Source organism: Vulpes lagopus, chromosome 21 (assembly GCF_018345385.1).
Source record: "Vulpes lagopus strain Blue_001 chromosome 21, ASM1834538v1, whole genome shotgun sequence".
Lineage (NCBI taxonomy): Eukaryota > Metazoa > Chordata > Mammalia > Carnivora > Canidae > Vulpes > Vulpes lagopus.
This window is the reverse complement of record NC_054844.1, coordinates 14,264,109-14,408,287: the sequence shown is the minus strand read 5'-3', so window position 1 is coordinate 14,408,287 and position 144,179 is coordinate 14,264,109. Positions and strand designations below refer to the sequence as shown.

The 144,179-nt window shown below is 37.5% G+C and overlaps 1 protein-coding gene across 2 annotated transcripts; it reads left to right on the top strand.

The window, feature by feature from the left end:
- Positions 1–29,077: 29,077 nt before the first annotated feature.
- Positions 29,078–143,390, top strand: RERG (RAS like estrogen regulated growth inhibitor). Of its 2 annotated transcripts, none has more exons than XM_041736255.1 (5): positions 29,078–29,316; positions 33,127–33,291; positions 133,218–133,274; positions 140,217–140,290; positions 141,657–143,390. In XM_041736255.1, the coding sequence occupies exons 2-5, from the start codon at positions 33,231–33,233 to the stop codon at positions 142,062–142,064; spliced, it is 600 nt and encodes a 199-aa protein (XP_041592189.1). In that variant the 5' UTR covers positions 29,078–29,316; positions 33,127–33,230; the 3' UTR covers positions 142,065–143,390. The 2 variants fall into 2 exon arrangements, with proteins under 2 accessions (XP_041592189.1, XP_041592190.1); XM_041736256.1 differs by lacking the exon at positions 29,078–29,316 and adding an exon at positions 53,573–53,624 and having other exon boundaries at positions 33,190–33,291.
- The last annotated feature ends 789 nt before the right edge of the window (positions 143,391–144,179 follow it).

Sequence of the window (144,179 nt, the reverse complement as noted above, 5' to 3'; positions counted from 1 at the left end):
ATGTTTCATTTTTCGAATACTGTCAATCACTTAATAAGTTAAGTAGTTATGTATTTTTTATTGCCTATCTTTTATCTTTAGAATGTTTGTTCCTTGAAGAAAGGCATGTTTGTATGTTTGGAAATTGCTCTATCCCAAGGATGGTGGTGTGTGTGTGTGTGTGTGTGTGTGTGTGTGTGTGTGTGTCTGCATGTGTGAAAGACCCAGTAAGACTTGATAGTTCTCTATAAGGGTCTTGGATTTTACCCTCATTCGATGAGGAGCCATTAGAAGGTACTGACAAAGGAGTGACATGACCTGAGATAAGTTTTAAGGGGGTTGGTCTGACTACTTTATTGAGAACAAATTTTGGGGGCAGCCTGGGTGGCTCAGCCGTTTAGTGTCTGCCTTTGGTCCCATGTCGGGCTCCCTGGATGGAGTCTGTTTCTCCCTCTGCCTGTGTCTCTACCTCTCTCTCTCTCTTTGTATCTCTCATGAATAAATAAATAAAATGCTGTGTTAAAAAAGAAGAGAAAAAATTTTGGAGGGCTAGGGAGAATGCTTAGGAGGCTATGCAATAATCTAGAGAGAGATGGAGGTGGCTTATCCCAGAGTGATGGTGATTACACAGAAAGTGAAAGTGATCAGGGGCACCTGGGTGGCTCAATTGGCTAATGGACCAGCTCTTGATTTTGGCTCAGATCATGATCTCAGGGTCTTGGGATCGAGCCCTATGTTAGGCTCCATGCTCAGCATGGAATCTACTTGGGATTCCCTCTCTGCCTCTGCCCCTCCCCTAACTTGCTCTACTTCTCTCTAAATAAGTAAACGAAATCTTTTTTTTTTTTTAAAAGAAAGAAAATGGAAGTGGTCAGTGGATAGATTGCTGTATCAACAGGATTTGATATGGGGTATGGAACAAGGGAATGGGTGATGGGGCGAAAGAAAAAAGAATTCAAGGCTAGAATTTTGTCTAATGCAAATAGAAAGATGAAGTTGTCATTAACTGAGATAACAAAGATTGTGGGTGGAATAGATGTAGGGAAGAAGACATGCAGTTAGGCACTGAACTAGTTTTTATTAAAAATTTTATGAGAGGGGTACCTGAGTGGCTCAGTTCATTAACTGTCCAACTCTTGATTTCAGCTCAGGTCATGATCTCAGAGTCATGAGATCCAACCCCTCACAGGGCTCAGTGCTGAGCATGGAGCCTGCTTAGGATTCTCTCTTCTTCCTCTGCCCTCTCTCCCCCCACTGTACTCTCTCTCTCTCTTCCTCTCAGAAAAGAATTTATGAGCTATCCCAGTGGAGCTAGAAGTAGAATATAAAAGTCCAGAATTTGCAACAGAGGTCAAGACTGCTGTGGGAATTATCAGAATACAGATGCTATTTTAAAGTCATGACACTAAATGAATGTAGAAAGAAGAGAATAGGAGAGAGAAGAAAAAAAGCCTAAGAACTTAAATCTTTAGGTAGTCTAAGAATAAAGATTAAGGATAAGAGGAAGAACACCAGAGAAAATATGGCCAGTGATCCAGGAAGAAAAGCAAGAACGTGTGTCCTGGAGGCCAAATGAAGAGAGTACTTCAAGGAAGATGGACTAATCTATGAATTATTTCAAATACTGTTCATAACTTAAGCTGAAAGCTGAGAATCAGCCATTGTTTTAATTCAGCAATGTAGAAGTAATTGGAGAGAGGATTTAGAAGAAAAAGGAAGTGAGGAAATAGACTTAATGAGAACAAACAACCCCCTGGGGAAGTCTCGAGAGAAAAAAAAAGTAGCAGAGAAATAATATTTTAGGATTAGAGTGCATTAAATAATTTTCAAAGTAATTTCCCACTTCTGATTTCCTTTGAAACTCTCCATAAGACAGGGCAATGATTTTCCATTTTATAATTAGGAAATGAAAACTCAGAGAAGTAAAGTTTCTTAGATATTATGGAGCTAGCAGGTGATGGAGCTGTGAACGGAATCCAGTTCCAACTTCTAGCTCAAACTTTTCTAGAATGCACAATGCAGATGCTACCCATAATGAAAATAAATGCCACCTGCCTAATGGTTCTGCCTGGGGCCATGCTCAGCTGGTTCATTATGGCTCAGTCCACTAGTCGACATTTTTCAGGTTGATGAAGTAATTTGTTTGTTTAGCTCCAAGGACCCTGTGGGTGTTCAGTATGTGTTAATTCATTGATTGATTCTCAGAGGAAAGCTGTAAATCCCAGCATTTTTTCTTTATTGAAGAATATAATCACAATTCACACATAATCACTATAATCACATATTTACTCCTCAAACTAAGATCCTTTTGATTTTCTCAGTGACAACTGGGGACCTCATTTCAGTTGATGCTTGTAATATAGAATCATCCAAAGGGCCATCATTGTCATAATTTGCATATAAATTTGATCTAATGTTTACAGCAGGCAGAGGAAATTATTCAAACACATAATATTCTTTCTTGGCCTTGTGCAATATATTTTTATAGATAACTGCTATTTAAGTCCAAATTAATAGCTACCAGATTTGGAAAGGATATTTTTCCAGAGATGTACATAAATATGAATTTATATTCTTATGCTATAAACAAGGTATTTATGAGATTCTATCAGATTATAAATTTTTATGTTGCTATACTCCAGCATGGACAGGAGAAACAATATATTCCTGGAATGGAAGGGGTCAGTAACACAGGAAAAAGTGTCTAAAAAATGATAAATGATGATGCTGTAAAAAAAACAAATAGAATTACTCTGCAATCAGACACACAGACACACACACACTACTAAATGAGGGGAATAAAGTATTAGAATACATGTTCAGATCCTGCCATGACCCTATAGGTTCACAGTTGCTGGGATTTAGGAACTCGGATCTTACAATATGATATAGGCTTCTAGTGTATCTCAGAGAATCAAGGTAGCAAATATTTCAGATGGAATCACACTACATGACAGGTCAGAGAGCTCAAAGCAAAAAATTCTCCTTAGTTTTTAATTAGGTGGACATTGAAGAGCATAGGATTCTGCAAGCATATAAGTTTGGGAAGAATTCGTAACCATGAATGATGCTCATAACACTTAAAGTGAAGACAGACATTTACTTGAAAGAGTTCCTAATTTCCACATGCAATTCACATGCAATGTTTACAATAGTTATATAATCATATACTTATTCATAGGTATGATTATGTATTTCTTCCATTATGTGAATCTCTTTATAATATTCACAATACTTGTAAAGTGGACATGAGTTTCATGTGCAAGAAATGTCTTATTTCTTTTCCTGTAATTAATTTAAATCCAACTCTAAACTCCAATGCCACCAATCTCGTTTGCTAAACCCTGAACAGTCCTCCAGGATTATGCAAAGGTCCTGAGGTTTCTTGCAAAACAAATATTTGTATGAATTCACACTGCATGTTTGCTTGTTTTCTTTCCTTTTCTTTTGGGGTTATAGAGCATGGGGAGAAGAAGAGGAAAGACTCCAAGGAGATAGAAAGTGAGCATAGCAGAGGGAATGGAAAGGTTTAGAGAGTTTATGTATTCAGTTATCTGCTACTGAAATCCAGAAGGCTGCTATTATAGCAGTGAGACTGAAAAGCTAGCTTGCATTTCTTCCTTTAGCAATGATTTTTCAGATGATAAATGTTAAGGAGCAAAGGGGAGTGGAGAAAATTGAAGAAGTTACAAAATTAGAGGATGAGGAGATGATAAACGTTTTAATCTAAATCTTTTGAAAGAAAATTGCTGTGAGCTAGTTCTCTGTAGCCTTCCTCTTCCTCCTTCTGCTTCTAGATTCTTCCTTTTTCTTCTCTTCCTACACACACACAATCTCTCTTTGCTCTTACCTTTCCTGTTGCATTGCTGCTTGCCTTTATCTTCTCTGATTTCTGGAATCTTTCAACTGTATGAAATACCCGTAATTTTATTGTAATGTGTTTCTGAACACTAAACTATTTTTTTAAATTAAATAATAGAATTCCAAACACTTTTTCTATGCTTTTGTTTTAACCAAATCTTTAACCAAGTGGATGAGAAACCCAAATAGTTCTGGATTTTGTTTTATTATCTTGTAAACCCACATAGTTCTAGATTTTGTTTTATTATCTTGAAAACTGGCATATTTTCTCTAGGTGGAAGAGAAAACTAGCCCCAAACTAACATTGATGAAAAGCCAAATGTGTTGGAGAAAAGGCAACCCTTCAGTTGATCCTTAATGAAGCATTTTCTTGTTGGCATGTGTTGAGTCATTACAATCAGACTGAGATAAACCTGGCTGATTTTAATTTACTTATCTTTATTATTTGATTGGGAGGGTTTCCAGCAGATTGCCCTCAGAAAAATGTGTAATGGTGCCATTATATAAACATCTAATTCTTTGTGTCTCTTAGTGCTTGGGTTTCTAATGCAAACTGATTCACTAATCATGCTGAATTTTTTTTAAAAGAGGTCTTATATAACCTGTAAAATGTTTCACATGAAAAGGTGGGAATGCGATTTCATGAACTGAAAGAAATTTAGGCCAAAGTCAATAGGGTATAAAAAAGCTATTGAGGATCAGGATCCATTGTGGCAAACAAGGGCATTTTCATTTAGGAACCATAATGTATATTCATTTTAGTTTAAACAGCATTTGAAGCAACACAATTGAAGAAAGCTGTTGTGGTTGGCAGTGTGGTGATGAGGAAATTGGCCAGGTAGGTGGGGAAGAGAATAAGTGCATATAGCTGGATGGGGTGGGAAAGAGAACATCTGTGGGAGGGAGGGTGAATTATCAGTTCAGAGAATCAAAATTGTGGAGTTAAGTGGTTATATATGTATTTACTTTCTCCTCTACCACTTTACATAAGGAACTTCAGGTAGTTTACAGAGAATATATCATAGACATTGGTGTAGTAATTTTAAAAATTTCTAAAATTTTTTTTAAAAAATTTGACTATATTTTACTTACTTTAATATTGTGGGACATTTGAGTTGTTTCTAGTTTTTTGGTTTTGGGGTTTTGTTGTTGTTGATGATGGTGGGGGGTGCGGAGGGAGAGGGAGAGAGAGAATCATAGGCAGATTCCATGCCATCCTGACTTAGGGCTCGATCTCACAACTCTGAGATCATGACCTGAGCTGAAACCAAGAGTTGGACACTTAACTGATTAAGCCACCCATGCGCCCCTGGTACTGTAATTCTTAAACTATTTGTGATAAAGAGCCAGCTTTTTTCCCTTCCTTTCTTTTTTCCTCCTTTCTTTCTTCCCTCCCTCCCTTTTATTCCTCCCTCCCCTCCTTTCTTTCTTGCTTGCTTTCTTCTTTCTTTCCTTTCCCCCCAACACAGACTGGTACTTTTGATAAAAACATAAGAATGAGTCATTAGCAAAATGAAATATGAAGAAAACACCCACACTGGCCTCTTCCTTTTGCAGCAATATGAGTTTACTGATCACAGGCCTGGAAGTCAAATGTTTCCCAATTCTAAATGTTTATTCTCAATGTCTATACTTATTCTGCCATAGGTATGTTTGTTGTAACACTGCACTATTTACACGTAAATTATAACAAAACAAGCAAACAATAACACCGCAGCACCCAGAAAGCCACCTGTTAGAATAGGAGATGCTGGGCAGCCCGGGGGGCTAAGCGGTTTAGCGCTGCCTTCAGCCCAGGGTGTGATCCTGGAGACCTAGGATTGAGTCCCACATCGGGCTCCCTGCATGGAGCCTGCTTCTCCTTCTGCCTGCCTCTCTCTCTCTCTCTCTCATGAATAAATAAATAAAATCTTTAAAAAAAAAAAAAAAGGAATAGGAGGTGCTCCTGCTGAGCATGCTCTAGCATTAGTCCTTGGCTTCATTTGTATGTATATAAATCTCCATGCTCTATTATATGTAGTCGTCACTATTTTCTGGTCTGTAAGTGATAGAAACCAAACTAAATTGGCTTCAGTTGGAAATGCATTCATTTACATAAACTAATACAGGAGAAGAGTTCTGTTCTAGGGAGAAGAGTTAGAACCGATTTCAGAGATTCTTGGAACCTGGCAATGTAGTTATTGGATAGCCCCATTTGGTTTTTCCTCATCCTTCCTAAACAAGCTCCTGACCCCTTAAAGGTTCCCAGTTTCTGAGATGTGAGGAGCCCAGATCCCACATCTCCCTGTGGAGGTGACAGAGGTTTTGGAGAAAGGATGGAACTGCAGGTTTGTCAGGGCTTTCATGTGGAGCAAGAGCTGTGTGTACCATAACAAATGCATATGGGGCTCCTGTGGCAAGACAATGGGCAGAAGACATGGCTGAGCATTCCAAGGGACCGCCAATGGCCAGGAGAGTGCTAGCATCTGCCACTGCATGTCATGGACAATGAACTAGAACAGTAGTTACCAAGCGAACAACAAGGTGGCTGCGACCTTGCAAAGGTAGCCCCAGAGGAGAGCACTCTGCCACCCTGGTCTATTCTCCTTACCCCAGCTCCGGAAAGGTAAACAGTTGAGGAAAGCAGAGCCCCTCCACTCGGAGCCACTGAACTGCAAGGGCAGGCAGTGCAGGCAGCCAGGGTGAGGAGAATAGCTGAGTTGGCTTTGGGATTAAAATGATCAGAGAGGGACCCCTGGGTGGCTCAATGGTTGAGCATCTGCCTTTGGCCCAGGTCATGATCCCGGGGTCCTGGGATCAAGTCCCATATCAGGCTCCCCACAGGGAGCCTGCTTCTCCCTCTGCCTGTGTCTCTGCCTCTCTGTGTCTCTCATGAAGAAATAAATAAAATCTTTAAAAAAAATGTAAAGTGTTCAGATAAACAGGTCTGAATCTTAGAATCTGAATGAGACCAACTGATCACAAGTGAGTGGAAAGTTAGGAAATTGGGATGAGACATTTACCAAGAAGATGCTACCTAGAGGGAGCCTGTTGGTCAGCAAGCATCAGAAAAAGAAAAGCCTGTTTTATGTTTATACCATAGGAGTTGAGACACCTTAATAACATGCCTCCATGATTAGTTACTGTGGCTGCTATGTTGATAGATTGAGAGAGAATAACCATAGATACAGAGAGACCAGACAGGGGCTACCTTTGTGTGGCCCAGTGAGGGGTTATTATGCCGTGGATGATAGTTATAGCAATAGTTATGGGTCAGTGAGGACGGGTTTGTTATGCATTTGCCGACAGAATCAACAGGACTTGCTAAAATTTAGATGCCATGGCAGAAAGAAGGAGGGATCTCTCCTGGTTTTCTGGCTTGGGCAAGTGGATGGGTGATAAAGCCTTATAAGGATATGGAAAACGCTGGAGAAAGAATCAAATTCAGCTTGAGAGGGGCTTCAACCAAGTTTTGGACCTGCTAAGTTACGGATGCCTACAAAGCATCTACATATAGATGCCATGTGTTAGGCGAGGTATTTAATCTTGGGGCTCAGAGGCTTTCACCTCCACGGGTAATATAAAACTGCAACCATTGTTTGGAAGAATCTGTATGCCATTAAATTGAAAGCAGAAGGCAGCTTTGTGTACTTTCCTTAACCTGTCTTTTTTTAAAAACTATTTTATTTATTCATGATAGACATAGAGAGAGAGAGGTAGAGACAGGCTCCATGCAGGCAGCCCGACGTGGGACCCTATCCCGGGGCTCCAGGATCCCACCCTGGGCCAAAGACAGGCGCCAAGCCACTGAGCCACCCCCAGGGATCCCCCTTACCCTGTCTTTTTAACTCCCTTCTGCCGCCTTGTTCTTTCTCTCTCCTTGAGTGAGGAAATCTCGCCTTTTCAGCTCAGTACCAGGAAACATGAAAATCTAGTATAATTTCCAAACTATTAAGGTTCCAGATATTCATCAATTAAAAAAAATCTCTGCTCCCCCCCAGCTGTCCCATATTTGCTCTCTGAGTCGCACAGTGGGCTGTGCCTTCAACTCTTCTAATGGCTTATATCGTCTGCATCATTGCAGGACTTGGAGGACAGAATAACTGGTATGAATAAAGTATGGCATGGTCTCCAGTGGGGGAAATTTTGACCCCAGGGATATCTGTCAATGGCTGGAGATACTTTGGGATGGCACAATCATGGGGGGGGGGGGGAGGAGAAAGGACGCAACTGTCATCTCGTGGGTAAGGCCTGGGCCGCACAAAACATTCTACAATGCACATATCAATTCTTTCTTTCTTTCTTCCTTCCTTTTTTCTTTCTTTCTTTCTTTCTTTCTTTCTTTCTTTCTTTCTTTCTTTCTTTCTTTCTTTTCTTCTTTCTTTCTTTCTTTCTTTCTTTCTTTCTTTCTTTCTTTCTTTCTTCTTTCTCCTTCCTTCCTTCCTTCCCTCCTTTCATCTATATGAGATGATGGATGTTAACTAAACTTATTGGGGGAAAGAGGAGAAGGATGTTTTCGCCTCCTTCACAGCTGGGTGGAGAACATGGGGGACAGACAGACTACATTGACAATTTCCTCTAAGGAAACCCATTTTATTGACTCCTGGAACCTCCCTGTGGATCTGCTGCCTTCCTTTTAGATCCCGAAGGCAGATGACAGGCTAGGGCTGCTTGTGCTGGTTTCCCAGTCCCTCAGCATGGCCTCCCGATGTGAGGAGGTCCTTGCATATATGTCGCTCTCAGACTTTTGGCCTCTACCTCAGACGCAAGAAACTTCAATTGCTAGACAGTTATGAAAATGTAGGCATCATCTGCACAGAGATACCATTTATACTGTAGGATGCCTGAGAAAATTTAGGAAGAAAGAGAGAAGAGAAAGAGGGGCTCACCTAATGGCTCTAAGGAGTTTCAAAGTTCAGAAGTAAGAGAGAGAAAGAACTTGCAATGGAGTTTAAGGAGGGAAGAAGACAGAGATGAGAGGAAAAAAATAGATACTGGTATGACAGCATTTTGAAGAGCCAAAGGCAAAGTGTTACCACGTGGATCCTTCTCTACCAGAGATGAAATTTGCTTTTGCTGTTGTTCTTTGACGGACATAAATCCATTAGCTAACGTTGGGATGTACTGTAATTTATAATAAGATTAAAAGCATTGGTGAACCAAAATATCATGAAATGACCTTTTAAATAGAAGTAATTTGCTTTCAGTTTGTTTGATCAGTAACAAAGTCTAGTAAATCTAGTAAATGGAAAGCACCAGGGAGCACATTTCTGTCTTCAAGTTTTGTGGGGTAGGGAAGAGAATACCAATAAAAAAAATAATAAATGAAAACAAAAACAAACAACAATCAACCAACTAACCAACCAACCAAAAACCTATTAGGAAAGTAGCTAGTATTCATGTTCATACTGATATCTAAATGCTAGAACATAATTGTTGGATCTTTTATTTAGTTTAAACAGTTGACATTTGAGCTGAGGTATCTATTTTTAGACTGAAAAAGAATAAACATGTATATTGCATTTTTTAATTGTCCAAATACATTTAAAATCAATAGTCAAAAAGTTTTTTGTCTGGCATGAGTGAATATATAACTGAATTAAAGAATATATGTTAAATGGACCATACCATAAGCAACATGAAACATTTGAGAATGTATGAAAAGTCAAATTAATATGTTCTCCATTTGCTTTCCAAGCAGAGCATCATGTTCTAGTTGAGGAATGTGGTATAACTTATCCTAATATAGCCCATGCTCTAAAAACTTTTCAATTATAAGTTTTGTTTTGACTGTGTAGTTCAAATTATTTTAACTTCTAGTGGAGACAACACTTGTTTATATAATTTTAAAGGGAGATTTAGCTGTTAGGACTAAGGATTAATGTCTAACTTGTTTAGTTGCATTCTCTCCTTGGAAAAAAAAAAAGAGAGAGACTCAGAAGTAAACCAAAAGGATTTGAACAATATTTTATGTATCACTGGAACAACAATTATTGTCTGTGAAGCCATCTTGGACCGAAAGATCATTTTTAGCATTTTCCAAACTTTAATAAGCAACTTGAAGCGTTGGAATCTAGAAATTTCAGCTCATGTATCAACTCTTTTTGTGAGCAGTGATAATTAGGACTTTGTCAAGTAGGAAAGGGGCTTTCTGGCACAAAAATATGCTTTCTTGATCATATAAAGCAGTAATCATTGCCATTCAAGGTTATTTTTAAGTTGTTTGCACCTGCTTTCATGTTTGTGAAAATCAGCTCTGGCCCCGGGAAAGCTTGCCCTAACTAGATAAATTGGCATAAAAATCACTAATAATTTTCTCCAATAAACATGAATTGAGGGGAAAAACAGTGATGCCTGTTTTCTTTAAAATCCTTAATCATAGAAATTCACATTTGAAATTTCATTATCCTTTGTTCTCAAATCACTCATTTGCCAACCATACATCTTGGCTTACTTCTGATTTCTTACATGTGCGCTGCACTGGGACCAGTCATCCAGAAAGGCTGGCCAGACTTTCCGTCTCGGGAGAGCAGATCCAGGCACAAGTGGTAAGTTGAGGGGGGGGGGGGGTTGGTTGGTGCTTAGTCAACCTGGATGGCTCAATTTCCAGGACATGGGGAAGCAGAACTATGTCAAAGAGTTGTTTATTGGCAATGGGACCAGGGGCAATGTTCCCTAAGGTTGCCAGGAGTCACTACATTTTCAAGTCAAAGGGAGTCAGGAATGATATACTTGCAGGCTACTAATGGCTGCCAAGAGTGTGGGCGGAAGGTCGGCACTGAGTTTTCTCCAATCTGGCAAAAGAACAGCAATTCTCAAAAGGCTGTGTTATCGTCTGATACTTTTTGTGGTTTCCCTAAAATTTTTGTAGGTAATTATGCGGGCATAATAAAATATTCAAAAGGTATAAATGGGTACAGAAGGAAAGGTAAATATCTCTCCAAGTCTTCAGTTCCCTTCCCCAGAGGAAACACTCTACCAGCATCCTCCTTCTAGAGATAGACAAGGCATGTATGAGAACTCACTAATGTGTATAAAGACAATTTTTAAAAATACAAAATGTATCGTATTCTTTTAGTTTCTTTTTCATGAAACAACCTGTCTTGGAGTTTATTGCTTGTCTGTACATAAACAGGTTCTTCCTTTTAATGGCTTTCTGTTATCTTTTAATTCTGGTAATTAGCTGGGCAGCCTGCTTCACTTTATATCCTCTAACTTATTTCACTTACAGAGTCTTTGCCTTAAATTTAACTGGAAAACATATGCATTAAGCATCTACAAAAATATCTGGCATGGAGTAGGCTCTTCCACTCCTATTTGTGTGGCATTAAGGAAATGGCTCAACTTTCTATGCTGAGTGAGGGGATACTATTAGCTGGTATGGCCAGTGTGGCTGGTTATCTATCAAATGTGTGCTCTTTCAAACAACAGGGCTATTACTAGGAAGAGGCTGGGTAGGTGTGGCCTGCATTTCTCCCTTCACATCTGATGCTACCATGTAACTGAGTTTTGCTAATGGAAGATGAGAAGTAGTAATATGTGTCAATTAAAGGCCAAGTCAATTAAAACTGTAACTATACCCTAAATCATATAGTCAGGGTAAAGAGTAAATTCAGTAAGGTAACATAAGGAAAGCATTAAGGTATAGTAGCATCTATCATTATTAATATTGACACCTGTATATGACTTTCCATAGGAATAACTCATAGTGGGATCCCCAGGTGGCTCAGCAGTTTAGTGCCTGCCTTTGGCCCAGGGCGTGATCCTGGTGTCCCAGGATCAAGTCCCACATCAGGCCCCCTGCGTGGAGCCTGCTTCTCCCTGTCTGTGTCTCTGCTCTCTTTCTTTCTCTGCATCTCTCATGAATAAATAAAATCTTAAAAAAAAAAAAAAGGAATAACTCATAGTTTTTTACAGTACCAACTCTAATAAAGACTCAGTCCTTGGTCATGTGCTCCAAAGGCAAATACACTTCAGAGAAGCATTAGGAGCAATGAAAGTTTTAATTGGAGGAAATAAAAGAGAGAATTTACTAACATACCTTATAGCAAACAACTTGATAGTCACCATTAGATTTATTTTTTATTCCAAGAATTATTTTTTAAGCTATTGTCCAATAGATGTCTTTCTTTTTTGATATTTTCCCCATACATTTCTAAATTATTTTGTACTGTTCCAACACATTCAAATTTTAACCCAAACTTAAATGACTTCTCTTAAAGAGTTACTCAGAATAAATGGACCTATCCTCCTTTTTTTTTAATTGAAATATAATTGACATATAACATCATATTAGTTTTAGGTGTACAATATGATGATTTGATCTTTGTATATATTGCAAAATTATCACCACAGTAAGTTAACATTCATCACCATCACATTTCTTGTAATAAGAACTTTTAAGATCTACTCTCTTAGCAATTTCAAATATACAATGCACGTATTATTAAACATAGTCGCCATGATGTGCATTATATCCCAGGACTTATTTTGTAACTGGAATTTTGCATCTTTTGACCACTTTTACTCATTTTGCTCATACCCATTCCTATTCTCCATAAAAGTCAACCTATCAACAACCTATTGTTACCCAATTTGTCTTTTGAGAGTCTTGCCTTTTCTCCAACCATATTAGTAAAATATTTACTCAACAAACGTGAATATTTACCTAGGAGAGGATTTTTCTGCTAAGAAAAACAAAACTTGCCTCTTCCCTTTCTTATTTTATTGAAATTATAAAAGAATAGATAAAGAAGATGTGGTTTATGTATACAATGGAATATTACTCAGCCATTAGAAATGACAAATACCCACCATTTGCTTCAATGTGGATGAAACTGGGGGGTATTATGCTGAGACATAGGCAGAGGTGTCCCTCCACCAAGTCAATCAGAGAAGGACAAACATTATATGGTCCCATTCATTTGGGGAATATAAATAATAGTGAAAGGGAATAGAAGGGAAGGGAGAAGAAATGGGTAAGAAATATCAGAAAGGGAGACAGAACATGAAGATTCCTAACTCTGGGAAACGAACTAGGGGTGGTGGAAGGGGAGGAGGGCGGGGGGTGGGGGTGAATGGGTGACGGGCACTGAGGGGGGCACTTGATGGGATGAGCACTGGGTGTTATTCTGTATGTTGGCAAATTGAACACCAATAAAAAATAAATTTATTATTAAAAAAAGAATTTCTCATTTGACTCCCTAGTTACATTCAAGAGATATGCACTATTAAGAAATACTCTTCTCTTTTAGACTAGAATAGATAATCCCATAGAAAGTTCTCTAGGGAAGCCTTGAGGCACCCGACTGAAGGCAGGATCTGCCAGCCAGCTCACCTTCTGTGCCAAACCTATCCTTTTGAGATTTACTATGGCCTTTGCTTCTGACTCTCTTCTGGCCACCCCTCACCTTCTTCTACTGAATATAACTTATAGACCTGGCCCCTCACTTGCTAAATTTCATCCCAACAATGTATTCCTCCTCCCTCTCCTGCTTTGGTTAATTCCACCTTTGTATTCTTGTGCATGTTCACCCCTCTAGGCCTTGCTTAGGAGTTCAGCCTCAGAACCTATCCATTTCACTGCACATTTGGAATATTTGATTTTAATCCCTGCCCCCTGAACACCACCAGCCCTCTTTTTGTTCCTTAAAGATTTATTTATTTATTTATTTATTTATTCATGAGAGACACACACACAGAGACAGAGACATAGGCGGATGGAGAAGCAGGTTCCCTGTGGAGAGACCTATGCAGGACTCTTATCATAGGACCCCAGGATCATACCCTGAGCCAAAGGCAGACTCAACCACTGAGCCACCCAGGTGTCCCTCCACCAGCAAACTTTATGTGCAATTGATGAGTTTGTTTTTTTCAGAGAAGTTACCACCCAATCAATGCCCAAAGTATCTGAGTCTACCAGTATGTTGTAGAACACAACTGGCAAGTAAAAAGATATATACCATACTTCTGAATAATGAAAGTACAAGTGTAAATAAAACTCCTCAAAAACATTTCATAAAAATTAAAACTTACTTAATAATTGCCTACCCCCAACATAAATTCTATAAATTATGTAAATTCTATAGGAAATATAAACTGTATTGATATTATTCCCTAAAATATCCTCAGAATCCAGCAAAGTACCTTGGGGATATTAGGGACTCAATAATGTTTGTTAAATAAATAAATGATACAGATAACCCAGAAATAAAAGATTAAATGGTCAAATATCAAATACATATATTATAAAACAAAATTCATATTCTAATATATATGACACTAAGTAATATCTGACTTTGTAAACATAGACAAGATATTCTTTGGGTTTCACCTTGGCTAACTTTACAATGAAGCCAATGATAGTATGAAAGAAATGAAAATGTCATAGAAGTTCTATCTGAATGTTGGAGATTATTGTTTTTACTCATATGGGCAATATGAAGTTGATAATCTAGTTGCTACAGTCTGAGGATATTAATCACCTGGAAGCCTATTGCATTATAAAAAAAGTAATGTGTCTCAGTGACTTTATAGGAACTCATCTCCTGGCTTGCTGCTCTGATTTGATGGGCACAACAGGCAAATAACTTAAATTTTTCCTTTATCTTTAAAATGAGAATAATGCATATCTGCCTCCTGGTTGGGCTGCATATATTAATTTAAATGCTTCTAATTTACTGTATATCAGTTCATCTATCCTAACATTTTTCTTACTCATGAACAAGAGAGTATCCATGATTTACAGAAACAGGCAATTATTTTAAACTGATTGTTAACAGTATTTCAGATTCTAAGCCTGCTGTTTAACATCAAAATGTAGAAGCAAACAACTGTTAAAAATTTTATGGGGTTTATCTAATGCAGGGATGAAAATTTAAATATAAATAGTTTCATATTCTGTTCTTGCTGTTAACAAATCCTTATAATTAACTCACGAACTATTCCCTTATGAACCAAAAGTAACATAAATATGTTGTCATAATATATTAAAAGCAAAATCTTATAAAGCATCAAGTGATAGTTTTTATCTATATAGGATGGGCTTGAGGATACATCCATAACTTTATAGCAGCTCTAAAGTAAAGGTCACTTCATTCTCAAGTGAAGGTTTAGGATCAGTAATAGAGATTGTCTTCCAGGAGGCAGCCAAATCTGACTTTTCTTCTCTCCCCAAGGTTGCTAGAGAATTTCTTTTTTTTAAATAAATTAATTTTTTATTGGTGTTCAATTTACCAACATACAGAATAACACCCAGTGCTCATCCCGTCAAGTGCCCCCCTCAGAGCCCATCACCCATTCACCCCCACCCCCCGCCCTCCTCCCCTTCCACCACCCCTAGAGAATTTCTTATCAGTGAAAGCCTCCCTTCACCATAACAATGGAAGGGACAATGGAAGACCTCCTTCACCATACAGATGAAAGCTTTGTGGAGAAAGAACACCCTAGTCTCCTAAAACTAAAAGTAATTCCATGTGGAATGCTTCTAAGTATTGGAGAATGATGAAAGCCAAATTCTCCAAAGGTTTTCAAGAAACCTTGAAAGCTGAAGATTTAGAAACACAGTTTCACACGGCAGCTATAGGCAGCAAACTGGCTCTGGATAGAAGCCAGGGGCACCAGAATCCGTGACTTTAACACAGAGAAGAAGGACGCAGCTTATTTATAGAATATACAACTTTATACCATTTATAGAGTCAACAATTATTTAATATGTGCAGAGATTTTCTTAAATAAGTCATTAATCCTATATTAATAGTGCCTCCACATAATAAAGGTAAGCTTAGTGAAATATACCATAGAAATGACGTGACATAAAGATGGATTGATCACAGAAAATCTTCTATGTAAGCACCACCAAGATGTCCCAGGGAAAATTTAGGAATGAGGGAAATAGTTTTGCCCTCTGAGAGCTAAATTAGTGAAATCTATATGAGTAAATTAATGGCTATGAGAAGACACCAACAGAGTTTCTATAGTTGGTTGAAGGGTGGATTTTGAAAAATATTTTAACTCCAAACTGGGTGTGGACGTTGATTATAATTTAGTGCCAAAATGCCTAACTAATTAATTTCATCCTCTCCAGAAAAAGACAACAAATGAGTATAGGAAAGGAAAAGAGAAGACAGGTCCTTTTTTTCTGTGTGTAGGGTGGATTTTAGATATCTAGAAAAATTCCTCCCAATGCATATACATAACTGGTACCTATTTTGAGATTTAATAATAATATAAAAACATAACTGAAAATTAAAAAGAATGAATACAACTTCCCATGATCTACTCCAGATTAAATGCTCCTTTGTGCCAATTTTATATTATTTAGAGTCCTAGTGAATACTATGTACTTCCCAGATATGTGAGAAAGAGGGTGACCAGAATGGGGAACACAGACTTCGTGGTCACAAGAAATCGATGTACATTGTTAAAATTTAATTTGTCACCTGATGTGTATACTTTAATCCCTTATTAAGTTTGAATAACTTGAGTCAGATGGGCTCAGTCAATACTGAGAACTGACACCTGAAAGCCAGACCGTGGTTTACTATAAATCAAAAGGCCTCTTCCCAAGCAGATAGCTGGAGTTCTTTTGATAACATCCCAAACTCATTGCCCCCCTTTTACCTTTATAAACACACGAGAGTTATTCAGCTTCTATTACCTGCACCAAATAGCTACCACAAATCTTCAAAGACGTATAAAAAATCACCAAACTGAACTGAGACCCCTGCTCTATTCTTCCCTAGAGAAATCTGGTTTGGGAAATATTCCCAGTTTCCCTAGGGCCCATTAAAGCTAAGTGACAAGAGATGGCTTCTAGTTTATATTCACTCTGCCCACAGACTACTGAATAATGTGAAACCACCTCTATCAATCCCTGCCCAATTCCACTGTCTCACTAGCTTATTAACAGCTTCTCCAGATTGGGAACCCTCACCTCACCATTTGAGATTTTACTTCTTGCCTAGTTCCCAGTCTATAGGAATTCAGCAGACGCTCTGCCTTGAGGCAGTATCTCCATCTCATAAGTGAGGTGCTGGTTTTGAGTTCAGGGAGTTAGTCCAGACTTTCTCATTCTGTATGGTGTTTTTCCTCAAGAACCTGATGATCCCTTTATTTCCCTTGGAAGCTGTTAGCCTCTGTGAGGTCACTCCAATCCATCAGTCAGACTTGATAACTTTCAGCCTCAGAAAGGATGAGGTCTAGATCATTATGGCATTCTTCTCTAAAGGCCCCATCTGCCTCTATCTTAAATTTGTGGATGCAAAGAGACCTGTAGCGGGATGATTCTTTCTGTTCCCTAAGGACAGTAGCTAAACATCAGGCCCCTGACTAGCAAAAACAAACAACAAACAAACAAATAAACAAACTTCTCTCCTTATATTCTTTCCCTACAACAATGCCTTGTTTTCTATCTACATGATCCAAAAGGACTCTTACGAAGTTCATCCTAGAGCAGAAGGGATCTTCCCCACGGATGTCTCCACCTCTAGAAACAGAAAACTTAACAACTTCAAATGTTAGCTCCGGTTTCTACTCCTCCAAAAAGCAATTGAATACTATCACCATCCAGAGGACCTCATGTCATAACTGATCTAATGCAACCCTCACAAGACACCTTATAAAACAAGCCTTATTATCCTCATGTTACAGGCATGACCACCTACTGCCCAGATGCACATCTATCAGTAAGTGACAATACTTACCCATTCCAGCCTATCCTGCTCCTGATCTCTTCCATGATGCTATTACCTCCATGAATATCTGGCAGGAATTAATTTATCAACTGCTTCTGTCACCCAGACAGAACCTAGGAGAATGAGTCATCGGACAGGTACACTTGGTAGAGGCATACAGAGGAGGACAGATGGAGCTGAGTGTGACCACATTTCCCACTTGGAGAATACAGGCTCATGGCATCATTGCTGCTGTAGAGCCTGGTGGGCTCGGGCATCTGGGAGACGGTGGAAAACAGGATGGAATTCCTAAACAAACAGTTGTCAAAACCGATGTATTTATTTATTTAGTCAGTTCCTATCAGCTTTTGGTTTTGCTTGTCACCTGACCCCAGATTCTTGCTTCTGTATTTTGACTTTGATGGAACTGCCTCTCTGTGCCTCTTTCATTCAACAACTTCCTAGGCTTTAACGTTTGCATATTTCTACTGGGGCTTGTCCTGCCAGGGTTTCATAACCCCAAACCTTGCCAAGGTCCTCTGGTTGAGATGGCAAATCAGTCAATGCTAAGCAAGTGTTTCTGGAGCTTTTTGCAGAATGCTGTAAGAATATAATAGATTCACTTTATAACATACGAACTTTCAGATACTGAATCTCTCCTCTTGTATCAGCCAGGTTCAGCACACCCGAAAGCCTCTAAATAATTTGTCCTCTCTTGCTGTGTATTAATCAGACTAAATGAGGGATCCCTGGGTGGCGCAGCGGTTTGGCGCCTGCCTTTGGCCCGGGGCGCGATCCTGGAGACCTGGGATTGAATCCCAAGTCGGGCTCCCGGTTCACGGAGCCTGCTTCTCCCTCTGCCTGTGTCTCTGCCTCTCTCTCTCTGTGACTATCATAAATAAAAAAAAAGAAAAATTAAAAAGAAAAGACTAAATGATTCAGAATGCAACTGTTTTTTAAGTTAAAATTAAACAGTTTTGATAGGAGGTCTGCTTGCTTGATTTGCAGAATCTTAACGAAATGACTAGGTAAGATCCCAGCCTAGAATTTCTGAGGAGGTTAACTTTAAGACTTTATGACAAAGACAAGCATACATAATCTGAGAATGATTGTTTTATGTTGTGAACTCAGGAATAATTACATACATTTGTCCATACTACACAATACTCATTTGGCATTACAATTCATCCCTGTTAGAAGACCAGTAAAAGCTTTGGGGGCAGCTCAGAGAACCAGCTCCCTGCTCGGTGGTTCCAGATTCATTTCATTACATAACCCAGATTCTATTGAAGTTCTTCTGCCAATCTTAGGTTATTCTTGTTCCATTCAAAGCTGTGACAATCGCTTCTTTGTATCAGAATGAAAGAATTCTCAGTTCTTGTATTAGTTAAAAGCCCAGTTTAATTACAGATCTTTAAGTTACTAAAATGTAAAGGAAATTGCTTTCTTCTAACATTTGTGGTAAATGTCTAGAAATAGATTTTTATATGTGTGTTTGAAATTCTCAGCTCTGGGTCTATTAAAAAGCAAATTGTGAATTTTGGTGTTTGCTTTTCTATAAGCTTCAGCATTATTATCTCCTGATATTATTACCATCTAGCTAAATGGGTGGGGGGAGCAAAGGCTAACTCTGTGTGAAATTTAGAAGAGCATACCATTAGCAAGGCAACCGAAAGGTGACTGGCTAGAAGCAGGCCTTGATAAAAGTGAGCCCTTCGTCCATGATCTCAGCCCCGTGGTAGCACAGATGCACCCCAAACCCGCCAGATTGAAGGCAGCAAGCCTTGCGTTTCCCAGTGTCAGCATTTGACGTGAATGGCAGCATCTTTTGACTTCTCTAGTGCTTTCCCGTCATCACCCTTCATGAAAAAAACTGGCTAAAATATCATCCACCAACACTGGAGAAAAGTGTATGAGGAATCTTGGCAGCATCCATGTAAGACATCTAACTCTATAGAGTAAACCTACTTATTCAGTTTTGCATTGATGATTTGAACTGCAGATGAACCAATTTTCTTGGACAAGCTTTCCCAACCATGTTGAAGATATGTGCACTAACTTTGAGTTAATATTTTATTTTTTTTATTTTTTTTTAATTTTTATTTATTTATTTATTTATGATAGTCACAGAGAGACAGAGAGAGAGGCAGAGACACAGGCAGAGGGAGAAGCAGGCTCCATGCACCGGGAGCCCGACGTGGGATTTGATCCCGGGTCTCCAGGATCGCGCCCTGGGCCAAAGGCAGGCGCCAAACCGCTGCGCCACCCAGGGATCCCCAATATTTTATTTATTTTTAAGGGAAAATATAATTTTTATTTTCTAAGACCACACTTGTGTTTTTATTTTTATTTTTTTAAGATTTTATTTATTTATTCATGAGAGACACAGAGAAAGAGAGAGAGAGGCAGAGACACAGGCAGAGGGAGAAGCAGGCTCCATGCAGGGAGCCCAATGCGGACTCCATCCCGGGTCTCCAGGATCATGCTCTGGGCTGAAGGCGGCGCTAAACCACTGGGCCACTGGGGCTGCCCCACACCTGTGTTTTTATTATAAGATAAGCTAAATAAAACAAACTAAAACCTTAGGACAAGCTCAACACGGCCTTTACCTATCCACATCAACCCTAGATACCTCCCAGAGGTAACTAATTGTTTTCACCTGTTGGCCTTATATCCTTCACACATTTGCTATAAAGTCTTGTGTATATGTGTGTGTGTCCACATAGAAATTATATTGATTGACTTTATTTATGTAAATGTTATTGTATTTTATATATTGCACCTTGTTTTTTTTTGTGGAAATATCTCTATATCAGTATATATAGATTTATGGCATTTAAAAAAGATGATAGACAATATTTCTTATTTTACAATGTATTCTTTAGGTAGTTAAATATGTAAATGATATTCAATAGCGTTGCTTTAGGGTTTGCTCTTGGTGTAAGTTTTCATGTTTATTAATTCTTATGTTACATGTTTTAGTTAGAATTTTAGAGCTACTTAGCCAGGAAATGAATACCCAGATGAAATATTAAACTAGAAATGACTATATATTTATTTTATGTTTGATTATTTTCAGACTAAACATCTACTTTCTTTTATTCCATTTATTTTATTCAGCAATTACAAAAATGAGTTGAATTCCATCTCAGTGCTGGAACTGTGGGAAAAGCCATGGAGAAATGATGGAAAAAATTGTACTATTTTTCATCTTCTGCAGTGTTCTCTTGAGTTAGCTCCCCATCTGAATCAGTTGATGACTGTTAAACTTCAGAATTTTTAGTAGCTAGGGAAATATTCTTAGGCCTTCAACCCGTATTCACCTATTTTCCTATTTCACTGTTTTCTCATTCCAGTCCACAACCATCTTATCAACTGGATTCATAACATTATTATTTCATTTAAGAATAGTGTCTGCTTTCAACTCTGTCTAGGAGATAGAGAAGCTAGGAAAATGCCCCTAGTGTGTATGGGTTTTTTAACGTTATTTTTAATCACAGATCATATGTCTGATTATTCCATCCTAGATTGTGAGGTTTCAAAAAATGTTCCAGTTCAGAATTGTTTTCATGTATCATCAAGGCAAAAAGTTAGAGAGTGAAAAACTACGTGGACTTTCCTATGTAAATAAATTTAACTTTTCATATTAACTCCGTGGTAGGCTGATTTTTATTATTAATATGTCAGTTTAGTTCCTACAAATTGTCAGAACTCCATGAATATGTTTCTAATTTCCTGCTAGTTTATGAAGTAAAGATCATCTGATATCATCTAAGCAGTATTAACTTCCAGTAAAATCTTTTACTATTCCATGTGAATGTATCAAATTCTTTGAGTCCAGCTTATATAAATGTAGTGGTGATTAAATTGCATTCACAATGAACAGATAGTCTCCTGCCACTTATCCCCTAGCCCTCTGCAACCTTTCTTTTTCTCTCTTTTTCTCTTGCATTAGTGCCCAGCCAGATATCAGTAAAGGCAAAGGCAATAAGAATTCAATAAGAATTTCAATTCTGCTAGACAATTTAATCTCCAGTGATCTGGAAAAATAGTTAACAGAAATGGACTCCTGAAAGCTAAATTTAGTTCAGGGGTTATGGTTCAAAAATCTGCTAAATTAGAAGCTTGCTTTTGTAGCCTCATATGGGCATTCACTGTCTGTTCTCTTTCCTTTTATTAGGTTACAACATCCCGGTCCACCATGGCAGGGAGGGGGATTCAGGGTAAGAATCCTATACAAAAGAGATAGAGAACATTACCCATAACTTATATGCCTCTAAACATGTTCATTCCAAAGATTTGTCATCAAGCTCAGAATAGCACCAGCTGGAGAACCAAGAGTGGTAAAAAAGAAAGGAGGGAATCCATCTTGGCCAAAGCAGGGAAATCTTACCCAGAGAGATGAGCCCAGTAGTATTCTCAAAGTGGTAAAGCATAATGATTAAGAACATGGACTTTGGTTGACATTCATGTAAGTAATGGTATAGAATGAAGCTCAATTGCAAAATTGCCCTTTACCTCTGATTAGTGTTTACATGGCACACATTTTCCTTTTTTTTTTTTTTTAAACTCTCAGTCCACCTATGTCTTTAGGTGTGTGTGTGTGTGTGTGTGTGTGTGTGTGTGTGTTTTGTAAAAACGATGTAGTCTCATCATTTTAATTCAATCTGACACATTTTGTCATTTGATTAGAGTACGTAATACATTTACATTTAATATAATTATGGAGATAGCTGGATTTAAGACTACAACTAATCATTTGCTGTCAGTTTGTACCATCTATTTGTTCCTTTATTCCTTTTTTCCTGCCTTATTTACTATTAATTATTTTAATTTCCTTTTATCCTATCACTATACTTTTGGAATCTTTTAGTGTTTTCCCAGGAACTGCAAAATGCATTCTTAAATTAGTAGTCTATCTTAAATTAGTAATTCTGCCACATCTCAAACTATGGAAGAACTTCATAACAGCCTAACTTCATTTTTACTCTCCCATCTGTTTGCTATTGCCATATATTTTTCTCCTAGATATTATTTTATCCCCACAATAAATCTTTTTTTTTTTAAGATTTTATGTATTTGTTCATGAGAGATACAGAGAGAGAGGCAGAAACACAGGCAGAGGGAGAAGCAGGCTCCATGTAGGGAGCTGATGTGGGACTCCATCCCGGGATTCCAGGATCACACCCTGGGCAAAAGGCAGGAGCTAAATTGCTGTGTCACCCAAGAATACCTCCCACAAGAAATCTTAATGCTTGTAGCTTTATAGGCCAATATTCACTTTTTTTTTTAACCTATATGCTTACCCTATTTGAAGTTACTGATTACTACTTAATTTTTATGCTTCCATCTGGAATCTTTTTTCCCCATTGTTTTGCTGGCAATGAACTCTTTTAAATTGTGTTTGAGAATGATTTATTTCAGTAAATATAGGATTCTAGTTTGGCACCTTAAGGATGCCATTTCATCGTTTCATGTCTGTTAGTTTATGCTGAGGTTACTGCTCATTCTTGTCTTTTTCTTTTATTTTTTTGAAATGATTTTATCTATTTATTTGACAGACAGCGAGAGCCCAAATGGACAGGGGAGGGGAGGCAAGGAGCAAAAGGTGAACCAATTCTCCACTGAACAGGGAGCCCGATGAGGGGCTACTCTGAGATCATGACCTGAACCGAAGGTAGATGCTTAACTGACTAAGCCACCCAGGCACCCCCTTTTTTTTTCCTTTAAAGCAATGTCTTTTTTTTGCCTTCCTGGCTGTTCATAATGTTCTCTCTGCAACCTGGTTTTTCAGTAAGTTGCTGTAGTATGGTTAGGTATAGTTTTCTTTTTATTTTGAGTAAGGTTCATGAAGCCCTGAATTGGAAGATTACTGTTTTTCATCAGATTTGCAAAATTTTCAGGCATTATTGCTTCAGCAATTGTTTGTATCTCATTATTTCCTCTTTTTCTAGAGTTGTAATTACATGTGTGTTAGACCTATTCTGTTATGGTCTGTATGGTCTTTCCATTTATTTTTCTCTCTGTGGTTCATTTTGAATGTTTTCTAATGACATATCTTTGAATTTAGTAATCCTGTCTTCTGATTTTTCCATTTACCTTTAGCCTATTGAATGATTTAATTAATTTAATTTCAGGTATTATATTGTATAGTTCCAAAGGTTTTTTTTTTTAATCATTTTTATAGTTTCTATTGTTTTGTTGAAATACACAAATGAATGAAAATACTTTATATTTTCATCTTTTATCCATAATTCCCTCTATTAGTTTTAGTGCAGAATTTTAGAAATTATAAACTTCTTGTCTATTCACTTTAGGTGGTCCAGTGTTGTATTACTATTGACTTTTAGCTCTTTATTATTGGTAATTTTTTCTTGCCTATCTAGTAATTGTTATTGTAGATGTTATGGGCTGAATGTTTCTGTCCCTCCACAGTTAATATGTTGAAACCATAACCCTTAATGTGATTGTATCTGGAAATAGGGCCCTTATAGAAGTAATGAAAGTTAAATGAGGTCATAAGGATGGGGCCCTAATCTGATAGGATTAGTGTCTTCATAAGAAGAGATACCAGAGAGCTCTTAATATGTTTCTGCAGGTGCAAACAGGATGTCATGTGAGCACACAGTAAAATGACAGCTGCCTACAAGCCAAAAAAGAAAAGACCTTAGAATGAAATCTATTTTGCCAGAATCTTGATCTTGGATTTCCCAGCTTCCAGAACTGTGAGAAATAAATTTCTGTTGTTTAAGTTATGCAGTCTGTGGTATTTTGTTATGGCAGCCCCAGCAGACTAATACAGAGCATCTGACATTATAGATGATAGTTATAGAGGCTCTGGATTATATTATCTTTCTTAACAGTGTTGAGTTTTGTTATGGCAGGCAGTACATTTATTTGTATGTTAGCTTGTCCATGTCAAGACTTCATTTTAATCTTGGTTCAGGGGAGGGTCAGATTTGCTGTTACCCTTAGATTATTGCCCTTATTCCCAAGTGTGGTCCTATAATCTTTCTGAGTCCTCAGTTGAAAATCTAGGATGTTCAGAAAAGACTCTAAACTCTGATTAGCCTCAACTTCAGTGTCTTCCAAGGACTTTCAGACCCCAGGCATCTGCTTTTCTACTAGGTCTCCAAGAGACTAACCAAACAATGCACAGCCCAGGAAATGGCCAAGGTATTTCTGTGCAAATATCTGGAATTCTCTCTCTATGGGCTATCCTCTGTGGCACTTTACCTTGAATCCAGCTACATTAGAAGCCATAGACTCTGATCTCACTGTGGTCTGGATTCTGCTTTCATGAGGACCCTTCCAATGCCCTCAAGGAGAAAGCTTGGATGAATGTGGGGCTAGACCCAAGTGTATTCCCTCTGTCCAGGATTGGTACTCAGCCTTCATTGTTTTTCAATGCTTCTAAATAGCTATTTTGTACATTTTGGTTAGCTTTTAGAGTTCTCAGTCAGAGGGAAAGTCTAGTTGTGGCCACAATCAGACTTGCCCTTGACAAACATCTTGCTAAATAAACAATAACAATTATAAAATACCCCCTTAACTAAAAAATAATTAGCAGCAACAAAACAAGGAGAGGGTTGTGATTTCCTGCCATAAAACTTTGAAATGAATTGTCTAAAAAAATAAAAGATCATGGTATAGACTGCCCTTTCTCCAGAAGCAGTAATGGTCAGTCATCAAATCCTGGGTAATCATTTTCACCAAGAATGAACAGCTCTAAATTTGGAGTGAAATGAACTAAAGAACTATCCTTTCTTTTCTGACAAGAGGAGGGGACAGAGTGAGCACTTATCATTGAAATGGCTTAGGGGAGAGAGTAAGGGGCTCTAAGAATGAATAGGCAAGCCATTTCAAGCCTGAGGGAATCTTTTCTTTGGAATGATATCCGATCCTGACTGCCTGCACTAAATCTTGGTACGGGGTCTTTAATAAAGCAGAGCGTGTAGCCTTTGACAGAGGCTGCACAGAAACTCAGACCTCTCCTCTTAGCTTGATGTTGTCATCTTAGGATGGCGGATGAAATGGAATGCTCAGTACTCAAACCATTGCTCCATAGAGAAAAAAACAGGTCTCAGGTAAGGTAGGTACAGAATTAGAATTCATTTATTATGTATCGCAGACAATATGATATTTGATTTAAAAAAACAAACATACAATAAATATAAAAGTACTTTGCACAGGAAGAAAAAGAGGAAAAGATCATGGTAAACAAATGCAGGGTAATTACAAAATAAGTTGAAAACAAGGAAAGGAAGAGATGGCTATGCTCAATTACATGCTACAGCATCTATGACCTTCTTAAAAATATTACTTAATGAAGAAATGAAGGGATTAATCAAAATAAAAAGTATGTAGTAGAAAAACTGGTAAAATAATTAAATAAGTTTATCCCATTTAAATATACAACTAAGTTGAGATCACTCCGGGAATTAGAATTGCAGGATAAGGGTAAATATTATAAATCTTGAAAATAAAAAAATAATACAGAAGTGAAAATATAGGAAGAAGGAAGGGGAATTGAGAGACATAATAGGAGAGCTAATTTCCTCCTTTTAATTTTTTAAAATTTATGTTTAATTTCCTCCTTTTTAAACAGTAATGATACTGACTAAAACAAATAAATGGTTAAATATAAACTATATAAGTTTATATTACATGGCACCAGGATGGCTCAGTGGTTGAGCCTCTGCCTTCCACTCAGGTCATGATCCTGGGTCCTGGGATCAAGTCCTACATCAGGCCCCCTGCATGGAGCCTGCTCCTCCCTTTGCCTGTGTTTCTGCCTCTGTCTCTGTGTCTCTCATGAATAATTAAATAAAATCTTAAAAAAAAATAAGCCATATAAATAAAAGTAGAAATGAATATATGGTTAAACAATGAATTCAGATCTCATTTTGTGTAGTAATTTTAACATCAGAAGAATCCCTAAGATAAAATATCTTGTGAGGTGAGGAAACATCTAAAGTTCAGCCATCTTTTAAGGTTCACTTTAATTTCTTTATCTTCTGCTTTATTAAGTGTACTTTTAAATTAAAATGGCATTTATTTTTTTGTTAAAATAGCATAATAGCATTTGGCATGGCTGTAATGACATTTAACACATATATTCATTCATCTCTGTTCTATTATGGTAACAATGATGGCCCTCTTGAGGAAACAGCAGTTATTTCTGGATAGTGTGACTTTGGGGGTGACTTTCTATTTCTTTGTATTTTTTCTACTACTTAATTAATCTGCAATGAGCATGATTAGCACCTACACAACACACACACAATTCCAGTTTTTTGTGTGTTTGGGGGTTATACTGACAACTTACTAGTTTTATGTTAGATGTTTTAGCTTAAGCCTGCAGCCAGTCTAAGGGATTTAAGTATGATAAGATCTTTCCCCAGGGGAATTTCTGCCCAGTAAGGTAAGTATTGAGGAGCATTAAATGCAAAGTGTCTTCTGTCTTTCTTACTGATCCCTGAAGCAGGCGTCTTCATTGGGAGTGGCTCCATTTTGCTGCTTTTGAGACAAAGGAAACACTCCCATTGAATATAGGATATGTGCTGAAGATATAACACAATGGATTAAAGTTCTGATACAGCTACTTAATTTCTCTTGGTGTGGTACATCAAGAACTGGAAACATGGCTGCAAAAGCTTCCTTAGTTGACAGAGGAGTGCTGGCCCATATTGACTGAGGGGGAAAATGGAGGGAAACAGTGTCCATAGACAAGATCCCAAAGAACTGCTTCAAGAAAGGCCTGGTTTGGGGACTTTTAAATAACTCCAATTAGGTAAGAGGGGCTGAGAGTTCATTTCAACTTAAGTTGGTAGAAATAAATATAAATATTCAGAAATACAGAACTTGATACGGGAAGAAGGTAACATGTTATATCCGAACACAAATGCCATAAGATTCTGTGTAATTGAATCTCTTAAAATTCTGTATCATCTACCTAGACAATTCTTTCCACATCCCAGACTTCAAAGACCTCCTGTATGCCCAGATGATGAAATCTCTGTCTCAGGCCTCTTTCCCAAACTTCAGACCCATTAGGCATTCAACTCCTTACTGGCTATTCCATTCTGAATTCTGTATGTAAGAAAAATCAAGCCTATCCTCTCACAACTGGTTCTTTTCTTTCATTCACTCAACATCTTGTCTCTTGAATATTCATTATGCACCAGGCGCAATGGTAGAGGCTGGAAATACTGAGATACATACAATAGATCCCAACATTCAGGAAGTTCAGGTTTAATGGAGCAGGCAAATAAAAACGAACACAATGCACACATGAGGACAGATAACAGGCTACAGGACACAAAACTGGCTCTTCCTATCCAGGTGTGGGTTGTGGAGAGGAAACAGATTCATAGTCACGAAAGTCATTGAAGATAAAACATTTGTGCATTCTCAAAGGATTGGGAGGCTGACACCTGAACAGCTAGGCAATTCCTACCTGTGCCACCATGCAGCACCTTCATTCAGTCTGGCCCTTGACTCTGAGAGCAGTGGCTTCCCAGGTCAGCACTGGCCCTGGAAACTGCCTTCCTGGTTACATCTCTCCCATCAGGGAACTGCAGATGTTCCCTGAGTGCTAGCTCCCTGTCTGCTCTATACTGCAATGGTTTTCTGGAGGCCACCTAGTATCCTGGTAAGAACACCCCAAATCTGAAGGCATGAAATAATAGCCTTGTGTTTCCTGCTCCTTTGATCTGAAGTTTCATAGTCTTTGGGAAATCATTTAACCTCTCCGAAACTCACCTCCTCATCTGTGAAAGGCTAATAATTATAATACTAGTGCTCAAGGGAGGGTGTCACTATCAAACGACACAAGGGATGAAAGCAGGTCTAGTGCAGCACCAATATTAATCATCTTCGTTAGGTTCTGAGGATGGTGGAGTATGACTTCTATTCAAACATTAGAAAGGCCCATCATGGAAAGGAGATGGTGAAGCTTTTGGAACTTTGTCAGATATATATATATATAACTATAATTTTATATAACCACAAATAACTAGATTAGTTGTTTACACTATATAGTATTGTATAACTATATATAGTATTATAATGTTAACTCTATTAGTCACTATAACTATAAATGACAATAACTATAAATTTCCAGTACATTCGGGACTTTAGATCGCTCCTAGCATCTCTCAGCTTCCAATCCGGCCTGGGTTTCATTGCAACCATTTACTAGGCTTGGACAAGTGATTTATCTTCTCCTTCAATTTCCTGTTGGGTAGCACGGGGGGAATGTAAAGGTGCCTCAAGGGCACTTAGTAAGCATCGTCGGAAGTAAGGAATGGAGGCTTTCGAAGAGAGCGAGGCTTGCACACGAAGAGTTTCAAGCGAGGAGAGAGGTCCCCGTGGGGGGACCTGGCGGCCGGCGGAGCGGGAAGGCGCCCCAGGCGGCCGGTGCAGCGCGCGGAGCCGGAGCCGCGGTGTCGCCGGGCGGGCGGGCGGGGGCCGGCGTCGCGGGAGGAACGCGCCCCGGCCCCAGCAGGGGGCGCCGCCGCGCCGCACTGCAGCATCTCGGCGGCGGCGGAGCGGCGGCCCGGCCGGGCTGAGCTCGGTCCTGCCGCAGTCCCGCGGCCGCCAGTCCGGGGAGCGCCCGCGCCGCGCCCGCGCCCGCGCCGAGACCCCGCCGCCCCGTGGGCTCGCGGCTGCAGCGGCGGCTCCCGCGCCCCCGCGGCCCCGAGCCTGGGGAACGCCAGCGGCAGGCCGGGCTGCGCCGCGGGGCAGGGCGTCGCGGCCCCGGGGGGCCGATTCCCAACTTGCGGGGGACCGCGGCTCTCCCGGGCCTGCAGAGTGTGAACAGGTGAGTGTCACGCACGTGCCCAGGTGGCTCTGTCGGGACGACTTCCCGCACACCCTTGGGGACCCCCCTTGCCCCCGAACGCGTGGCCTGTGGGTCGGCCGTCCTGGTCACCAGCACGGCTTCGGGGTCCGCGGGGAGGGAGGGAGGTGTGAGCGCCCGGCGCCCCGAGCTGACAGCGCCCTCCCGGCCGGCGGAGCCAGTGCCCCTTTGGCTCAGGCTGCAGGGCAGGGCTCTCAGGTGAGCGCGAGTGGCCCGCGTCCGCGATGGGCTTGTTGATCGCTCTGGGAGACCTGTTGCTTTTGGAGCAGAGCTGTCCCCACAGGGCGTTGCACCCTTACCCTGGTCGCGGTGGGTGCTGCGTTGCAAGAGGAGGGAGAACTGAGCAAGGGAGAGGAGGAGAACTTGACCTCAGAGCTGGAGAAGAGGATCTCATTCCCACCGCCAGGCTAGATGCTTTGCTTGCCTGAACAGCTGCGCTTTATTTGGTGACAAATACAGAAGTTAGAAAAACTGTTATCTTATAAAGATGCTTGCTTGCTCCCCCCCCCCCCCCACTCACCCACCAAAGAGGAAGTGGAAAGCAGAAATTTTGATAAGTATAGTCTTGGGAATGATGAATGAATCTTTTCTTTCAATAAATGTAAAAAAAAAAGAGAAAATCAGGTTATTGGTGCCCGAAATGTCACAGGTCTAACAGATTGTAAGCTCCTGGAAGGTAGCCACCTTTGTTTGTCTGTGGTTAGCATGATTGTGGAATGATCAAGGAATGTATTAATAATGACTTAAGATTTGGAGGCTAGCTTTTTTTTTTTTCTTCTTTCTAAGCTTTCTTTTAATTCTTTTATGTTTTGAGGGGGGCAATCACTATGCTTTAAATCTCTTAAATATTTACATGTGATTTTAGTTTTAGGAGCGATAGAAACTCAGAAGTTTTTGTCTTAGTAAAGCACCATCCACATAATAAGTCAATGGCAGCTCCTAGACCCAGCCAGGGTATTACTATACAATAAATTAAAACAAATGTTTTTAGGCCCATGTTATGGAAGATCTTGGATCATAAACTATTTTGAACATCAGAAATTGGCAAAAGGTCACTTGTTGCAACAATATGCACATTTATCTTTGTTTTATATCTTTGTCAAATGTAACCTCACATTTTTATGTGAAAAACAAGCTGTTGAAAGATACATGTCAGCTTGTGTCTTCCTTTAAGTGATTTTTCTAAACATAAGCTTGACAATGAGCAGCTGTATCTTTATAAGTGAAAAAATTAACCTACACAATTTCTCTCTCTTATGTGAAATTCCTGTACTGCTGAGGCCATTTGGGAGTTAATGAAATACTTGACTTAGCAAATGTTTTTTTACAAATCACATTTGATGGCTACTTTCATGAACTATAAATCAGATAGATAATTACTTAGGTTTTATGTGCATGGGAATGAGCGATTTTGCATGAAATAACAAATTGTTGTTTATACAAGCTTCAGACCCTCCCATGGTCTATGTTTCAAAGAAATGTTTGCCATTCTCATTTAGAATTTATATAGTTATGTATCTCAATATATTCTGCTTTTGTGATGCTTCTGTGATGAGGCTCTGAGGTTTAAGCATAGGGTCTTTCCTTAATGAATACATTAAAATGACAAATAAGGAAATTCTTTTATCTTGAGCCAAAAGTAGGGGCCTGGACAAATTGCAGATGTTAAAGCTTCTGGTTTTCATACTATTAGCGATTACAGAGAAATTTTTTTTTTGTTATTGGGGGTGAGATAAACAATAGCTAATTTAGATATTGACCTCTTTATCCTTCAGAGGAAGCTCTGGCCCTTTGGGAATCAGCAAGTTCAAAGTTAGTTAGGTCCAAGTCCATGGCTAAGATACATCAGGAAGAAAACAATTACGCATTAATGTCTTTGTAGAGTACTTTTCGCAGGAGGATTTTTACTTTATCCTTTCTTTTGAGAAACTCTTTTGAAAAGTTGTAGATGACAAAACCCTGGCAGGAGCCGTTTACACGTTAGATAACAGATTTGTGTTGCAAAAATATCTTTGCAGTCTGAAAAAAAAAAAAAAGGAAGAGAGGATGAAATGAATGAATCACTGATGTGATTAAGTTTAACATGATGAGAGTGAAGTCTTATATTTAGGCTTAAAACCCTGATTGCTGAAGTTCAGAACGAGGGAGTCTCCAGTTCCTGTGAGAGATGTGAGTCTTGCTGTGAGTGGCTGTGCAGCCACAGTGCCAAGAATAGAGAGAATCGTGATGAATTTTGATAGGTTAGTTTGTCAGGTCATATCTCAACTAGTGAACGCAGTGGATGCCATGTTTTTGGTGATCACATGACAAGTACCAGCAAAGAGGACTGCATGTGGTAAAGAGAGCAGGCAATGGAATATTCCTCAGCCATTAGACATGACAAATACCCACCATTTGCTTCGACGTGGATGGAACTGGAGGGTATTATGCTGAGTGCAGTAAGTCAATCGGAGAAGGACAAACATTATATGGTCTCATTCATTTGGGGAATATAAATAATAGTGAAAGGGAATAGAAGGGAAGGGAGAAGAAATGGGTAGGAAATATCAGAAAGGGAGACAGAACATGAAGACTCCTAAGTCTGGGAAATGAACTAGGGGTGGTGGAAGGGGAGGAGGGCTGGGGGTGGGGGTGAATGGGCGACGGGCACTGAGGGGGGCACTTGACGGGATGAGCACTGGGTGTTATTCTGTATGTTGGCAAATTGAACACCAATAAAAAATAAATTTATTATTAAAAAAAAAGAGAGCAGGCAAGAGTCAAAAACAAGACCATACAGCTCATAAAGAACAAGGGAAGTACCAGGTCTCATTTTCCTAGGAAGTAGTAGCCTAGGATGGGACAGAGGGTCCTAATAGCTGCTAGGCTATGTGAAGGCTTCTGAATGAATGTAAACAAAAATTTGACTTGATGTCAACTCACCAGCACTGACCCCAAGTTCCCGCAAGTGGTAAATCAGACGCAAGACAGTTGTCTGATGGCTGGAGGATTCCTTCGGTTGACCCCAAGGCTCTTTCCAACTTCACATATTCGTGGTACTAAGAACCTAGGTGTCATTCCTAAAACACTCACCTCTATATAATGTGCTTACATTGTATGTAATGTCATTTCCTAAATTTTGGACAGTGTTCAGTGTTAAAGTTGTTATAGAAAAGGAATCAAATATGTGTACCAGGGGCATTGTGCCCAGAAAAATATAAAAATATAAACTAGATAGTATATATCAATTCCTGGAACATGTATACCTGTCACATGACCCAATCATGTGATCTAGTATGAACTGAGCTCAAATTTGCAGTCTGTACCTTGAAGTACAAATCTAATCATTACAGTAGGATAGATTAAGATGAAAATATATTATTCAGCCCCATGGAATAGAAAGAATTCCAAATGTGACTCTCCCCATCATACGAGTTGTGTATTGGGTATTTAATGATGCATGATAAATACAAGTAATCACATACTTCAAGTACTTGTTATCAGTTAGTGACCAAAAAACAGTGCCTTCATAAATACACGACTTAAATAATGCTATTTTGTATGAAAATGCGTATGTTTTAGAACCAAAGAGAACTGAGTTCAGGTCATGAGTCTGTCACTTATTAGTTGACTGGTTTGTAGTAGATGACTATCACCCTTTCACAGGATTGTGATGGAGATCAAAATGGAAAATGTTGATCAAGGGAATGGTGGCTGGCATGTATAAGGTGCTCACTAAACACGAATTCCTTTCTTCAGTCACTTATGAGTCTCCAAATCTCTTTTGTTCAGGGATTGCAGATTTACAATGATATGGTGAATCCTAAGGCTGGAAGCAAAAAGATTTTCTCAGCTTTTTAGTTTCAACGACAGTGAATTATTTACGGACACCCGGCATGGCTAAAAGTGCAGAGGTCAAACTGGCAATATTTGGGAGAGCAGGTGTGGGCAAGTCAGGTAAGTTTTTTGTTATAGTCTTCGTACTCTGTGTGTGTGTGTGTGTGTGTGTGTGTGTGTCTTTGATACTGCCTCCTGGGATTAGACAGGATGATGGTTGGCATTTCTCATAGTCTCATGTGTTGCTCTTTTAGGTGAAGTCTCTTTCTCTTTATCTAGAACTCTTACTTTGCATAACCAGGTTTATGTACTTTTTTGCTCATTGATGATGAAGCAGCTCTGCCAACAATACACAAAGCAATGGATATATCATAGGTCTTGGTATTCTGAGGAAGTGTATAAAATAAACCTCCAAAGAAATCAGATTGTGGAAATGAAAAAATATAGTTTTCCTTTTTTCTCTATGCAAGATCCTGTGGGGCCAACTTTGTATCTCGTTCATCTTGGTATTTGTAGCAGCCAGCCCAATGTCAAGCATGTGTTGAGTGCTTAATAAATCCTTGTTGAATGAGTATATCCTTTCAAGAAACAGAATTGCATTATTACCCAGCACTTCTAAAATTTGGGGGTTAGGATTGGGGAAAATGTAGAATTCATAACCTCAAGCAAGATAGCTATTGCCAGTGTCTCTGGAGTGAATTTAAATGATCATATTGTGGCTTACACTAGTAATTCAGAGACTTTTTTTTTTATTATTTCTCACCTAAGAAAAGTCTTGTAAGACCTTAAAGATTAAGGGGGGAATTACAGATGTGAAAATGTATCTAATCCAATTTTGAAAAATGTATCTCAGACTTTATAATTAAAAATACTGCTGAAGTAGATGTTGCTAAAATCTAAGGGCAACATGGCTTCTTAGACCACATTGTCTTGATCTCTTACTGGAGGAAAGAACCATAATTGACTTTGCACACAGAGCTCTGGGGTTAGGAAAAGACTCAAACAGATATCTAGTAGGAGCCTGTGTATAGAGGGAAATGCATTTGGGTCATCCAATATAATAGGTAATCCACATAATCTTAAATAAACACACATGAGTAGTTTTTAATTCTGTGACCAACCTCTCTTTGCTAATCCAGCTCTCTGGTTTAAGTTCAGCAGTAAATCTTCCCTCTTCTAAGGCTTTCTCTCTCTCTCTTTTTCTTTTAATTTTCTAAAAAGTGCTCTCTTCTGCGTCACCCTTTCTTCTTACTGCTCACTCTTGCCTCTGGCAGAAACCAAACAAAGAAAATAGATAGTTGGCAAGGCTTAAAAACTGCCAGCCTTCACAAGATTGAAGATAGTTGAACTCCTCCCCATTAATCTCCTCAGTGTTTTCCGATGGCGTGAGAACCTAATTTCCATAGCTGGTGGAAGGATCTGGAGAATGAGGAAGCTGTTCCAGTGCATGGAGAAAGAAGGGAAGGGACTGTGTGGGAGCCTGTGCTGCCAACAATAGCTTGTCTGAGTCCTTCGTGAGTAGAGGGTCTAGGCCTGGGGCTCCCTGTTTATTACTCATTCATTCAAACCTTACCATAGGCAGTAAAATAAGGGAATTTTTAGAACTTTGATCATTTACCAAAATCAATTCCATATGGTTGGGAAAGTTAAGCATAAAAATTAAACTTTGGTGGAGAGAACTAACTAGCTGTATGTATAGCCACCCATTTTCTATCTTTACTGTCTCAGAGCAAGCTCCATACATCCTCTTCATCAAGCTTCATCAGCCTGAACTCTACCTATTTCTTTAGTCTTCTCTCAAATTGTTTCTCTTACTGCTTCAATTATTTCTCTCATTCTCCACCAACAGTTTCCCCTTAAGCATTTCTTTCACCACTGCACCATCTTTTTCTCTTTTCCAAACTTATAGAATGTGGGCTCTGGCCTTACTGTCTTAACTGTTTTTACCTTTCATTCATTACCTAAAACATGGCAATTACTGTGGTCATGGTTCTGAAACTGCTTTTGCTAGGTCATGACTGATCAATAACCAACAAATTTAAAGGAATGTTTCCTAGTTCTAGTCTTCTTAGAACTTTTTTTTACTATTTGGCACAACCACTTACTCTTTCCTAAAATTCCTTCCCTCCCAGGCTCTCATGACTTCACATTTCTTGGCTTTCTTGCTATGGCTCCATTGTCTCTAACCAGCTGCTTTCATGGAGGGCTCTTCATTGGCCCACTTCTCAGAGCCCAGGGCTTTCAGGGTCCTACATACCCATTTTATGTCTTCTCACTCCATAATTCTCTCTAGGGGCGGTTCTTCACACCCACAGCTGAAGATACACCTGCATGCACAATCTAGATTCTATTGACCATGGTTTTATTTTATATAAAATACAGAAGTTGGACTTGTTCACTAAATTTCTAACTGAAAAGTTTTATAATTCTTAATGCATGTTCTTTGGACTGGTTTTTCCATCCACCTTATATACATTCTACCATTTGTATTTATTTTCATGTAGGCGACAATGACAATGATAGAATATATGCCTTAAACAATTGCTTTTTGTCTGTCATCGATACACAGTGTTTACCTATTTCGACATTACACTGTCTTCCTGAGACCTGGTGACCACACCTCACATTTAAAGGTAGTACTGGTTTGACTTTTGCATGGGAGACAATTCTGAGAGCTTTTCGCATAATTAAGTGAAAAGAACCAGAGAGTACTTCGTATTTATCAACACTGAAACCTGATAGTAGCAATGTTGAAATCATGTTTATTCTAATTCTTTATTAATATAGATATATGATATCTCTACCAGTAACTGTACCACACATTCACTTTTCTATCCTACAGGCTGTATCAATCTTTTTAAAAACTTTTTAAATTTAAATTCAATTAATTAATATATAATGTATTGTTAGTTTCAGAGATGGAGGTCAGTGATTCATCAGTTTTATATAACACCCAGTACTCATTACATCACGTGCCCTCGTTAATGCCCATCACCCAGTTAGTTACCTCATCCCCCACCCCCTCCCAACCAGCAACCTTCAGTCTGTTTTCTCTGATTAAGAGTCTCTTTTTTTTTAAGATTACTTATTTATTTATTCATGAGAGACAGAGAAAGAGAGAGAGAGAGAGAGGCAGAGACACAGGCAGTGGGAGAAGCAGGCTCCATGCAGGGAGCTTGACTTGGGACTCGATCCTACGCCTCCAGGATCAGGCCCTGGGCTGAAGGCGGTGCTAAACCGCTGAGCCCCCCAGGCTGCCCTGATTAAGAGTCTCTTATGGTTTATCTCCCTCTCTGATTTCGTCTTATTCTATTTTTTCCTCTCTTCCCCTGTGGTCCTCTGTTTTGTTTCTTAAATTTCACATATGAGTGAGGAAAAATGAAATCTTGCCATTTGTAATGACATGGTTGGAACTAGAGGGTATTATGCTAAGTGAAATAATTCAGAGAAAGATGCTTAGCATTATGATCTCACTTATAGTCTGTATCAACCTTATACGTAGCTTTTTTTTTTTTTTTTAGTCTGTACAAAGTTATACCTGCTAGGATGTCACTGCAGCTCCTTGTTTTCTCAAATGCCTCCCCACAGATCATCATGATCTTCCCATGGGCTCAACAATCTGTTTCTCTCCAGACACCCAGCAGAGGAAGCATTCTTGGAGGGAGCCAGCTTGTGATCTTGGAAAGTGGAAATGGAGTGTCTCTGATTGCTCTGATTCAGAGGCTTCAAGTCTTACATGTACCATCTACTTTTTCCCCACACTCACTACCAAATTAGAAATTGGGATAAAGATCATGTTGTCCGTTTGCAATTAGAGAGCAGTGTAGACTGGAGTTGGGAGTAGGAGGTCTGGGGTCTCACCGTTAGTCTGACTTCCAATTCTACACTTTATTAGTGGTGTGAACGTGGGAACTTTGGCAAGTTACTTAACTTCTCAAGTCCATCAACTATAGAAAGGATATAGGAGCACCTGAGTGGCCCAGTTGGTTAAGCCTCTAACTCTTAATTTTGGCTCAGGTCATGATCTCAGGGTTGTGGGATCGAGCCCCCCATTGGGCTCCATGCTGAGTGCAGAGTCTACTTTTCCCTCTCTCTCTGCTTCTCCCCCTGCTCACATGTTCATAAATAAATAAATAAATAAATAAATAAATAAAATCTTTTTAAAAAAGGATCTAATCGTGCCTATCTCAAAGAATTGTTAGGATTGAATCACCTATTAGATGCAGATGTCTTAGAAAAGCACCTGTAGTAAATGCTCCAGTATTAGCTTATAATATTATAGCTTTTCGAGGTATGCTCATTTTAATTTGTAAGATTTCTAGTGAAAACATGCAATCAAAGATACATTTACATTCAAGTGGGCGTTTTAGTTTTCATTAAATTCAGGAAGTTTATAAGGCAAAAATTCTATATTGCTACTTTGCATACCCTAAGCATGTACACAGGCACAAAAATACACACACACATGCACACACACAGATTTTCTGTACATGTTATGTACATGAGATTGCACATATATTAAATGAAAACAGCAATATCAAATTTTCAGCAGTATCCAATTTTCTCTGTCTTTTGAATCCAAAGTCTGGTTAATGTCAATTATGGTGTGACTACTAGTGATCATAACAATACTTCTTGTGGCTTATATCTTGAAAAACAGCCAGAAATATGTTTGTGTCATCAATAAATCATCAGCCTTAAATTTGAAAGTGCTTCTGGTATGTAGTAGACAGCTTCTTAAGCCACGTAATAGATAAGCCCTCTGTGTTTAAAACAGAATTTAACACTAACCAGAAATTTTTGGTTGACAGGTTGACCAAGTGTTGTTAGCATGGGCATAATTTAATAATATGTTGATTCTTAAGGAGCACTGAAGGAACATGTGATGTGCGTGTGTGTGTGTGTGTGTGTGTGTGTGTGTGTGTATGTGTGTATCAGTATTTACATGGTCTTCTGTATTGGGGGGATTCTTTCCTTTTTCCTTTTCTGTCTAATTTTACCTTGCAGTTCTGTCTTCAGGGGAGCTTGCTTGCTGACTCAGCATGGTGAGCGCTGTGGGGGATGCTGCAGACCACAGAGCCACAGTGTCCCAGCCCATTCCATTTTCTCTTGCCCCAGCAGGGTAAACATTTCCTTTCACTGGCTGAGAGTAGAGCGCTAATAACATGGCATGTGGGACATAGATTTCCTTACTTGTGTGTGTCAGCCTATAATTTGACAGGCTCCAAGTGATTAAAGCAGTGCTACCTGCAATAAAACCTAGAATGCACATCATATTTATTTAAATGCTTCCCGGCTTCATCTTATTCAAATTTGTAGTAAGTGCGGGAGTAGCTGAGAGAAAAGCCACTGAAATTTTAAATTTAGTTTCACAGCTGACATTCTCATTTTAGAATTGAAATATTGTTGTGCCATCGCTAAATATATTTCTTGAAAGGGCTAGTCTCAAAGTTAATTGAGTAATGCTATCCTCTAATTCAAAAGCCAATTGGTGCACTCATCCGTGAAGGCTTAAGTTCGTAGATTCAGATTGCTGAGTTATAAATTGGGGGCTGAACACAAACAAACTTGTGATATATTTTTACTTGGCACCGAGAGGAGTGATTTATTTTCCCCCTTTTTAATTTGTTTCCTTGTTCTGATTGCTTTTCTCCTCTCTCTCTCTCTCTCTCAATTATAAAAAAGTTTTGAAAACCTTTTTTTCATTTTATTTTTTAGTGGGACAGAGATAGTTCTGATTTTAAATATGACTCTTCTAGTAAGTACCAAATACTGCTTTAACATATATGTGTGCTTTATGGCTGGGGTATGTACATGAGATTGCACATATATTAAATGAAAACAGCAATACCAAAAGTATCTTGGGGAGGTCAGTTTCCTTATGTTGTACAACCAATCTTTGCATTTTAAAGATTTGTTTATTTATGTTAGAGAGAGAGAAAGAGAGGGAGTGTGAGCTTGGGGAGGGGAAGAGGGAAAGTGAATCTCAAGCAGATACCCTGCTGATTCTGAAGCCTGATGCAGGACTTGATCCCATGACCCTTAGATCATGACTTGAGTTGAAACTAGGAATCAGTTGCTCAACTGACTGAGCCACCCAGGTATCCCCCAACCTTTGTATTTTAGAAGTTTTTCTCTATGTGTAGCTATATGCCAGTTCATTCCATTTATTGAGAATGGTGTAGTATGCTTAAACATCATTTTCAAAGGACTTCTGAAAGAAGAAGAGAAAGATCTAGGCAGTTTGGAGTATATAAGCATCTCATTATGATCATATAATTATTTTGCATGCTTTCTCAATTACATAAAATCTAGGCAAAACTTAATATTATTCTATAATGTTTCTATGTTTGAAAATAAAATTGATACCCCCAGCCAAATAGTGACTAAAATGAACTCATTGGGAAGATAAAACAAGTTGATCTGTGACTTCAATAACATGTAGGCTCCAGGTCCAGTTTCAAAGCCACAAGTATAGGAAATGGCCTCAGCTGTGTATATCACATGAAAGCACATGTGATTTGCACTGACAACACTCCTGTAGCACATTTGTTACCTACTTACATTCTTAATCAGCTCTTCAAGTTCTTGGTCATTCTTGCTTTAAAATTATATAACCTTAATGGTAAATTTTCTTTAAAAATTTGGGTAAGAAGAGGGACAGATTGTGTCTAAAGGTGGGTACAGAAATTCCACAGCTCCTGGACATGTGTATGTGTGTGTGTGAGTGTGTGTGTGTGTGCATTTCCTAGGCGGTTGTTGAATTTGAAGGATTATCAGAGATGAGGCCCATTGGTGGTTCCTTGTATAGTTAGTTGGTGGTTAGAGAAAAAAAAATTGGCTTTTAAAGGGCTAGGCCAATGAGAGGAAGTTGGCATTGAGACAGGTTTGGATGGGGCTAGAAAACTAGCTGTTTTCCTGTCATAAAATGTTAATGATATGGTTACCTGTGGCTTTCAAGCATTAAGACTTTCTTTTACCTGCAAACATAGAAAAGCAAAAAGAGATGAACAGCCTAGGTGAGTTGATTTTCATTTGTTTCTTCTATCCCAACAGGAACAAAAGGGTATTTTCAAATGACAGGTGTATGTGTAAAAACCAGACTTTGGTGCAAGCTATAAGTCATGCTGACCTTTATTGTATGCCCAGGAAGAAAAGCAAAGATAGGAAATGGTGAGGGAAAGAAAAAGAAATAATTAAAAGGAAAGAAGAAATTAAAATCAAAATCAGTTGTTAGTTGGTGGGTAAGCATCTTTTAGGTTGGCAATGACCAATTCTTAGATTTTTGTTAAGGAAAATATAATTAAGGAGGAAACAATACTGGAAAACAAAACAAAACAAAATCAAGATGTTTATCAAAGCCAAAAGGACATACCTCTGTCCCTGCATTTTTCTATTGGAATATATTATTAAAATTCAGGTGTCCTTTATTTTTAACTTATGGCTAATTTATTCATTGGAATAGTTTCCTGTAGTTAATTGTCAATCATCGCTTGGTTCCATTTTGCTCTCAACTTGTTTTCTTGGCAACTGACAAGGACTAACTTTAAGGAAAGGGAGTGAAGAAAATTGTAAATCATCCATGTAATTCCCCTTTTTATTCCTGGTATTTCTCCAACTTATGAGTTTGGGGAAATCAGCCAAATTTTCAAAGTGGTACTGTCCTTGAAGCCAAAATTCCAGTGCAAACGCATCTCTGTTGCTACAGCTGCCTTTGAAAATTGATGTGGTTTCAGGAAACTGGCTGTAATTTCTTCCATCCCATTAAAAAATGAGAGCAGTTACGTTATAAACACAAAGCAGTCTGAAAGGTAATTTCAGCATGGAGCAAGCAAATATGTAAAGCTTCTGTACATACCTATGAGTGAGAGGTTGTTACATAGATCACCCAGCTTCTTGGGGCACAGCCAAGTCTAGAATCCTAGTTTATGACTCTTGCAGGTTTGCTACTAAATGTTTTCATTCTGTATCACCTCATTCTTTTCCACATTCTTTTGAACACCTCCTTTTAGGGAATGAGGTGATCATTGGAATTTTAGGATATGAACCTTGTAAAACCTGATGAGTTTTGTTTTTATAAGAAATTTCCAATAATCAATAAATAACCAATGCATAGCAAATCCTCCTGGGACTCCTGGGTGTGTTGCCAGCCAGTACAGCTATCTGAGATTCTCAGCAACCTGCGTATGTAAGAAAGTTCCCCTATAATGTATTTCATATCTTACAGCATTGAATCAAGTGTAAAAAACTGATGAATCATCCTCTGCTAAGGAATACATTTCTTATTTTTTAAAAAAGAAAGAGCATGGGTGGGATGGACAGAGGGAGAGAATCCCCAGGAGACACTCCGCTGAGCATGGAGCCCAATGTGCAGCTCCATCTCATGACCCTGAGATCACAACCTGAACTGAAACCAAGAGTTGGATGTTTAACCACTTGTGCCACCCAGGCGCTTCAAATTTCTCATTGTTATCAAAAGAATGTTTTATACTATGTCCTGTCAATATGATCTCATTTTTTTTTTTTTATAAAAAAGCACTCAACTGTGCTTACTGAAAGGATTGGGGTTAAAACTTCAGGTTTAGCACTGCCTTCAGCCTAGGGTGTGATCCTGGAGACACAGGATCGAGTCCCATGTCAGGCTCCCTGCATGGAGCCTGCTTCTCCCTCTGCCTGTGTCTCTGCCTCCCTCTCTGTCTCGCATGAATAAATAAATAAATCTTAAAAAAAAAACACTTCAGCTTCTTCCTGTTCATACCTCTTTTTATCATATACATTTGCTTGCTTGCTTGCTTATTTATTTATATAGCAATACAAGTAGGAAGCTTTGAAAGTACTTTGAAAAATTACAAGTGTGATATTAATTCGGTCTTCATACTATCATGCTCTTGTTGTCAGAGTCTATGTAGTTCTTCCCCTATAGTTCCTTCACATTTCTGTTTGGACAAACAGTATGGTGAGTTCTTTGACTATCCCATTGCTGGAAGCCCGAGGAGAACACACAGTCTCGCAGGTGGCTGTTACTGCTCCTCTACCGAGTCCATAACATTCCAGACTGTTCTGAGGCAGCAGTTTCTATGCCTTAAGAGTTTGCCCTTTGAAATATGTGAAATGAATAAACATTGAGTTGGGGTTTTTTTGAGGATCAGTATGGAAGAGGTCAATATGCGAGAAGAGTTTAGGAAAGTAATTCAGACTTATGCCTTATCGGGGAAGGAAGCGTGACATGGTATATATATTTTTTGAGGATCAAATCCTATCCTTATTACAAAATTAAAGTGTAAGACATGAAAATATTTTTAATTGAAAGGCTTCTCAAATAATATATAAATGTATGTATCTATATATTTCCCTACAATCTTAGAATATATTTCACATTCATTCAGTTACTCATTTAACAAGTATCTGTTGGACATCACCTTTATGTTCTAGAGTAGTTGCATATGCTACAAAATTCATGTCCATTCCAACAAAGGAGAACAGTAGATATATACCTACTCATCATTATGTCCCCAGACCCTCACACAATATTTGACACAGACTGGATCCTCAATAAAATGAATAAATTGAGTTAGACTCAGTGTGGGCTATCCATGCTTTATAATTTTATTAACAGAGATATATTTTAATGATCTCCTTATTATAACTAAAGTCATTTCCTCAGCTGCGCCTGAATATCTCCAGTGAAAGGAACTCAGTATGACTTGATGTAGACCATTCTATCCTTGAACAGTTGGCAGTCTGTTCCAGAGAAACAGAACCAACAGAATAAGGACACACACACACAATTTATTTATTTGTTTATTTATGCTAGCAAAACTGTTATCTATAGAGCAAGCTGGCAGGCTGGAAGCTCAGGCAGGAGTTAATGTTGTAATCTTTTGGCCAAATTTCTTTCACTCTGGAAACCTATGTTTTTGCACTAAAGGCCTTCCAGTAATTGGATGAGGCCCACCCACATTATTAAAGCTAATCTCCTTTACTTAAGGTCAACTGACTGTAGATGTTAACCACATCCACAAAGTACCTTCACAGTTACTCTTACCGTAATCTGTGATTAAATCATTGGGCACTGCTTTAGCTCAGCCAAACTGGTACATAAAACTATCACAATAGTTATTCCTGCTTGTTACTTTACCTTTGGAACCAAAGGTAGTTCATTAGCTTCTACTCATTGACTTGAAGCTTACCCTCAGAGTTACATGGGGCATTTCAATGCCTCTTCCTTGTGACAGCTCTTAAGACATTTGAAGATAGCTAGCATGCCTGGACTCATGCTGAGTTTTCTCTTCCACAGTCTAGTTACTCATAGTTACTGCATTTGCCCTACAGAGAGTGGTTTCTAGCCACAGCACCATTCTGGCTGTTTCATTTGATCTGTGCACCCCATGAAGTATGGGACCTGGAGGAGAATGCAGACATTTCAGAAATGGGACATCCAGACCAGATCAAAGCACAGCTCTGAATCTGTGGCTACACATCCTGCTTTTGTTAAGACATCCTAAGGTCATTGTTGCCTTCTGGGTGACAGCAGATGCACTGTTGGCTCATGGGGAGGTTACTGCAAATGAAGTTTGTTTTGTTTTGCTTGGTTCGGTTTTAATATATGGTGTTGCTGTGTCAAATCTTCCCAAACTTATATTTTTGTACGTTTAGTCCAGGTGTAGGGATGCCTGGGTGGCTCAGTGGTTGAACGTCTGCCTTCAGGTCAGGGTGTAAATCCCAGGGCAGCCTGGGTGGCTCAGTGGTTTAGCGCCACCTTCAGCCCAGGACCTGATGCTGGAGTCCTGGGATCGAGTCCCATGTCAGGCTCCCTGCATGGAGCCTGCTTCTCTCTCTCTCTCTCTCTCTCTCTCTCTCTCTCTCTCTCTCTCTGACTCTCATGAATCAATAAATAAAATCTTAAAAAAAAAAAAAAATCCCGGCAGTCCAGCAATCAAGTCCCCCATAGGGCTCCCTCTGTCTATGTCTCTGCCTCTCTCTCTGTGTCTCTCATGAATAAATAAATAAAATCTTTAACCCAGGTGTAGAAGTTTATTTTCATCCTTTTAAACATAGTTTCGTTAGATTTCACCTATTCTCCTGGCCTATTCTGGAGACTTTTGGATCTAGTATATGTATCATCCTTATTTATTTTCTGTCATCTAGAAATATGTTGGTTTTAAACATTATGGGCCCTTGATGCTCTTATTCATGCATAGAATTTTCCACTTTGGTATAATTTAGCTCATTGAAATGATTAAGAATCCCAGTGAGTTTTTTTGGGTACTTTATAGCCAGTAAAGAAAAACAAAGGTCTTTGGCTCTAAGTGTGGGGACATTACCAGCATATCACATTACTTCTGTGTTCATTAAATAAATTCTATTTAGATTTGCCTTAGAAAGAGTGATGTGGGAGGATGGCTTACAGTTATAATCCCTTGTTTAATGTTATATTTAGCATTTCTTGTTTTTGTCTCACATTCTTAGGATTCAAGGTATATCATTATATAAAGTGCATAACCGTGATCAGCTTTTATTGGTCCAAGTATCTATTCTCTACAAAAAGTTGTTTTTTAGGGGCACCTGGCTGACTCAGTCAGTTAAGCATCTGACTCCTGATTTCAGCTCAGGTCATGATCTCAGGGTCTTGAGATAGAGTCTGCCTAAGATTCTCTTCTTCTCTCTTTGCCAAACTCAGGCCACAAGCACTCTCAGTCTCTCTCTCTCTCTCTCTCTCTTTCAAATAAATAAATCTTCTTTTTAAAAAAAGAAAGGAAGTAATTTTTCAGACACTCATCCAGGATTTGAATGTAAACTTCTGTACTAAAATGGAAGGATTTATGTGATTAGGAACTGCCACTGCAAATCCCCACTGAGTTTGGAAAGAGATTTTCTTCATTAGGTTATCCCAGTTGCTAGCAAACTTTAGCCTACCTCAGAATCACATGGAGGGCTTGTTCAAATACATGTTTCAAGAGGCTCTGGTTCAGTAGATCTGTAGTAGAGTCAGATAATTTGTATTTCTAACAAGTTCCCAGATGATTCTGATGCTGCTAGTCTGGGGACCACGTTTTGGGAACCATTGTGTTAAGCTTGCTAAGTACTCAATTTCCATTTGAAATAGGTGTTTGCAACATTGAAAATGCATAGAGCTCTTCTCCAGCTGTGTGTTAGAAACAGTGAGTGCCAGTCACTGCCATAAGTACTGGTGATACAGTGGTAAAAAAAAGGATGGGCTATCTGCCCTCATGAGGCTAATCTGAGTGTGAGTGGATTAGGTGAGCCAAAAATACTCTCTGGGACAAAGCAAATGTGAGGTTTTTCTGAGGTTCCTTACAACTAGAATTTTTCACTCTTATGGTAAGTTTTCTTTTAAAAAAAGAATATATATTAAAAAAAAAAGAATATATACTTCAACAACTGTGACGTGCTGAGCTTTGGTTTTGGGATGAGATGTTTGACAATAGTAGGGGTCAGTTCAGCTAAACTGCATTGTTAAGTGTCTGGAAATTAAACATATAGCCTAAGACCACAATACTGAACTTTCTACTGAGAGAAGCTAAGCAGTCCACATAGGAATTGAACCCATAACCTTGAACTTTTCATTAACACCAAGCTTCACCATGTCAAGTTAAGGCAAATGTAGAACTAAAGTAAGATAGTTTTACTGTTGGAACAATGACTTGGAAAAATGATTTTTAACTGCTTTTTGACAGTGGCATTTATAAAACTTATGGAATGGTATGTAGAACTCTATTATTGACAAAAGTTCCTAAATTCCCACTCTTGGGGTAGAAAGATAACATCTTTTTCTCACTGATGCATTTCCTGGTTTTTTAAAATATTTCTTTTAATTCTCTTTTGTTCAATGCCATTGGGCAGTAATTTAAGAGGTAAAGCCAAAAATTTAAAAAGAATAAAAAATTGTGAATATTTATTTGTCTGAAAACTATTTGACTTTTTTGTGCATTATGAACCCCATAAATTACAACTGAATCTAACAACTGAGCCAGCTTCCTAGTCATTTGGCAACACATGTTAAGTTAAAGGTTTTAAAGGAAGATTCAGCCATGCATGGTGATATGAGTAATGGTTATCTGTTCCAATGTCAGGGACATTTTTCCATTCAAATATTTTATAATCTTAAATTAATTTTTCTACAGTGTTCCAAAAGAGATGAAAACAGGAGCATAGCAACCATGAATTTGGATCTTTGAGTCCCAAAATTTAATCCATGATTTCCTGTCTCTCACTTATCAATTTACAAATGTTTATGAAATTTCCTCCTATGTTCCCAACTCTTCCACTCTCTCCATCCTCCTATCTATAATTTCAGTATTTATGGGGGAAGTCCAGAGAACTATATCCTTGTTTTTGTCTTCCAAGACCTTAGTGCTTTGTTGGATATGTATGAATTACAATTAGAAATCAGCTAGCGATAGTTTGTGTTCCAGCAGAACGATTGATTTTTATAATTTTTTATCCTGAAATGTTTTTAAAAAGAATTGTCAGAGTTGCAAAACAGTACAGAGAGTTCTCGTGTATGCATCACCTAGCTCTTCCTGGTGATAACATTTTATGTAACCACAACGTATTATAAAAACCATGAAATTACATGGACAAAATGCCAATTGCATTGCATGGATACAACTAAGCTATAGATCTTAGAATGATTGATTTTTTTACTCAATTCTGGCTCAAGGCCCATTTGGAAAGATAGTTGGGGAGGAATACAGAAGGAGAGCCTTCGAGAAAGGATGGAACTCTTCATGAGTTTTCAAAAGGTGAAATCTGATAAATTACTTATCAGAAATTTATAGAGGTATAATTGCAATTTAGCAATTTAGATCATACATAACATGTTCTAGCAGTTTAGTTCAGACCATAAATGCTAGAGGAATTGAGAAAAGGAAGAGAAATCAGTGGAAAATACTTGGAGAGACCTTGAAGGAGGCTTCTCTCTTATTTCTTATCTTTCAAGATTATGATGTTTTCCTCATACCAATTCACATATGTCATGAATGTTGGGAATTAGAAGGGGGGAAAAGGACAACAAAGTGAAAAAAGAAAGAGATAGGAACTGAATGGTAGTCAGGAGAGAAGAGCTTTCACCATCATGCTGGTTCAGTCCCAGGAAAAGTCCTCTAAAATATGCTCAGAGCTAGTTCAGCAGTCCTCATTCCCTTCAGTGGCAGAAGCACAGCCTTGGAGCCCAACAGATCATTTGGGAAGTGTGTGTGTGATTAGCTTACTTACCTTTGGGGAGCCCAGTTTCCTCTTCAGTAAAATACAAATGATAATAATCATCTTATATGTGGGCTCTGGTGCACCCAAACCAAATGAGATCTAATAATAGTCAGCAATAATAATAACTAGCTAATGCTTACAGCATCAATTATAAGCCAACCACTATTATAGGACACAACACATATGACCCCAAATAATTACCTCAACTACTCTATAGATTTGGCCCTATTACTATCCCTTCTTAACAGATGGGTAGCTTGAGGTCCCAAAGAATAAGTAATTTGTGCCAGGCCACACAGGTAGTGACTGGATTCTGGCAAAGCTGGAATTCAAACCCAGGCATTTTGCCTTCACTGTCTGTCCTTTTATCTATGATACTTGTGAAGTTTTCTAACAAAATGTCAACCACAATACTAGAAATACTCAGTGAGTTTTTTCTTTCCCTCTCCTGCCCCCTTCTCTTCCTCAGTACTTAGAAGCACTCATTTAGATAATTTGGTATCTATGAAAACTACTTTATTTACTTGATCCATTACTAAGGAAAATGAGGAAACAGAACAGAGAAGACGGTGATTACTAAGAGATCTTATTGCCTTATATTACATTTTTATTCGGCTCAGTTTTAAAAATAATATTTCTATTCCAAATTCTGCCTATGATTTCATGCTAAAACCTCTCATTTGGCTTTTGAGACCCAGCAGTATGTGAAGGAGGTGCTAAGGGAAGAAGATGGAAATTATAAAGACAGAAGAGCCTAACATTGCATATGTGAAAAATGTGAAGTGTGTTAAATATCCTCAGTGGGAAGGGAGGATACATTAATAAATTGACCTGGAAGAGCCCCAAAAGCAAAACTCAGAAGCTTTTTAAAAACATGAAAGTCCTAGCATGTCAACATTAAGGAAAATGTATAGTCAAGTCAAAATTTTAAAATGATGTTGTGTGTTAAAAATATTGGATTGCAGAGATTTCCTCCATTATTTGTCACAATAGGAGAGTGTTGTTTTTCTTCACTGAAATACAAGATGTTCTTGTGAACCAAATAGCTGAAAGAACCAGGCTCCTACACAGGGCAAAATGCCAAAAGGCTTCAAACATTTTATGAGGGCAGATTGGGCAGGTTTGGATCCCATCAGATAACTCGAGATCCTTTATCTGCTATGAATAATTCGTGATTAATTATTGCTGGAGACTTATAGGTCAATAAATTTGTTAAAGTATGATGCTGCTTATAACTGCAAGGGACTACCATCATTTATTGTTGCCAATTATTTTTAATCCGATAATTGATAATTCATTTTATATTGTAATTCAAATTACATTTTGGTGGTGTTATTTTGGATGAATAATTGGCATAAACAGTTGTGATGTCAAGGTGGAAACTTTGCATATAGTTTTTCAGGTCACTGTTTCAGAATCAGTAAAAAGGAGGTTTTTTTCAGTGCAAATTACAAAATTCTCAAACCAACCATCATGAGAAAATGTAGCTTCTGTAAGTGCATTTTACTTAAAGTATCATGAAACAAGATTTTTAAAGATTATCTTTTATTTATGCAATATTGCATTGCCATAGTTAGTAATTAAACACTTCTATATTATTTGATACCCTATAGAATAGTCATCAGAGTCTCCCAAATTCCTTTGCTTAGTCAAGCTTATTTTAAGCACCTTGTATTAAGTTCTGACACAATTCGCACTATTGATATGTTTATTTCTAACATGTCCTGGTTTGAATGACTCCAAATTTACTATAATTTTATGACAGTGAAAGGGTTTTGTTTTATTGATAAACAAATGCAAACATAAAGGAAGCAATTTTCAAGAAATATCAAGTTTATTTTAATCTTGGAGTATTTTTCTATGAAGATATATCAATAAAGGTGGAAACGAAACTGAATTTTAAAAGATACTGGACTAGCCATTCAATTAAATTAGGTAATTTTCTAATCTCCACTGTTACTTGATGAATGTCTATATGTGTGTGTGTGTGTGTGCATGTGTGTGTGTTGACTAAGAGTATTACTCCAAAAAGTCAAAACCTAAACCCTCTATGAGTAGTGTTTCCTAAGTTTGAAATATATGGAAAATTCTGAGATTCTAATGGGCTTAATATTTCGTCTTCATTTAGTTTCATATGTAGCTTTTTAGAGCTGCAGACAGAATGGAAAGATTAAAGTGGAATGCAGTAGACATATGGGGACATACAGAAACAAAACAAAACAAGATACCCACTCATAGTCTTTTGGAATAAACAAAAGGAAACAAAATACCCACTCATGGTCTTTTTGAATGCCATCACCAAATGGAAACATTTGATAAAATGTGTTAACTATAGAAACAGTAACAACTGTGTTATTTTAAAATATTTGCATTGGAAAAAGATTACCTCCTGTTGCCACCCAGAGCCTCACCCATAGCTGGTTTATATGAGGTAGTTAATGAGATTTGGGATTTTGGAGCTGGTGAGAATAATGTGAGCTTTGGGACTATGAACAGATATAATAGACTGTAAATATTGAGAACCTTAGAATGTAGTGAATATATTTGCATGTGGAACTCCCATTGGGGGCTGTGAGAGCATTGCAGAGTAATGACTCCCCAAAGATATCCATGCCCCAATCTCAAGAACCTGTCAATATATTTTCTTACATGGCAAAGGGGACTTTACAGATATGATTGAAGTTATGAACCTTGACCTGAGGAGATTCTTCTAGATTGCCCAGCCTAATCCCATGATTCCTAAAAATTGAAGAACCTTTCTAGGCTGAGGTCAGAGATGTGCTGCAGGGAGGCTAAGGGAAGATGTGACTAAGAAGGAATGGTCACAGAGGTGTAATGAGGTGCTGGCTTTGAGGACAGAGAAAGGGGACCATTGGCCAAAAAATGTGGGTAAACTCTGGGAGCTGGAGGAGGCAGGGAAATGGATTCTCTCCTAGCCTCCAGAGGAGCCCTGATAACTGTCAGGGGCCTACAAAAGTATAAGATGATAAGTTTGTGTTGTTGAGTAGTAAATGTGTAATAATTTGCATTCTTGTGCATGAAAATTGAGGCTCCTAGAAAATTTGGCTGCATACAGTGTGAAACTGCTGAGAATCAATATGTTCTATACAGAATAAGTTCTCTGAGTCTGTGTCTACATTTGCCCCCTTGCCCCGAAGTTCAAAATAGTCTGTGAAAACTCAGGAATGGAGTCCTAATAAGACTTCATGGAGACCAGCTGAGTGGAGATGACCAAAATCCTAAAGAATCATAGCTAGTTAGTTTCCAAGTACAGGGCATCACAGTGAGTGATCATTTGAGTGAGGCATGTTCTGGGTGGACTGGAGTCCTGCACCCCTCTTGGAAAAGGAGGGGCTACCTTAGAGAATGGTACACATAGGAGAGGAGGCTATACCCATAGTTGTTCAAACCATGCACATATCTCAATGGATGCATCCTCACCAAGGGAGAAGACAGTAAGAGAGATAAAAGGGAGAGTTTAGTTTACCGCTAAGAGAACTGAAGCATTGAATATGGGGATCCAGGCCAAGTGATATCCTCATAGACAAAGCAGTTTATGATCTTTAGGCATCTTGGTTTTCTATGGGCCCTAGATAACCTGGGCTTTTTTAGGGCAGACACCTAAAGGAAGCAAAGCTGGTGGCACAGGATGAAAACCAGTCTCCCTAATACAGGTTGCTCAGCCTCTGAGTCAGGCTAAATAGTGCCCTGGGTCAGGCAGGGCAGCCTGTCCACTCTCTGTGCACTGCCCACCCCCATGAGCACACATGCTGAAGACAGATGGGTGTAGTGTGCCCTGGTCTGTATAGTCAGGAATTTATAAGGTGCAGGGCTCACATTCCTAAAATGACTTAAGTTAGCTTCATGAGAACATTCTGTTGTCTAGCATTGAGAGCCCCTAAACAGTGAATAATAAAAATAGCTTCCTTCACAGAACACCAGGCATTTTACAAGATACTTTACTTATAATACCTCACCTAATGGCTCATCATAGCACCACCATTTAGGTCTTGTTATGATCTCTGTCTTACTGATGAGTAAATGGAGGTTCCAAGAGGTTTAGCAACTTGCCCACAGCATAGATGTAGTGAATGGTGGGTCAGAACTGGAACCCAGGAGCTCAGACTGCAAATGCTAGCTCTCTTCAGTTCTAGGCCTTGCCTGCTTAGACTGTCCTAGTCGAGAGTAGTTCAATTTCGCCAATCCAATAGTATCAGAGAATGCAAATATCTCCCAATTGTTTCACATTTAACTATTGGTAATTTATGAGATCCCCATTGGCCTCCAAAAGAGTCTGCATTTTATGATACCTTGCTAATAACTATAATAATTTTATGGCTCAGTAGCCAGACTTCTTGAATTCGGATCCTGGCTGCACTGCTTCTTGGCTTCCCTGTAATGAAAGCTACAGAATACAGGCATTTTTGTGTTATGACACGTGCAACAGCCCCAGCATCCAGACTAGTGTTTGACACATTGTATGTAGTTGCTCAATAAATATTTGTAGAATGAAAGACTGCCCCAGGTGTCATTGTAAGTATTAAGTGGAATAATCTATGAGCATACTTAGTGCCTGACAACTACTGAAAGCTCAGTCAGTGTTAGCAATTGTTATTATACATGAGATGGAACCCCTCGACCTTACTTTGTGATTAGAAACTTTCTCCCTTGTTCCTGACCTTGCTTTCACCTCTCTTCTTGCTCTCACCTAGGACTCTTCTGTTTCAGTGTCAGCAGTTAAGAAGGATCACACAGTATTTGTAAAATATAAACTGTGAATGCTGAAGAATAGCTATTCCTCTCCAGTACAACACAATAGGGGTAAAAAATCCCTTTCTTTGAATGAACTACTGCCTGCAACTGGGGAATCACCACTTCTGCGGGTCTTTAGAAAACGATTTATTATCCGAGAGAGGTGGCATGGATTTTGTTTTCAGTGTGAACTAACTATTCACCACTCACCAAAAGCTTTCTCTTCACTTGTATGTTTACTTGAGTTGACTCGGCATATTTTGGGTGCGAGGTCCACAGTCTTGGAAGTAGAGGAGACCTGACTGACCTTTGCACGAGGGCTTAAAACTCAAGCACAGTCACTCAGATGAAGCCTGAGCTGGGGGTTGCATCTGTTTGAGAAATACTTCTCAAGGGAAAAGATCGACTAAGACAAGGGGTCATTTTCCAGCATATCTCTGCCAGCCTTGTAGCAAGCTGATGTTAATTATCTTCATCCAGGGTCAACTCTTCAGTCAGAAAAGCTGTGCCTGGGTAGAACAAAATGTTTTCCTTTTTTCCATCAACAAACAAAACCTCTGCATCCACACCATTCCACATGGATGGTGTGCACATCCCACATATCTCTAGGCCTGGGCTGCTTTCTAACTTGACTCAGGATGGATCCTGTTCAACAAATTGTTGACTGCAGAGGGCTTACTGACATAATTTGTGGAGGAATAGCCATTTCTTTCCCAGATTTTAAACGTCATGAAGGGAGAAGAGATGTCATTGGCTCATATTCCTCAGGTAGTCAAAGGTCACACAGCTTTGAGAGTGTTGCTGTGGGTAAAGCATGCATGCAGTCCAGTGAGCATTCTGGGTAGACACCTATGTCCTTTTCACATGCTTGTCTGTCCACCTTATTTTAAATATCTCAAGATACATAAAACACAAAACCATCTGATTGAGTGGCTCTCCATCTTAAGTTGTTCATAAATCTAATTTAAATGTGATTTGGTAATGGGAACATAGGATGGTAACTGAAGCTGCAAGCCTTCTGGGGAGGAGGCATGTTAATAGTGTATTTATCATCAGTGATGCAACTTCTAGGTATCTGCTTGCCTCAGTTTGGTGCCATATGGCAGCCAACTCTGATTTCCTCCCACCTTCCTGAACTGATTTTCTTTTGACCTCAGTTCAGTTTGAGACAAATAAATGCTGATGGATCTGGGCAATTAACTAAACCAACAGTTAAAAAAAAAAAAAAACAGCCAAACTTGTTGTGCATTAAGAAAGTAAATGGAGATTTTCCATGAATGGTTTCAGAACCAGGATACACAATCATCCCCAGAGCAGAGTGAAGGCCACCTACTTAGCAGGAAGAAGATGAGTAGGCAGGAAAGATTGGAGATTAATAATGACCTGTCTCTGATGATCCAACTCTTTACTTCCTAATTAGGTACCTTTGGCATTTGGGACAGTGGCCTTTGTACATAACATGGGAAGGACAGGTAAGGGGTCTCAAAGAGTTTGTACCTCATTGCATCTGTATTGGGTTAGGCTAATCCTTAGCCCATATTGGACCTTACCCATAGCAACCCTCTTGAAGGCAGTGAGGAAATCTCTGCCATTCTGCCACCATCTCTGGGTGACTCATTAGAATCTTTCCCTACTTGTCATTAGCCACAACTATAATGATGTTCAGGAGGACTTTACCCAAGTCACTTTGCAAGCATTAATTTGATACACTCTAACTTTCTGGGGAATGCGTTAAACCTTTGTGTATTGGAAGACAATATATAAAGATCCTTAAGAAACACACACACACAAAAACTCTCAATTTCTGATACATGTTGAGGGTGAATCCTTGATGTAAGTTACTCTGTGCCATCTAACAACCTGGAAATTGATCTTGCTTAACTGGTGGATATTGAGATAGTTGTGGAAATTATACCTGGAGAACCTGACAACCACCAGTAGGATTTTCTTTATGGATTTCATCAAGTTCTCAGTGGTCAGACAATCAACCCAGTATCGAGCAGCAACCAGAGGGTGAAGTATGGACACAAGCAAGAGGTCCTGCTATGGTCAACAGAATTGCTTTTAACCAATACAGCAAAATAGCACTCCTTTCTTGGCAGCTGTAAACTGGACATCGTGTTAAGCATTCCTGGAAGAGATGGGCTCCAGGCTTTTAAACAACACCAAGACTGTATATATAGTGCATGAATCTGAGATAATGGAATGCTAGTAAAAGAGCGAAACATTCCGACTACAGATTTTACTGAACACCAACCTTTTTCAAGAGATCAGGCTTCTTTTTTTTTTCTTAATTAAAAACATTCCACCTAATAAAAGCTATTTTCAAAAGCATAGGTTCTGAGGGAAGAACATATATATTTTGAGACCTGGGGAGCAGCAGACAATATATGAGACAGTAGAGAAAGAGTGCTTCAAAAGATCAGTTTCCAGTGACTTCTAAATGATCATTTATGATCATACTTAAATGTCTTTTGCCTTTGCTCCCTTAATAGCAGGCCTGGAATGTGCTGTTGAAGGAAGTCAGTGTTTGTTATTTAGAGTCCAGCCTGGATCCTGTGAATGTGTGTCATGCAAGCATAGATGTCCTACAGCTGCACACTCTCTTTTACCCTTCAGCATATTATTTAGCATAATCCCCCCCAAAGTTCTCAAAACAGGGAAATAATCTTAAATCCTTGCACAGTTTGTGAGTCATTGTTTTGATTGTTCTTGAGGTACTTACTTTTTTTCCTGCTGGCAAAGGAAAATCTCAGATTCAAATCCTTTTGGGGGAGGGGTGGGAAAGTAGAGACTAAAAAGGAGCAAGGCTCTTTTCACCGATTCACTCCTTTTTGTAGTATAATAATAACCTGAATCCTTTGCCTTCCATTGAAATTTAGGAACAGGAGAATGCATGCAGGGAAAATAATAGCCAAGTGTTTTTAGGCAGCGTTCCCTCCTTTGCAATGATATTTATACTTGCTCTTACTTACAATATATTTTCTATCCAAACCAGACTCAGAGTTAAAATGCTAGATTATCAGGAATATCTTCCAGCTCTAAATTCAGCACCCTTTCTATTATTTTGTATTTTCATATGTCTGTTATTATGTCATGGACCCTTATAGGTTTCTAAAACTGTCATATTAAGGGGAAACAGAAGAGAGAATTTCGGTGCGGGAAGTGTGGGAATGGGTGTGGAGTTCAGACAGGCAAGTATAATTCTCTAATAAAAGGAATCAGGATTCTCTGGAGAAATGGTTGGTTCCAGGGCTGGGGCAGACAAATGAAAGATGAGCATTGGATATCTTGTGGTGTCAGAAAGTAAGGAAGAACTGAAAAACAGAGCATGGAGGCATGCCTACTAACCTGAAAGGGCTTCCAGGGGTGAGAACTGAAATAATTTGAACAAAATACGAACATAAACCCAGTACTGATTATAACCCTGGAGGAAAACATGGATATTCTTGCATCCATACTGATATAAACAAACTATGAAATGATCCCTGGAAGTATAGTCTTCATTTGATCTTAGCCAAAAGGCCGAGAAGCGATTGGAAGTATAGTCTTGCAACAAGTAAGTGACTAAAGAAATAAAAGAGGAAGAAATGACAAACCTTCCTTATAAAGAAATTCTAAATACTAAAGAATGAACAAAGGAAATAGAACATTTGAACACCATGGTAATAATTGCTGCAGGCAACCATGGGTGGGTTTAGTGGGTAAAAGTTTAAGCAGAAACAAGATATTTGCATAGTCTGAATGTTTCACAGGGAACAGGGGCATCCCTCCATACGTTGAGCATCTGGCTCTTGATTTCGGCACAGGTCATGATGTAGGGGTTGTGGGATACAATTCTTGTTGTCCCATGTCCCATGTCAGGACCTGTACTCAGCACAGAGTCGTTTGAGTTTCTCACTCTGCTCTTCCCCCCTGCCCATGTGCACACACTCTCTCTCTAGTAAATAAAGAAAACTTCAAAAAAATTATAAAGGGAACAATAGTAACTGTACAGTGAAGAAACCTGGCAGATACCACTTTAACCAAGTCCTAGAGGTTAGCATCACTAGGAAGAGGGCATAATGCCATAGTGATACGATGCCCTGAGAAGGACACATCATCTTGGTGGCATTCTTTCCAGTAACCCCAATAATCTCATATCTGATCACAGATTAACATCAGACAAGCCCAAATTGAAGGACATTCTATATAAATAGCTGGCCAGTACTCTTTATAAATGTCAAGGTCAAGAAAGACAAAGAAAGACTGAGGATCTGTCACAGATTGGAAGAGAATAAGGAGATGTGGCCATCCTATGTGCAGCATGAGATCCTACATTGTATCCTGAAGGGGAGAAAAAAAAAAGGGATATTACTGAAAAAAACTAGTAAAACCAAATAAGATCTGTAGTTTAGTTAATGGTACTGTACCAATGTTAATTCCTTAGTTGTGGTCATTGTGCTATGGTTATGTAAGATGTTAACATTTCATGAATGTGGGTGAAAGCAATAGGGAACTCTACTATTTTTACAACTCTTTTAAGTCTAAAATTATCTCCACACAAGAAGTCCTTGCATATGTGATATTTAGTTATCTCTCTATACTTTTCAACACTAGAAAATAAATGTAAGACATTTGGGACAGTGGCAAGATAGCTGCTAATCATAAAACTTGCCATTTATTCATTCAACAGCTACTCAGCAGCCCTAGGTTGAATCACTGTTAGTTTCAGGGATTTAGCAGCTAATAAACCAGGTAGATCCTGATAAAGCAACTAGTGCCAGGAAAGAGGATGTGCATGCTTCTGTGGGGACACACAGAAGCAGCACTTAATTTAGGCTTGGGGAATAAGAGATCACAGAGCTAAAGATGAATACAAGTTAGCAAGTCTGGGTTGTTTGGGGAGAGAGGAGGCAGGAGGGGTATAGGGATATGTTTCAGGCAGAAGAAATAGTAGAGCAAGAGTGGAGGCAAGAAAAAACATGGAACTTTTGAAAAAACAACAAGCATCGCCAATTGGAATGGATCATGGAGCTCAGGGGGAGCTAAAGAGGTGAAGCAGAAACCAGACTATATTAAGAAGTTTGTAACTAAAATGAAAGGCACAGCTAGTAAAGCGCTTTTATTGGGGAGCTATGCTATCATATTTATGTTTTAGAAAAATCACTCTGGCTTCTGTGTGAAGAATAGATTATAAAGAGGGATAGGGCAGAGGCAGAGGTTCAGGGAGACCAGTTAGGAAGCTGATCTAGCAGTCCCAGCAAGAAATGGCAAAGACCTTGACACGTGGTGAGCTTTAAAGAGAACCTGGACAGATTTGAGAAATTTCCGGAAGGTATAATGAACAGAAGCTAATGTTTCTTTTGTGTGATGGTGGCGAGGGTGAGGGGCGAGGGTGAGGGACACTTCCTGTTTAGAATGCTCAGTTCCCCATCCAGAATCCATCCATCATTTCTTAGTCTACACATAGATCCACACTATCATATATGGCAGTGGCAGCCTGTGACTCAAACGTAATCATCTGGAGCTCTATGATGATGCTTGTGTGGGTATGACAGACATACCTGGAGAGCGTCTCTAATGAGTTACATCCCCTTCCCTGGAGCTTGGGCATAAACTGTAGCTTGTTGCTAACCAATAGAAAATGGCAAGAGTGGGATGTCACTTCTATGATTAAGTTACATCATGTATGACTCCATCTCAGCCAACTGAAGTGAGAGACCCCTGTTCTGGCTCTGAAGGTGTTTTATTCTGAAGGTGTTTCCATGTTGTGAAAGGGCCGCACGGCAAAAAGTTACAGGTAATCTCTAGGAGCTGACAATGGCCCCTGACAGCCAGCAAAGAAAATGAGCATGGTTCTTACAACTGCCATGAATTGAAATTCTACCAGCAACCTGAAGAGGCCTGGAAGTGCATCTTGCCCAAATCAAGCCTCTGATGAGACCACAATCCCAACTGACTCTGCAATCTGGTGAATTTCCTGACCCAAGGAACTTAAGAGATAATCAAGGGTGTTTTGAGCCTCTAAATTTGTTATGCAGTTTGCTGTGCAGTCACAGAAACTGAATCTACTTGCTCTGGATGACTTTGTCCTCTCTTTTGTGTTTTCTATCTTTAGCTGTCCATTATTAAACTCTTAAACCAAGGGTCTTTCTTCTTGTTTTTATCTATACTTATGTTTTCAGGCACTTAACCCAGATGTTCCAAATATCAAAAACTTCCTTTGGTTCTAGTATTATAAGTGTGTTAATTTACAAACTAAGAAACATCTTACCACCTTTGGATCTCTCTAAAATGATGGGCACCCATTACCAATGACATTTGCTTTCAGGTGTTTCAGCATCCCAAAGGCCTTCTCTCTGTTTAAATCCTGAGGACCCACTGTAGACCCCAGCTGGCTTCCCATGTTATCCTGTATCACTTGCCACAGGCACTATGGACCTAATGGGTGTTTACGGTTTTATTTAAACTATCACTATCTGCTTTAATTCTTACAGTTCTTCAAACCCCTCTAATCGTATCCTTAGCCTGGACTCTATATAGTGTAACCTCAATTCTTCCCTGTCTTCCTGTTACTAAGAAAATTAACATTTTAAGTTAATGCTAAGAAATAAATAGATTGGATGCCTGGGTGGCTCAGTGGTTAAGTGTCTGCCTTCAGCTCAGGGTGTGATCGTGGAGTCTCCTGATGGAGTCCCACATCGGGCTCCCTATAGGGAGCTTCTCCTCTGCCTGTGTCTCTGCCTCTCTCTCTCTGTGTGTCTCTTATGAATAAATAAACTTAAAAAAACACAAAGCATTAAAAAAATAGATTGTTATGAAAATAATATATTTGGGGATGTTCACAGTCTAAGAAATTATAGAGATTTGTTAATGTCAAGCTCCCTGGTTTGTATCCTTACTGAAATTGGTGATAACTAGAAGGCTATAGTTTTCTGCCTTTTCCATGAAATTTGATGATGAGGCTCACCAAGCTCTCCACTTCTTAGCCCTCACTTTGGTGAAGGTCATGCAAATTCTCCCAGAAGCTCCTTCTTCCTCATATTTTAACTAGAGAACATTTATGCAACCAATGTTTATTTACTACCTACTGTATGCTAGACACTGTCCAAACTCTGGGAATATAACAAGGAACAATTACTTAAAAATAATGGAATTTGCATTCTAAAGGGGAAGAAATAAAATAAGAAAAAAATAATGCAAATTATGTCAAATGATCATAGCTGTAATGGAAAAAAATTAAAAATGGGAGTAGAAACAGTGTTGAGGGTTGCAATTTTAAAGAGTGATCAGGGAAGATTTCAATGAAAAGATGTCATTTAAGCAAAGATCAGAAGAAAGTGAGGGAATGAGTCTTGTGGTTGGCTATCTGAATAAAAAGCATTCCAGGCAAATGGAACAGTAAGTGCAAAGGTTCTATGTATGCAAGGACACTGAAGAGGGAGGCCAATTTAGTTGGAGAGGAACGGAGTGGAATGGAGGAAGGAAAAGAGGTCAGAGAGATTCTAGAAGATGGTGAAACCATATAGGTGCTTATAGGTCAGTGTAACAACTTTGACTCTTATTGGAATGAGATGAAAAGCCACTGAAATATTTTAAGCAGAGCAGTGATACGATATGGTTTGCATTTTAATTATACTGTTCTGATTTCTATACTAAGAATACAATAGGGTGTGTACTTAGAGCAGAGAGATTTGAAACAAGGGTGGGACAGAGAAAGAGTTAGGCAGCTATTTCAATAATCTGGGTAGAACAAAAAAAAAAAAAGAAAAAGAAAAAGAATCTGGGAAGGACAGTGTAAATAGAGAACATTTCCATCATCACAGAAAGTTCTACTTGACTTACTGGGAAGTGGTACAATATGGGAAACCTTGGCTTCTTTTGATCACTGATGTCAAGAGACCAAGAGTGCTCTCTCTCTCTCTCTCTCTCTTTCTCTCTCCTGAGAGGACATGTTGTCTGGGGTGTTCTTTAAACTCCTGCCAGTGGTGAGTAGAAAACTGTGGAAGGAATAATAGGTTCCTCCTTCTCTAGAACATTTATTTCTTTCTAATAATTATCATTTTGGCTGGAAAGGCTCTGTTAAGGAAGAACAGATAAAAATCTTACTATTAAGTACACATTACATGCTACATACAATTTTAATATGCTATTGGTATAAACACACATTATATGTATCTGTTATATGCTACATACAATTAACTCATTTTTTTATCTTCACACTAAATATGTAAAATGTATTGCCATTGTTTGGTAAAGCCAAAGTGTAGAGAAGATAAATTAGTGTAGGCATTAGTGTTAGAGCAAGAACTGATCCCAAGACCACTCCCTTTTCATTGATATACTTCATACTGTCTCCTTTCTGGACATTTCTTCATGCATGATGATCAAAGAAGAATGTCAGTAGATTAGAAATCTTTGTACATGTGTTTGTGTAACTTCCTTATTATATCAGTAGAAACATTGTGACCTTTTCCAACTGACAGTGCTTACCCAAGCTTGGATCTTTGAGCAGAGTGTGCTCTCTTGTCCTTTGTCAAAAGCTTATTCTATTAGAGAATGAAAGATAAACATCTCTTCACCAAGGAGAAGCTGACCGTGTGAGAAAAAGAAAATGCTGGTAGAAGTATATGAACTTTGGATTGGGTGGGGGTGGGGACAGAAGTTATGGTCTTGACTTTGCCACGATTAGCCTTGTGACCTTGGGCAAGCAAATAATCCATGTCTCTGGATATCTATTCCTCATCCTTAAAATAAAACTACTGCCTGTTTAAGAACCCATACTAGTTCTGGAACTCTGTGACCCAGCTTGGCATCATCTATTCTTATTTACTATAATGGGAAGAAATTTTCTAGGTCCTTGTGTCTTCGGTATTTTTTTATTTCCTGATAATGCAAAGGAAAGCAAGATATAATCCTATAAAAGAATAATAAATGCTTACTTCATTGTAGTTCTCCTAGGACAATTGAAAAGGTCTCAGAGTATTTAGTTTTGCTATTAAAAATAGCTAAATGACCAAGAAGCAGCAATAAATATATTTGGCTTTAATTCACATTAGTATCAGACATTGTCAGACTTAAGAGTTAACAGTGGTATAGCTGGTCGTTGACATATGGGCCAATTAGTAATGGTGCTAAGACCCCAGACCTAAGGAACTTTCTGGCTGCCAGTCAAGTCAAATTTAAATTTTGTATTAATATGTTAATATTTAGCATATGGTTGTGCTGAATATTGCATTTACTCTCCTTTACATTGTAAGCCTTATTCTCCAAAAAGAATAGTATCTTTTACTTGGGGTTCATCATGGTCTCATCCTACTTCTTGATCTGAACACCTGTTCTATCACCTCTTAGAAGCTCAATTTTTATAACATCTATTCTTCTGCCCTTCCCATCTTTTCAACAATTATCTTGATCCTAACTCCCAGTGTAGTGGAAGTTTTATCCATGGTTAAGAGACTTGGTGAGAGATAAATTAGACGGTCTAATTATCTCTGTAGGAATCTTAATTGAAACCAAGCTATCCCGTGTTAAGTTTTTTTAAATAGGAAGAAAAAGGAGAAAACAAACCAGGCACCCAGGTCCTCCACCATTTTCTGCTTAATAGCGAAGTTAACAAGAGGCTTTTCCTGGGTATTATTCATTCACTGGGATCATTTCGGCTGTCCCCAGGGCCATCGACTCTTCCCAGCTGCTCCATTAATCTCCGGGAAATCCCCAGCGCTGCAACTGTCACTGTATAATTAAATGCTTTGTTATTTTCCGCATGGTCCTGGACTTTGGCAGCTTATTTTCATTAATAGCAAGGCCTGTTCTTTGTCACTTATCTCATATGGCTGTGAAGAAGTAGTCTCCAAGTGTTTTTTTTTTTTTTAATTTCTTCTTTTTTTTTTTTTCCTTTTTTCTTTTAAAATTTTATTTTAGAGAGACAGTTTATGCGTTTGTGTGTGAGGGTGGGGGAGGAGGGGTGGAAGGAGAGGGAGAGAGAATGTCAAGCAGATTCAACAGTCAGTGCCAGGGCCGGTGGGGTGGGGGGAGGGAACTAAGAGAGAGGGCTCCATCTCACCACCCTGAGATCATGACCTGAGCTGAAACTGAGAGTTGGACACCTAACCAGCTGAGCCACCCAGGTGCCCCTCTCCATCTTTTTTCTGAGTCAGTCAGCTTCCTTTTCTTTCTCCTTCCCTTTTCCCTTCTCTTCTCCTTTTCTCTTCTTTTCTCCCCTTACATCTCTCTGACTCAAAGCCAGATTCTCTCATATATCAGATGGATATCAACTATTTTTTAAATTTTCCTTCTAATCTCTTCTTACTCAGAAGGTTTTAAGTTTTAGAATTAAATATGTATTGCTTTTAAATGTCTTTCTCCACAAAGGTTAATCTTTGGGTTGAGCACATGGTCCAGGAAATATCCAGATGATATGGTTGCTATAAAAGCTGAACAGGAAAAAAATAAAGAATTTCACTATTTGGCATTATGGTAGTAATTTTTTACTTGTGATCACAAGGACCACACCTTGACAACACAGGAAGGTATTTAAAAAGCATTATTTTTTCAGAGATTCCAATCTCAGAATTTTCCCCTTGATGCTCTGTTAATGCTTACAACTAATGCCATCGCTTTCACATAGATAGAGAGGTTCTTGGCACTAAATGAGATGCCTTCCCCTAGCAGAAGGTAGAGGCATCCAAGGAGATCTAGCAGAATCAGGGATTCTAAGAGCAGATGGTCACAGAATTGAATTGCAAGCTCCCTAAGGAGCTTCCTTACCCATGCTTTGCATCTCCTCTCCATTCATTCTCAGCCTTTGGGTACACATTAGAATTATGTGGGGGGGGGGGGCACCAGAATGTACGATTGGTTGATCATCTGGCTCTTGGTTTTGGCTCAGGTTATGATCTCAGGGTCGTGGAATCGAGTCTCGCATCATGCTCTGTGTTCAGCACTGAGTCTGATTAGGACTCTAGCTCCTTCTCCTTCTGCCCCTCCTCCCTACTCTAAAATAAATTTTAAAAATCTTTAAAACAATTATGGGGGGGGGGGAGCTTTTACAAATCCTGATGCATAGGTCACACCCAAGACCAATGTGACAAGGAATTATAGGAGGAGAGAATTAATTGAATAATTCCAAAGAAGAAATAGATGATAAAAATAGCAAAGAGTTCCCATTGGAGGCCATTATAAATTTGGCACCTGCTTAGCTGTCTCACTTTCTCCTTAAAGAGGACAAAATAGAAGTACCTGGATGGTTCAGTCAGTTAAACATCTGCCTTTGTCTCAGGTCAGGATCTCAGGGTCCTGGGATTGAGCCCTACATAAGGCTTCCTGCTCAGCGGGTAGCCTGCTTCTCCCTCTCTCTTTGCCTCTCCCTTCACTCTGCACACACACACACACACACATTCTCTCTGTCTCTCTTTTCTCTCAAATAAATAAATAGAATCTTTTTTTAAAGGACAGTGTGGTGGAGCAGATGATGCTTAGCTTCTGGAGTGTGACCAAATGCGAACTAGCACTGCTGCTTAAAATATGAAACAACACTCTTGACCTCTCTAGGCCTCAGTTCTCTCATTTGTACATAAGAATAATTGTATCTAGTGCATATGTGTGCCATGAAGTTTAAATAAAAAAGTTATAAGGCGCGTAGACAGTGAGCGGCACTTGCTAAGAACCTAATCAGTCATTCAGGTGTCATGTAGCATGATAGTCCTTTCCCACACTTTAGTCTTGTTTTTATGTTTCCTCTACTCCCTCGGACTCACTGTGTCTGGTGCATTAGTCACAATTCTCTTTCCTACCTCCATAGTTTTATACAGGGTTTGTACCCTAACCACAAGCAGCTATCCCCTTTGCTCACTCAGCAAAGTAATATTTATCCTTCAAGGATTAGCTCAGTTTTTACCTGCATAGTGTTCCTCACCTTACCTGATCATACTTAAGTCCTTTTGTGACTGTCTTCCTATACTCCGTACCCATCTTGTCAAGGGTAAAGTATGTTAATGGTTTAAAGCCCCATCTGTCTTCCCATTCAATCCTCAGTTTTTAAGGGCAAGAATGAAATCTTTTGTCTGTAAAAATACATGGAACAGAGTAGGCATTTGCAAATATTGTTCAGATGAATAAACAAATGAATTCCTTTAATGTCTTTTTCAAACACACACGAGTGGTTGGAGTTACCCAGAACACTGTCAGGAGTGAGAAAGGAGAGGGAGACCCTGAGAACTAGTCCTACAAAGAAGGAGATCACCTGGTAGTCAGAGCTAAGAAACATGGAAGTTGAAAAGGGGAATCTTCAAATAACATTAACCTCTCAAGAAAATAAAAATGTTTTGATTGTGTATTGCAAAATTTAATTCATTAAGCTGAATTGAATTGCAGGCTTCCTGAGGAGCTTCCTTACCCAGGTAGCTTCCCTTTTTCTACCAACTCTAAACCAGTGGATGCATATTGGAATTATCTGGGAGCATTTAAGAAATCTGAAGCTACATCCTAGCCCCAAACATTAGCATTTTTCAGTTTCCCTAGGGACTTCATTGAGAAGCCAAGTTTGTAGCCATTGCCCAGCACAGAACTTAGGTCACTTCCTTGTTCACCATTGGAGGCTCAGAATCTGTTCCCTGATTGTACAACTGAGCTTTCATTCATGCCCCAGCTTCCTCATCATAGCTAAGAATGAGAGCGAATTTCAGTGTTTTCCAAATACTGAATTCATCAGCCCTATAAGTCTTCAAAACAGACAGGGAACAACTAATTTGTAGCTTCAGGGAATGAGTCTTTGTTATTACTGGGTTTTGTTGTTGTTGCCTGTTCATCTTTACTGTCAAACTAATATATTACATCCTTAAAGCAGTAAGACAACTCTAAAACTCTTGTGGCAGAAGGAGCGAAATAGAGTAATAGCACTTCTGTTTCTGCCAGTTGACCATTCAGATGTCCTCTGACCCTTACCAAAGCAAACAGGAAATGCTCCATGTACACAGTGGCTGTTCAGCATATAATGGCCACTAGAGTTTCTCAAAACTGTGGCTTGGAACTTAATTGTTGATATCAGTGTAGAATTGCACAGCATCGTATGGTAAAGGGAAGAATTCATGAGGATCAAGATTTCTTTCACTCCTAGAAGCAAAAAAGCGTTTGTTACACATTTGAAAGTGAAGGAAAAGAAGAGAGGAGGAGGAGGACTGTTTTAAACTCTGACTTGCTTTACCATTTTGGAAGTCAAGAAATACTGACTTCCCGTCAAACTTGAGAGCCTATGGTTTCATGTTGAAACGTGCAATGCCAATATGTTGCTGGTTGCTTTTGGAACCCTTGCATGCCATAGAGAGAAACTGTTAAAAGCTCATCTTTCATCAGCATTCCTTGAGGGGGTGGAAAGGATGTTCCTTATAGATTGGCACAGATGAATATCATTAAGCAGATTGCCTTCCCCCTGTTCAGAAGTGTATTGCCATAGAAAAGGCAGTTTCACTCTTTAATCTACACAGATGTTTAATGTAGTAACTTGTCCCTTGTGTGCTTAAAACCCATATATTGTAGGGGTGCCTGGGTGGCAGAGTCAGTTGAGCATCCAACCAGTGGTTTCAGCTCAGGTCATGATCTCAGGGTTGTGGGCTCAAGCCAGGCATTGGGCTCTACACTGGTCGCAGAGTCGGCTTGAGATTCTCTCTCCTTTCTCCCTCTGCTCCTGCCTCTTGTGCTCTCTCTGCCTCTCTCTCTCTCTCTCTCTAAAAATAAATAGATCTTTAAAAAAAACCATATATTATAAAGAGAGTTGAATCTGTATTACTTTTCTATGGCTGCATAACAAATTACTGCAAATTTAGTGACTTAACACAGCACTCATTTATTATCTCACAGTGTTCATGGGCCAGATGGCCAGACTGATCATGGGTAGGTTCTCTGCTAAGGGTTTCATGATGATGTCATCCAAGTGCATTCTCATCTGGAGGCTTGACCAGGAAAAAATCTGCTTCCAAACTCATTTAAGATTTTGACAGAATAGTGAAAGGGAGCATAAGAGAAAGGAGAGAAATTAAATGGGGAAAAATTAGAGAGGAAGACAAACCATGGGAGACTCCTGACTCTGGGAAACAAAGAGCTTCAAAAGGGGAGGTGGGTGGGAGAATGGGGTAACTGGGTGACAGGCACTAGGGAGGGCACATGATGAGGTGAGCACTAGGTGTTATACTGTATGTTGGCAAATTGAATTTAAATAAAATGTTAAAAAGTAAAAAATTAAAAAAAATATTTTCACAGAATTCATTTTCTTGCTGTCAGCCAGTGATCTCTCTCGGCTCTACAAGCACCCACAGTTCCTTGCCACATGACCTCCTTGCAATATGACAGCTTACTTCTTCAAAGCTGGTGAATAAATCTCTCTCACTCTGGTCTGGGTAACATAACATAATTATGAGAATGACATCCCATCACCTTTGCTGTGTTCTATTGGTTAGAAATGAGTCACGGTTTTCACACTTAAGAAGAGGTGTGAGGGGAGGGGTTTCCACAAAATTGTGACTCACTGCTGTGACCCTACTGTGTGTGTTCACCACAGTATTCTAAACAGCTGCTTTCCTGAAATTGTTAATTTATTAGAACCAACTTGATAAGGATGGCACAGTGTAAAATTAAAAAAAGAATATGAAGATTACGTGCTCTATGCTTGTCTAGCTCCATGGCCTTAGACTAGTTACTTAATTTTGAGATTCAGTTTTATTTCCAGTAAGATGGGAACAACTAACATCTCCTATAGGAATTATAAATACAAAGTTACACATGTGTTCAAAAGTTTCTGAAAGGTGTTCAGTAAATCTTAGTTTCCATTAAAAACAGTGATCAGCAAAGATTATTTTAGTATGTCTATCCTTTAAACCCAGGATCAGATCACTAAGATTCAAGATCTCTTTACCTCAACTTCTAGAATTTTAGCAATGAATCCGGAAACAGCACCTTATAACTTACTGTCTTTAGCAGGTATGACTTGCTATAGCAGGATCAAGTTCCAACGGAATCCTTCAGGACGAGATTATATAGAGGGAAAAATAATCCGGCAAATAGAAGTATCCTAATAACCTTAGACTTTTCCCCCTCCCTGTGAAAAAGATGAAAGAGGCACATTTTTCAGCATGGAGAGATAATGACGATTCTAGAATATCAAGCTTTAGGTCACAAAATTTCATCCCAGCCAATATTATTCCTTTTTAGATAATGTGTTTGAGGTTTGGGTTGTAAAAGGACACAGTTTTAGGAATATAAACCATATCTCAGGAGCAAAGAAAATAAGTATTTTGTGTTCTATATTCTAGTTGTTGAAACATTGCAGAATTTAAGTTCAATTTATGTGCGTTCTGGCAGTTGTGGCAATCAACATAAGATCTAAATGTTTTGGGGGGAATGAATATTATATAAACATACCATCAGAAAAAAATTGTGGGCATATGCTTCCCTAAGATCTTGTCTGCTTAGGAATGAAGTAAATGTTGGGGAATCACATGGAGGTTATTTGTGCAGTGCTTAGTCTATGTTTGACAAATTGTTGGAGTTGCTTTTCTGTCACTATAAGGTTAAGGGAAAATAAAATTACATGTAAAACAGATTGTTGTTCTTATGTCTACCCCCCCTCTTTCTTGTGATAATTTCAAATCATACGATCTAAGAGAGACTTTATAAGCACCTTAGTTCATATTCTGAAGGAACTTCCAAGAGTTGGCCCTTTTAAGAAGAATTACAGGAAAATCACAAGTTGCCCCCAAACTGACTTGATATGCATTTTTCACAATTCTTCTTAGACTGCTTTTATGACACACTGTCTGTCATTATGATTTGCTGTCATTGGATGCTTGCTATTTAATTCATCGGTTTGATCACACTCTGTTCCCAGGTTTATAGCTTGTAATAATGATCTGGGTCTCTGTGAATTCCTGATAAATTAGGCCTGAATGATCATGTAACTGGTATGAGTAAGAAGGTTTGCTGGATTAAAAAATTTCAAAAATTCTGGTTTATTACCTCTTCACTAGAAAAAAAATTATAGTTTATAGTCCTTTTTTTAAAAAAAAAAAGATTTTATTTATTTATTTGAGAAAAAGAGAGAGAAAGCAGGAGCAGCAGGGAGGGGCAAAAGGAGAAGCAGACTCTCCAGTGAGTGTGGAGCTCAATGCAGGGCTCAACATCAGGACCCCTAGTCTATGACCGAAGGCAAAGGCACAAGCTCAACGGACTGAATCACCCCAAGCATCCCTATGTTCCTTTTTTTAAAAGAAGCAAGCCACAAATTTAGGAACAGTAAATGACATATTTGAAGATAAATAAGACCTGCTTTCTGCAAAACTACTCCTATATACAAAGGAACATCTCTCGCTTCTCTTTGGACCAGGCTCATTTGGATTAACTACATGTCACTACCACACTCATGTATTATTCACATTATAAAAACTATAAAGTGTAGAAATTTTTAAAAGATGAGATTAAAATTAATAGAAACAGAAGTTTGGGTATGTGCTTCTTGTCTCCCTTTGGAGACTACTGGTATGGATGAAAAATGGACTAAAAGGTGTTAAGTGATTTACCCAAATTTTCCTTTCTCCAGTTTGTGCTCACCGTCATGTTCTGACTCATGAGTGTCATTGGACTTGACATATGTGTCTTGGTTGCAAGAGATGGAGGGTGATAGCAGGATAAAGTAGGTTTCCATAAATTCACATCACACATTTTACTTTAAGAAAAGTTACTTGGCTTCCTAAAAATTTGATAGGAAAATAGAGATATTAAGTGTTAGTTTACAGACTCCCCAGTATGTTCTTCAGAGAAGCTGAAGAAATACATAGTTCTGATAAAACTGGGCATTATTCCCAGCTGGATTTGTGACAGGCTTACCCTGAAATGTGTGTAGTTAGGGTTAATCAGGATGAGACTTTGCTCTCCACACTCTTAAAGGGCCTGTGTAAAAGCTGTGCTTTCTATGGATTTAGGATAAACTATAATAAAGTGATTTTTCTAAAATAATACATGAAGGCCAGTTATTTAAAGAAAAAATATTCCTAATAGCTTTCTAATTTTTTGACATCCCAGAATGAGATTGCAAAATAAATATACCATGCATAAAACTTTACATAACATCAGGGAAAATATTCTTCCTGCATTGTACACCTGAACTAGAAGTTTGGATCAAATGTGATATTTTATGCCTTCATTGGTTTTCTTTCACTAAAAATTGAGTTAGATGCCTATATTTTCTGGCTACCAGAAAGAAAGACTTTTATTTATTATATATATTTCAGAAAGATGATGCAAATTTTTGAGTTGCAAAAATGGTGTTGAATAAGTATACCATTACACATTTAAATTTGTAAACAAAATTATTATTTGTGTAGATTTTATTTTTTATTCATGAGAGACCCAGAGAGAGAGAGTCGGAGACATAGGCAGAGAGAGAGGCAGGCTCCATGCAGGGAGCCTGATGTGGGACTCTATCCCAGAACTGTGAGATCACGCCCTGAGCCAAAGACAGATGCCCAACTGCTGAGCCACCCAGCCGTCCCAACACAATTATTTTTATTCAGCATTTACTATGTATTTTTAAAAATTTAAATTCAATTAGCCAACATATAGTACATCATTAGTTTCAGATGTAGTTTTCAATAATTCATCAGTTATTATATATATCATATAACACCCAGTGCTCATCACATCACGTGCCCTCCTTGATGCCCATCACCCAGTTACCCTATCCCCCCAAATCCCCTCCCCATCAGCAACCTTCAGTTTGTTTCCCAAAGTTAAGAGTTTTTCATGGTTTGTCTCTCTCTCTAATTTTTTCCCATTCAGTTTCTCTCCCTTCCCTTATAGTCCTCTGCACTTTTTCTTATATTCTGCATATGAGTGAAACCATATGATAATTTTCTTTCTCCAATTGACTTATTTCATTCAGCATAATACCCTTCAGTTCCATCCATGTCAATGTAAATGATAGGTAATCATCCTTTTGGATGGCTGAGTAATTATCTATCTATCTATCTATCTATCTATCTATCTATCTATCATCTATCACATCTTCTTTATCCATTCATCTGTTGCACTTGATCTTAGACAAAAGGCCAAGAAGTGATCCATTCATCTGTTGAAGGACATCTTGGCTCCTTCCACAGATTGGCTATTGTTGGCTTTAGCATTTAGTTAAAATCCTCAACTAAATTTAATGAGTCAACTTGATCACAGATTATTATTATATATTTTCCTGCCACTCTCCTAGTTTTTTTTTTAATTTTTTTTATTTTTTTATTTATTTATGATAGTCACAGAGAGAGAGAGAGAGAGGCAGAGACACAGGCAGAGGGAGAAGCAGGCTCCATGCACCGGGAGCCTGATGTGGGATTCGATCCCGGGTCTCCAGGATCGTGCCCTGGGCCAAAGGCAGGCGCCAAACCGCTGCGCCACCCAGGGATCCCCGCCACTCTCCTAGTTTATGTTAAAATTTAAATGATATCCTGACTGAAAAGACATTTTCTAAACTATTAAAAATGATATGATAACAAGTTATTATATTATGCATTATTACATAATATTATATTATTATTACATTTCAGATTATTATCATTCATTGAACTTCTGGTCTTCCATCCCATATCTCCCATCACTTTTTCATAATGGTTGGGCAAGCATCTCCCATTAATACCTTCTTAATGAGATAATGTCTGTAAAATATTTTGAGGTCATCAGGAAGTGAAAGATCATTATTATTAAGTTAGAATATAGAGATGAACAGTTTATATCACTTGATGTTGGTATCATTCTGGAATCAACATGTATGAAAAAAGTACATGTTTTATAATTTAGCAATAGGCTCATATTTCCTAGAACTTATGTATTCTTAATGGTGTTAGATGAAAAGAAATAAGACATGTATTTTATGTGATCTTCTATCTTTGAGTCAATATTTGATGATTTTTAACCTCCAAAACTCATATTAGCCATTTTGTTCCCATTATGTTTAAGATAAGGGAGGAATTACTTGGTGGAGATGGACAGTGCTTTTCACAAGAACCCCCTTCAAGTATAGTCTGCCAGTTATTTTCTTCTTCTGGGATAAAATTGTTTCATCAACTGTAATTTAATTCTTCAGAGTATAAAAGAGAAAATGACTGAATTTCCAGATGACTCCTTCCAATCATCATAATGACATTCTCTCAGAATTTACTCTGAATAGCAGAACCATTCAGCTACATCTTTGCAATGAGTTCATGGGGCATTTTCCACCTAGCTGTGTATGTGTGATCTCACTTCTCATCTCTCTTTCTCCTTATTGATAGAAACTTAGAGGGATGCCCTTTCAGACTTTAGTTACTTCCTTTCTTCCCAAATGGGTTGGAGAGCAGGTTCACCCAGCCATAATGATAGAGCCTAACATTTATTGAGCTCTTCTGATATTTCAGGAATTGTTCTGAACATCTTACATATATTAATTAATTTCTTTTTGTATTAATTTCTTAACAACCCTATGAGATAACTAACTTTATCTCTGCTTACAGTTGGGGAAATTAGGGATAAGAGGCTAAGTAGGTGGCACAGCCAGGATTTGAAATCTAGCCAATACCTTACACTGCGTCCTGACAATAGCTGATTGTTCACTCTTTAAGTCTGCAAAGCCCAGCTATCAGCTACCTTGACGAATGGGATATCTGTGAACACAAACAAGGAAACAAATCCATCCAGCTTTTGAATTGGATATGGAATTTCATAAAAGTGTTCTAGCTTAATATTTCAGATACTGTTTGGATTAAGATTTTTCAGGATGAAGATGACTAGCTTGCTGGCTGTTGGGTCTCGCTCAGAGTATCCACTGTTCTGGGAGGGATGAGGATTTTATTTGGACTGTTCTGTATGTGCTGGTTCTAAATAAAACCAGTCTCAGATGCAGAAGAGGAACCAAAACCAAATTTTTAAAGCTATTCATGTCTATGTTCGTTTTTTTTTCTGGCCTAAGGATGTTTGCCAAGGAAACAAAAAATAAGTGGAAAAAGATAAGCCTGAATACAATAGGATTGTCATTATTAATCATTTATATGGATTAGAAGAATCAAGACTGAGAACAGATAAAATATCTTTATAACTCATGGTCTGCCTAACGAGAAGCAACCTGGCTGTGTGGCCTTATTCTCGAGTTTAGATAAAGAATACTAGAAAATTCTGCTTTCTGCTCACAAAGTTGGGAACCCCTCCTTCCATCCCTTACCACATCCAACGGGGAAGATACATCCCTATGGAGTCAGGAGTGAGGCATCCATAAGTGAGGCTGATAGCTGATAGATCCACCTCAGAAATTGCTTTATCAGTAGTGCAAGGGATGGATGGTGGTTTAGAATCACCTAGTTTCTTTCGGATAGGAGGGCTCCACAACATTCCTATTGACTTCAGCCAGTGTGACTCCAGTCTCAAACCTTGTCCCTCTAGTTAGAGGGTGCTATGGATGATTTATTGGATTTGCCTCAAGGGCGTGGGATTTTATGTTTGAACATTCTTGGCCACAGTTTTCAGAGCTACTGCTTGCAGGAAACTTGGCTGTCGAGGCTGTGCAGAGGCAGGGCTCCTCCTCATGCCAGAGCCATAGCCGCTAGCTCAGGCCTTTCCACCCAGGGCCTCAGCCCTCCCACCTCTTATGCCAGAATAAAAAGGAGGGGTTTGAAGAAGGCTCCTAGGGGATGAATGGCTTGAGGCAGGGGCCCCAGGACCCATGGTTGTGCTTTATGGGTTCATTTCACACTGGAAATAAAGCTAATCTTTATTTTTTATTTTATAATTCAAAACTTTATGAACTTCCTATGTCAGCCCTTTGCAGTAAAATTTCAAGATCTCTATTGCTTGTATAATAATAATCCTCTCTGTTTGAAAGGACAGTATTACATTATATTTCTTGCCTTTCCAGTTAGAAGAAGTTAAATTCCTACCCAAGGAATAGTGCTATCCTTTCTTTCTTTCATTTTCTTCCACTGGAAACCTCCTGAAATAGGATCATATGCATGGATTTCATGTCTCTTCCTCCTTCTTCTCAAAACTACTAAACTCAGCCCACCTGCTTTTCATTACAGCTTTGGCCTGGCCACTGACCCTGATGATCTGTGTCCAAGCTTGTGAAGTGCTGTCCCATGTGCTTCATGCAAAGTTCAGACACAATCTTTTGAAGCTCCCGCTGTTGAGTGGATAAGCTGCCATAAAGCATGACTATAACTGGAGCTGCCCACACTATATCCCTCAGTGTCTCATTTTGCTTTCTCTTAATTGGTAATTTTCTCCATGAAAAGCAGTGAATCACTGTGTTGTGGCTTTCAGGAATGGCAATTGGAATAAAAAACCCATACACATTTTCTCACATGTCTCTTAATGCCTTGATATTTTTGGATGTTACATGGCAGCGAGCAAATGTTTCCTAACAATTTTTTTTTTTTGGAGAAAGATGCAACCTAAATATGAATGATAATGCATTCAGGGGAATAAGCCAGATAATTCAGAAAGTTTTGGTGGAAATTCAGAAAATCTATAGTTTTAATTGCAGCAGTGTGGGGCAGGAGGTTGCTTTTAACAGGAACAGAACTCTCATCCTGGACTTGAACAGTGATTGATGGCAGAGACCTTAATGCAGTTCTATAGTCCCATTTAGATAGATAAAAGGAGTTCAGGGCCCTAGCTTTCAGCCTTTCTCCAAACTGCATTGGTTTTTGAGACCCTTTTAACCAAACTGCCTTTGAGATTGCAAAAGTTATGGCTGATCATGTAAGGAGAAAATCACTGCTGTCTTTAGAAGCAATTGTGTTAATTAAAGGACAATAAAGGGCTTTAACTTGGTTCCAGAATAGCTAAGAAGTAGCTACCCTCACCCTCCTACACAGACATTCCTACCACTCACTCTTCCTCACCAGCCCCCATAAACACCGATTCTCTCTCGCTTTCCCCCTTTTCTCCCCTTTTTTCTCTTCTACATTTCTGATGTACAAAATTTTCTTCTAATGGGGATATGGGGAAACAATTGTGATTTAGGCAACATATCATCTAGAGAAAGTAATAAATTATAATTTCAACACAAACTCTTTTTTTGTGAGTAAAAGGACAGAAGCTTATTCAGTTCAACACAAACTCTTAGTAATTAATTTGGAAACTTTTACTGTAGGCACTCACTTCTTGTAACTGAGATTAAAGAGTCATAGCTGAGTTTTAATGCAGTTATAACTCCAGAAAAAGAAAACAGTTATATCCTGATGGGGAGATCTCTTCAGAGAAGCATATTTTTTTTCACGTGTCTAATGGGTGGTCATCTTATGGACTCTCCATGTAAATTGAGAAACATATCCTGGATGAATGTCTTTGAGGTCTGTAGGAGTCAAACTCTCCTTTCAATACAGTCATTTAATTCGTGTTTATGATTTAGTTTGGTTCTCACAATAGGTCTTATTATATGTCTTACAGATGAGGAAATTGAGGCTCAAATATAATAAATAACTTGCATAAGGCCACAGTTAGTTATTAAGAGATGAATCTGGAACTCAAGTCTAGGCCTCCATGAATCCAAAGCATATTCTCTCCCTAGATATTCTATAAAATTAATGAAAAAAAACTTCTGATGGATGTTGTCTCTTTGCCATCCTTGATAGTGTATTGATTATTCCTGATACTTTAATTTTGCAGAATTTAGATCTAAGTCTATGCATCAGGCCCAACATCCTAGTATTCATATTTTTACTTGGGACCCAGATAAATATATAATAGTAAATATTGCAGAAATCCCAATGATGTCATTTCAAGTGGGGGTGGGAAGGTAGCATGTTTTAGCCAGAAGAATGATTGAAATATAACTAGTCATTTCTAGACAGCTTGGAGATACTCTTGAAATTACTTCATTATATAATCATGTTCTTCTTTTTTTTAAAGATTTTTTTTTAATTTTTTTTATTTATTTATGATAGTCACAGAAAGAGAGAGAGAGGCAGAGACACAGGCAGAGGGAGAAGCAGGCTCCATGCACCGGGAGCCTGACGTGGGATTCGATCCCGGGTCTCCAGGATCGCGCCCTGGGCCAAAGGCAGGCGCCAAACCGCTGCGCCACCCAGGGATCCCAATCATGTTCTTCTTAATACATAGCCCAAATGAGAGAATAGCAGAATATTCCTAAATTATAGCACTTCTTTTTCCCTTTCCTGCTCCATTTTAGTGATAGAAATGTGGAATCAGTTCCCTCAGTCAACCAGGGAAGGTCTCAACCTATTTGGGAAAAAACTAAAGAGAGATTTGGTGACTATAACATTTAAATGTCTAAATGTATGTTTCCAACTCCATTTCTTCCATGTGCTCTGTGCTTCTAGTTAGCAGCATAAAAAATTTAATAGATGATACATGTTAAAATGAAAGAGATGGAATCAGAGAGATCACAATTTTAGTCTCTCATTTTGTCTCTTGCTTCTTCATTCCTCATGTCCTTCATAGGCTCCATCTTTCAATTTTTTTTTTTTTTAAATCTTTGTCCTAGGCTTTTAGGTGTAGTCTAGGTGTTTATAAGACAGGAGGTTGATAACAAATGTTCCTGTAAGCTGACAGCTTAGGTGTCCTCAATTCTAAAATATAAGCTGCTTTTTATATTCAAACATAGGGCCATTAAACTTATTAGGAAGAAATATACTTTGAGGTATTCCACTAAGCAATGGTATGAATTTCAGGAGAAACTCATAAATAAGTCTGCTAAATTACAAAGGGATAACTTTAAGGTTTTTAAGAAATTAGAAGTTATTATGCCAAAATATATTCTTAAACTTATTTGGAAATAAACAAAAGATTATGCACCTCTGTATAACTTAGATATAGAAAAATTCAGGAAGGGGCAGCCCGGATGGCTCAGTGGTTTAGCGCCGCCTGCAGCCCAGGGCGTGATCCTGGATCGAGTCCCCCGTCGGGCTCCCTGCGTGAAGCCTGCTTCTCCCTCTGCCTGTGCCTCTGCCTCTCTCTCTCTCTCTCTCTCTGCATCTCTATGAATAAATAAATAAAATCTTTAAAAAAAATAAAAAAATAAAAAATAAATAAAAAAATTAAAAAAGAGAAAAATTCAGGAAGGACATTTTCAATAAAATCAATGGTTTTCATGCATATGATAACATTTTAATAAGATGGCATAAAGATTTAGTGACCAAATAAATTTGTTTACTCTTGTTTTTTAAGTGTTGTGTGGTTAGTTAAGAGTAATGAGTAATGAATTCTTTTATTGAAAGATCAAACATTAGAAAGGTACTGTAAGGTAATGCATTTCCCAGTAGAAGAAACTTCACATTATTCTTGCTTAAATATATGTATGTATTTTACTTTGTACATATATATATTTATATATATATATTTACTTTGTGTGTGTGTGTGTGTGTATATATATATACATATATATATATATGTATATATATATAAAATAAAATACCAAGTAAAAATTTGTGTGCTCTGGTATTTTTTTTATTAAAGATTTTATTTATTTATTCATAGAGACAGAGAGAGGCAGAGACACAGGCAGAGGGAGAAGCAGGCATCATACAGAGAGCCTGACGTGGGACTCGATCCAGGGTCTCCAGGATCACACCCTGGGCTGCAGGCGGCACTAAACTGCTGCGCCACTGGGGCTGCCCTGGTATTTTAAATTCATGATTATCCTTATAGTCATTAAAGATGGATGGAATTTTTTTTCTCTCCATTGTTTCTTAAAGAATTTATAGGCATCACAGCAGGCAGCTAGAAAAATGTATTTCAGCACACTAGCCTTCTACCCATTTTCAAATTCCAGTGTACCAAAGTTCCTGAACTCCATTACAGAAAAACTAACCTATCAGCATCTATTTCACAATTTTCATTATCCAATCCTACTTTAAGCTGATATGAATCTGTGTAGATTCACATACTCAAGCAGGTATATACATTGATAAACAACAGCAATATAAACATAATAGCTATAACAGAGGAAATGGAAAAGTCCTTCTATGTTCTGCAAAGGTCTGATTGCAAAGGAATATTGTGTTTTGTTTTGGGTACTAATGGTAAGAAAGGCATAACCAAACTAGAAGGAATAGATAGGAGAGTCACTTAGGGGATTGAATCTTTGATATAATATGAGGAACTATGTAAATGAAGAAGGAGCTGAAAAGAAACAGAAAAATTTAGGTTTCTGCCAGATGTCATAAATTCATGAATTTTGAACTAAATACGCAACCACCTAAATAAAATTGATGAAAATGGAGGTGAAGAATCATTTAAAATATATGAAAGGTTTTAATCAAATTTCATTTCCCTCTAAGAATAAATAATGGTAGAAGACTTCTGGAATGGCACAACGTAGACCCCTGTAGATTTCTCCTTCTATAAAAGCAATGAAAACAGTGGCAGAATCATCAAAGTCAACTTTTTAGACCATTGTCAATTAACCAGTCTGTAATAATCTGAAGAGTTTATTCAGGGAAAACTAATGTACCTCATTAAGAACTATAGGATTCGTGGCATTTCAACTTGATTTACTATTATCACTCTTTTTCCAGCTCTGTAGTAGCTTTGAAAACCAGCAGCCTCACAACCATGATAGCTGTGAAATATGGCAGCTTTTCAGGCACTGGAGGGACAGGCAGATCAGATTTGCAGCTCCACAAAGAGTTCCAACTGTAGAACATTGTCACTATTTGACTTATTTCACAGCCTCTGGAAAAGGCCATCCAAAGTGGTGGTGTTATTTGATGTGACTCAGAACACCTGCTGGAGGAAAAGCCTATCTTTAGGGCATGTGTCAAAAAACATCAGTGGTGATTATTTAACATCACAAATAGCTAAGAGCCTGGCCAGAAACTTAAAAGGAAGTTAAGGGAAATATGATGTCCATAGGGGTTTTTTAAAAGCTCTAGCATATTCCTGGGGATCTAAAGGGCTGCATTCATGCACAGGGCTGTATGCATGCCCAAGAAAGACCTGAGAAGTTCCCAATATCTCACCTCTGGCTGACCTTGAATCTTTGTGCAAGCAGAAAATAAAATCTAAGGCAGAGTGGTAAACTGACTGCCTGAGCCATTGAAATCATGCCCCAAAATACACATACAGCCTGACAGCAAGGGTTGGAAGATTTAGTTTTTCAAGACATTTAAAGAAATATCTGGCCAATCATTAGCTGATTAATAAGGTAACCAAACAGAGACTTTAGCAGTTACACACTACAGAGAATACAAAATTTACAGGATTGGTCCAGGAAAGTTACAAAACAGACAGCAGCAACACAATAATAAGAAAATAATAATAGCAACAATAAGAACTTGGTTGGGAGAGGATAGTCTAATTTCCAAATTTTCCACATTATATTACTTAGAATGTCCAATTTTTAAGAAAAAAATAGGAGATGTACAAAATAGTAAAGTACACAGGAAAAGAAGCAGTCAATAGAAACTGTCCCTGAGGGATCAGACTTTGTTTAGACTTACTAAACAAAGAATTTAAATTAGCTCTTAAAAATATGTTCAAAGAACTAAAGGAAAATATTCCAAAAGAATTAAAAAGGAAAATATGACAATGAAAGTCACTAAATAGAGAATATCAATAAAGAAATAGTGATTATAAGTAAAGAACCAAATAGAAATTTTGGTCTTAAGTTACAAGAACTAAAATGAAAAATACAGGAGAAGAACCCAACAGCAGGTTTTAGCTGGCAAAAAAAAAAATAAAAAAATAAAAAAAATAATAATAATAATCAGCAAACTTGAATACAGCTTAATTGAGATTATCCAGTATGAAAAACAGAGAGGAAGAAGAAAAAGAAACAGCTTCAGGGTGCCTAGGTGGCTCAGCGGTTGAGTGTCTGCCTTTGGCTCAGGTCATGATCCCAGGGTGCTGGGATCCAGTCCTGCATTGGGCTCCCTGCAGAAAGCCTGCTTCTTCCTCTGCCTATGTTTCTGACTTCTCTCTATGTCTCTCATTAATAAATAAATACAATCTTTAAAAAAAAGAAACAGCTTCATAGACCTGTGGGAACATGAAAAATATCAAAATATGTATCATGGGAATCCCAGAGTAGAAGAGAGAAAAAAAACTCCTCAAATTTGATTTTAAAAAACCCATTAATCCACATATCCCCCAAAGCTCAAAAACTCTAGTAGAATAAACAAAGGAAGATCTACACCTACACACATTATCATAGTCAAACTTTCAAAAGACAAAGAGAGAATCTTGAAAGTAGGAGAAAAATTACCCATCATATATAATGAATCCTCAATAAAAGTGACAACTGACTTTTCCTCAGAAACCATAGAGACCAGAAGGAAAAAAGAATGTCCAAAGTGCTGAAAGAAAAAGATTATCAATGAAGAATTCAATATCCAGCAAAATTACACTTCAAAAATGGAATAAATTAAAACAAACTTCTCTAAAAACAAAAAGACTAAAGAATTTGTCTCTAATATATCTGTCTTATGAAACACACTAAAGGAAATCCTTCAGGCAGAATTGAAAAGACACAAGGGATACTTGACTCACAAAAGACACAAAGAACATGAGTAAAGGTAACTGCAGAGGTAAATATGGAAGGTAGTATAAAAGGTTTTATTTTTTTAATAAATGACAACCAGTTTAGAAAGGAAGAAATAAAACAATCTTTATTGACAGATGGCATGATCATATATATAGAAAATCCTAAGGCATTCTAATGGGTTTCATTAACAAGTTTATCAAGGTTTCAGGATAGAGTCCATTTACAAAAATCACTAACAATCTATACACTATATGCCAACAATCAATTCTAAAGTTAAAGGAATAAAACAATTCCATTGATAATAGCATAAAAAGAATAAAATGCTTAGGTGTTAAGGTCACAAAAGTAGTGCTATACTTGTACAATGGAAACTATAGAACATTGCTGAAAGAAATCAACTACCACTGAAGTAAGTGAAAGACAGACAACTCATGTCCATGTATTGGAAGATTACTACTGCTAAGATAACAAGACGGCAGTACTCCACAAATTTTTCTACAAATTCAGTGCAATCCCCATTAAAATTTCATCTAGCATTTTTGATGACATTCATAAGTTGTTCCTAATAACACTAATATGAAAATGCAATAAATCCAGAATACCCAAAGAATCTTGATAAAGAAGACCAGAGTTGGAGACCCATAGAAGAAAGACAAATTTCAAAACTTACTACAAAGCTACAGTAATCAAAACAATGTGCTACTGTCATAAGGATAGACATATAAATCAATGGAATAAAATTGACAGCCCCAAAATAAATCTATATATATGACTGAGTTTTACAGACATACCAAAATAGTTCAGCGAAGAATGAAGAGCTTTACCAACATGTGGTTCTGGGACAACTACATATCCACATGTAAAAGGATGAAGTGGGGACTTGTACTTCATACCATATATAAAATCTAACTCAAAATACATCATAGATCTTTGGGGGTCCCTGGGTGGCTCAGCAGCTTAGCACCTACCTTAGGCCCAGGGTGTGATCCTGCAGTCCCGGGATCGAGTCCTGTACCAGGCGTCCTGCGTAGAGCCTGCTTCTCGACTCTGCCTGTGTCTCTGCCTCTCTCTTTCTCTCTCTGTGTGTCTGAGAGAAGAATAAATAAATAAATAAAATGAATGAATGAATGAATGAATGAATGAATAAATAAATAAATAAATAGAATATTTAAAAATACATCATAGATCTAAATATAAAAGCTAAACTATAAACCCTTAGAAGAAAAACTAGGAGTAGGTATTTATAAGCAATAGTTTCTTAAATATGACATGAAAATGTGACAAAAGAAAAAGATAAATAAATTGGACTTAATCAAAATTAAAAACTTTTTGTTCCTCAAAGGATATTATCAGGGGGTGTCTGGGTGGCTCAGTCAATTAAGTATATGCCTTCAGTTCAGGTCATGATTTCAGAGTCCTGGGATCAAGCCCCACATCAAGCTCCATGCTCAGCAGGGAGTCTGCTTCTCCCTCTCTCCCTCCTTCTGCTCCTGCTGCCTCGCTGTCTCTCAAATAAATAAATAAAATCTTTTTTTCTTTTTAAAAGGACATTATCAAGAAAGTGAAAAAACACCTCACAGAATGGGAGAAATATATTCAAACCAAATATCTGATAAGGGACTTGTATCCAGAATTTACAAAGAAACTTTATGTTATATGATAAAAAATAGGACTATCCAGTTTAAAAAGTAGAGAAAATGAAACCCTTGTGCACTATTTTTTTTTTCCCTTGTGCACTATTGGTAGCAATGTACATTGGTGCAGCCAGTATAGAAAACAGTATGGCGGTTCCTTGAAAGCTTGAAAACAGAACTTGAAATAGATTTTACTTCTAGGTATTTAAAGAAAATGAAAACACTAATTCAAAATATATATGCACCCCTGTGTTCATTGTAGCATTAGCTACAATAGCCAAGATATGAATGCAACTCAAGTGTCCATCAGTTGATGAATGGATAAAGATACGGTATATATATGATGGAATATTAATCATAAAAAATAATGAAATTTTGTAATTTGCAATGACATAGATGGACATGGAAGATATTATGCTAAGTGAGATAAGTCAGTTAGAGGAAAACAAATGCCATATTATTTCATTTTATGTGAAATCTACAAAATAGAACAAACAAAACAGAAACTGAATAGATACAGAGAACAACCTGGTGATTGCCAGAGGGGAGGAACATGGAGAGATAGGCAAAAATATGTGAAAGGGGTTAGCAGTTACAAACTTTCAGTAATGAAGTGACTAAGTCACAGGGATGTAATGTACAGCATGGGTAATACAGTCCATAATATTGTTGTAACTTTATATACTGACAGATGGTAACTGGGCCTATTGAGATGATCATTTCATAACACATAAAAATACCCACTGTTTTGTGCACCTGAAAATAATATAATATTGCATGCCAATTATAAATAAATTTTTAAAGTGGACAAAATATTTGATTTGACATATCTCCACAGGAGATATATAATGAAAAATAAGCACATGAAGAGATGCTCAACATCATTAGCCATTAGGAAAATGTAAATGAAAACCACAATGAGATATTATTTTTCACCCACTTAAGATGGCTATAATCAAAAATACAAATAGTGGTGAATGTTGGCAAGGATGTGGACAAATTGGGACCCTAAAACAAAGCTGGGGGAATGTAAACTGGTGTAGCCACTTTGGAAAAAAACTGGCAGCTCCTCAAGATGTTAAACCTAGAGTTACTCTATGACCAAGCGATTCTCCTCCTAGATATATACCCAATAAAAAGAAAAGATATGTCTACACAAAATCTTGCACGTGAATGTTTATAGCAGTGTTATTTATAATAATCCTCAAATGAAAACAACTCAAACGTTCATAAACCGATGAATGTATAAACAAAGTGGTAATTCATGTAATGGAATATTTTCAGTAATTAAAAGGAATGAGTAGTCATACATGCTATAACATGGATAAACCTTGAAAACATCATGTTAATTGACAAAAGCCAATCATAAGAGATCACATACTATATGATATCATTTATGTGAAATTTCCACAAAGGGCGAATATATAGATACAGAAAGATTAATGAATGGTTGCCTAGGGCTGGGATGGAGAGTGACTGCCGAAGGGCATGAGGTTTCTTTTGGTGATTAAAATATTCTAAAATTAGATTATGTTGATGGTTGTGCAACCTTGAATACACTAAAAACATCAAATTATACATGTTAAATTGGTAAATGTTTTATGTCAATTATATCTTTTTAATAAATCCGTTTTTAAAACTATTACATAGCTTAAAAAGAATAAACAAGAAGTGATAGGTGTTAGATGTGTTAAAATACTTTATTTCATGAAAAGTAGAGGAGGACTATATATGATAATTCTATTAATTGTTAGCATAACTTTTATTAGGATGTTTAAACAGTAACCTATTATTTTAGTTAGGTTGCACTCTTGGAGTGTGTGAATTCTTTCCCCCTGTGGAAATATATCACTTAGAAAATACTCTTTTTTATGAGCTCATTGAAACAGAATAATTTAATTTTATTAAAATTTGAAGACTTTTTCAGATTAACCTAAAACATTTCAAAATAATTCAATAACTATATAAAATAAAAAGAAAGAATAATTGCCTTGTAGGTATTCTGTTATTTACTTTGACTCATCACTCCTGATCACATTCTTACTAAAGTAAGTTTGATCATATTCCTGCCCCACTCAGAAACCTTCAGTGGCTCTTCTCTTCCAAGCTTCTCTGCCAGCCACTCAGGATCTCCCACAGTTTAATTGCAATCTACAGGCCAGCCTTATCTGCTGCTCTTACGTAAATTCTGTACATCATTCAAATGATTTGGCCTCTGAACTCACCTGGCATTCATTCATTCATTATTCCACTAATCTTTAAAATATTTGTTCAATCTCTACTATGTATCATATGTACAGTAAACTAAAGTTCTTGACAGAAATTAGAAGGCCACAAGGTAGAGCAGAAATTAGTGGTGTTATCAACTCAGACATACATGGTAAGGTCAAACACCAGCTGCAGTCACCAGCTCTGATTATAGCTTACTAACTAGGTAGATACAAACATCCCAAAGTGAGAAAGTAGCATCACGCTGCAGAGTTTATGGACATAGTCAGGTAGTAAGGGACAAAGGTCATTTCTACTTGCTCTGGTTATTAGGGAAGTGATTTAGATTTTTAAAAAGTGGTTATTTAGGGTCATTTTCTCTTTAAAGAGCTAAAGTAGTTAGGAGGTGAGTGTATGGGAAAATGGGTGTCTTCAGTGAGAGCTGGAAAGGTCATTTAGATTCAGAGTGCTTTAACACTGGAGAATTCCACAGGTTTCCTATAATGTGCCTGCCCATTGTATGTTCTACAAAATATGTTCATTCAGAGTAAAGGTCTGTGACCAGAAGTTAAACTAGAGTCTAGCCTCCAGGCCAGTATACTCAGAGTTTGGAAGCCACTGGCCCCTGCATGTTTGTAAGAAGCACTTGATAGCAATGATCCTGAGACTTACAACTCCAGAAAGTGTGCCTTTAAAAAATTGGAAATGTTTCTTTTTTTAAATGGATCTTAGGGCGGCCCCGGTGACTCAACGGTTTGGTGCCACCTTCGGTCCAGGGCATGATCCTGGAGATCCGGGATCGAGTCCCACGTTGGGCTCCCTGCATGGAGCCTGCTTCTCTCTGCCTGTGTCTCTGCCTCTCTCTCTCTCTTTCTCTCTCTCTGTGTGTCTCTCATGAATAAATACATAAAATATTTTTTAAAAACTAAAAAATAAAAAAATTGATCTTTTTTTTTAGAGTAGTTTTGTTCACAGCTAAATTGAGTTGAAAACACAGAGTTCCCATACAAATTCATCCTTATCAATATATCCCACACTAGAGTGGTACATTTGTTACTATGAATGAATGCACAGTAGCAAATCATTGTCATCCAAGTCCATAGTTTACAGTAGGGTTTCCTTTTTTAATATTTATTTTAAAATCATTTAGAGCACTGCTTTTATTTAAATAAATTTATATCTTTATGTGTAAGTAGTCCTAAGTCTTATTATTATTAGGGTAGTTGAATTCAGTTGTGAATGCCAATTCCATGTATGGATATCTCACTTTAAATTTGGTGGGCTTTACAATAATTAACAATAGAAACATGTTGCAAGCTGGGTCTTGAAATCTGGTTTCCCCAGAATTGCTTCATTGTAGATCTGATACAACATGCACAAACACACGCGTACATACACACACACACACACACACACACACATTTTTTTTTTTTAGATTTTATTCATTTATTCATGAGAGACACACACACACACACACACAGAGGCAGAGACACAGTCAGAGGCAGAAGGAGGCTCCATGCAAGGAGCCCAATGTGGGACTCGATCTGGGGTCTCCAGGATCAGGCCCTGGGCTGAAGGCGGCGCTAAACCACTGAGCCACCGGGGCTGCCCACACATACACATTTTAAGTGGGTGATCTGTTGCTTTGTGCTCTCCTTGTTTCGTAGCTCATGTTGTGTCTGGCTTTTGCTAAAGTTACCACCTCCTGCTCTCCATAAGACATTGGTAAATTATTAAAAGAGGGCATTTAGTCTAGTCCAGAGATTGGTGTCACATGAATGCCTAGCTAGGAAAACATAAAAATAAGATTCTATACACATTTGAAAGGGAGCCCTTTCTGTCTAGAAGGAATATTACAGATGTCTTTATGGGTTATCTCTTAGAGAACCCACTGTGGGCTGAAACCAATTAAACTTCACCATTTTAAACCTTAAGGTTCAAGTTTGGGTTTATGGTTCATTTCACTGGCAAGCCAGAACTCCTATTCTCTTGTTTTATTTTCTTGCCTTGAGATCTCTTTGTTGTAAATTAAATCAACTCCCTAAGTCATTAAAACAATATTATCATACAAAGAAGAAAGCTTTAGTGTACCAGCAGAATATACTCTTTAATCGGCTGTTTGTCCATCCAGCATTCATCCATCTATTATCTATCTGCTTACCTACTTTTCTTTTTATCTATTTAAATTTGGTTTACCAGAAAAGAACCATCTTAGAGATGGGAAGACCTTGAACTTTCTGAGACAGCTGGGTTCTGCCTCTGTACTTGAGAAAACTGATAGTCTACATCTTTGCTTCCTCATCTGTAAATTGGGGAAATAATACTAACTGTACAGGTTTTAAAGGTTAAGAGAGATCATGTATTTAGAAATGACTTTATTACCTATATTCCACAGTGGAGAAATGTTAGCATTATGGGGGTATGAATGGTGTGGAACCATCACCTGTCTGGTCAGTCTACAGAAAGGATCCAGCAGCACCGGAGCAAGAGCAAAGGCTGGGAACATGGACCAGGGCGAACTAACAATCCACTAAAAATCACAGTGAGAATACACTGTGCCCATAACTTGACACCAAGAAGAAGGAAACCTTGCCAATTTTAAGGCTTAACAGTTTCCAAAGCGCTCTCATTGATGTTATTTAATTTTTTTATTTGATCACCAAAACAACCCTTTGAAGTAGTCTGGGTGCATATTGGCCCCATTTTACTATTGAAAACGTGTGGGGAGTCAAGGGCTTCCTCCACGTCTGGAACTAGGGAGCATTAGAACTGGATGGAGGCTGAGTCTTCAGACTCAAAACCAGAGGCTCTCACTGCAGGGTTGCTCCAGAGCTAACAAGGTGAGCAGACGAGGGAGGGTGGAGGCTGCACTGTGCTCATTCTTCATTTCTGGTTTGCAATGCATGATTGAAGCTACAGAGGATGCATTCCCATCATCCGTATTGAACCTGAAAATAGCACATAAATCTCAGGAAATGTAACGGCTTAGGAAAGTAGGGGACTATACACCTTTTGTTATGATGGAATGCACTGTTAAAAGTGGTGCCTTGGAGCTCTGAGTGTGACCACAGAAGGGTAAGAGCTTAATTGGTTAATTAGGTGAGAAGCAATCATAAGCCAAACTTGCAGGTATAATGAAGGAGAAAACAGAGGTCTAAAACTGACCTTACCTTTCTCTCAAGTCATAATTTCTAACTATTATTCAATTTTCAGAGGACAAATTGTAAATCTGTGTTGCCAATCTGAAAGCCTTTTGCCTTGATTTGGGCAAAAGAACCGATTAAAACTTTATTCACTTTTCTAGCCAGAGGGGGGCAAAAGATTAAACCAAAAACAAAAAATAGATACTTGATGATTTTGTGTCTTTATAAAAATGTTAAAAAGAGAAATCTATACACAAAAAATAATATTTATTTGAATGTAATTTATCAAACAAGATTATTTTTTAAGTTCATACTTATTTTTAAAATCACCTTTTTCTATTCCAGCTTCCATCAGAACCAACTTGCAAGACTGCTTGTTTCTGAAGCACATGTAAAGGGTTATTTTAGATACCAGTACATATGTTGGCTCCTCCTAAATAGTGATTCTCATTGTGTGGTCTTCAGACAATGAGCATCAGCATTACCTTGGGAATGCAAATTCCCAGGCTCCTTCCCAGACCTACCACATTGGAAACTCTGGAGTTGGGGTCCAGGAATCTCTATGTTACAAGACCTCCAACCGATTCTGATGATTTTAAATTCTGAAAATGTCTGTTCCAGAAGAATCAGGCATTGACTTGGCAGTGGGGTTCTTTCAGTACAAAATCTAAATCCCTTCTGATTTCACTTGGAACAAACAGGGAGAGGCAATCTAGAGACTGGATTCCTCTCAGGGGCAACTCAGTAGGAAGTTGCATTCAATCCAGGCTAGGTTAAGTCTCAGAGAAATCCTGCTATGTTTGGTCCTCCAAGCAGGTCCAACTGAGAAAGCCAGATTAGACTAATGGGAAGAAATCTTTACACACACCCTATACTAGGTAAGAAAAGTTATCTTCTGCATTTGGCAGCGGGAATATGCAAGTCTTGCTTATGCATTGTCTCCTTAGTAAGATTTGACTTACTTGCATGACAATACATTTTAATTGAGGTTTTGAATTTAGAAGATAAGAAAGAGTATGAGTACATGGGATAATATAATCTTAGGGTCAAGGGTTCTTAAAAGTCATAGAGTTCAGCTCTTTGTCAGGCAGTATTATGGTTATTTACAAATAATCTAAATAATAATGATAGCAAAGTACTATATCTTTTATAATTTAATACATAGAAACTTAATGTAGTTTCCAAATAACCTGTATATCAGGGAATATGAGTATCATCATCTTCATCATCATAAGGAAACTGAAGCTCAGAGAGGCTGATTGGCTTTTCCAGAGTTCCATAATTGCATGGGAGAATTCAAATTGAAATTCATATTTTCCTATCCTCTTTGCATCGTACTTCCCTAGGATCAAGGAATTAGATTAATTTGGATGAATTGGATGAATATGATGTTTTATTTGTAAAAATTCTCCTTGCAAGCTCATGAGAGTGGATATTCCATTTCAATATATTTTAGATTATAAGAAACCCTGGGATCACTAGCTCTGCCTCCTTGGTCCCTTGCTCTTGGCAGCCACTTTCCTTCATTGCCCCTGCTACACATCATTGTCCAGGCAGGCAGCAGGGCAATCCCTCATGCCCTTAAGGGATCAATAACAATAGAAATGCCTTTGGGATTCTTGCTCAAATTAGAGATGATGGGTTCTGATGGAGCATAGTCCTTCAGCCTGTGCATACAGAAATGAATGTCTTGAATTCTCTCCAGTAGTGGTAATGATTATACACCACCTACATATCCTACCTATCCCAATTATCCTGTAACTCATGACCTATACCTAGGAGGTGATCAGAGGAGTTCATTATAGTTCTGGAGCAGACTGTGATCCAAGCACCTCCTTGCTTTTGTCCTTCTATCTCTAAAAGAATGAAGGGGAGGGATAGGGAGGCTAAAATTCTATGATTAGCAAATTGTGGATTACTTCTGGGGGGTTTGAGTGAGATGGTTAGGTGACACCTGAAAGCAAAGCTGACTTTCAAAGATTCTAATGATGTACTAGGCTGAAAGTGGCACCATTTTGTTTTTATCTTTTTTAAAAACTTCTTGGATCTCCCTTGAACCAACTTCAGGGCACCATGGTCCCAGTTTAAGAAAAACAACCTGCTCATGAAAGCCTTCCCAGCACATCTGAGTAGGGTTGTCATTTAAAGCCTCTCCAGTCACTGCCTATTGCAAATGGAGGCAACTGGTGCATGGTAACTCATACCCCCATCCGTGACAATAAAATCATTGGCCCAAGAGCAGGCAGTGCATGAAATGAGGGATCTCAGGACCCTACATCATCCATTCATTCTACAAGGTCTCTTAGGGAAGCCTAGAATGTGTGTTTTCTGGAAGTACAGTTGTTTGAAAATGTTACTCCGAGCAACAGATGTTATTTTTGGAGCCTGAGCAACTTTATTTTAGTGAAAAAAAAATCCTTGGCAGAAGTTAAAAGATTGTTGGCTAGAAGAAGTGGTTGGTATATGGGGTTCCAATCTAGTCTCCTCAGTTGTACCATAATGATTTATACGCAGAGCCAGAAATCAGTAATTGCAATTTTTGAGTGGCTGCCACCCTCCTATGACTAATGCCACCAGGAGTCCACAGGGAAGCAAGGAGACTTCCTTTCACCATCAGCTTTTGAAGTGCCACCGAGAGAGGAAAAATGGTCAAGCAGCTGATTGTGTCCTAGGATCCACTGGGGTTTCAGAACACTTTGTTCCCCCTTTTCATTTAGCTCAGAATCTGCTCTAGAGGAGCAGTTGAAGCCTTGAAGAAAGAGCACAACCTTTAGTGCCAAGAGAATTATTTACAATTTGCTCTTACATTTAAATTTTCTGAGTAGCACTCTGGCTTAAGGCGGTTGAATGGAAAACTTCACCAACACTCATTTGGATTCTTCCTGGGGGCAAAAGGTCAAGTTTCTAAAGCAAATTTAGTTTTATTTCTATCTTATTCTCATATGTCTTGGACTATTTTGTGCTAATTAACAGCTCTCAGGGGTGGCAAATTACTGAAGGAAAGATAAAGAAGGAAAACTCAATTTTAATGCTTAATGGAAAACAGGGGCTGTCTGAATGCAGGGAACTAAACAGTTCTGTTGCCCCCACGGCTGATAGCCTTCAGATGAAGGCAGGTGCTGTTGACCATATCAAGGAGGTCCCGTCTGGAGGGTGGGGACACCGAGTCTGGGGACGCTGACTGGTGGCGATGAATGACATCCCACTGATGGCTGCACTGGGATGCCAGGTGATCAGTTAATTCTGTATCAGTATCCTGTTCCAAATTTAAGAGTTCAAGCTTGTTCATGTCCCTTGGAAGAGGGAATTAGAGCTGCTGAGGCTGTCAGGGTCTCAGAAAAATCCAACAGATTCAGAGTAGACTCATATGGTAAGCTGGAGCCTAACTTCATACTGGTCCAAACACTTCATACTGGTGAGTTTGGAGCTTACTTCTGAAGTACCAGAGAGGAGGATGGACAAATCCAGACCCCACAGTCACTGAGGTCCTAATGGAAAACTGGCTTCAATCAGGACTGGCTCAGAGATTAATGTAACAGCACTGCTGGGGTCAGACTGCATTAAATGTGGGTGTTTTGGTCAACTACCTGGGGCATTTTGGATTTTTTTCTGCCCTTTTCTGACTCTTCTCTATTTCAATGGAATTACATTTTCTAGGCTCCTTTGTCCTTTGCTTTACTGGTATGGCCACTGTGAGGCGGTGGCAGAAGATTGTAGGGTAGGAAAAGGAAAACCACAGTATTTCTCCTTCTTCCTCTCTCTGCATCTTTTTGTGTCTCCTGTGGTTGCTACCTTTCCTCTAGAGTTCTAATTACCTAAAAAAAGAAGCCTATCCCCCCATGGTCCCATCTCCCACATGCAGTCTCCACTGACTCCAGCTCCTTCTGGAAGGTTCCAGATGCCCTGGTTACCCACTTTCTCCCACTGTCCTGTCAGCTCTAGTTGCCATTATAGCTTTCTGCTGTTGCCGCCCCATCTCCTTCCTAGCTGGATTTCCAGTTCTTCTATCATTTTGAATAACAATCTCCCTCTATTAAATGCCCTCTGTGTGAAAGACCTACACTGGTATTACATTTACCTGGCTAGAGCCTATGATATATTCTCACTGTGCAAACCTGAAATTGCCTCAAAAACCATCTGACTATTAAATTACTTCCTTTTCACTATTCCAGATTTATGTCCTATTCCCTACTGAAACAGTTCTTTCTAGCCTGATTCTTCACATCCATGTTGAATTTTAGTTCTTTTGGGTCACCTATCTTTTTAGTCTCAAATCAGTATATCCATTTAAAAAATTAACTGCATTATTTGAAATACAATCTGGAAAAATGGTCCTATGAGTCACAAAATGAAATTATAGACGTTAGTCCTCATCGTATCTTCCCTCCAGCCTGAATCATTGACTTTTCCTATTATGCTATTCCTTTCTCTTCTTTGAATATCAGGCCACCTGGCAGAGGTAGTGTCTGCTCAGGTTTGTATAGTGCTTCCGGCATTGTTGGCTCAGAGCAAGAGGAAAGTTCTCGTGATCTCCACCCACATCTGTTGTATTTCAACAGAAGGCAGAAATGCCATGTCACCATGAGGCTGAGGGATCCTCATTAACACAGCCAAGGGCCCAAGAACAAATAATATTCATGTTGCTTCAGCAAAGTTTGTCAAAATTCTTAGCAAAAATTTAGGCTTACCTGAATATCTGCCTGGTAAGAATGGTAATGGTAAGAATGGTAAGAATTTAAATTGTTCACAGTACAAATGTATGCTAGAGGATTTCAAGGTCAGGCACTACATTGTAAGGAGGCCTGTGCCAGTCATTAGCTATGTGACCAGAAGCAAGACTTTTCCTTATGGGTCTGTTTTCACATTTGCAAAGTAAGGGAGTTTGACTAGATAATCTCTAAGAGCCCAGAAATATAAAGTTATAACTTTCTGGTAAATTCAATTGTGCTTTTTTTCTTATTCTTCATACTTTATTTTCCCTCCTTAAGAACAAAAGAGCTCTTCGTGAGCATAGAGAACAAAACATTCCTTTGCTTCTTTTCCTGATCGGATACTCCCATCTGTATTCCCCCCTAACACCTTGAATCATAAAGCATCTCTAATTATCCCTTTGCCCAAGAAGCAGTGCTTTGGCAGTTAGCTCTAAGAGTGGGAGAAAAGACTAATGGGGCTTTGGAGTCTGTGTTTTCGGTTTGTGTAGTTAACCTCCATATACCCAAGCTCCCCATCCTTCTTCACTGGAGGATTAACTTGGTATGTTGGAAGACTAGATCTCCTGAAATTTTTTCCCTTATTCTAATTGGCTCACCCCATGCTTTCTCCTGGTGGCAGTGCTCTGTGAGGGCTGTGTGTACACTGGGTTTACTTGGTGCTTAACCAGGGTAGGCACTCATTTCCACAATGAGATTTGAATTTTCCTGCTCTCAAATATTTCTCCTCTCATCACCCTACCATTGTCCCATGTTAAGACCTTAAAAGCTTCATAAGAGACTTGATTTTGATGAAGGCAGTATCTTATCTTTCAAGTCTTAGTTAGACAACACTTCCTTAGGAAAGTTTTTCATTTCTACCCCTAGGGTGGATTACAGTATGTTTCTACAATCCTCTCTACTTTCTTTACTCAGAGTACAGAGACTAAAGCCAGACTAGGTTTAAATTCTGTCTCTTTTAGGTAGTTACTGGGGGAAAGTTACTTAAGCTTTACAAGACTTTTTTTAATTGTAAAATGGAAATGACAACAATATATACATTCATGTTTGAGGGGAAGATTTTTCATGTAAACAGAGCATTAGTAAATGCTCAAGAATATGGTTTCTTGTAATTATTAGATTGTTATTGACATTACTGATTAATTATGCCCATCTCCAAAGTTTAAGGTAATCTCTAATGCTCTCTTATGTCTTATATGAGCAGTGGGACATTAAAATTTTCCTCCTTTGTGTAAGACCAAGATCCACGAAGTCTTTCTTTTTTCATACTCAAGAAGATAGACTTGGCCAGAATTCTTTTGTTTCTTTTGTTTTGAGTCTGATTGATTATTTTATCAATAAATATAAAGAAATATCTGAAAGCAATAACTAAAATAAAGAAAACTGAAAATTCTGAAAAGCTAAAAATAAATCTTAGAAGAATACATACACACACACACACACACACATATATATAGTTAAATCAATCATTAATCTTTATTCTCCTTCCTGTAAAAGTAAAATGAATCATCTTTATGTAAGAACTAAAGATATTTTTGTACTGGCAGGGCAGCAAATTATGCAAAAGAGTGAAATACTGTCATGGTTGTGCTCAACAGATGATGGGGACCTATCAAAAGGGCACAGGAACCAGCTCAATAGGGCTCTCACTGGACAATACTGAGACAAAATCAATACTGACAGTAATGGATTACAACTCATTGAATAAAATAAGATTATATGAGTCTATGGCAATATAAATAAAGACTTAGAACAGAATATCAACTACTAAGTGTAGAGAGAATGGCAGATTTAGAGAACTACCATTTGGGCAGTGTTATATTACTAATTGATTCAGACATGTCATCGGTGGTTTCTGAAACTGATGGTTAAAAGTTTGATGAGGATCAAGCTATTTACATAGTCTCAGAGTACCTTCCCCAAATTATTATTAATTGCAAATGGAAAAATAACAAGTTTACAAGGGAGAAAACATGAAAATTCCCACCTTAATCAAGGGAATAAAGTTAGCATCACCAGTGATGAGACAAACCAACAGCCTGTGCCTTCTGATATGATGTACTGAGGACACAGTGTTACTTCTGTGGCATTTCTGCCCCCACATGCACAAGCTGAATCTAATCATGAGGAAATATTAGACAAACCTGATTGGGGAACATTTTAGTCTGTCCCTCTTCATAAACTGTATACTCTTCAAGATGCTGTTGTGCTCTTCAAAAATCTCAAAGGCTTGAAATATTTTTTAAAAAGAAGAATGAGGAGATATTATAGTTTAAAAGAGAGTAAAGATAGAGGCATCTGGGTGGCACAGTCATTTGAGCATAGACTCTTGATTTCAGCTCAAGTCATGATCTCAGGGCCATGAGATCAAGTCCTGAGTCCGGTGCCATGCTCAGTGGAGAGTTGGCCTGAGGATTGTCCCTCTCCTTCTTCCCCTCCCCCTGCTCACACACACACACACACACTCTCTCTCTCTCTCTCAAATAAATAAATAAATCTTAAAAAAAAAGAAGACTGAGGAAATATAACAGTTTAAAAGACAATAAAGATATATAACAACTAACTGGAATGTTTGCTCCTGGATCAGACTCTAGATCAGGAAACAAGAAATGAATTATAACAGCATTATTGGGATAGTTGAGAAAATTTGAATATGAACTATGGACTAGATAATATTGTATCAATGCTAAATTTTCTGGTATTGATAATTATACTGGCATATTAGAAAATATCTTTATTATAAAGTACATATATTGAAATATTTAGAGATAAGAATGCATAGTATCTCCAACTTACTCTCTAATGGCACAGAAAAATGTAAATACATACATGTTCCTTCTATATGTAGCTATATATATATAGAGAGAGAGATTTATCTATCTATCTATCTATCTATCTATCTATCTATCTACGTATTGAGAGAAGGGAGTGAATGATAAAATAAATCAAGCAAAGTGTAAACAATGTGTGGATCTCAATAGAGAGTATATGAGAGTTATTTATTCTATATTCATAGCTTTTTTCTAGGTTTGAAAGTACATTCTCAAAAAAAAATGACCCCAAAAATATGGGAAAGCAAAATTCCCCCATCAGCAGATGCAATCATTTGCATCTCACTGGAATGAGAAAGGAATGCCCAGCGTCCTGAAATAAGCAGCCAAAACTCTCATTTCCTAATCATTAGTTATCTCTGTGTGTTTTGTGTTACTTATCTTTATGTGTTTTGGAGTTATAGTTCTGTTTTGCTTTGTTTTTAATTTTTGCATCTTTAATTATAAGGTGGGAACTAAAGGGGGTAAAAATGGGACACTCCTGGTAAGTTCAGCCCTACCATTTTAGGGACAGGACATTGATGATCAGTTTTAGTACCATATTTTCATGAAACAAGAATATGGTTATTTCCCAAGAATGGCGATAAATTACATTCTTCAAGTCAGCCCCAACTGATGGGAATTTGTATGAAAAATTACTTGCTAGTTCTCAAGCTTCTTGCACTTCTCTCATGACATTTTGCCAAAGTAAAACTGGGGGTGGCTGGATTGTAAAATATTTCCCAAAATCACAAAATATTTTAGAGCTGATACCAGACATACACTTATCTGCTGACTACACATAATTTTAAGCTATTCTGGTATGCCCTGAGAATCTGCCTTATGCAATCCAAGGGGCCTCTTCCATCTCTTCCTGCCTTTTTAAACCAAGGAAATTTAAGAGTCCAGAATGAAAATCAGAGAACATCGAGAACATCTACTAAAGGGGAGAATCTAGAGTAGGTCCAAAAAAAAGAAGCTGAAAGACAGGCCAAGATGTTTGACAGATCTGTGGCCGGTCTTCATTTTCTCATTTCAAACAGGCAAGGGATACTCTATGACTTTATCTCATTTCACCCCTTAATATTTCTGAGGTGGGCACTATTTTTATCTCCTTTTAGCAGCTCAGATGACTAAAATTTAGAGAAGTAAAATGACTCACCAAATGTGAGTGGCAGGGTTGAGATTTGAATGAACTTCTCCATAACTTCAGAATCTCACTAAACTTTAACTATCCTGTTTCATGAACTGTATCGATCAACTCACTCTACTTTTTCTCCTGAAGACTCATAGAATAATGATAGCATCATCCACTCTTGCATAATTTGTTGCATATCCCAGTTTATTTTTTTAAGGATTTTACTTATTTTATTCATGAGAGACAGAGAGACAGAGGCAGAGACATAGACAGAGGGAGAAGCAGGCTCTATGTGGCAAGCCTGATGTGGGACTTGATCCCATGACCCTGGAATCATGACCTGAGCCAAAGGCAGATGCTCAACCACTGAGCCACCCAGGTGTCCCGCATATCCTGGTTTAGATAGAAGTACCAACAACAATTATAGGTTTTCTGACCTTGACAATTTCAGTCACAAGCGTTCCTCCAATCTCCAGGCAACAGCATTTGGTACTCACAATGTTATCTGTTGGCATGCTGTAAGATTTTGAAATGACTTCTGAATCATCAGAAAGATTAGAGATTAAATTAACATTTCTTAAAAGTGGGTCATCATAATACAATGGCTTAAAAACTGATGTGGCATTGACATTATTTGTGGTAAACTTCTGCATCAGGGTAGGTTTACCTCTATAGTAGTTTTTAACCTGAGGTCCAGACCCACCAAGCAGCCAGCAGATAGATTTCAGAGGGTCTGGGAACTTGAATGGGAATACATTTCATCTTAATTTCCACTAACCTTTAAATTTTATTTGATTTATTAAGAAGTTAAGAAATTAAATAATTTATTAAATTTGAATTTTTTAAGAAATTTAGCACTGCCTTCCATTGTGAATGTCAATACATACAAATCACAGTGTTGTTAGCAATACCTGTGACTTTGTCACCAATAGAAATTACAGATATTTTCGATCCTGCCAATTGTTGCTAATATTTCAAAATGTCATTTATATTCATAATTAATTTGAAATTGTGGGGGCACCTGGCTGGCTCAGTCGGTAGACTGTGAGACTCCTGATCTCAGGGTTGTGAGTTTGAGTCTCATGTTGAGTGTAGAGATTACTTAAAAATAAAACCTTAAAAAAAACCCTTGAGATTATGATAATTTTTAGGTAATTATTAAACTTGTGACTCGATCTTATTTTAAATGTTAACAAAGAAATGTAATGGCTATATCACACATTTGCTTCAAAAGTATTTTTATAGTAGTATGTCAATATTTTTTTAACACTTTAATAGTGGTATATCATCCTAGTTGGCTTTATTTGTAATTATATGTCTTTATTATTATTATTATTATTGTTATTGTTGTTATTAGAATTGGTTTATAGCCTATGCCAAAATGGTACATGGCACAAGAATGGTTAAGAATTCTGCTCTGTAGCATAAACACTATCTTAGCCTTAGTGGGGAGTAACAACGACTGCTTTCAGAGCCCCCTGGGGCATTGCAGTGACCCCAGGAATGGAGAAAGGCTCTAAATGCTAGACAAGATAATTGTGAGGTACTATTACGCATGTCCAACCTGGTGCTTCCCAGTCAGAAGAGAAAGAGCTACCCCCTCCTCTCGGACCCCAAGCCCTTCCAGGACCAGAAGCCTGGGCAGTTACTCTGCCCAGCCCCACTGCTTGTTGTCTTTCCTACTCCATTTTAATGAAAGCAGATCTTCTGGCAGCAACTCCAGTGGACCCCAGTGCTCTGGGGAGTTGGGCCTGTGTTAGCAGGCTACAGGGGTGGATGGGAGCCAAGACTTTTGTGATTCTCTCCACTCTCATTTGCCTGTGAAAACACAACCCAGAAGGACTATGCTGGAGGGTTGATGATCTTAGCTATATATTTGTGTTACTGGAAACTTAAGTTATCCTTTTATGCGTCATTTTCTCTAATTTCTTTTTTTTAATCCTTTATTTTCCAACAGGCAGATTCTGGTCACACCTACACAGGTGGCACCAGGTGTGTGCATATTTTTCTGATAGTTACAATGCATCATAGACCCTTACTGGAAAATGAAAGATGAAAAAACGTAGTGGTGTTAGATTACTTTAGATATTCTATTATTATGGCGGCATTTTTTCCCCTTCACCTAGGTTTCCTTGTTTGGTTGTCTTTCCACCCACCACTCCCCTCCCCACCAGAGTATCTCTTAGCTGAGTTTCTTATCATAACTTATCATTTTTTTTAAAGATTTATTTATTTAATCACGAGAGACAGAGAGAGGCAGAGACACAGGCAGGGGGAGAAGCAGCCTCCCCCCAGGGAGCCTGATGTGGGACTTGATCCTGGGATTCTGGGATCATGCTCTGAACCTGAGAAGGCAGATGCTCAATCGCTGAACCACTCAGGCATCCCACAGCTTATCATTTTAATACATACATTATTCAGTGTCTTTTCCAAGTCTCTTTGTGGAGTGAGTACCACGAAGAGATGTGGCATCAGTGCTGAAATACCAAAGCACATGTAACCTACATTTCAGAAAATGAAAATGTGTGATACTATAATTTCATTTAAATTAGCTTCTCTTAAGTTTGTTCATCAACTATCTGGACAGACCCATTCTTGAAGTTTAATATATTTTAAAAATAGTAATAGTAAAAATTCTGTTGCATGATGGTTTTTAAGGCATCATCTTACTAATACATGGCGGAAATATTTATAAGCATAATTGCTGAGTGTGACTGAGACAAGTTTTAATCTACACTGATTTCCTTGTTGGGTAGGAAACCAATGACCTGCCACCTAAATAGAAGCAGAAGATTTGCTGTGTTCTTGGGCCTCAGTGGATAACCATGGTGGCTTCTGGTTAATTCTAGTGTTTGTTTGTTTGTTTTACGTTCTGCTAAATTCTTATTAATCAGACTACTCTAGCTATTTGGTCAAATTTTCCTGGAATAAAATGAAATACAATCTAACCTTGATTCTCTTCTGATTATTGAGGCCACTTCTTCCTTTATGAGGAGCAATAATCAAAATAGAATTTGTTTTGCTTCCTCGTGTATATAGTATGCGAATTTTTACAACAGATTTGCCCTTCTAATTGTGCCAGTCTGGCACATTTTTAAAGGAACTTGCCTTACATAGGTGGCAGTGTGAGATGGTTTAGAACCAGATCAGGTGGTTGAGTCTAAAGGCAATCTGGACACAACTTCTGGGCTCTGTTGATTGCCAAGAAGGCTGAACAGCTCAATGGCAAGCCAAAAGACAGGGATACATATCTGTGTGTGTTTGCTGGTGTTGCCATAACGAAGTATCACAAACTGGGCGGTTTAAACAACAGAAGTATATTATCTGACCGTTTTAGAGGCTGGAAGTCTAAAATCAAGGTGTCAGCAGTATAGTTGGCTTTTTCTGAGGCTGTGAGGCAACATCTGTTCCAGGCCTTTCTCCTGCTGGTCATCTCAGGCATTCTTTGGCTTATAGATGGTGTTCTCCAGGGTCTTCATATCATCTTCCCTCTGTACATATCTATCTCTGCATTCAAACTTCCTCTTTATAACGATGCAGTCATGTTGGGTTAGGGCCCACCCTAATGACCTCATCTTAATTTGATCATCTGTAGAGACTCTATCTCCAAATATGGTCACATTCAAAGGCACTGGGAACTAAAACTTCAATATCAATATTAATTCACTATCAATTATATCCATTACAGTGTCTATCTTGAAAAACCACCAGAGAAGATCATTATAACTATTAATAAATGTATGTGAATCGTATCATTTGCTTTCAGCGAATTTATTTATTCCAGATGTCTTACTTAGATGGTAGAATGCCAAAAGTAATGTACCATGAATGTTCTTTTTCTATAAATTATAAATGTTATTCAATTCTTCCTACATTTTCCAGAGACTGTGATTCTTTATTATTTCCTCATAGACCCTGTTGGCATTTTCCTAAATCTCATTGTTTCCTCTTATAAACACTAGACTCTCCCTCTTTTATGCTGGGGTAGCATGTCTGGGGCCCTGTTATTTGGGAAATTTAATTCACTTTCATTTCTTTCAAATATTCAAAGTCTGTGCCACTGGTTTATGTTTTTCACTATCCAGAAGAGTAACCTTCACAATAGTTGGCTGTGTTCTCTTAAAGTAACAGACAATTATAATCAAATCTAAAATTAAGCATCCATCATAACTTTTCCTGTTCTTCCTTTAAAAAAAAAAAAACTGAAAAAGCCTTGGGTGACACTTGGGCTCTGTGGAATGGCTGGAAAAATACTGACCGAGAAAATAAATGTGTAACAATCTTTTCCATTACTAAAGGGAAATTGTGGCATTAATTTTTTTCTTAATCTCTGGACTAAGTGTAAATATATGACTCACCCAAACTACCTCACTCTTAGGCCATAAATATTAGGAGTGATGACTTATAAGGAGGTCATGTTGATGTGTAGTGAGCAAATGCTTGTCTGCACATATTAATTTAATAAGAAAGTAGCATTTTTCTAAGTGCATGACATGAGAAACAGTAGATAATTCAATAAAAATACAAAGTGATGATATTTTTGAAGAAAAGTTATGACAAAAGAATCCTTTTTTTCAAGTAATAATAATAATGTAATTGGTTAATAATAATGTAATAATGTATTGGTTCTTTAATACCTAAAAACATATAATAAAATAATGTAATGTAATTACATAAAATAATATAATAATGTATTGGTTCTTTAATACCTAAAAACATGTATACCCGATCTTGTTCTAAAAAAACTTCCTGTTAAATTTCAAATACTGTGTGAAAATTAACTTTTAAAAAATATAGTTGTTCGTACCAAATTTAAATTCCTAGTACATGGGAAACTACAGGGAAGTTTTCCAGCTGGGTTGGTTCCCTCAACTCAAGTGATAAGTGGCAAACTTCACTCCTAGGGCACTGCTACATGGCCTGAATTTTCAGTGGCACAAGTGAGACAGTGCCATGTGTTCCCAGTTCTGAGAGCAAACCCCTACTATGTCCAGGATCAGGCAGGACAGGATGAAGCTCTGAGTTTCCAAGAGGTGGCATGCCTCAGAATCTTCTCTGTTAGGGAAACAAATAAACAAAATACAACCCACTATGGATAACAGCTTCAGAAAATATTAAAAGCTCATCAGTTACAGTAGGGGGCTTAGAAATATCACTTAGTCTCTAAATAGGTGCATTTTAAAGTTTTCCAGGGGTGCCTGGGTGGCTCAATTGGTTAAGCAGCAGACTCTTGATTTTGGCTCTGGCCATGATCTTGGGGTCCTTGGATGATCCCCGCATCGGGCTCTGCCCTCAGCAGAGAGTCTGCTTGTGGTTCTCTCCCTCTCCCTCTGCCCCTCCCCCTATTCACCCCCTCTCTAAAATAAATAAATAGATCTTTTAAAAAAAAGTTTTCTAAATCAATGTTCAGACAGCCAGTGATATTAAATAAAGGCATTATTAGTTTTTCTTAGTAATGAAATTTCTACTTCTGTGACTTTACTAATGCTAGCTTCTGCTTTCCTCTGTAGCAGGTTGATATGCTTCTGTGCCTTCCTCTAATGGCTTTCCAAAATGACTGTGGCCAATATTCTCATTGCTGAGCAATAGCATTTGTCAAAACCAAATAGCATAGATCTTCTATATGTTACAGTTTGTGGGTTTCTTCATGTGCCCCATAGTTTTTCAGATGCCCTGTGCTTGTCTGACTTGCTTTAAGGAGGAAAAACCTTACCTAATTTATGGGGAAAAAAGCAAGCAAAATAAAAGTAGAATTCTGTTGACTTAATCACACTGGTTTTCTCTGCCTAGAACTCCAGAGGGGAGTGGGCTGTTCACCTTTTCCTGAGAAAGTTTTGTACATACATACTGGTAGTGCCCTCTAGTGGATAGTAACAATTCTCTTGCATCACTCAGATCCTGGACATCCATTTCACTGGAAAGATTTGTACCTTTTGCTACCACTTTGTACTCCCCTCCCCACCTCACCCCCATTTTGCATTGATAGGGTTTTCTTTCAAAGTGACTTGGGATGCTACAGTCTACCACAGATGTCACCAGTGTGTGGTTTGTGAGAAATATTTAAGGTGAATTCAACTGAAGTGAGTTTCAGTTTTTGCCACTGCCCTTCAAAGTCGTCCAGTTGCCAGTATGGGTGCAATTTAACTGTTGCGTGCAAACCCTTGGCTTGGTTGTGTTTATATAAATGGTTCAAAGCCATGGACTTTGTGTCTGGCAAGCTGCTTCCAAGAAACAAAGGAGAAATAAGCGTGTTTTCCATTTAAAAGACATGTGGTTCTTATTGCCTTACAGAAATTGGTTTTGTTTTCACTTCATTTTATTTTTTAAAGTTGGTTTTCCACCGTGAAATGAAGTGTGTTCGTTATAGAAAATGTTGAAAATACAGAGGAAAAAAATCACCCACAGCTACACCAAAGCCAACACTGATTTTGGTTAGAGCCTACCAACATAGACTGCTTCCCTGGAATATATCCTAAGGGAACAGACTCTAATGGACTGAGGGTGAGCGTGTCATTAACTTTCCATGCAGCTGTTTTCTCATTTTATAAAGTGCAATGATAATATTGCATTTATGTACTTTCATTTTCTGTCCCAAATTAGGTATGGCAATTGCATAATAATAATAGCAGCCATTTATTTAGCACAGATTTGCCAAGCCTAACCCTCACATTGCCATTTGCCTCCTAGAAAACAGCAATTTAGCTCACACTCAATTCTTCCCTATAACCTCCCACATCTCCTAGGATTTGTTCTTGTAATACTAATAACTGCCATTTATTAGGCTCTTATTACACAAGATAATACAGTGGTTAAGTATGTGGCCTGATTGCATTTTAATTCTGGCTTTCCCCCCTACTATCTGTGTGATCTTAGATGAGTAATTTAAAGTCTAGTGCTACAGTTTCTTCCTTTGTCAAATAAAGGCCCTCTCCCACAGGATTTTTAGGAGAAAATTAAAGTCCCTATAACAGAACTGGGTACATGGGAAGTACTCCACAAATGTTAGCTGTTATTATTAATAATTTATGTGATATATTAGGCATTATACTGAGTTCTTTCCATTTATCATGCCATCTAACCCTCATAACAATCCTGTGAGTTAGATATTCTTATCCTTATTTCATATAAGGAAAATTATCCTGGGACACCCGGGTAGCTTAGACTCAGGTCCTGATCCCAGGGCCCTGGGATCAAGTTCTGCATCAAGCCCCCTGTGGGGAGCCTGCTTCTCCCTCTCCTTATGTCTCTGCCTCTGTCTCTGTGTTTCTCATGAATAAATAAATAAAATCTTAAAAAAAAAGAAAGAGAAAAGAACAGAAAGAAAAGAGAAAAGAGAAAGAAAAGAAAAAAAAAAAGAAAAGAAAGGAAAAAAAGAAAAGAAAAAAGAAAAGAAAGAAAAGAAAAGAAAAAAGAAAGAAAAGAAAAGAAAAAAGAAAAGAAAGAAAAGAAAAGAAAAAAGAAAGAAAAGAAAAGAAAAGGAAAGAAAAGAAAGAAAAGAAGAAAAGAAAAGAAGAAAGAAAGAAAAGAAAAGAAAAAAAGAAAGAAAAGAAAAGAAAGAAAAGAAAGAAAAGAAAAGAAAAGAAAGAAAAGAAAAAAAAGAAAAGAAAGAAAAGAAAAGAAAAGAAAAGAAAAGAAAAGAAAAGAAAAGAAAAGAAAAGAAAGAAAAGAAAAGAAAAGAAAAGATGATCCTGAGAATCTCAGGGACTTATACTAGTCACATGGCAAATTACTGCAGAGGGCCTAAATCCTACCCGATCTGAATGTCTGTAACACCTGAGCTCACCATATATTTTTGGATGTGGTGAGTTAACTATTAGTTAGCTTCTTTGGTTTTTATGGATGTATAAGATACATAGTGAAAAATGCATGTAAAAAAGAAAAATGCACAAATCATGAGTTTAAGCTGTGCGAATTTTCACAAGTCAAAAGCATGTGAGAAATCAGTGCTGCCCCATTCCCAGACTCTCAAAAGTCTCCTTGTGCCTGTGTGCCATCACAACACCTGCAGTGGTCACCAGCAAGCTCATTGCTAACACATAGATGGTTTGCCTGGTTTTGAACTCTATATACATGGAAGTAGACAGTATAACCCTTTTTGTATCTGATTTCCTTCCCTTAGCTTTATGTTTGCAAGATTTATCCAAGTTGTTCATTCATTTTCATTCCTTTTTTTAAAAAAGATTTTATTTATTTATTCATGACAGACACAGAGAGAGAGAGAGAGAGAGGTAGAGACACAGGCAGAGGGAGAAGCAGGCTCCCCATGTGGAGCCCTAATCAGGACTCAATCCCAGAACTCTGGGATCACACCCTGAGCCGAAGGCAGATGCACAACTGCTGAGCCACCCAGGCACCCCCATTTTCATTCCTATATAGTCTACTATTACGTGTCACATCACAGTGTATCTGTTTCTCTCTCTGACATTTGGGAGATTTCCAACTTGGGACCATTATGAATATTGCTGTAGTGATAATGTAGTGACATGACTTTTGGTCAACATATGTATGTCTTTCCATTGGATGAACCCCTAGGAGCCCAGTTGCTGGGTAAGCATATTTTTAGCTTTAGTATGTTATTGCCATATAATTTTCCAAAATAGTCTCAGCAATTTATACCCCATAGAGTTAACTTTCAGCTAATATAAGAGAATTAGAGGCCATTTTTTTAAATTTTTAAAACATATTAGAACAGAAGACATCATTTGATCTAAATCACTTTGGGATCTAAAAAATGAAATCCATTAATAATTATGAGCTCTTGAAAAGCACTTAAGTTTAAATTTACTTACACAATAGAAAGAACTCATTTGTAACATAGTTAAATTCTATAATATGAATGAGATATCAAGAAATCTAAATTTAGAGGCTAAAATTAAAAGTAAGCAAGGATGTGGTATTTATGGCAAAGTAGTTCATGAACAGAATAGTCTGCTTGTGTTCTGGCAAATTTCTCATATAGTTATTATTACCTAGTAATCCATAAATGGTGTGACAGAACAAGTTGTTCAATATCAAGGATCTTGTCTTTATCAATTAGGGAGATTAGGAGTCATAAGAGTCTTCAAATTCTTAGCAAAGAAATTACTCCAAAGAAATCTTATTCTGAGGTGCAAAATGTCAACCAGAAGAGCTGCTGGGAGAAACTTCAGATCTCCACATGTTCTGCCTTCTGCTCACTTCTCCTGCCAGCCCCCAAGACCTTTCCTGAACTCAGGGAGCATGGCATGAGAATGAGGGCCTACATCCTGGATAATAAAATGTTCTCATCTGCTGTCTCAGTACTTGGTAGCAATTCTCAAGAATTATATGTCAGGAAGGAAGGATTCTAATGACATGATGAGAATACAGACCAAAGTATGCCATGATCAATTAGTAATGTCTGTCACGAGCACAAAAATGACAGTGAGGGTCTATACATCAGCCCCAGATATTTTATATACATATAAATATATAAAAATAATACAAATATATATTATATTTATTATATACTTATATATGTTTATATAAATATAAACATTATATATATTATATATGTATATATATAATATATATATATCCTTTCTTTTAAGTATTTTATTTTCTATTGACTCTAAATCCAGAATAAAAGTGATTGTCATGTTGGCACAGTCAAGCATCTGGCTAATTGTTTAGTGCACATGACAAAATACTGACATAGGAAGCATCTTGGTAGATACATCTCCTTGCATTTGTCCAATACAGCTTTCGAGATAAATTACTAGAAGTGGAATTCCCAACACTGGAGTTAAAGCTCCGTACTCTTTTAGAGAAGAGCACTCTGCACCCCCCCCCCCCGCCCCCAGTTTGTGGCACAGGTCACATTCTTCCCTGTACTATTGCTAAGCAACTGTCTTCCCGTCAGAACTGCAGAGCCCTGAGGTATAAGTTCTCTTTTGTGCTTCTGTGTTTCATCCTCACCCAATGACAATTACTGACAGCACCTGACACCATGTTGCCTTTTTCCACAGTAGATGTGGATACAAACTTTTTGCTTTAAATATAGGGATATATATATATAGGGATATAATCCCTTATACTGAACCATCCAGGTATCCTACATTTTAATATTTTAATATATTAAATATTTTAATATTGTTTTTAGAAAGCTAAGAATTAGGTATCAGAATTAAGCTCATTTAAGGGAAGCCTGAGATGCAGTAATAAAAAATTGGAGAAGATTTTCTTGATTTTAAGAAAGAACCAATAAACTCAGCCCTGTTTTTCTCAGTTTCTCTAATGAATTTAATGAATTTAATGGAACCATTGTTCAAATGACTGATGTTAGGGTACAGACCAAAATTTAGTACTAAGTGGACACATTAATATTGGAACTGGAATATTGGAGTAATGAAAAATCTCTAAATGCCTATGGAACAGGTACTTTTAATTAAAAGGTGACCCTGTAATTCACTTCATGTCCCCTCAGTACCTTTGCCCTTGGCATCAATGGCTGATTTATCAAGTCATCTCACAGAAAGCTCATTCATTAATAATACTCTTAGGGGTGCCTGGGTGGCTCATTTGGTTGAGGAACTGACTCTTGATTTCATCTCAAGTCATGATTTTATGATTGTGAGATCAAGCCCTATGTTGGGCTGTACCCAGCATGGAGTTTGCTTGAGATTTCCTCTCTCTCTGCCCTTCCCCACTCACATACACACACACACACACACACACTCTCTCTCTCTCTCAAAATAAATAAAATCTTTAAAAAATAATTAATACACTTAGATCATTTCTTACAAAGTGTCTTGTGCTGAATGGATAGAAATATTTTCCCATCGTCCTTAAGTTTTATTCTTATCAGACTTAGTCCACATTCTTCCAGAAACAGGAGGCTCACTAAAGCAAACGATTACTGGCATTCTTCTTCATTTGTTGCTTGTTTGTTTTTTTGGTGTTGTTTTTAATCTCTACATTCTTTATTCACCCCTTCTTGTTTTATTCCAGTTAGCATTTCCAATATCTTTTGGGAATCTTAACAGTCCTCACAATGGCCAGTCTGCTTAGCCCTCTGGGTGTCCTTTGACTTTATTACCTACAACTCAGTTTATTTTGAAGGTACCTATATAGCCTTGTCTTCTGGAGAACTTCTCTGTATGGCTCTCCCCAACTTCAGTTCACATTATCTCAGAATGCATTGCAGTCACTCCCTAGACCGTAAGTCTGTTTTCAGCTTTGCAGTGTTTTCTTGGATCCATGTAACCATACTCCCTGTGAGTGGAGATCCAAGATCCAGACATTTGTCCATGTCATTCTGAGGAAATGTGATATACTTTACATATGTGTTTGATATTTCAGGCGCACAAGTTACTGTTATCCATCAAGATGCACGGATGTGCTATCTGACCTGAGATGGCATTTTTGATTCTACATAAATGATAGAAAGATTAGCCTCAGTTTTATAAACCTACATTTTCCCAAGTAGAAAGCAATTCATCAGCCTCTCTTTTCTTGTTCATCACTATAATACATGAATTTCTCACAATCTGCTTTTTACTGCATTTAGATCTCTTCAGTGAATCATTCTGGGCTAATATTTTGCTTGATGTTTAATTTTCCGAAATAGTCAATGACATGTTGATAGACGAATGTGGGTCAGTGGGCATGATTACAGGTTCTATGTGTACATGTATTTAAAAAAAAAACTTTAGTTTCCCCCATCTTTTATCAGTATAACAAGATGTTCACTTATGCCCTCACAGTTCTGAAAAATAAATATATCTGCATGATTACAGTCATACAGTCACAAAATGATTCGACTTTTCCTCTATTTTTATTCAGATTATTTCAGCCTGAATTAACTAAAGATCATCCCTCAAATATCCATTGTATTTGGATTATAAAGACACAGTTTTTGTAAAAGGATGTTACAAAATGCTTTTTTGCCTACAGCAAATTTTCCAATAGGAATAATGTTCACTTTCAGATCCAGATTTTAATCTCTTTGATTTATAATATTAACTTAAGGTCACATAATTCTGTAAACTAAAGCCAGAGAGCCTTTCTGGTTACCAGTACAATTATAACTTCCATCCAGTGTTTACCAGGGAATAGTGAATTCATTTTGTTAAAATGAGATCTGGCATGGACCTTATCCAGGCTTAACTGAAGCAAACATAGCTTGCTTGCTTTCTTTCTATTTCAGCAAATTAGGTTTACAAGCTGGACACAATTAAAAGCTTTAGAATACCAAGGAAAAGGCAGATTTGAGAGAGATATAGATTTTTCTTTTAAAAATATTTGACTGAAACCCAAATAAAAAGAAAGAAAACTGATGAGGGGTTGTTAGTGTAATATTTCTAAGTTGATTTGCTTAAAGCTAATCTGCATGCTTTTGTACTGTTTGCCAATCCAATGCAAAGGCCAAATGGCTAAAGGTAAACAGGATTTGGGAGGCTGCTCAGGGATTCAGGGATTAGCCTGTAGTCTGCCCCTGACTTGCTGCTGTCGGTTCAAATGGCTGCCATCCTTGGTACCTCAGAGAAATGGCTTCAGTGTACACACACGTAGTTCTAATGCAAACCAAGAGTAATATTGTCAGTGAGGGAAAGACAAACACCACATGACTTCACTCGCATGTGGAATTAAGAAACAAAACAAATGAACAAACAAAAAAGCCAACTGGAGTACAGAGAACAAACTGGTGATTGCCAGAGGAGAGGTGGACGGGGGGATGGGTGAAATAGGTGAAGGGGATTAAGAGTACACTTATCCTGAAGAGCACAGAGTAATGTGCAGAATCCTTGAATCATTGTATTGTAGGCCTGAAATAGAATACTGTATGTTAATTATGCTTCAATAATAAAATAAAAGGGAATAAAAGAGTAATGTTGTCCCTTACATGATGGTACGGTAGACAAAACAGCCTGACTTTTCAAGTTGGCGGACCTAGATTTGATTTTCAATAAAGCAACATAACTAGTATCTATATTATGGTATATGCATATTAAATATAAAAGTATAAAATACACATAATATTTACTATAATACAAGGAGCCTGGTACCTTGCAGCACCTAGTATTGGTTTCTTTACACTTTATTTTGGAACATTTATTTTTTATTTTATTTTTTAAGATTTAACTTATTTATTAGAGACACAGAGAGAGAGAGAGGGGCAGAGACACAGGCAGAGGGAGAAGCAGGCTCCATGCAAGGAGCCCGATGTGGGACTCAATCCGGGGTCTCCAGGATCAGGCGCTGGGCTGAAGGTGGTGCTAAACTGCTAGGCCACCGGGGCTGCCCTATTTTGGAACATTTGAAGTTTATCAAGCACTTTTATTTATTTTTATTTTTTTTAAAGGATTTTATTTGTTTGAAAGAGAGAGAGAGCATGAGAGGGGGGAGAGGGAGAAGTAGACTCTCTGCTGAGTACAGAAGCCCAGTGCAGAGCTCCATCCCAGAAAGCCGGGATCATGACCTAGGCGAAGACAGATGTTTAACATGAGCCACCCAGGCACCACCCCCAAACACTTTTACATATAGTATGGCGTTTTATAATCACGAAGTCTTGCAATATATACTTACTTGTCTTCATTTTGCAAAGAAGGGCACCAGAGCTCAGAAAGTTTAATTACCTTGTTTGAAATTCTAGGGAAACAACAGAGCTGGGATTCATATCCAGTTCTTAACTATCCTAAGAACAGTGTATTGTACTTCTCTATCCCACAGTTTCTCCCAAAGAGCTTGTAAACATATTTTCTTTGTGATTGTGGGTGCATGTAGCTGGTATAAATTTCTCTACAACAACCTAATTTCAAATCTTAAGTCTTTCCTGTGTTCCAACATGAACTTAAAATAGCTGATTTTATGTGAATTTCATCTGAAATTCAGCCTTTCCTTAGTGAATTTATGGTCCACTGTAGGGTTTTGCTGCCTCCCACTTCACTCCAGGGTATGAGATAGAAGATATGCAGGCTTTTTTTTTTTTTAAGATTTTACTTATTTATTTGACAGGGAAAGAGAGAGTGAGAGCGCACAATCAGGGAGAGCAGCAGAGGGAGAGGGAGAAGCAGACTCTACACTGAGCAGGGAGCCCGATGTGGGACTCCATCTCAGGACCCTGGGCTCATGACCTGAGCCAAAGGCAAACACTTAAATGACTGAACCACCCAGGTGCCCCAATATGCAAGCTTATATCCAGCATTGCAAGCTCTTTATCACTTGGGCCTGCAGGGGTCTACTGGCATTGGTATTCAGGTACACAGCCAGCCCTCTGTGTAGCCATTCCACTGATGAACTTGAGCACATTTGCTGTTGAAATCCTCTTGTCCGACTATTGGATATGCTCAGGCCCACTGGCTCTTGATGGCATACCCGGAGCACTTTCTGAGCCATGGAACAAATTTTTGGAGGTGGCCTGGGTCCTATGTGACAGTGATTCTGAGACCCTGTTTGAAATCCCTCTGCTTGGTCATCCCATGAGTTGCCCCTACTGTTCTTCCTTAGACATGGGACTCTGTGGGCCAGGACTGGCTGTGAAGGAAAGGTTCCTTTTCTTCCTCTTCTAAATCCACTAAAGCTAACTGGAGATTGCCTGCCCTTTTCTCCAGCTCCACATCTCTGCCTCAGATTAAGAGGTGGGAGATATAGGTCTATATCAAAATTTCATTTGCTTTTCTCTCTGTTTTTTCCCCCTCTTCTTAGTATAGAAACAGTGTTTATCTCAGGCATCTGAGGATGCGGTGTTTAGGAGTTCTGGCTACAATCTAATTACTAATGCCAAAATCTTGGCTTCCGGATGCTTATATCTATGAATAAATATCTGATTTTTCTTTGTATTCATGCTCTGGCTTAACTTCCCTTGGGTGAGCTGAGGTCAAGGTCTAATTGAAAGGAGGAAAAGAGAATGAGAAAAAAAAAAGAACAAGAATTTTTTTGCTAAAAAAAAAATCCACACGCACATTTAAGTAAATGCCTCACCACATTTTCTCCCACTCTCATCTTACAACTTTCTGTCATTTTGTTCTAGTCTCATCGCTATAGCATTACACATTTAAACTATATTTGGTATACTGCTAAATAGTAGCTGAATATATCATTAAATTTGTGTGATTCACAATGTTACCTTCAAACAAATGATGACTGATAAATGTTTAAAATGGGCACATCACTGTGAATGGTTATGTGATTCAGAGCCATTTGATAATAGCTTAAAAGCCTAGCTTTACTTCTCCATTTCCTCTCCTCTGTATTCTCTTGAGCCCACTCCAATCAAGCTGTCATTCATACCACTCCATCACCAATGATTTCACACAGTGAAATCCAATTCTCCATCCTCCTTTTACTTATTTGCAGCTTTTAAAATGGTTGATCAATCCCTTCTTCACAAAAAAATTTTCTTTGCATAGCTTCCAGGATTCTGAATTCTCCTGTTTTCCTATTTACCTTTCTAGTCACTTTCACTGGCTTTTACCTCATCGACCTAACTGCTAAAACTTAGAGATGCCCCACAATTCAAGGAACTCCTATATTTGTACTGTCTTTGGGTGGCTTCATCAAGTTTTGTGTCTTTAAATACCATCGTTATACTGACATATTTACACACTTAGATCTCTAGTCTGGATTTTTGCCCTCAGCTCCAGATTTTTACATCCCACTGGTTCCTAATGTCCCCATTGCATGTCTAAAAGCTGTCACCCACTTATCGTGTCTGAAATTGACTCCTTATCTTTCCTCTACAAGCTTCACTACCTGTAGTCTTTCCTCATCTGAGCAAATGGCACTTTGTCCCTCCAATTTCTTAGACTATAAATCTAGGAGTCATCCTTATTCCTCTTTTCCTCTCACACTCCATCACCAGTTCAAAAGCAAATCTGATTTTTCTCACCATTTCCTCTGCTCTTCCCTGGTTCAGCTACCATGATTTCAGTTATCCCAACAATCTCCCAATTGCTCTCCCTCTCCTTCCCTTGCCCTTAACCCTCATAGTGATCAAATCATGTCACTTCTTTCCTCCTAATGGTCTGATATTTCTCTGACTCCAGTCAACATCTGTATACTCACCTCCATGGCTCTGAATGATCTCACCACCCTTTACTTAACTTTCCCCCTCCATACACTCTTTCCTTTGTTCTCTCTGCTCCAGCCGCAGTGGCTGCCTTGTGTTACTTAAACATGCCAAGTGCCTTTTTTCCTCAGGGCCTTTACATGTGCTCTTTCTTCTGTCTGAAGCATTCTTTCCCCAGATAGTTAGATGACTCACTCCATTACCCACTTTGGGTCTCTGCCAGGATGATCAAGCCTTCCTTGATCACTCTTTTTAATGCAGTACTCCATGCCAGCCCTTCCAATCTCCTTTCCTCTGCTCTACTTTTCTCCATAGTACTTATCACCATATAATACACTATTTATTTACTTGTTTATTATTTAATATCTGCCTTCCTGTACTGGATTCTAAGGACCAGAAAGCCTATCAGATGAGACTTTGCTCTGTTTATGTCTCTAGATCCTAAAGGAACCTGACACATTGTAGTTTCTCCAAAAGTATTGAATGAATTAATGAACAAAAAAGACTCAGACCAGTACTGTTACTCAGTAATGAGCTCAAAGATATACACATAACAGTTATTAGTGAAAATATGTCACATAGATGAATGAAATGGGCTAAACCTATGAGAATTTTGTCTTGAATTCTAAAACTCACAGAAAAAAATATATATCCTTAATTTAACTTTTCTATAATTTTTGTCTTTGTTCTGAGATTTTCTATGGAAGGAACCGCTAATTACTGATGAATTATCCTTTAAGGGGCTTACATACAAGACTGGTACATCTATAGAGTAAGTGCCTTTGGTAAGAGCTACCAACATGACTACCACTTTAATATACCATCCCGACTGCCAGTGTGCAGCAGAGCTTTAGAAAGCATGTGCTAAAGAAGATCATTGAAATAATCCTTTGGATTGGAAATTAGGGTTCTGTGAGGTCAGTCTATTCTGTATCCAAATGTATTCCCTGCTATGTGCAGATTGCTTTCATATCCCACACTGAAAAGTGGGTTTGGAACAGCTAGAAGAGAGTTGGTTAAGTTCTGTGCTTTTGCCAATATATGCATCAAATTTGTGCCAATTATTTCAAAATGAAACATAACAGATGACAATATAGTTTTAGAAAGTGTGTAAAACATATGCCAGTGAATTTTTAAAATGCTTTGGCTTATCTAATTAGAGGGACTAGTATTACATTTTTCATTTCTGTTCTCCCACACTTCTTATGGGACCCAAAATATTATTATTATCCAGAGAAAATGCTAGAAAAATCCAAATAAAAAAATACTAATTGATAAATCACCACCAAATAATCCATAATTGGCACTCAAATCACACTGCATGAGCTTTATCAGCCATATATTCATCTTAGGGTCATATATATAACAAATAAATGAACATGACAATAATTTGGTGGGCTTTTGTAATTTAAGAACAAAGGAAACAAAACATAAAGTATGAAGTGAAATCTTTTTATAAAATACTCTAGTAAGTGACATGGAAACTTTGCTCTGTGTCTATAAATTTCTAGCTGTTAGATTTTAGTTTTGCCTGACAATTTTGAGAAAGTGCTAGCAAGAGAATATGCTTATGTCATTTGTGTTGAAAAGAAATAAAATTAGCAAAATGAATCTGAAGTATAACATTTCAATTTGAATAACTCAATGGCTCTGGAATTATAAAGGCTAAGACATAACACATGTAAGGTTATGAGTCTATGAAAAAATTTGAACACAATTTTATTTATTAATAGAGAATAATCAAGAGTTTGTGATTATATATAATAATATATGTGAACTAAATATTCTTGTACAATGATGGGATGAGCACAGAGTGCTATACTATATGTTGACAAATTGAATTTAAATAAAACATTAAAACAATTTTCTTGTACAATATGTAAAGTTAGGTAAATATGAGCAATTTTTAAAATTAGAAGTAAACTAAATACTAATGATGGAATATTAAATACTTGTCAATCTGAAGTCTGTGTCCAGGCCTATGGTGTTGATGTAGGTCCGTGAAATCCGTCTTTACATTGCACACTTAAAAATATATAAATAACACATTATTTTTAAAATGCTAGAATGAAGGTAATATGTGGCTGACTTGGAAGAAGAGTAAGAGAATACTAAAAAGGCAGAAATAACAACAGGGTTAAGAAGCTCTGAAACCTACTTATTATATAAAGAAGGTGGACAATCTTCCAATTTCAGCACTGAGATGTAAAGAGCTTCTAACTCATCATTCCTATCCTTAAAACTAGAAGAGCTAAACAAACAAAATCAATTACTTTTCTTGGACTACTTTAAAAAATGAAGCTTCTGGGCAATCCACTATATCCTAAAATCTGGAGAGAGAAAAATATTGAAAATCATAGCCAAGATTAGCTTACTTGGACAAAAACTAACAGAACTGTGGACTGTAGACAACAGGCAAGAATAGATAAGAAATGTAAATGGAGATGGAAACTTTATGAAAGAATAAGAATGATATTCTGGGAATGGAAAACTATGTAAAAGAAATGAATGCCTTTGATAGATTCATCAGTAGACTGACACAGTTGAGGAAATAATGAGTAAACTTTCGTTGAAATTTCCTAGGCTGAAATGTGAAGAGAAAAAGCAGAATATCTAAGAAGTGTAGGATAATCCTAAAAGGTATAAAATAGGGTGCCTGGATGACTCAGTCAGTTAAACATCTGCCTTCAGCCCAGGTCATGATTCCAGGGTCCTGGGATTGAACCCTACCCCAGACTCCCACTCAGTGGGGAGCCTGCTTCTCCCTCTCCTTCAGCTGCTCCCCTTGTTTGTCTCTCTCTCTCTCTCTCTCTGTCGAGTAAGTAAATAAAACCTTAAAAAAAGTATAAAATGCATATAGTTGGAACATCATAAGGAGAAGACAGAGAATGGAAAAGAAATAATGGAGAGAATGACTAAGAATATTTCAAAACTAGTAACAGACACCAAAACTATGGTTCCAAAAATCTCAGAGAATACTGAGCAAGATGAATACCAAAAAAATGTACACATAGATATATCATAATATGAAAAAAAAACAAAACAAAAACAAAAGCCAAAGCCAAAGGGATTATCTTGAAAGAAACTGGAATGGGGTGGGAACATCTTAGTTGTAGAGGAGTATAAGAATTATACAGTCCGCCTCTCATCAGAAACCAAGCACGAAGAGAATGTAGTGAAATATTTTAAATGTTGAAAAGAAAAATAACTCATCCAACCTAGAATTTTATATCAGAAAGGTTGTAAAAATAGAAATTATCCTTCACAAGTAAAGAAGTCAAGAAAGTCAAACAAAAATGGACAGAATTCATCACTAGCAGAGCTGCCCTGCAAGAAATATTCAAAGAAGTTCTTCCTAAAGAAGGAAAATAATACAGATCAGAAACTCAAATTTACATAAAAAAGGAAAGCATTGCAGAAAGAAGCCAAAAAAAGAAGGCAAAATAAAATCTTTTATGTTTCTTATCCTTAATAGACCTAATGGATAACTATTATTATTTAAATTATTAATGGTAACTATGTATTGATAATTATAGCATTTGGATAAGTGAAATGAATGACATAATGACATATAAGAAATGAATGACTATTCTAAGAGATGAAAGGAAGGTATTGGGAATAACTTGATATAAAGTAACTTCCATAAAGCAGTATAGTATTATTTTAAAGTGGATTTGATTGTAAATTTATATTGTAAGCTATAAAAAAACACTAAAATTTTCTTAAAAAGAAGTAATTGATATGCTGACAATGAAGCAAAAATGAAATCATATAAAGTACTCAGTGAAACCCAGAGAAGCCAGATAAAGAGGGAAGAAGAAAAAAGAAACAATAAATGCAACAGATAGAAAGTGATTACAAATATAGTAGTTATTAATTTAACTATTTAAATAAACATTCGGAATGTGAATGATCTCCATAAACCAATTGAAGAGATTGTCAGGATGGATAAGAAAACAAAAACAACTAGTGGTTGTCTACAAAAACTATTATATGCCACAAGCAGGTGGTGTTTAGCCCAGTATACAAGGCTAGTTCAACATTCAAAGACCAGTTTATTCATCCTATCACATGAACAGGCAGGAGAAGAAAAAAAATGACATGATCATAATAATGGATGCAAAAAAAAAAAAAGGCATTTGACAAAATCTAACACCCAGTTAAGATGAAAACTGTTAGCAAACTAGGAATAGAGAGGAGCATTCTCAATTTGACAAAGAACAGCTGAAAAACCTATAGCTAATGTTATAATTAATAATGAGAAGCTAGAAAGTTCTCCACTAAGATCAGGAACAAGGATAGGGTGGCCCATTCACCACTCCTTTACAATGTGTGGATATAGAAAAACTGACCCTAAAGTTACAGGAAGAGGCAAAAGACCTGGAATAGCCAACACAATATTGAAAGAAAAGAACAAAGTTGGAAGACTGACAGTACCTGACTTTCCAAGGTATACTATAAGCCACAATAATCAAGACTGTGTGGTATTGGCAAAAGAATTTACAAATAGATCTAGGGAACAGATAAAGCAGAAATAGACCCACATAAATTATGTCAAGTATCTTTGACAAAGGAGTAAAGGGAATACAATGAAGCAAAGATAAGTCTTTTAGACAAATGGTGCTAAAACAACCAGACATCCACATGCAAAAAAAAATCAATCTTGATACAGATCTTATACTCTTCACAAAAATTAAGTCAAAATGTATCATAGAACTAAATACAAAATACATAACTATGAAATGCATAGAAGATAATGCAGGAGAAAAATTAGGTGACCTAGGGAAAGGCAGTGACTTTTTAGATATACCGCTAAAGGCATGACCCATAAAAGAAATGACTGATAAGCTGAACTTCTTCAAAATTAAAACTTCTGCTCTGAGAAAGACATTGTCAAGAGAATGAAGAGACAAGCCCCAGACTGGGAGAAAATATTTGCAAAGGACATTTTCATAAAGAATAATTATCCAGAATATACAAAGGACTTTTAAAACTCAAAAATAAGAAAAATAACCCAGTTAAAAAAATGAATAAAATATCTGAATAGCTACCTCACCAAAGAAGATATACAGATGCCAAATGAATATAGAAAAAGATGCTGCACATATGTCATTACAGAATTTAAAATGCAAACAATGAGATACCACTATACACCTATTAGAATGAACAAAATCAAAATACTGACAACACCAAATGTGATATATGGACGTGGAGCAACAGGAGCACTCATTCGTTGCTGGTGGGAATGCAAAATTACATAGCCACTTTAGAAGACAGTTTGATGGTTTCTTACAAAACTCAACATACTCTTAAAATAAATACAATCCAGCACTCACCCTTCTTAGTATTTACCCGGGTGAGATGAAAACTTATGTCCATACAAAACCTGCACGTGGTTGTTTATAGCTGCTTTACTGACAATTGCCAAAATTTGGAAAAAAAAAAAAAAAAAAAAAAAAAAAAAAAAAAAAAAAAAAAAAAAAAAAAAAAAAAAAAAAAAAAAAAAAAAAAAAAAAAAAAAAAAAAAAAAAAAAAAAAAAAAAAAAAAAAAAAAAAAAAAAAAAAAAAAAAAAAAAAAAAAAAAAAAAAAAAAAAAAAAAAAAAAAAAAAAAAAAAAAAAAAAAAAAAAAAAAAAAAAAAAAAAAAAAAAAAAAAAAAAAAAAAAAAAAAAAAAAAAAAAAAAAAAAAAAAAAAAAAAAAAAAAAAAAAAAAAAAAAAAAAAAAAAAAAAAAAAAAAAAAAAAAAAAAAAAAAAAAAAAAAAAAAAAAAAAAAAAAAAAAAAAAAAAAAAAAAAAAAAAAAAAAAAAAAAAAAAAAAAAAAAAAAAAAAAAAAAAAAAAAAAAAAAAAAAAAAAAAAAAAAAAAAAAAAAAAAAAAAAAAAAAAAAAAAAAAAAAAAAAAAAAAAAAAAAAAAAAAAAAAAAAAAAAAAAAAAAAAATTTGGAAACAACCAATGTGCTCTTAAATAACTGAGTGGATAAATAAACTGTGCTATATGCAGACTATGAAATAGTATTCAGTACTAAAAAGAAATGCTGTATAAAGCCATGAGAAGACATAGTGAGACCATAAATGCGTATTACTAAGTGAAAAAAGCCACCTGAGAAGGCTGCATATTATATGATTCCAACTATATACTATTCTGGGAAAAGGCAAAACTACAGAGACAAGAAAAAGAATAGTGATTGCCAGGATTTAGGAGAGAGGAAGGGATAAATAGGCAGAAAATCCAAAACTGCTCTAAAAATAATCTATTTTTTTAAATGGGCAAAAGATCTGAACAGACACCTTGCCAAAGAAGATATATGGATGGCAAAAAAAAAAATCAAGTGAAAGGATTATCAATATCATTTATCACTAGAGAACTACAACAAATGAACAAACAAATCAACAGCAGTGAGATAATACTGCACACCTGCTTGAATGGCAAAAATATTAAAACAACAAAACAAAATTGACAATACTAACTGCTTTCAAAACTAGGGAGCAACAGGAACTCTCATTCATTATTTGTGGAAATGCAGAATGGGACAGCCGCTTTGGAAAACAGTTTTTCAGTTTTTTATAAAGTTAAACACAATTTTATCATAATCCAACAATTGTGCTCCTACATATTTACCCAACTATCTGATAACTTATGTCTATATACATACCCTCATGTGAATGTTTATAGCCGAAACATAATTGCCAAAAATTGAAAGCGTCCAAGATGTTCTTCAATTGCTGACAGGATAAACAAGTTGTGGTATACAATGGATTATTCAGCAATAAACAGAAATAAGTTCTTGAGCCAGGACAGGACATAGAAAAACCTTAAATGCATATTGCTAAGTACAAGAAGTCAGATTGAAAATGCCACATAATGTCTACTCCCAATTATGTCTTGACACGTTGACTACTGGAGAGGAGTGAAGGAGGAGTCATCCATTGGGTTTCACTTTGTTTTTTTTTTTCTCTGTAGTACTGGAATTGGTCCCATCTTAATCCTCCTGTCTCTAGCCTTGCCTTCGTCGCCCTTGTTCATCTTGGCATGGAAACAGCAGTGCCCCTTATAAAATGAAAAGATGATCATGGCATCTTTATGTTTATAATACTTTAATGGCTTCTTGTCATTGTAAGCATAATTTGGTATTTCTTAGTTTGGCTTATCAACACTTCAGAATGTGGATAATTTTCTAACCCAATCTCTCACAATTCCTCTGTAGTTCTCCATTTACACTGTGACTTTTTAAGTTCCCTTTTATGTTGTTGTTTAATGAGGTTATAAAGCTAGCAGTAGGATTGGTATTGGGGCTGCAAGTAGAGACACTCTATTGCTAGCAGTAACCCCCTCTGGGCTAGAGTCATAGCCACAGCCTATTACATCTGTATGTGCCCAGATATCCAGGAAGCAAACTGAGTCTGGGGCAGGGGTATACATGAGCAGAGTAACTGGTAAGTTCCCTGATCCTTTATAAAAGAAAGTGATTATATGAGATACTTCTCTGTTTCCCTGGGATACTTAGTGACTCTGAATCACTTTTATGTCACAACAAAGTCCAGATGTTTTCAGTTGCCAGTTTCTCGTGTTCTTTAGCAAAATAAGCATAGAAAATATTCAGACATTAACACCGTATATGTTTCCTCTTTTAGAAAAAAGCAAAGTTAAAAAAAATACAAATTTCATATCCAAATTTCTTGAAAATTTAAAAAAACACACCAATACAGTACAGATAATTCTGTTTAAATATAATGCTTTGGTATAAAATATTATTTTAATAAAACATATTAAATTAAAAATTATTAAATTAAAAACTCTGGTTTGGAAAATTTAGTAATTTCTTCTTTTAGAGAGAGAGAAAGTTTTCAAACAGGGTGTGAGAGAGGTAAGGAGGGCCAGAAGGTGAGAGAGAGAATCTTAAGCAGTCTCCCAGCCCAGTGCAGAGCCCAATGGGGCTCAATCCCCTGACCCTGAGATCATGACCTGAGCTGAATTCAAGAGTCAGATGCTTAACCTACCAAGCCATCTTGGTTCTTCTAGTAAAACATCACTCTTATTCTTAAACATCACTTGTAATTAAAATGAATAATAATTTTCAATTTGCATAAACTGGTTTGAATTCTTGGGCACAGAATCCATAACTTTATTAACCTCTATACAAACAAAAAGATAAAGCCAAATCAATTGATTACCATATTCCAAGTTTAATTCCTCTTATTTCTATTTTCAATTTAAATTCAGGAATAATTTGTTGTTATTCAGTCATACAAGTTAATTTTTAAATTTAAAACAAAATCTTTTTTATTTTACATTCTTTCTAAGCATCCCCTAACCTCTGCTCCCTATCAAACATATTAGGAATTACAAGTCAGGGTTCTGCCATTTTTCCCATTCTCATTTGTCATCCTAAAATCCAGGTTTCATATCAAATTAACCTTTACCTTACCAACTCTTAGGACTTAGCATGCACTGAAGCTAGACTTTCAGGCTGTTTTCAGAGACAAGTGTTTGCTTTATTAATTCTTAGAGATTATAGCACTTATCCTTAATAAATTCCTTGTGAAGAGAACTGACATTTTTCCTGTAACTCTGTCTCTCAGAGTGATATTTTTGTCAGAATGCAGGACAAGTCAAAATTTTCAGGCTTAAACCTAATAATTTAAAAGCAATCCCTAGACGCCCATGTGGAACTAATTTACTTCTCATTTTAACTTGTGGCATTACAAAGCACTCACTTTTATATTGCTCTAATTTTAAATTTCCATTAAATTACTCCATTTCTGTGTTTTTATATGGCTCAAGAGTTTTTATGTCAAATTATTTTGACCTTCCCAGGGAGCAGAGCAAGGAGCGGGGGGATAGGAGTCAGAGATGGACTGCTTCAGAAACTACAGCTATATGAACAAATTTTTGTCCCTTGGCTTGAACAGTCAACTTTTTTAGTTTAGCTGGAAATTTTGAGGGGTTGAGATAGGGGAAAACATAGGAAACTAAAAAGATCACCATAGGATGAGAATGAACATAGAGTTTTGTGCTAACTTCTCTTTTCTTACTTTAAACTACCTATATGGGACACCTTAACCATGGCCATTGCATTTACTAATCACTACAAAGTGTCACTAGGGCAAAGATCACTTCTTCCAGCTTCAGGAGGGTGATGTCAGCTGCCTATATGTCAAGCAGTGCCTGACATAAATATCTATACATGATAGATATTTAATGAACATATGATGAATGTGTGATAGATGAGTAGATGAATGGAAGGATAGAGGATAGATGGATGGACAGATGGATAGATGGAACTTCTCTATCTGGATATTCTCATTAATGTCTCTTGTTCCACTTGCTCAAACCTAACCTGACTTGCTCTTTTTTCCCCCCTCACTAGCTCCTATTTCATTATATTCTGTCTCAGAGAATATGCTGCCCCAGACTTTTATGCCCTATGGACTAATTTCTCTGTCTCACTCTGCAAGTAAACAATGAACAATTTCCATAAGTAACCAGTTCATATTAAGCCATCCCCTTACTCAGATTGCTGTGTGTTCATAGACTTCAGAGTAAAATCTGAGCTCTTAAAGGTGACATAGGAGCACCTTCCTGGTCTGATTTCTGAAGAAGCTCACAACTTACCCTCCACAAAACTCTACCCTCATACCACTCAACCTACTTTGAACCACATGTGATTCTAGACCAGGCTCTTCCACTTCTAGGCCTTTGAACATTCCTCTTTGCTTGGAATGCCCTTCCTACATTCATGAGCTTAAATTCATCTAAGACCCAGCTCAAAATTTAGTTCTTTTTTTTTAAGATTTTATTTATTCATAGAGACAGAGAGGGAGAGAGAGAGAGGCAGAGACACAGGCAGAGGGAGAAGCAGGCATCATACAGAGAGCCTGACGTGGGACTCGATCCAGGGTCTCCCGGATCACACCCTGGGCTGCAGGCGGCGCTAAACCGCTGTGCCACCGGGGCTGCCCTCAAAATTTAGTTCTAATGTGAAGTCATTTCTAATATCTTGCTTAGGGGATCCTCTCGGCCTTGTTTTCTTTGGTGCCTAGCATGTGCTCAGTAAATATTTATCAATTAAATGGATATGTGTAGAACTCATAGGGGAGGAGGGAGAAGAGAAAGATTTAGTAACAAAGACAAGTGGAAAATTATTAAATTTAGATATCAGTATTTCTGAAATCTGAATTCCATGTCCATATCTTTGCTCCAAGCCCCTCTCTTTAAGATCTGACATTTTATATCACACTGTTTGCTGTATGATTTTTGACATTTCCTTTGTAGTCTAGCTCCTCAGTTCAGAAAAGGCTTTTAGCCCCATCCCACTATGCGTCCTGAGATTCCAAACTGGCACATTCTTGGTCTCAGCTGTCATGGACAGTTCTTTAGCCAAAACTTCAAAAAGCTGTCCTGGCCCCCACATGATGTGACTACTAGACCAAGGCTCAGTCTATAATACACTTTGATTTTAGGCACAACGGCCCATATTTCTTAGAGGAGGCTAGAGTAATCATAAAAAAGAGAGGACTGGGACACCTGGGTGGCTCAGGGGTTGAGCACCTGCCCCTGGCTCAGGGCATGATCCACGGTCTCAGGATCGAGTCCCACATCAGGCTCTGCCTGGAACCTGCTTCTCCCTCTGCCTACATCTCTGCCTTTCTCTCTCTGTGTCTTTCATGAATAAATAAATAAAATCTTAAAAAAAAAAAAAAAGAAAAGAGAGGACTGCTAAAAAGAACATGAACTTGAGGGTTGGTGGTTGAGGAAAGACCCAGGAATAAGATATGAAGGACCATAAGTATTGGACTCCAGAAATGGGAGAACAGGGAAATTTGATGTATAGTATTTTTTTTTTTTGAGTCCTGATTTAACAGAAGGATGATATATCTAGGTGACAAAGGGAAGGAGGTGAAACTGAACTTCCTCTTATATTTTAGGTAAGCCTTCTGGTTTGCAGTCTCTAAGATGGAACAGAAGCAGTTATAGGCTTGATGCTTGAGACAAACTACTTGGATTTTGTCTGTTACATTTTCTCTTCCAGAAAACACAAGATTTTTTTTGTTCATTTTGTTTTGCTTTTTTCTCTCTGATGCACTCAAGTCAGTTGGACTCACCTCCGTCTGGCTTTCCTCCTTTTACCCAGACATCCTAATAGGACTTAAATTAGATAATATTCTACCTATAGATCTTTTTATTTTTCCTGAAACATACAAAGGCACAGACTCTCATCTCCTCAAGAATAGAAACTGTATCTTGTTTTCTTCCCTGTTTCCTTCACTGCCTAAAATGGATCCTGACATTCGGGATTTCCTCGTCGTTGTTGAAAGAATGAACTTGCAAATGTCTGAGGAAACGAGTAGGAAGCAGTTGCTTATCATGTTCTACCCTACGTCTATATCATTATACACTCGTTTTCCTCCTTTGCTGCATCCTTAAAGACCTGCTTCAGAGAAAAACAAAAATCTTATTTATATAAGAGTTTCCTTTTGAAATTCATATTCTCTTTCTGTGTTGCCATGGTTTCTGGTCATGGATATTCCCTCCACCAAGGATGAAGAAATCTAGTGATGAACAAAAAAATGCGCTTTTCCAAAGCATGCCTCTCCATAGGAAGTATGCTCACTTTGAAAACAATGTCAACCATTCAGAATTAGATCATATCCATAGAAATACTAAAATATAGTGGTATGTATTGAATATTGGAAAAAACAGGTTTAAAGGAAACAAACAGGTTTAATCTCAGTTCTGTCACTTTACTGCTTTGTAAAATAGACAAGTTTATTTACTTCTTGGTTCAGGTCTCTTCCATGTAAAGTAGGAGCCTTAATTCCTACTTTTAAGAATGTTGTGAGACATAAATAAGCTTGTGGTCAGGATTCAATACAAACTGCCCTTCTGATATTTAGCGTGTCAGAATTCCCAATCATGTTTTGATTTAAAACAGAACTAAAATCTCCCTAATCATATTTTTGAAGAGTATATACACTTTTAATCCAACAACTAATGTCATTTAGTAAGTGGATTCTTGGTTCCTTAAATTTAATTTATTTATCAATAAACTATCTCTGCAAACATAGAATACAATTCCCTCTGTTTTCTGTAAGTATGTTTATTTCTACTTTTGTGAAGCTTTTTACCACTGCAGTGTTGGAGTTAAACCTGAGGCTGCTATCAGTATGAGATCAGGGATAGTGGTTCTTCTCTGGCCTAGGAGAAGAGGCATCATGGATCATGCCCTTCTCTGTCTGTCAGGTTTGTGATGGGCATCTGCACTAGGCACTGGACCTGAGAAGGGTGATATATATTCAGTAGAAGGTACTTGAAAGAACATGTTATCTTTAAATGATAAAGACACCCTAGCGTACAGACATAAGTACAATGGTAATATGGAAGCCAAATAATTTATCTAGTTTTTAATTGTTTTCTCATTTGTTTCTCAAATATTTATTGAGCCTGTTTAATGGTATCAGGTGATGTGCCAGCCACTGGAGATAAAGATGAACAAGGCTTAATCTACAGCCTCAGAATTTGTAAGGCACATAGAAATGTAAATTAATATCTACAAATGTAAATCTAATATCTATAAAGTACATGCTCTATAATAGGGAAGAAACAAGTAAGTTCATGTCAGATAGGGAATGATTGATGGTTTGGGATGGTCAGTGATTGACAGTTTAAAGGGGAGGTGGTGCCTTACTAATTACACAGTTAGAAATGCTATGTGGTGAATAGTAACTCCATCTATGAGTCTATTCCATTCTTTGTTTTTTTTTTAAGATTGTATTTTTTATTCAGGAGAGACACACAGAGAGAGGCAGAGACATAGGCAGAGGGCTAAGCAGGCTCCCTATGGGGAGCCCGATGTGGGACTCTATCCCAGGACCCCTGGATCACAACCTGGGCCAAAGGTAGACGCTCAACTGCTAAGCCACCTAGGTGCCCCGAGTCTATTCCATTCTAAATACATCTTCCTTTTCCTCTTTGATTTATATAAGCAGGTTCTATATCACCTGCTTAACATGTGGACTAGTTTTTAGCTTATTTGAATGTTTAAGGGTACATAGTTTTAAAAAAGAAATGAGCCTGGAAGTATTTATGGAACACACCAAAAGAAGTTATGATCTTTGCATTATATAAAATAATAATAATGATAAGCTCTAAAAGACACCTTAGAAACATACAGTCAACTACAATAAAATGATGAAGCAAAATTGTATCATGAGGATGACATTGTCTTCTGTATGTTTTTATACACCATGGATTACAGAATAAAAAGAACAGTATTAGTGTTCTACATTAATTCTATTAAAGAAACTCATGAATGTTCAGAAGTTTATATCTGAGACATTTCAAGCTTTATTTTTCCTAGAGACATTTCAGACTTTACTTTTTTTTTGCCAGGGCTTTGATTCTTTTCTTTTGTAATAAAAGCAGTGTTTGTGATCACACAATATATTTTCTTCAAAATGCACCCTCTATGTAAAGTACAAACAATTTCACCCCCAAAGTTTTCAAGTTAAGAGTTTAATAACCATGGAGGATCATATCAGCAGGACTCAAAAGCTGTCCAGTAACAAATTCCTCATCTGTAGAAAGAGGGGATTCCACTAAATGAGTCAGGGTGGGGCACTGAAAGTTGAGCAAACATTCCAGAAAGAAATGTAAATAATCTGAACTTCAGTTTCTTCATTGATGCACACAGATACATATCCATAGACATATACACATATACATATACGCTGTGCTATAAGGCAGTGAAGGGTAAAGACACATAGTTGGCTCTTGAACAATGTGGAGGTTAAGGACACCAACCTCCCATACAATTAAAAACCCATGTATAACTTTTGACTCCCCCAAAACTTAAGTAATAGCCTACTGTTGACCAGAAGTCTTACCAATACCATTAAGTCAATTAACACATATTTTGTATGTTATCTATTATATACTGTATTCCTATAATAAAGTAAGCTAGAGAAAAGAAAGTGTTACTAGAAAAATCATGAGGAAAAGAAAATATATTTATGGTGTTGTACAGTATTTATTTAAAAAATGTGCATACAAATAGACCCAGACATTTCAAACCTATGTGTATGTAAAGTTAAGGTAAAGCATCTGACCTAACGGTGCACACTCACCAAATGAAGGTGGGTAGCAAAGCTAGTGATAGTGCATTACGTTTAAATGCTTTCCCATCATAATTTTTATGATTCTGCTTACATTGATGTGTTTATTGAAGTGAGAAAACAGTTCCCAAATGGTATTAAACTCTCTCATCTTTCTCTTTTTCATTATTTTTCAAATCCTTTATCTATTGTGACATTTTACCTATAGTTTATAAAATTCAACCTGAAACCAATGTAGTGTTGATTTGGCCACCCATGCAGGCTTGGGATTACACACCACTGCCTGTTTTCTAATGGCCAGGTAATTATACTGTATGTTCTGTAAAAAGGAAGAAAGAAGGAGGAGGAGGAAGAGAGCTACTCTCTCCTGGTCTGGCAGTCTAATTTTGAGAAGTTTCACATTTAGGATACTGGGTATGTTTATTATAATGTCTTCATGTAGTTTTCAAGCTTTAAGAATTCTATTGAATGTTGAAACATTTGGTTGTTAAAAAAATAGAAAAATGATTTGGATAACATGTTGTGAATATACTGGCAACCCGTGGTGGGCTATGTTTGTGCTAGTATTATCCACTTTTGCCTTCTTTCCCTTCAGCAGAAATAGTTGTGTTTGATTTTTTTTCACAGAATAATTGAGACTCATTGCAACATAAATGTTCTGAACTTAATAATTGACTCTTGTGGAAGATCATTAAAGACTATCTCAAAGTTACTGGTCTTACAACTTAAAAGTAACTATGTTTTTCTATTATTATTTTTTTTATTGGAGAGAGTGAGAGCACAGAGAGAGCATAAGCAGGAGGAGTGCCAGAGGGAGACAGAATCAGAAGCAGACCCCCTGCTGAGCAGTGAGCCTAATGTGGGGCTTGATTGATCATTACCCTGAGATCATTACCTGAGCTGAAGGCAGACACTTAACTAACCAACTGAGCCACCCAGGTGCCCCAGGAACGATGTATTTTTTTATGAAGGTCCCACAGGTTACAGAATGAAATCCATACACATCACTTAATACATATTCATAATAAGTTCTCATTATCATATGAATGTAGAAGACAACAAGCACCATCTTTGAGCAAATATTAAATCAAGGGTTTCACTGGGTGTGTTATCAAGATTACAGGCAGAATTCAAAAGGAATTTAGGTGAAGAACAGTGTTCTTTGAAGTATGCTTAATTGAAACAGAAATTGTTTTCCTGTCCTAAAACAATCTGAACTGGCTGTTTTAAACACAGTTAGCGGGCTTTTTCCAGCACTATCAGTTGACCACAGTTTCATAAGCACATTATAATTTTCTTATAATAAATACTCATTGTTGCATGCTGCTGAGTTTGGGGGTATATATTTGTTCAGCAGCAGTAGCTAATTGATAGAGAAAGGAACTGTTTCACAAAGGAGGTTATATTTGAACTAGATTTTGAAGAATGATTACGATTTTATTTGTTGGATAAGGACCTTCAAGGCAGCAGGAACAACATGATTAGATGCATTCAGAGATGAACATGCATGATATTAAATAGTACAAGCAATCTGGCAGGCTGATTTAAGCCCAAGGAACACTACTGGAAGTGATTGAAATTCAGGTTGAGAAAGTGTGTGAGGATCAGGGGAAGCAAGGGAATCAACTCTGAGCCATAGGGTAGTATTGCTATCCATATATTATAGATGAGAAAGCTGAAGTTTGGAGAGGACAGGTAACTGGAAACTGCTTTAAGTGATAGAGCATTCAATATATATCAGTGAAGATAAGAAAGTTCCCTTCAGACAAAAGGACTAGATTTTCACATTAAGGATACTTCTTCAAGAGACCTATAGAGAAGAATAATAACCACAAATATTTTGGGGACCATATATACTTAAGGATCTACAAAACAATGTATTATAAACACTGTTAAATGGGTCACCTCAGGTTATTTTGTAAACCGTAGAAGTGAAAAATAATGGCATCACAAGAATTGTTTTAAGAACATGAGCCTGAAAAGTAATATTTGAAAGTTCGGTCAGAATCTCTCTTGAGTATATTTTTAAATTTTTTTGAGGCTATCATGTGTGTTAGTGTTCATTTACCTTGAAAAGTTCATTTCTTTCTGAAAGTTGGTTTACCATACAGATCATATTCAATCATGATTTTATTTATTTTTTTAAGATTTATTTATTTATTTATTCATGAGAGACACAGAGAGAGAGAGAAAGAGAGAGAAAGAGAGAGAGAGAGAGGCAGAGACACAGGCAGAGGGAGAAGCAGGCTCCATATAGGGAGCCTGACATGGGACTCGATCCCAGGTCTCCAGGATCAGGCCCTGGGCCGAAGGCAGGCACTAAACCACTGAGCCACCCGGGCTGCCCCTCAATCAAGATTTTAAAATATGATTCTGATCATTAAAGTTGGTACTTTTGATATTTTCTTCTTCTTGATAATGACATTGGAAATTATTTTGAATAACTCACCCAGACTTGTTAATTTTTAGAAATGGCATAATTATTTTAATATAGAAATGTTACCTTTTAGCATTTGCTTATAAATGAACTATCCGATGGAATTATTAAATTGATGTCCCATTAAATAATATTTCCTTGGATTAAATTCTACCTAGTGAGTTTTCCATTTTGCTAGAAGCCAGCTTTCATAGATAATCATGAAATTCAGTTATAGTAATATAAAAATAAACCGCATATAATGCAGAGTTATTCAAGTAGGTAATACATTAAGCAAAATGTTCTTCTCTAGATTAACTTTTAGACAAGTTTGGCTTATTTAGTGGAAAGGTAGGTTTTCAAGGCAAAGGGAAGAAAATAAGATATTTCAGAATGCAGAAACTTACCTGCAACCATTTAAATATGTCAAACCTCAAAACTTCAGGGAAAACAAGATCTTATATTAGATTGCTAGCAAACATAAAGATTATCCATACCACCATTTTACATCAAGACTTTTGCTTGGGCTAGTTGGGATGAAGAGGAAAAGGTATTCAAAAGAAAATTAAATCAATTTTGTATTAATCATTTAAAAAAACTACAGAAGTATAATTTGTAGGAGGATTATGAAGTACCCATTAGAAGGCATTGCAGATTATATATTTATATAACCTTTCAAGAAAAAGTTATGGAAACATGGCATGATTTTGTTGTGAACTCTCTTGCTTTGTTTTTTCTACTTCTTCTCTCAACCCCTGGTTGTTATCTAACTGCTAAGAAGAGTGAGCTGTAACAAGGATTGATGTATCTTTTTCATCTATTCAACAAGTGTTTTGCAGTCTACTGTGTGCCAGACAATGTTCCAGATACTAGAAAACAGTGATAAACCAATTAAATGCCCTCAGGAATACAGATTCTAAAGAAAAAAATCAAGTAAAATAATAATAACAATAAAATAGCTTTTCAGTTTTTTTATTATTACTATTAGTAGTAGTAGTGGTGGTAGTGATATTAACAGTACTATTAGTAGTAGTAGATTTATGGAATGCATGACTGGGGGAGTGGCAGGAAATGACCTCACTTATTTACTGGATTATTCCAAAGTCCTAAAATAACCTGATAGAGTAGGCACTCAATAAATATTTATCCAATGAGATAAAGTCAGGAAGCATTTGGGGAAAAGATGTGGCATGCGATGATTTAACAGAAGCATTGGCTGCTTTGTGGAGAATAGTTTGAGGGAGTTCTGGGAGTGCAGCTGAAGGATGAACACTACTGAGGAAGCAATTGTATTAACAGGTGAAACCATGTGATGAGAGTGGTAGTGGTGGAAGAGGTGAGACATGGCAAGACATATCTCATGTGAAAGTCATATTTCCTTTTTTTTTTTTTTTCTATTTATTTATTTATGATAGGCACAGAGAGAGAGAGTCAGAGACACAGGCAGAGGGAGAAGCAGGCTCCATGCACCGGAAGCCCGACGTGGGATTCGATCCCAGGTCTCCAGGATCGCGCCCTGGGCTAAAGGCAGGCGCCAAACCGCTGTGCCACCCAGGGATCCCGAAAGTCATATTTCCTAAATAAAATTATAATCAAATTTGTGGGTAAATAATATTGAAGTTCTATGATTCCATCGGTAAATGGTGAATGTCACAAAACTACCTCAGACACAATGTAAATAATAGAGCGTTTAACAGAAATCCCTTCCAGAGATGTAAAGTTATTTTCATTCTTGAGACTAATAATTTTCAATTAAAATACTTTTGAAAGCTTAAAAATATAGACAATGTGCTTGTCTTTTCCATGAATAATCTGTGTTTGAGAGAAACAAAAACATGTCCTTCAAGAATAAACATAAGGCATGTCAATTCTTCAATGTGGTTTGGATGTTTTTTGCTGCATTTGAAATAGACTGAATTGGGGACGCCTGGGTGGCTCAGTTAGTTAAGCATCTGACTCTTGACTCCGGTTCAGGTCATGATCTCAAGGTCATGAGATCGAGTCTTGCATTGGGCTCCCCACTCAGTGGGAATCTGCTTGTCTTCCTCTACTCTCCCTCTGTCTCTCTGTCTCTCTCTCAAGTAAATAAATCAATCTTTTAAAATAAAAAGCTAACTCTGGGAAACGAACAAGGGGTGGTGGAAAGGGAGGTGGGCAGGGAGTGGGGGTGACTGGGTGACAGGCACTGAGGGGGGCACTTGACGGGATGAGCACTGGGTGTTATGCTATATGTTGGCAAATTGAACTCCAATAAAAAAAAATAGAATGAATTTTAAAAGTATGATACTATTGTTAAAATGGCCATCAAATAATAATGTGTGTCTCTTAACAATATTAGAAATGTTTAGATTGATTTCAATGATAAAGCCTAGCAACGCTGCCCCATTGGAAGGTGGCTTTCTGCAACTGAACCAATAACTCAGCTTCTCAACGACAAACATGACATCTCAAAGGTCACCAGAATCCTGTTTATATTCATAGAACGGCTTCCTTAGAATCCAACCACAGAGATAATTTACTCTAATGTGAGAAAAATTCTAACAAGCTTGTTAGTATGGTTTATCAGTCTTGGGAATAATAAAAGTAACAAAGGAAGCATCAGATGGATTTGGAGGTGGTCTCAGTGACTGTGGCAAAAAGAGAAAGCCAGGGGCACCTGAATGGCTCAGTCAGTAAAGTGCCAGCCTTTGGCTCAGGTCGTGATCTCAGGGTCTTGAGATCGAGTTCCACATCAGGCTCCCTACTCTGTGGGGAGCCTGTTTCTCCCTCTCTCTCTGCCACTCCCTCCTCTCATGCACTTGTACTCTCTCTCCCTTTCTCTTTCTCTCTCTCTCTCTCTCTCTCAAATAAATAATTTTTTAAAAAAAATTTTTAAAAAGAGAGAAAGCCATGGTATTTGAGAGAAGAAAAAAGGCTATGTATATATGAATATATATACTTAAAAACTAAAATGATTTAAAGCCCTAGCATTCTAGAGTTGTGTTGCTTCAACCATTCTATGGATTCTGAAAGTATTACTGTGTAACTGCATAGGGTACTAATCCAGGTTGTTAACTAAGATCTAGACATTTTTAAATGATTTGGTTATGTTCGATATACTCAGTTTTGAAAGGGAATGAAAGGGAGTCTCAAATACATTTTAGAAAGATTTCTTGAAGAAATAATTGAAGTTTAAATGGTCTTAGAATTGGGGAAGTTCAAACTTCAGTTATGTAAGACTTTAATTTTACTACTTTATTGCTTAAAGATGTCTGATCAATGTATTTTTCCAGTTGAAACTTTTAGAGTTAAAACTACATATTCTAACAAAAGGTGAACTATGGATACTGTAGGCAGTTAGTTATGTTTCCTAACATGCTAATTTAAAAACAGAAAAATATCTGTCTACTGCTTACTGCTTCTTACACACCAAAAAAAAAAAAAAAAGATTCTCAAGAGAGTGAACAGTGACAGACTGAAAATTGCAGATAAAACCACAAGTACACTCACTGTGGGAAGTATTATAGGGTCAGTGGCCTTGCTACTTTAGGCACTGCAAATATTTTGGCTTAAATTCAGACACACTCTGTAATTAGAAAGAACATTGCTACTCTCAGTCTCCAGCCAAGCCACATATGTTTGTGGTCTGTTTTATGAGGTTCTCATTGCAATTTGCACTGTGATCTCTCACATAAGACACTATGATAGGGACGATACACTTCTGCTGATCCTGCAGGGGCAACAAAGGGAAACTAACAGTAACCTCCAAATAACTAGTTCTGTTTCTTCCAGGAGTATCCTTAGACTCCTACATCCAGGGCCTTTTGGTAAAAATAAAAAAAAAAAAAACCTCTAATAATAGATATTTTTAAACTATAAAATGTGATAGACATTCTTTAGTGAGGATCAATGGGATCCCAGGAAGACCACAGAAGGTCTTCAGAGGGCTCATTAGCCTGCTGAAGTGTTTGCCAAAATGCACATAATATGCACTTCACCAGGGAACAGATTCCAAGCTCTCATTCCATTTTCAAAGTGTCTGTGACACCCTTTTCCAAAAAAAAAAAAATAATTTTAAAGATTAAAAGCTGCTGTTTTCAATACACCTACAGGAAAATGTTGAGCATGTGTCCCATCGGTTGTTGGTTTTCTTTTTTTAAGATTGTATTTATTTATTTGACAGAGAGAGAGAGAGAGCACAAGCACACAGCAGGGGGAGTGGGGGGAGAGAGAAGCAGACTCCCTGCTGAGCAGGGAGCCCGACTGTGGGGCTTGTTCCCAAGACCCTGGGATCATGAGCTGAGCCAAAGGCAGACCCTTAACCCCTGAGCCTACCAGTTTTTAAGGACATTGGAGCTGACACATTTTACCAATTCTCCTCTGTCACCAGGTTCTAGTCAAGTATTATCTGGATGGCCCAGGCCTTAAATTAAGTTCAGAATAATGGATAAATCACAGGCTCTGGAAACAGACTACACGGCTCAAGTCCTGACTTGGCCACTAACTAGCTATGTGAACTCAGTGAAATTTGTTGAGCTTTCAGAGCCTCGGTTTCCTTATTTGAAAAATGGAAACAATCATAGTATCCGCCTCATGGAGATGAAGTAAGGGTTGAGAAGATCAGGCAAGTAGTGTTTCACACAGTTCAGGACCCTACCTCTGACTGTACTGTTTCATCAGTTTCATCTTTGATGAGCTTTAATGAGTCATTAATAAAATCCTTAATTTTAAATAGCTGGGTTTTTAAAAATATTTATTTAGAGAGAGAGCATGTATATACACACACACACACACACACACATACACAAGTGGGGTGGGGGGGACAGAAAGAGAGGAATAAAGAGAATCTCAAGCAGACTCCCCCCCCCTCAAGGCTCAATCTCATGACCCTGAGATCATGACCTGAGAAGAAATTAAGAGTCGGCTGCTTAACTGAGCCGCCCAAATGCCCCTTAACTATCTATTTTTTTAAATGCAAATTACCACCTAGTGATCTTTTCATTACAGTTAAAATTCTTTGTGTTTTCAACTCACTGCTATTAATTGTTATCAATATTCAAACTTTAGACACCTGTATTGTGACACATCCAAATTTATTGTTTTGCTAAAAATTTTATATGTGAGCATTTTCACATTGTGATGTCTTTTGTTTGTTTTAACCCTGTAACTAAAAGAACAAATCTAACCTGTTAATGTACCATTAAAACATTATACAAGTTTTTAGGCCACAATATGAAACTGAAAAAGTACTTGAATAAACGTAAATAAATGCATTGAGTTTATGTGCCAAGAAATATAAAGCACTATGGTTGTCTGAGCTATTTTTCTTTCGATACAAGGATAAGAACTATAAGAAAATTAACAAATTTGTTTGAAATGTTGCTCTTTTTTTCCACAGCTCTTGTAGTGAGATTCCTGACCAAACGGTTCATCTGGGAATATGATCCCACTCTTGGTAGGTCAAATTTTGTTTCCTCCTCTTTCCAGTCAAAGTTTATGACCTAAAAGCAGCAATGACATTTTCTGTTGCAACATTTTGAAGCACCTACCAGCTGCTTGGGAAGTGCCTTATCAAATCATGCAAAGTCTTTAAAGAAACTAGACATGTGTCTCATGCTGTCTGTGCTTAGAACCATGCAGGGTTTTCATGCATAGATGAAAAAAAAAATAGGTCAGACTGGAGACAAGACAAGAAGGAAGTGGGTACAACATGATGCCCTCCCTTCGGGAAATGTAGTATCATTCATTCTAGTGGGAGAAGGAGGACACCAGTGGACAAGACTAATCTGGTGTGGAAGAGAATGGCATGCCGAGGGGAGTATTACAATAAAATAAACTGTCTGAATACTGATTTGGGGTAAACATAAAAATAAACTGTTCTCTTCAGTGGATCTGAGTAAAGCCTATTTAAAAAAGGAAAAAAGAAGCAGCAAAAATTAATGTCTGTGGATCTTGAAAGTAGCATAATATTGATGTATGAAGCATTCATCATGCTTTTAAATAGTCCAAAACATACCTATACCTAGTCCAATAGATACCTATTTTGTTGTCATCCTCAAAACAATGCTGACAATCCCTGGGTTCTAATTTCAGCTTCAGATTTTACTCTGAAATAATCTTTTGAGTTTTTGCTCATTACACATCTGGGACCCAGGCTGGTTTTGTAAAGGGCAACAACTTTCAATCCAGAGAAGGAGGGAGAGACATTGTTTCCTTACCAATAACAGGATCCAGGCTGAGCTGGCCTTAGAATAGTGTAATGGGCAATTATTCCTTTTTTTTTTTTTTAATTTCATTTTGTTTTGATTTGGTTATGACTCCAAGCTTACAAGTGTTCAGGTAAAAAGGGATATTTCTTTCCATATATGCCTCCTTTTATTGCTTTTATTCACTTATTCAGCAAATATCATAAATAATCTCCTATGTATCAGATTATTCCAGGTGCAGAGGATACATCAATAGGCAGAAAAGGAAAGCCTCTGGATTTTTGAACTAACAACCTAGTAAATACAGAAGAGTCATAAACAAATGTATGTCAAACAGTGATAAAAACTATGAAGAAAAACTGACCAGAGATAGGAATACAGAGTGATCTTTTAAGTCTATTTAATTTTTAGCTTCTTGATCCATGTGGGACTTACTTTTGTGAGAAGTACAGGCTCAAGATCCAACAGTGTTTCCAAATAGTTGACAAATTGTCCTGCAACTATTTACTAAATAGTCCCCACCTTTTCTCACTACTTCCAAAGCTGTTTTTTTTTTTTAGTACATTGGGTCATTTACATTAGGATGCAGCTCTAGATTTGCTTTTTTTTATATATATATATATATCCACCACCAATACCACACACTTTTCATAACTGTGCTCTTTAGAACATTTGACATGCAGTAGAGAGGTCTTCTTTCTTAAGCTTTATACAAAATTACTTTGGCTAGTATTTCTAGTCTATTCTCTAAGGCCAATTTTTAAAACTCTATAATAGCATGACATGATTTTCTGGATTTGAATTAAAACTATAAATTATTTTGAGAAGATTCACATCTTTATGGTATTCAGTTTTTTATGATCTAATAACATGTCTCTATTTTTATTAGTCTTTACTTCTCTGTTTTTGCTTTTATTTTTTTGTGTGTGGTTTTTTTGTGTTTTTTTTTGTTTTTGCTTTTAAATCGTTTTTCAACATCAGTAATTTTTAACATGCTTTTAATATAAGTGCAATCTAATCTTAAAATGATATATTTGTATCAAAAATGCACTTGTTTTTAAAAAATCATTTATTATCTATTTTTGTCCCACTCTCCTCTTATATTCTTATTACTTATATAAGCTTTACAAAGATTATAGTTCCTGAGAATCTTAATGGTTTACCAGAGTTCAGTAGAAAAATCCTGATTTTACTTAGCAATCCTAGTATATTTCAACAAAAGATGAATCTTATAAAAAATTATCTCTTTTTTTTTACCTCTCTGAATATGTTCCAGTAACTAATGTTACTATTTTTAGTCTTAGGTGAATCATTGTCCCTTTTGTTTTATTCCTTCTGAAAAACAACTGCTGTTAATAGACATCTGCCTGCATTGGTTATTTATAATACAGGCTTCCCTCACTAGGAACAATGAAACTTTATTGAGTGACCTTGTACTGTACTGTTCAGAAAGGATTACTGCTGCTAAGCAACAAGAGCCTTGATCAGACTTCAGGAGTATCTGATGTATGACTCACTTCTAGGTGAGGGTTTCATTAACTCACCCTGGAAACTGATGTGTGTGTATGTGTGTGTGTGTGTGTGTGTGTGTGTGCATGCTAGAAGTCACCAATGTTCAAGCCTACAGGAGGTTCCCATCTATTTGATGCAAGATGAATCAAGCATTTCCTGGGCTTGACTTTACACTATCATAGCGTTTCAAAACCACCACGAGAAAGGAAAGCTACCATTAAAAAGCTAAGTGGCATATTTGCAAAAACAGCCTTGAATTCTGAATCCAGAGCCTTCCTCAAAAACCTGGAACATACTATAGCACTCTATAGGTAGCAACATTTTTTAATAGTGCAGTGTTTTCAACCTATAATAGAATTACTGCTCCATGAGAAGCCAAAGACTATGAACACCATTCGACATATTAGGGAAGTTGAATATTTACTGCTCTGAAGTACATCTAAGAAGAAAATGTTTGCAACTATAATAGCAAATGATTCCCAGACTTTTCATTTCAGTAGGTTTTGCTTTTTGGTCTTCTAAAGAGAGGTATTATCATAGGAACTGCCATTAGAGATACAAACAAGACACAGAGGTGAGAGAGAACTAAAATTATTTAAAACTAATTTTAAACTAAATATTCTTTTTTTTAAAAGATTTTATTTATTTATTCATGAGAGATACAGAGAGACAGGCAGAGACACAGAGGGAGAAGCAGGCTCCATGCAGGGAGCCTGATGTGGGACTCGATCCCGGGACCCCAGGATCGTGCCCTGGGTCAAAGGCAGGTGCTCAACTGCTGAGCCACCCAGGGGGTCCCTAAATTAAATATTCTATTTGCACTTGCATTTCATAGAAATGGCAAGTATACTTAACATCCAAGTGTTTTAAGGCTATAATATAAGAAAAAAAGTTCAGTTCTTTACATTAGGCAATTTTAGTTTTCCTTAAATTTTTCTCATTTCACAGTGAAATATGTGTCAGGGATCAGAGCTGGTCTATGACTAGCATTTGAAAACCAGCACTGAAGCCTTTGAGGTTTGGGACTTGCACCATCTGACCAGCAAAAGTGCTTTATGGTGGTGAGTGTAGTGTTCTATTTGCAACAGGGTCTGTGTTGATTAGATCCCCAACAGGAACTGAATCCCTGCTTCTGAGAGTCCCTCAGAAGAGTGCTGATTGTGGCAGAGCATATGGACAAAGGCTTAGGTGTGTATGGTTGTGTGTGTGTGTGTGTGTGTGTGTGTGTGTGTGTGTGTTGGGTGTCTGGAGAAGAGAGAGACTGCATGTCAGCACTTACCACTACTATTACCATCTTGGAGGCACCTTTTACTCTGTGTTCGAATGGATTATGGCATCTCTATGTCGTTAGTAAAGGCTCAGTTAGGAACGAGGGTAGGAATTGGGAGACAGACCCAATGACACTTGGATTTTGTGATTGGTTCTTCCTTCCTGCATCACAGTACCCACTGTTTGGAAAGAAAGGTTTACACAAGAGACAGGCACACCCAGAACAAATTATCTGAATTGGATACTAAAACAGAGGTACTTAGCCAACTCATGAAACTATTCAGTATTGGCACAGCAGGGAACATTGAGGTCGTCATTAGGCAAATAAGGAAACAAGTCGAGTGAAGTAAATTCATCCCAGATTATGTGGCTTGTGTGTGGTTAGACCAGTAACAGAACTCAAGTCAGTACAATTTCCACTGTAGCATAAATCAACATTACTAACTGCTGTTGTAACTGTACTGGCTAAATGTCCATATTAATATGTCAAAATATACAAAAAAAGCTAAATCAGTAAAGGATTAAGCATCTACAACATCTCTTTGAGCATCAAGTTCTCTTGGAGTATACAAAATATACTTCTATTGATAGAAATGTTACTGAATGCAGGTTTTAGATCATGTATTGTTCATATACAATGCAATTCAGATATAATTTTTAATATACCAAATTGCATCTTGAAACTAATATTGGTCTTTAGTGTATGATATTTTGGTTCATTTAGATATATGCCTTAAACAATCACCCCCCCCCCTTCCTTTTAAAAAGAAAAAAAGACTCGGAATTTCTATTTTAGGTTAGCATAAACAAAATAAAAGGTGTGTCCACTCTCACCACATATACACATTTTCTCTTGTTTTAGAATGAATAGTGAAGTTTAATTCCAAAAAGTGCTTAATATGTTTTTTTAGAATTAGCTTCATTAAAGTTAGCGCTTAGAGGCACAACATTTTGCCTGCGTGGGCTATACTTCACTGTTTACATGAAGATATGGGATTCTAATGAGAGAGAAAAGGCTTAAAGAGAAAAGGCTCAAAATGGCATGAAACCAATGCTCAGCTTAGATGAAATCACTGCTACTCCCCGCTGCTATGTCTGTGGCAGACATTCCCTCATTTCCTGCATTCCATCATTTTCATTTCAGTTAACAAACAGCCAAAGAATCACACTTCATACAATTTTCATTATATTTTATTTCCCCCCTACTGTGGCCTTCTGTGGTTGAAATACATATCCTATTTATCATGGAAGCAACAGAGAAAAATGTCCCTGTCTGTCAGACAACTTTTGGTGTAAAGAAATGGAAGAGAGCCCAGAACTCTGTTTTTCAGGCCCTAAGGCTGATGCCAGCCCTTTTTAAAAGGAAGGTGGCACAAAGGCCACCACAGAACAGTAGTGGAAGAAACAGAAATGGTATAGATCCTAACATGCATGCTGCTGTCTGGGCCTCTCCTTGTCAAACTGGAGCACTGAAGATGCAAAAGGAAATAGTTAAGAGAACATGTATAGAGGAGAAGTTGCTACACATGGTATTTTCGAGCATTAAATTACGCAAAATAATAATCTCTCATTTAACATAAAGAGTAGGAGGATGGAATGTTCTAGAATTGAGAATCATTGTACATACCACATACAGATTACCTATTCTAACAGAATAACAATACTGCAAAATATGCTCTTTTAAAATATATTGAACATAACTTCATTTTTAAATTGTACTGTTCAGAAAAGATTTCAGCCATGTGCCATGCCTATGGCAATGTTCATGACACAGGGCTGATGGCAGGCAGAAGGCTGGGTTATGCTACTTAGTTAAGCTTCCTTTCTGCAGTTTGTCTTTTAGGTAGGAGATTATATTTGTAGCAAAGTAACAAAAACTGTGGTTAAAAAAGAACTGCCTCTTGTGTCTCCCCACTCCTCCCACCCCAGTATATTGGTATCATCAAAAATTATAATTCTTGATTGCTTTTGGTGTGGTTTGATTAGTCTATTTTACTCCATTGGGATCTCAAGTTCAGTTTTACTGGTGAGAAGTCTAATGTCAATCTGAGTCATGTCCTTCTATTGGTGATGTGCTTTTTTTCTGTTGACCCTTTAAAATTTGTCTTTATCACTGATATCCCTAAATTTTGCTGTGATGTTTTATATATGTTTCATATATATATATATATATATATATGATGTTTTATATATGTTTCATATATACATATAATATATATATATTATTTATATATGATGTTTTCCTTGTTTGTCCTTTTAGTTTTTTTGATCTGAACTGTTTCAAGGTCTTCCCTCCTGGGATATTCTCAGTTATTACAGCCTCAAGTATTTTCACTGCCCCCGCCCCCCTGGTGTATTTTATTCTCTTTGAGGCTCATTTTATAAGAGATAATAACATGTCTATTTCAATTATCCAACTCTCTTATATTTTACTTTTACAGTTTCCTTCTTCTTATCATGTACTGATGCCTTCTGGAAGAGTTCTTCAACCTGACCTTCATTGGCTCAGTCAATCATTTGTTGAGTTCATTATTTCAACTGTTTTAGTTTTTATACAGAGCAGTACCAGTTGGTATTTATTTTAACCTCTGGCCATGTCATGTGGTGAAAGGCACACTTAGACCACCCAAAGTTCTTGTATCTGCTGACTTCTCCTCACCCCAGTAGAGTTTGGGGACCTCTCTGATATTACCCTACCAGCCTTCAGCTGGCACTGAGCTATTGTCATTTTTCTACCTTGAAGAGGTAACATGAGCAGGAGAACTCTGCTTTGTTGCATCTCTCTCTGTGCAACCCAGCCCTCCTCTGCTTTCCTCACAACCACCAAACATGGGGCCTAACTGCCGTTTACTGCCACAAGGGTTTTTCATAGCTTTACATGGTCATCTTTTACATGAATGGCTTATCCACCTTATCTAATGTCCACTGCATTTCTAGGACTGGGGTCTTGAAGGAAATGAACAACTCCTGCTTATATGTCATCTTGTCAGGTACAATAACTAACGGTGATTCCCTGAAACAGGATTTTAGGAATATCAAGGTAGAAGGCATTTTGTAGGAATCATTTTCTCAGTCTAGGATGTAGAGGCCTTATTTTAGAAGGAAGAGAACATCAGGAAGCTGGCCTCATAGGAGAATAAAATGAGCAAAGAGACAAAGATTCTCTCAGGCGATATACCCTCATGCTATATACCCTGAAAATCTGTGACTCGCACATGAGAACCTGTACTTCTAGGATTTCAAAGAGTATAGAAATGGCAGATTCTTGCACATCCATCCTCTCCTCCCTAGGATGCACATTCCCTTATGCTATATAAACAGATGTACTTCTGTAACAACTTTGTAATTTAAGCATCAAATTAAATCATGGACTAATTTGCTTTTTAATATTTTTTTGCTCATTCTCTCAGAATCCACCTATCGACACCAAGCAACCATCGATGATGAAGTTGTCACCATGGAGATACTAGATACTGCTGGTCAGGTGAATAGAGGGTTCAGATAAAATTTTCCTGGATCAAATAAAAATGAGATGTATATATGCATACTATGAATAAAATTAAAACACCTTCCTCCAACTAACTAATGATGCCTAAAGACTTTTCTCTTTGATTATCTAGTTATTTATATACTAACATATATGGAACAGCTTATGTAAGCATACCTATATAAATTACCCAATACTTTAGCAGGATGGGAGGAGGATTGAAAATACTATAACATCCAGATGACATCATCTAGAATAGAATTACCCACATATATTTTGGCAAGATATTAAGAGGTTCATGGTTAAGTATTTTGAAATGCTCTGATAGAGTTAAACAAGTATTGTTATAGGGAAGTTCTCAGAGCCTTCTATGCCAAGGTATAAGATGAATCCTTAAGAGTTTCAGTATATATTATATTCTAAACTTATATAACCTCCAAATCTTTTTTCAGAATATTTTAGGAATCTCTCCTGTAATATTCTTTCCAGACTTCACAACATCCTATTGAAGATTTGAGCTACATAATTGTATATAATAAGCAATCCATAACAAAGGAAGCTAACATAAATTTGTCCTAATGTCAGTAAGTTCTGAGATTACAGCTAGGTTCATAGCTAGGCTTAGTTCCCACGAATAAAATGACCAATAGGAGTGAAAGTTAGGAAGCTGAAAGGTTCCATGGTGCTCTATCAGTGACCTATGACCTGAAGAAGACTTGAACTAATGTATTTAATCCAAGAAATGTTCTCGAAACCAGCTAGACACTTTTATTTCTCATCATCACCTCATTATATATGCTTTCCTTGCCACCCATCCCTGATTCTAGAGAGACATGGTAGGGACTTACATACCTGCAGAGTTATATAAGCCCATGTGAGCAATGCATTTTCAAATCTCACATGCTGCTTTCCTAGGAAGAGTGATCACCCCCTTTGAAAATCTAAGCTGTGCCTCTAAATCTGATCCCTATAGGGTGGCAAAAGAGCTACTTGTTTGTTACCTATTTGCCGATTCTTTAATTGTGATGAAAAGCCTTGGAGGCAGTGCACTCAACTAAGATAACTTCTTTATAGTTCTTGTAATTGTGGATTTAATAATATGTCCAATAGAAAATTAGAAGCAGAAAGTAAAAGGTCTATGCAGTTAGAATGTTTTTAGTTCCTTGACATATCTGTCTGTGAGTAAGTAATGCTTCTATTCCAAACTGATTGAGAAGGTAAGTTTGTATGGGCATACTATCAAGACATTTTAATGACACCAAACATAAAGAATAGTAATTAAGGACTAATTATTAGCATGAGCAACATCTATACACTGAAATGACTTCCAATTCCCCAACTGCCATTGTTTCCTTGTCAACAGGAAGATACCATTCAGAGGGAAGGACACATGCGATGGGGGGAAGGCTTTGTGCTGGTCTATGACATTACTGACCGAGGAAGTTTTGAGGAAGTTCTCCCACTTAAGAACATCCTGGATGAGATCAAAAAGCCTAAGAATGTGACTCTTATCTTGGTTGGAAACAAAGCTGATTTGGACCACTCCAGACAGGTTAGTACAGAAGAAGGGGAGAAGCTGGCCACCGAATTGGCATGTGCTTTTTATGAGTGTTCTGCTTGCACTGGAGAAGGAAACATCACGGAGATATTCTATGAGCTGTGTCGAGAGGTGCGTCGCAGGAGGATGGTCCAGGGCAAGACAAGGCGACGAAGCTCCACCACACATGTCAAGCAAGCCATTAACAAGATGCTCACCAAAATCAGTAGTTAGGTGGCTCTGTTCTTGAAAAGACCCTACTGAAGTGGGTCAGGTAATTAGAAACACTTTCTTGCCCATTTTTCCCCCCTTCTTCGTCTCAAAAGAAAATACTCCATTCCTTGTTCTGACATTGAGAAATGTCTGGACTTCCCATTGTTCCCAGGTCTTCCATATGTTGAGAAGTTATAGAGTGTTTTATGCGATTTTAGTGCTGACGATTTCTCCCTTTCCTGCTTGAATAAGATCCACTCTATTGCTGTTTGAACCTGTAATCACCAGAGATTATGAAATGGCTGGGTTCATATTAAGCTATTTTTAGGCATCCTCACCTTGCTTCAATAGGTTGAAGGCTTTTCAAAGGCATTTTGAAATTCCATTCCTTGTCAAAGACTGCAAATGATCATCTTAAAAGTGTAAGATAATAGAAAATACAATAAAAACCCAGGAAGAAAGCTGAGAAACTGGAGCAGGGAGTAGAACCCTAGTTTCTATTTGAAATGAGAATTTTCTTACTTGTCTTAAATTATCTAGTTTTTCTTTTAGCCCTTATTCTGCTCTTAAATTCAAACCTGTTGTCACAAAGTTTTCCACTGTAGTAGAGTTCCATTTCATTTTGAGTGGGTTCTCTCAATGAGCTCTTGATCACTGTACTCTGATTCTTCTGTCGCTTCAGTAAGATTTCATCATAAGAGAGGCAGCAGGATCCTTCAATTCAGATCCTGCTGGGCTATTTCTCACCAAGCCCAGGGCAATGTAAAGACATTAAAGGCTTTTTTCACCAAACCCTGATTTTTATTGAATGCTAATAGAGAATTTAGAATTAGAGGTGTCTGATTCATTTATCTCTCCACTTATCATTTTAGCAGAAAGATAACAGTCCAAAACACAGGAAAATTAAGAATGAAGCTAAACTACCCTTCCATTGGGGAGCCAAGGATTTAATGCTAGGCACAGTAAGAAAAATTAGCTTCTGATTCATTAAATTGGCTATATGACTTCTAATATTTTGGATAAATTAATTCACTCAGTATTCAGAAAAGAATGAGTAATTAAAGTTCACTATACCTGGATAAATGTGTGTAAAACAGATCCTTATATTGTGAAAGTACAGTCTATAACTGATAAAACTTTATGATTTTTTCCCTATTATGCCCCCACATATCAAGATTTGGGCACTTTATTTTAGAAGAAAATATATATCTTTTACATATGTGTGTATTTATAAATGCATAGATATATGTATAAAAATTTGTAAGAGCTGGAGGCTTTAATTCACCAGTGCATTTGGACAACTTGGTGTAACTATTTTATGTGATCCAATAAAAAGCATAATTTTCACATTCTGTCACATCCAGCAGTCTTTCTTGTGATAACATGAAAAGTTTGTAATTTTAGAAGAGACGAGTAGACAATCAAATAGCAGAGTTGACAAAGCAGTGCATGTGATATAAAAATAAGCTTCTGTTCATAATAATAGCTCTTTTGGTAGAATGCTTAGGTGATATTTTAGGCACTTTGTGTATTATCTCATTGAATCCTCAAATACCCTATGCAAGAGATATTGCTCTGATCACAATTGCAGGGATGAAGGTATTGAGCCCCAAGAAAAAATGACTGCACAGCTATTTAGTAGGTGGAACCAGGATTTGAACCCAGAGGGACAGTGTGACCATAGAGCCCATGCTATTTATTATCCAATACAATTTATTAGTAGACTGATATATAGCTCTTCTTCTGGAGCTGTGGGGATGAAGACAAGAAAGAAGAAAATTTAGGGAAGATTTGCTTCACTTATGCTTTCATTCATTCATTAGGAAATATTTATATATAAGTTGGGCATATAACTTAACACAATTTACTCCATTTGTTAAGCGTCTTAGCTGAGCATTGAAGAATATATACAAGCAACTCAGGAGAGAAAGATGGTGAGAATATTCTACCCAAAAGGAATAGTATGGAACCAAAATAAGGAAGCATGAAAGGTCACGGAGTGTAGTAATTAAAAGCAATTGAGCCATTTATATCATTCTTAAGGGGAAAAAAAACAGAATGGAGAACAGAGGGAAGGAATTAAAAGAAAGAAAAAATAATAAGGCATTTGGGAATAAGAAAAAATGTCAAAAATTC

What these genes read in the sequence shown, in the direction of transcription:
- RERG (XM_041736255.1), top strand. Translation starts at nt 33,231, where the DNA reads ATGGCTAAAAGTGCAGAGGTCAAACTGGCAATATTTGGGAGAGCAGGT. An exon ending in AGCAGGTGTGGGCAAGTCAG is followed by an intron (nt 33,292 to 133,217) that starts GTAAGTTTTTTG and finishes TTTTTTCCACAG; the next exon opens with CTCTTGTAGTGAGATTCCTG. An exon ending in TACTAGATACTGCTGGTCAG is followed by an intron (nt 140,291 to 141,656) that starts GTGAATAGAGGG and finishes CCTTGTCAACAG; the next exon opens with GAAGATACCATTCAGAGGGA.